Source organism: Fundulus heteroclitus, chromosome 11 (assembly GCF_011125445.2).
Source record: "Fundulus heteroclitus isolate FHET01 chromosome 11, MU-UCD_Fhet_4.1, whole genome shotgun sequence".
Lineage (NCBI taxonomy): Eukaryota > Metazoa > Chordata > Actinopteri > Cyprinodontiformes > Fundulidae > Fundulus > Fundulus heteroclitus.
Genome location: NC_046371.1, coordinates 26,713,132 through 26,853,710, shown reverse-complemented (window position 1 = coordinate 26,853,710; position 140,579 = coordinate 26,713,132). Strand labels below are relative to the sequence as shown.

At 40.5% G+C, this 140,579-nt stretch overlaps 8 protein-coding genes and 1 long non-coding RNA gene across 11 annotated transcripts in view; 5 read left to right on the top strand and 4 right to left on the bottom strand.

Moving 5' to 3' along the window:
• The window catches only part of brwd3 (bromodomain and WD repeat domain containing 3), a 23,270-nt gene extending 5,223 nt beyond the window's left edge, over positions 1–18,047 (top strand). The window contains exons 10-40 of the mRNA XM_012864716.3: positions 48–118; positions 2,501–2,601; positions 2,698–2,738; positions 2,824–2,928; positions 3,012–3,162; positions 3,270–3,404; positions 3,484–3,612; positions 4,348–4,573; positions 4,685–4,825; positions 4,981–5,158; positions 5,380–5,473; positions 5,574–5,741; positions 5,890–5,963; positions 6,042–6,240; positions 6,339–6,449; positions 6,535–6,642; positions 6,900–7,024; positions 8,040–8,122; positions 8,228–8,339; positions 8,430–8,491; positions 10,769–10,924; positions 11,018–11,138; positions 11,220–11,345; positions 13,185–13,260; positions 13,346–13,396; positions 13,494–13,637; positions 13,749–13,901; positions 14,010–14,179; positions 14,403–14,491; positions 16,645–16,779; positions 16,864–18,047. Coding sequence (XP_012720170.2) covers positions 48–118; positions 2,501–2,601; positions 2,698–2,738; positions 2,824–2,928; positions 3,012–3,162; positions 3,270–3,404; positions 3,484–3,612; positions 4,348–4,573; positions 4,685–4,825; positions 4,981–5,158; positions 5,380–5,473; positions 5,574–5,741; positions 5,890–5,963; positions 6,042–6,240; positions 6,339–6,449; positions 6,535–6,642; positions 6,900–7,024; positions 8,040–8,122; positions 8,228–8,339; positions 8,430–8,491; positions 10,769–10,924; positions 11,018–11,138; positions 11,220–11,345; positions 13,185–13,260; positions 13,346–13,396; positions 13,494–13,637; positions 13,749–13,901; positions 14,010–14,179; positions 14,403–14,491; positions 16,645–16,779; positions 16,864–17,654 — 4,426 coding nt within the window. The 3' untranslated portion in view covers positions 17,655–18,047. The remainder of the gene's footprint in view (positions 1–47; positions 119–2,500; positions 2,602–2,697; positions 2,739–2,823; positions 2,929–3,011; positions 3,163–3,269; positions 3,405–3,483; positions 3,613–4,347; positions 4,574–4,684; positions 4,826–4,980; positions 5,159–5,379; positions 5,474–5,573; positions 5,742–5,889; positions 5,964–6,041; positions 6,241–6,338; positions 6,450–6,534; positions 6,643–6,899; positions 7,025–8,039; positions 8,123–8,227; positions 8,340–8,429; positions 8,492–10,768; positions 10,925–11,017; positions 11,139–11,219; positions 11,346–13,184; positions 13,261–13,345; positions 13,397–13,493; positions 13,638–13,748; positions 13,902–14,009; positions 14,180–14,402; positions 14,492–16,644; positions 16,780–16,863) is intronic.
• A 5,515-nt stretch (positions 18,048–23,562) lies between these two features.
• Positions 23,563–31,671, bottom strand: LOC105927783. Its single transcript, XM_012864714.3, has 2 exons — positions 31,263–31,671; positions 23,563–26,823 (listed from the first exon to the last, which is right to left on the bottom strand). The coding sequence occupies exon 2, from the start codon at positions 26,812–26,814 to the stop codon at positions 24,568–24,570; it is 2,247 nt and encodes a 748-aa protein (XP_012720168.2). The 5' UTR covers positions 26,815–26,823; positions 31,263–31,671; the 3' UTR covers positions 23,563–24,567.
• A 297-nt stretch (positions 31,672–31,968) lies between these two features.
• On the top strand, positions 31,969–36,528 carry LOC118556490 (charged multivesicular body protein 1b). The gene is made up of 8 exons (XM_036143307.1): positions 31,969–32,144; positions 34,621–34,718; positions 34,798–34,944; positions 35,028–35,096; positions 35,191–35,298; positions 35,379–35,422; positions 35,612–35,684; positions 35,836–36,528. The coding sequence occupies exons 1-8, from the start codon at positions 32,129–32,131 to the stop codon at positions 35,878–35,880; spliced, it is 600 nt and encodes a 199-aa protein (XP_035999200.1). The 5' UTR covers positions 31,969–32,128; the 3' UTR covers positions 35,881–36,528.
• A 2,315-nt stretch (positions 36,529–38,843) lies between these two features.
• LOC118556489 (ras-related GTP-binding protein A) lies at positions 38,844–44,122 on the top strand. The gene is made up of 10 exons (XM_036143306.1): positions 38,844–38,987; positions 39,268–39,373; positions 39,474–39,573; positions 39,673–39,739; positions 39,847–40,069; positions 41,688–41,783; positions 41,900–42,022; positions 42,107–42,198; positions 42,296–42,411; positions 43,593–44,122. Exons 2-10 carry the CDS (start codon positions 39,347–39,349, stop codon positions 43,694–43,696), a joined length of 948 nt encoding a protein of 315 aa, XP_035999199.1. The 5' UTR covers positions 38,844–38,987; positions 39,268–39,346; the 3' UTR covers positions 43,697–44,122.
• A 5,842-nt stretch (positions 44,123–49,964) lies between these two features.
• On the bottom strand, positions 49,965–56,540 carry LOC118556488 (cyclic nucleotide-gated olfactory channel-like). Its single transcript, XM_036143290.1, has 7 exons — positions 56,521–56,540; positions 54,554–54,663; positions 54,337–54,438; positions 53,825–54,001; positions 53,458–53,565; positions 53,209–53,315; positions 49,965–52,366 (listed from the first exon to the last, which is right to left on the bottom strand). The coding sequence occupies exons 2-7, from the start codon at positions 54,652–54,654 to the stop codon at positions 50,889–50,891; spliced, it is 2,073 nt and encodes a 690-aa protein (XP_035999183.1). The 5' UTR covers positions 54,655–54,663; positions 56,521–56,540; the 3' UTR covers positions 49,965–50,888.
• Positions 56,541–59,146: 2,606 nt separating this feature from the next.
• On the bottom strand, positions 59,147–84,779 carry pls3 (plastin 3 (T isoform)). Of its 3 annotated transcripts, none has more exons than XM_036143292.1 (16): positions 84,652–84,779; positions 76,179–76,283; positions 75,140–75,291; positions 70,950–71,079; positions 70,530–70,662; positions 68,071–68,152; positions 67,810–67,975; positions 67,562–67,704; positions 65,660–65,755; positions 65,354–65,549; positions 65,050–65,128; positions 64,812–64,929; positions 64,584–64,714; positions 62,413–62,536; positions 62,076–62,200; positions 59,147–60,288 (listed from the first exon to the last, which is right to left on the bottom strand). In XM_036143292.1, the coding sequence occupies exons 2-16, from the start codon at positions 76,237–76,239 to the stop codon at positions 60,156–60,158; spliced, it is 1,869 nt and encodes a 622-aa protein (XP_035999185.1). In that variant the 5' UTR covers positions 76,240–76,283; positions 84,652–84,779; the 3' UTR covers positions 59,147–60,155. The 3 variants fall into 3 exon arrangements, with proteins under 3 accessions (XP_035999185.1, XP_035999187.1, XP_035999186.1); XM_036143294.1 differs by lacking the exon at positions 84,652–84,779 and adding an exon at positions 83,704–83,722; XM_036143293.1 differs by lacking the exon at positions 84,652–84,779 and adding an exon at positions 76,371–76,444.
• On the top strand, positions 76,602–78,174 carry LOC110368658. Its single transcript, XR_002428275.2, has 2 exons — positions 76,602–77,545; positions 77,781–78,174. It is a non-coding gene; the product is annotated as an uncharacterized LOC110368658 (long non-coding RNA).
• Positions 84,780–86,978: 2,199 nt separating the features above from the next.
• LOC105929351 (transcriptional regulator ATRX) lies at positions 86,979–117,265 on the top strand. Its single transcript, XM_036143289.1, has 35 exons — positions 86,979–87,144; positions 89,651–89,760; positions 89,845–89,900; positions 90,911–90,939; positions 91,135–91,256; positions 91,393–91,509; positions 91,796–91,905; positions 93,585–93,652; positions 93,741–95,506; positions 97,350–97,410; positions 103,600–103,754; positions 103,905–104,072; positions 104,155–104,251; positions 105,844–105,940; positions 106,098–106,283; positions 106,456–106,600; positions 107,996–108,105; positions 108,312–108,455; positions 108,538–108,715; positions 108,817–108,954; positions 111,521–111,696; positions 111,785–111,920; positions 112,068–112,201; positions 112,290–112,363; positions 112,482–112,573; positions 112,663–112,819; positions 113,216–113,310; positions 113,395–113,500; positions 113,606–113,783; positions 113,887–114,078; positions 114,160–114,303; positions 115,037–115,108; positions 115,202–115,297; positions 116,639–116,767; positions 116,849–117,265. The coding sequence occupies exons 1-35, from the start codon at positions 87,131–87,133 to the stop codon at positions 116,933–116,935; spliced, it is 5,739 nt and encodes a 1,912-aa protein (XP_035999182.1). The 5' UTR covers positions 86,979–87,130; the 3' UTR covers positions 116,936–117,265.
• A 689-nt stretch (positions 117,266–117,954) lies between these two features.
• Positions 117,955–119,961, bottom strand: LOC118564580 (coiled-coil domain-containing protein 61-like). The gene is made up of 5 exons (XM_036143304.1): positions 119,885–119,961; positions 119,583–119,780; positions 119,472–119,505; positions 118,671–118,734; positions 117,955–118,576 (listed from the first exon to the last, which is right to left on the bottom strand). The coding sequence occupies exons 2-5, from the start codon at positions 119,657–119,659 to the stop codon at positions 118,482–118,484; spliced, it is 270 nt and encodes an 89-aa protein (XP_035999197.1). The 5' UTR covers positions 119,660–119,780; positions 119,885–119,961; the 3' UTR covers positions 117,955–118,481.
• Positions 119,962–140,579: the final 20,618 nt, after the last annotated feature.

Below are 140,579 nucleotides of genomic sequence, written 5' to 3'. Positions count from 1 at the left end.
TTTCTTCATTCAAGCATAAAAATAATCATTTTGTTATTTTTACTCAGTGAGCAACCAGTTAAGTTTGTGGAGCGGTCGCGGCCAGGAGTCCAGGTCTCCACTTCCTCTTTCAGTAGCGGTGAGTTCATGTAAATGCCTCTTTGCATTTCATTGTCCAGGTGTGCTTTGTCTAATTCTGCAAACTGAAGTTGATACTTGCAGCATTTGAACCAATAAACTGTGTCCTGACTGTACTTTTTAAGTTCTGAGCAGGTATCCAAATGACAGACAGCATGGCTAAAACCTATTAGGCCCCCTTCACAATGCAATAAGACCCCACCAGAATACTAAAAAATCAGCCAGGATGTGGATAGTTCCTGCGGGGTCTTGGAGATGTTATGGAGTGTATTAAGAATTCGCTTGTCACTATGACATGTGACCTGCGTGAACCTGCAGAGATTTTTCATTAGATAACTTGAAGGAGTGGAGAAGATGACCATGTGTCAAACTATAACCTCATTTCACTTGCACTAGGTTCAGTGTTCAAGTAGCATGAGTTTTTGTTAAGTTTGTGGCTCCATGGCTACTAGGTACATGCGGTCCTGCAAAATGCATCACATCAACCAGCTGAAACAAACCAATTATGCTCTCCAAAACAAAAAAAGAAAAAGAAAACCTGGGCTATATTCACCTGTGTTGCACATAGATTAGTGAGTTAAATTCAGGCTCCCAGCTGGGGAGAAGCCCACAGCTCCAGATTGCACATATAGGCTGGTCTTGCAGGTTCTTCAGGCTGCGGTTTAAATATACCATAAATGTAATTTTCATGCATGGCACTGTTTTTAGCTATACGGAGATGGGAGGAAGAAAAGCACAAGCTTCTGCTCATAGGGTTTGGAATATACTTTTACAGTAGTTGCAGCTCAAATAATAAAACAACTCTTTGCTTTAGAGCAGGGGTGTCAAACTCATTTTGGTTTAGGGGCCGCATTCAGCTTAATCTGATCTCAAGAGGGCCACACGAGTTAACTCATTGCAAGATTAAATAGAACTAATAAATGTGGACTTGTTGTTGATTTTTATATTAAGTTAATTTCACTTTTACACAATATATTATGAATAACCTCAGCATTTTTAAGAAAAGTATGTGCAATTTCAATAATACTTTTACTCAGTTAAACATTTACTTGTGCATTATGCATAAGAACTGATCACAGTGAATATACAATGTTGAAAAACATTTATTCACATTTTTTGGAACTTAAAAACACTGTCCTGCATGACAAAATACATTCAAACAGATAAAAATTAAGAAATGATTTGAATTTTTCCACACCTGAAGCTTAATCTGCTAATTAAAACACAGCGCCCCTCGTGGACAATATAGGAACTGCATATTTTCAATTAAACAAAGTACATGTTTTTTTCAATAATTGTTTTATCATTCTCTTCCTTTTATCTTGTCCACTTGTGAAAGTCAAATCTGATGAGCTCTTTGTGGCATCTTATTGCCACATTGCCAGACAGGACACTGGAAAAAAAAAAAAAAAAAAAAAAAATTTTATAATGATAATGCATTTAGCCACAGGGCCAGACTAAATTGTTCGGCGGGCCGTATGTTTGACACCCCTGCTTTAGAGCTTCAGTATTATCAGCTTAAAAAAAAACAAGGATTTCAGATTTTGTAAGCATTTCTTCTGAATGCACTCACCCAGATATCCTTACAGAGCGCATCACCTGTTTAGCATCCTTACACGGTCAGTGTGCTGAATGAGGGCCGGACGATAATTCAGTAACAATATATATCGATCGATATACAAGCGTTGTCTATTGGGGAAAAATGTTCAATAGTGAACAGCTGTCCTTTCTTTTGCATTCTATCCAATCATGTAGGTTAATACTACAGTCATTACATCCTCCCAACCAATCACAAAAATGCTCCGTCACCAAGGGTAGAGTTTGTAGTGTGTTTGTGTTCTTTATTCAAAAATAGTTCATTAAGCAACAACAAATTTAGAATTTTTTTGATGATTATCGATGTCGATCAATATAATTTCTATTTTATCTATATGCTTTTTTTTTATATATCTATATCATCCACCACTATGTTTAGTTCTATACAGATAACCCATCTATAGGGTCCAGAGCGGTGCAGATAAGCTGGAGAAAATCCTGATTGTATTTTTATTTTTTTTATTTTTTCTGATCAGGTATCCAACTAGTCAAAAATATTGAATGTCAACAATCCTTTGTTTTATAAATGTCATTTTCTGTTGGCACAAACAGGCTTGTAAAGATTTTATCACCTCGCCAGGTGTTTGTTTTTAACAGTTGCGTTACTCTTTTGTTTGCCAGCTGCATATAGATGGAGATTGGATAATATTGCATTCTGTGCTCCATAAACTCTTTATAATGTAGGACAAATCATTCAGCTTCTTAGAATAAAAAGGTTAAGAGACAAAAACCCATTGAGCATATAAAGACATACTCAATCTTCTTTTTCTGTCTTTACTGTTATTAGGTGGTATGTTTATGGCTACTGGCGGCACAGATCACATGATCAGGGTCTACTACCTCGGCGCAGAAAGTCCGATGAAGGTGTCTGAGCTGAATGCTCACACGGTAAGAAAAAAAACATGATTCATCATCAATTTATTTTATTTTTTTTGTCTCACAAGTTTGAATGAGATTACATCTTGTCCACTTTTGTCTTTTTAGGATAAAGTAGTGGTTGTCCAGTTTTGCAATAATGGTGACAGGTAAGAACTAAAAAGGATTCAAAACAGTTTTCTTTGTATCTATGTAGTTTGTAAAGATCTGATGGTGGATCTTGTGCGTTTCCAGCCTCAGGTTTGTGAGTGGCAGTCGGGATGGCACAGCAAGGATCTGGCATTACCAGCAGCAAGAGTGGAAGAGCGTTACCTTAGACATGACCGCAAGGCTTCCTGGGTAAAAGCAGTTTAAAATCTATTAAATGTAACTGATGGTTTGAACAACCTTTTTTTATTTAATGTTTTATCTCTCTCTATTAGGACTCCTGTTGCCAGTGGGGACGATAAAACCAAGCTGGTGGTGACCATGGTTGCCTGGGATCGCACCGACAACGTCGTCATCACAGCAGTTTCAAACTATCTGCTCAAAGTGTGGCGCGCCGCCTCAGGCCAGCTCCTGCACGTTTTGTCTGTATGTAGCCGAAACACTTTAATGCCACAGGTCCTGTTTGTCTGCCAGAAAAAACATCCTGTGTGTTACAGTTTTCATGATGCGTGATGTGTCGCTGCCTGCCTTAGGGACACGATGACGAAGTGTATGTGCTGGAGGCCCATCCCTTCGACACCCGCATCATGCTGTCCGCAGGCCATGATGGCAACATTTACATCTGGGACCTGAGCAGAGGAGTCAAGATCCGAAACTTCTTCAACATGGTAACGGGTCGGCCGAGGGGTTTGCTGAACCCAGCTGTTGTTTGTTCGCGTCGGGCTGACGTTGACATTCTGCTTTCAGATCGAGGGCCAGGGCCACGGAGCCATCTTCGACTGCAAGTTCTCAGCTGACGGACAGCATTTCTCCTGCACAGACTCACACGGGCATTTACTCATTTTTGGCTTCGGCTGCAGCAGACCATATGAAAAGGTATCAGCCTGGCCCCCACTGACTCATAATCCAAGACTTCTTCGTCTTTCTTAAATAGGATAGAAAAGCCAGGATGGCGGCTTTTCCGTTTGTGCTTCTTTGAATGAAAATCCAGATCTCACCATATGCACACCTGTATGACTTTCGTCCACATTGTACAATTCTGAAACTTTTAATGCACGTTTTTGATAAATGAATGAAAACTGATAGTGATGGTCAAACAAATCTGATCGGCTTATGTAATCAAGTGTTCTAGCTGCTCTTTTTTCAGGCCTTAGGAAGCTTTAAATATGTCTGTATTTTAGTGACATTTTTTCATTTTTGCCTTCCTGCAGTTCTGTGCTGTAGTTCTGGCTAAGGTTTTAGGGTGGTAATAAACTGTGACAGTAGTATCAGGCTCTGGATTTAGGGCAACAAACAACCATGTCTGAAGGAATTTATTCTATTTATTAACTTTCAGTCTGACTGTGTACAGTACCAGTAAAGGCTATTCATCATTTGGGATCCGTGTTTGCGGAAAAGCCCAAAACAAACGTATTTATACTGTTAACTCATTTTTAATGCGACCCCATGAGGGATTAAGCGGGTCAGAAAATGGATGGATGGATGGATGGATTAATTTTTAATGGAAAATCATATAATTATCGAGAAATTCTCCATAATTATTGCATTTTGGATGTTTTCCTTATGTTGTGCTGCCCTATTGTCATCATTCTGTCTTCTCTTCCTGAAAAGATTCCTGATCAGATGTTCTTCCACACGGACTACCGGCCTCTCATTCGGGATTCCAATAACTACGTCCTGGACGAGCAGACGCAGCAGGCCCCCCACCTCATGCCCCCACCCTTTCTCGTCGACGTTGACGGAAACCCGCATCCCCCTCGCTACCAGCGGCTGGTCCCAGGAAGGGAAAACTGCAAAGAGGACCAGCTAATACCTCAGCTCGGATACATGGCTAACGGTATAAAAAAAACGTCTATCACCGTAACGTTTCCTAATGCATTAACAGCGGGTTAATTTAGGCGCTCTGATTGAGAGAGTTTAACCAGGGCTCTGCCTTGTTCTCTGTTAGGTGATGGGGAGTTGGTGGAGCAGGTGCTTGGACAGCAGACGACAGAAAACGGGGAGAGCATTTTGGACAATCTCATCAGACAGTTACAGAATGAGCAGGATGAGCAGCAGAATCCAGAGCAACAGGCCGACGGAGAAATGGGTCGGTTCACACGAAACTCTGGAAAATTGTCCAGATATCATGTTTCGTTGTCAGATTTTATTTCTGTTCTGGTTAATTTTCCCTTCTAAGATTGACTTTTTTTTTTTTTTTTTTTTTTTTTAAATAACTCTCCGAATGAATGACTGTTTTCGTAGCCGCTGAAGCCGAGGTGGTGGCCTCTTCTCCTGGGGTTGAGCCTCGCAGAAGCGGCCAGGTGGACGGAGTCTGGCAGATGCAGCACAACTCCCTCCGTAGTCAAGTCGCCACCGAGAGGGACCTGCTGGCCTGGAGCCACAGAGTGGTGGTTAACGAGGTTCCTCATGGTACATTCAGGTGAGCTGGATTCAAAGCAGAGACCATATGTAGCTGCTTGTGACTCTATTTACATCCTGGAGCTCTTTTCATCGTGTTGCTCTGCTGTATAATATCTGAATGGAAGTTTGTGGGTTTTGACGTGATAAAGGTTCCAGGGTTATGGATGTGTGTTTTTTCACTGTTCTGTACTCTCAGTAAAGTGTTCATGTGGACAATGTGCACGTTTTTTGTTTTCTTAGAGTCCTGGAGGAATGCAGACAAGCCAAAAGTGACATGGAATGCTCTCTGTACAACGCAGAGAGGAGAAAGAAACCGGTGACCTGCATCCTCAAGGTTCGCTGTGCTTCCAGTCCGTCTTGCTCGTCACTCAGAAACGGCTTTCTAGGCAAATCCTTCTAATAACAAAATGTTGTCCCCGTTTTAAATTATCTAGAGCGATACTCTGAGTTCTCGACTGCGCTCCCTACGGCCGACCAAGAAAAAGCAGCAGCGTCACTCCTATCAGACCCGATCGGCTCAGGTCCGCCGACCCGGGACCAGAAGTCAAAACCCTGGCAACAGACGTCACTCGGAGAGTCAGATAGACTCAGACAGCGGTGATGTACGTTCGGTCTTTCTATTTATGTCTGTGTGGAAGATTTATTTATTTATTTAGAAGCAGCGATACTGAAAATTGAAGCAGAACAAGATCTGTTAATTGTCATTTTTAAAAAAAATAATAATGCTAATGTTTATCTTTCCGTTTGCAGGAAGCAGAACAGCCCGAGCGTTCCGACGCCTCCTCTGAGGACGAAGCCCGGTGGCAAAGTGAGAGCAGCTCCAGGTAAATGTTGCTCCACGGTTTTTCCCCGCACGCCGTTTCTTATCGTCCAGCTAACATCTCCCAATATTTGAATCGCAGCAACTCGTCTAGCGAGTATTCGGATTGGACGGCGGACGCGGGGATCAACCTCCAGCCCCCGAAGAGGCCGAGCAGGAGGCCCGTTCGGCCCGCGGGTTACAGCAGCTCCGAGGAGGAAGACGGTGGTGGCGGCGAGGCCAAGGAGGCGAAGAAGAGGGAAAACGAGAAGAGGAAGAAAAAACCCAAAGAGACCAAACAGGTGAGAGCTAACCAGATCTGCTGCTGTGGCATTTACAGTAAAACCACATCTTTTTTTTTTTTTTTGGGACAAAACGGGTGTTTACGTCTTTTACTCAGAAACCCACATCTTCGCTGGCCGGACTTAACGCGGAGGAGTGGCTGCCGCCGTCATGGATAATGGAGACCATCCCACGTCGCTCTCCTTTTGTCCCGCAAATGGGAGATGAGGTGAGATCCTTTTGCCAGATTTTTGAACAAAGCAGCAGATAACGCTGTCTACATGTTTGATGGTGGTTCTCCTTTCCCGCTCCAGCTCATCTACTTCAAGCAGGGCCATCAGGCGTACGTGCGGGCCGTCCGCAGAGCCAAGGCCTACAGCATCAACATTCAGAAGCAGCCGTGGAACAGGCTCAACCTCAGGGTGAGGAAGGCCCGCCGTCGCCACACACATTTCAGTCTTTTATTAGAGGACGGGCCTTTTGGAGACGGCGGATTCTTTTTATTGACTATCCAAGACATCTGACCCTGATATTCCAGTTTCTTCTGAGGTTTAAGTTGATAAAAACAACAAACATATCTCTCTCTGTTTTTGTTTTTTTTTCTATATTTCATTCTCATTATTTAGCTGGACTTAATTTTAAGTTAGCCATTAAGTTTTTCTTTTATTTTCTTCTTTAGGACCAGGAATCTGTGAAAGTGGTTGGAATCAAGTACGAAGTCGGACCACCCACCCTCTGTTGCCTAAAGCTGGCGTTTTTGGACCCAGTCTCAGGAAAGATGACCAACGAGTCTTTCTCCTTAAAGTGAGCCGTGACGAGCAATATGTAGAGCGCCTTGCAAAAATATATCCTACCCCTTAAACTTTACCTATTATAACCACTGACTTCTGTGTATCAACACAGGGTAACGAGTTACTGGGACATAGTGGTAAAATGATTAATAGTTTTCAAAATGTTTGACAATAAACCAAAAATCTGACATAATATTTTATATTTTCAGAAGGTTTTTGCCCCTTATATTTGCCCCTAAATATTTCAAGCCTCTATGTCTTATAATTTTGATGAGGATGTCTCACAGATGATAAAAATCAGAAAATTAGAACATTGTGAAAAATAGAAATATGGGGAACTCCTGGTGTCAATCCCAAATCAACAAACTACCGTATATTTTATTTGGACCATAAGGCACACCAGATTATAAAACGCATTAAATATTCTATATTAAATAAAGTGTGTAATATCACTCCGCCCCTCCGCGTACACACATACTGCCTGAGAGGGAGAGCTATCCTCTCTGTTGGGAGGACAGAGTAGTTGGACTGACTGCACTGCCATGTTTCTAACATAAGGCCAAAATAAATGTAACGTTTATATTGCATTCATTTACTTGGTTTATTGTTGCTAGCGTGTACTCTGGGTGCGGGCTGCCTTACATGAACGCACTTCTAGTATCGACATTACAGTCAGGCAGTGTTGTAGACAGCTCAGAGGTGCGATCAGGTAGTGACACAGTGTACCATAATGCTCCGAATGCCCATCAAGCGGAGCCGCTTTGTTGCCAACCAAAGCTATACTTTACACATCTTAACAGATTTTAGATTTGTAAACCACACTTGTCAGATTTTCATCTGTAAAGAGTTTAGAACCATGTATCATTTTCTTCACTTAAAATCCCATTAAAACTCTTTAAGTTGTGTGATAAAACCTGAAGAAGTCTAAGGGGTATGAATACTTGGCACTGTGCAGCATTAACAACTGAATAATAATCCCAGTAAGCATAAAAATTTATATTTTTACCTCCTCTTCCCACATTTCCCAGGTATCACGATATGCCCGACGTCATAGATTTCCTGGTGCTTCAGCAATTCTACAACGAGGCTAAAGAGCGCAACTGGCAGCCAGGTTTGTTTGTCCCCAGCTGTCTTTTCAGTGGATGTTTCTAATATATTTCTGCAAACCATTTTTTATTTTTTTATTTTTTCGACGAACATTTGACGCGCTCTGCAGGGATGAGGTTTCGTAGCATTATTGATGACGCCTGGTGGTTCGGCTCTGTGGAGGATCAGGAGCCCCTGCAGCTGGAGTATCCAGACAGCCTGTTTCAGTGCTACGCAGTGAAGTAGGTCCATGCGCTCCGCTCCACCGCCATGTTTGCCTTCGCTTGGTCTCGAACGTTAACGCACAGCCGTGTTTTATTTCATTTAATCAGGTGGGATAACGGCGAGCGGGAGAAAATGAGTCCCTGGGACATGGAGCCTATTCCAGAAGAAGGTCAGCGATTTATTCATGCATTTACGTTCGATAACCTGATACTTACAGACATTTTCTCACTCTGACTGAATCAGGCTAGGATTACCAAGATGATTTCTGTTTGCTAAATGACAAAATAATGAAAGAATTTCTTTGCAACTTTCTTCAAATGCAGGTATTTAAAAAAAAAAAAGATTACCTAAAATGATTTTTATTTTACCCCGACTTAAATTCACGAGGGATAGAAAATTGTCTCACTGTCACAAGCGACTGATGCAGACAGAGACCTCTTTTGTTTTTAGGGTAGATTTCACAGAATTATTTTTTTTATTTTTTTATTCTGAACTAGGGCTGGACGATATAGGAAAAAAGCATATGGATAAAATAGAAATCATATTGATTGATAATTATCAACAAATTCAAAACCTATACTTTAAGTGCAGCCCTGGCCATTTTATGCTGTTGCTTATCGACCTATTTCTAAATACAGAGCACACAAACACTGAATTCAAACTCAACCCTTTTTTTAACCAAATTCTTACCAAAACTGCAAGTTTTTAAAAAGGAAAAACAGAACATGTTCTCTCTGAATGCTTTGAAGGGGCGGAGCTTGGTTCCTGGGTCTGCGTTGTGATTGGTTGGAAGGATGCAACTACTGTAATATTAACCTACATGGCTAGAATGCAAAAGGAAGGAAAACTGTTATTCTATTGAACTTTTTATTGACCCTTTTTTTTTTTTTTTTTTTTTTATATCGTAGCTCTACGTCTATCGATCGATATAAATTGTTATTAATTGAATTATTGTCCAGCCCTATTCTGAACAAAGTTGTATGGTTCAGCACAAAGTTTTTATCTTTTATTAGTCATTTTTAATTTTCATCAAAATTAGGTTTACAAACCTCCTAAGTGACAATTATCAATTTTTTTTTTCTTTCTTGATGAGAACGAACTATAAAATATTTTTCGAGACCCACAAAAAAAACCTGTTCCACGAAATATACATATTTTTGGATCTAAAATGATTTATGAATATTAAACTTTATTTTTAATACACAGAATTATCTTTGAGCTCTTAATAGTGAGGAAAAAGCGTTTTCATTTGGGCCCACACACATTTTCAAATGAGCAATTTTGGCCCGCTTTGCAAAAAGTTTGGACGTCGTCGTTTTGATGGGTTCAGAACATTTGAGTCAACTGGGGGCACAGCTGTGGATTTTTTATTTTTTTATCAACTCCTCAAAAATGCTGCTTCCTTCTGTAACATCGTCCTAAAATCAAATGAGGGAAGCATATTGCGGATCTCCACAAGTCAAGATCCTTTTCCAGGTGCTCGAAGGTGTCATGGTCGTCTGTTCTGACAACGTATAAAACACCATGAAAATGACCAGCCGTGGTGCTTCACAGAAAGGAGACGGGTTCTGTGAGCCAGAGATGAATGTGTGTATAAACCTCAGGACAAAAGCAAAATACTAAAGATGTTTGCTGAAGCTCTTGAGAGAGTAACAAGTCCCAGGGCCCGAAGGACGACTCAGACAGGAAGAAGCCATTACTCTAAAAAGCACTTGACAACATAGATGACGTCATATTGGGTTAATATTCCACATTATGTGGAAATATTGAAACATCTCAACACATTAGGCAGGATGTTGAAGCTCGCAAACATTGCTCGTCCAAATGAACTATGACCCCGATTACAAAGTGGCTTAGGGAGAACAGAGATGGTGTTTTGGGGCGGCAGTCGCACTGAGATTACGTCTCAGTCCTGTAGAAAACGTGCGGGCAGAGCTGAAAAAGGCCTGCGTGCGTGTGGGAGAGTAAGGCTTGCCAAGCGGACTCGGTTACAGCGGTTCTGTCTGGCGAGGCGGGGTCACACCTGCAGCACGCTGTAGTCAGAAAGCTGGCGAACATAACCAGTACGACCCAGTTCATAATGTTAAAAAGGCAAATCCAAGTTTTATCTGATCTAAAACAGTATTTTTCTGTCATTCTCAGACTTGACTTTTCCTGTTTGTTTTTTTTTTTTTATAAAGTTTATTTAAATGTCTGGTCCCAGCTCTCTGTCCATCTCTTTCTATTGTATATCAATATTTAATTGCATTTTATTGCTTTGTTGAGCGTTGATTTGGAAGCAGTTTACTCACATTTAATGTTTTATTTGGTACCAAATGATACAAAATTATTGCATATATCTTGCTTCACCTAGACATGGTAATAATGTGCATTATTATTATTATTCAGGTATTTTATTTCAGTTTTTTAACTTTTTTTTTTTTTTTTTTTTTACGGTCTCCATCAGCCGCTTTGCCCGACGAAGTCGGGGACGGCGTGGAGGTGCTGGAGGAGGAGCTCCAGGCCCTACTTTACACGCCTCAGGAAGGAGAGTGGGGGGCTCACACGCGAGACGAAGACTGTGAGAGGGTCTTAGACGGCATTGATCAGCTTCTTAGGCTTGGTGCGTCTTCAAGCCGTTCAGATTTTGGTCTAGAAAACGTGCTGCGCTTGTTTTTAGGTGGCTCTATCTGATCTCCCATTGGTTTGCCCGCAGATGTGGCGAAGGCGTTCGCCTCGCCCGTAAACCTCCAGGAATACCCGCTCTACTGCACCGCGGTGGCTTACCCCACTGACCTCAGCACCATCCGCAAACGGCTGGAGAACCGCTTTTACAGGTGAAGAAAAGGCGAGGTTCACGTTTCTTTTTTTTCCCTGCGCCCCCGAGTCGTCCTCTGACGTATTTTTTCCTGCTGCAGGCGGATCTCCGCGTTGATGTGGGAAGTGCGTTACATTGAACACAATGCTCGCACCTTTAATGAACCCCAAAGCCCGATTGTAGCAGCTGCCAAGGTGGTTACTGACGTTCTCCTCCACTACATCGGGTAAGATAAACATCGTGGCTCTCGTATCATTACACCCCTCCTCACTGACGCAGCGGACTATCTGCTACTCAGTGCCTTGCTAAAATCATCGCACCTTGACCGGTTTTACATTTTGTCACAGTCTAAGGGTTTCTGCAGAATCTTAAAAAGTCCTAAATTCATTTGTCTAAATTTAAGGCCTTCAGAAGTCATAAAAACGTCCACTAATCTTGTTGTTGCTCTTCCACAATGACACAAACGCAGCGTGATTTGTTCCATCACTGACTGCACGCAAGACACTGAGTGGATGTCTGAGCTCAGCAGCATAGACGTACATATAAATATAGATGATTACAGTCTTTATGCTTTAATTTCATGAGCTTAGCCATGAAAACAGCGATGTCACCCCAGGTGCTGCTGAAAGGTGTCATCAAAAGAAGCACATTGTTACATGACAAATTTAGTTTTTTTTTGTAATTGAATTAGGTCTTAAATTCAACTCTCAACTTGCAGAAACCCTGATTCCACCGACTTACAATATTATTACTTCAATTCACTCCGGCTACGTTCACACTGCAGGTCTTAATGCTCAATTCCGATTTTTTTTTTTGTGAAATCTGATTTTTTTGCGTGTCCGTTCACATTTCCAAATATATGCGACTTGTATGTGATCTCCAGTGTGAACTGAATGCGTTCAACCTAAGTGTCCCGCATGCGCACTCGAGGACGCGATGACGTCACACGTAGCAAGCGTCCTCAGTGTTTGCGGAAGTAAACATGGATTTATTCTACAATTTATTTTCTTTCCGTACATTGACTGCTCTTCTCATTGTAGTCCGCCATTGGTGTCGTCTTTCTTCCCGCTTCTGCATAGCAGGACGCAGAATAGTGACGTTTGTCGAGTATCGGTGACGTACAGGTCGGATAAATGCCACCTGGCCGTACAGACGCAGGTCTCATTTGAAAAGATCAGATACGTATCGGATTCAGGACCACATATCCAAGTGGCCTGGGTCACATTTGAAAAAAATCCTATCTGCGTTGTTCAGACTGTGATAAAAAGATCAGATACAGGTCGCATATGGGCAAAAAAATCGGGATTTGGTCATTTCAGGCTGCAGTGTGTACGTAGCCTCAGTTTGTATTTCATGGGCTAGCTCTCCAAAAAGCAGCGCACAGCTAAGAAGCCTTAAAAGTGTGGCATTCAGATGCATATATGATATAATGTGGCGAAACAAACCGGCTTGACAGAGTAACCGTTAGTCCCGCCCTCCACAAATCCAGCCGTTGTCGAACCTTTATGGACCAGCTGTAAACGGGAACGTGAGGCAGGAAACCAACGCCACACATCTCCTTGAAAACACCCCATGAGAGAGACGGGAGGGAAGACAGATGAAGTCAAACATTAGTTCTGACAGAGAGCCAGTCAGAGGCTGGAACAGACGTCAGCTTGGGATCATGGTTCACTTCCTCTAACTAGATTAGGAGGGGGTCCCACTCCAGGCCCAAAGAGCCAGTGTCCTCCATGTTGCCCTGGTTCAACACCGCTCATATAAAGCATGGTTTATTTGCAGGCCTCTGCAGAACTTGGTGGCATGCCTGGAAGCTAACTAAGCTGTTATTTTAGCTGTGTTGGATGGGGGGATTTGTCTTAAACATCCTGGAAAATCCTGGTTTAGATAAAAAGGCTGTTCATTTGTATAAAGGTGCTTCTACAAAATACTGACAAAAGTTGGTTGAATACAAACAAAAATTAAAAAATCCATTGAAATACAATGTGAAAATGGTACGAATGCATTTGTAGGGCGGCGTATAACAGTCTATTTCTTCTCTGGTTCCTTGTCGCGCTGTGATCATCAGAGACCAGAGCTGCACGGACATCTTGGACCTGTATCACAGATTGAGGTCTGAGGGCAGCAGTGGGGGAGAAGCTGAGGTGAGACTCTGAGATGTGCAGAGCGGCACTCGTTTGTTACGAGCACCGCTTTTTATTCACGAGGTATACTCCTCTTCCCTCACAGATTGACTTAGATGTGGACTCTGACACTCCAGGGACATCAACAGGACACCGGGTAAAGACGGCCTACAGTAGTTCTTCTAATTACAAGTTAGACATTTGAAGTGGGGAAAAAAAAAACAGTAGCTGCAATGAATTTTGTTTCTTTTCAGGGAGCCCAGCCGAATTCTAAGAAGCGGGGTGTGGATTTTGATGTGAAAGCGTGGCGAGGTCAGTGCCGAGAGCTGCTGCGCCGGATGCTGGCCTCCCCCGACTCGGGGCCGTTCAGGCGGCCTGTAGATCTCTTTGAATATCCGGTAAAACTATCTCCATCGGCATTTTGAGATTAAACTGCAAAAACCTAAACTGCAAAAGTGCATCAAATCTTGAACGCAGCTTCTTGATTTATTTCTTTTTTTTTTCTTCAGGACTATCGGGACATCATTGACACCCCTATGGATCTGGGCACGGTGTCGGAGACGCTGACAGCCGGAAACTACGAAAGTCCCATGGAGTTTGCCAAAGACGTCCGCCTGATTTTCAGCAACTCTAAAGCTTACACACCCAACAAGAAATCGCAGGTAAAGCGAGGCCAGCCTGAGGCGAAATCGCCGTCGGGTACTAATAAGCACCCGGGTGTCTAAAGTCTAACACGGCACTAACCAGGCGCGACGATCTACTCTGTCTAGATCTACACGATGACTCTCAACCTGTCGGCCTTCTTTGAGAAACACATCATCGCCATCATCTCCGACCACAAGTCTGCCATCCAGAACGAACGGCGCACTCGTCAGAGACTCACGTACAGGAGCAGGTTGCACAACGGAGGCAACTCCCCACAAAACAGCCCGTCCCTGAGGTACTGAGCAGCCATTACTACTAATTTACACTCTGAACAAGGTTTGCCTTTTGATTCAGTGCTGACTGGAATGAAGCTTCAACTTTTTTGCTCTATTAGCAAAAGACGGCAAGAAGTTCTCTCAGATGAAGTTGCTGAAACTTTTCGGGCGCCGTTGTGTTTTTGCACAGCTCTTAACGATGTCCGAGTCCTGCGTTTTTAACTCTGATTTTTATATTTCCAGCCCTAAAGGGAGGCAGAAATCAAGGAGGCTGTCAAAGTCCAAGAAATCCTCGGCCTTAACGAAGAGGAGTTCTCAGAGAACGCATCAAGGTACGATGGTTGCTGCTGCGCTTTTCTTCCTCTGTGGCTCCTTCGTCCTTTTATTCATAATTACCAGGTGAAACTAACGCTAGGATCCAGGGCGCCATTTTTCTTCTTCATCAGTCGGAAGGAGTTGTGAGACGAAGATGATGTTGGATTTTTCTTAACTACAATTAATGGTATTTTATGTGACTGACCAACACAAATTGGGGTGTATAAGTTGATTAGAAGGAAAATGACGCACCATTACGAATAGATTATTATTATTATTTTATTTTTTTTTAATGACTGAACATGTAAAATGACTTTCATGCGTTTGTATGCAGCCTTCCACAGTCTACATACTTGGTAGCACTGCCTTCTGCAGCAATTACAGCTGCAGGTTTTATTGGCTATGACTCTGCCAGGTTTGCATGTCTTGAGGCTAGAATCATTTCCCATTTGTTCTCTGAGCTCAAGTCACATTGGGTGGAAAACATCTGTTCATTTATTTATTTATTTATTTATTTATAAGACTCCGCTCCTGTTTATAGCCCTTTGCAGCCTCTTACAGGTTTATTTTATGATTACGCTTTATTTAACTCCATTCATCATGCCATAAGCTCAGCAGGATGCTGCATGTGAAACGTATGGTTTGGCATTTAAGGCAAAGTGTTAGATTTTTTTTATTTATTTTTTTGTTCTCATCGGACTGCACCTTGTTCCACCTGTGCTGCGTTCCCTACATGGCTTGTGATGAACTCCAAGCGAAACTGCTTCCGGTTTTCGGTCAACCAGCGTCTTCTTCCCGACACTTCCTCAAAAGGACCGGACTGAGCCAGACGGGGATTCTCCCACCTGAGCTTGCTTCCTTCTGTGCAGCTCCTCCACAGTTAGACGGGCCGTGGCCACTTTAAGGCTCCGTGTTGGCATGTTTGCAGCTGTGGAGCGCTTTTCCACACTTCCCCCTTTTTGGATGAAGAGTTGACCGGAGCTTTTGGAGACGCTCAAAGCTTGGGATGTTACGATTTTAACCCAACCCTGCGTTCAGCTGCACCGCGACTCCTCGGTCTTCACTAATGTTCTCGAACAAACCTCTGAGGTCTTTACAGACCAGCTGCATTTCATACTGAGATTAAGTTACAAACAGGGGTTATGACTTTATCTAGAGCAGGGGTGTCAAACTCATTTTGGTTTAGGGGCATACAGCCAATCTGATTTTAGGAGGGCCACACGAGTAAACTCATTGCAAGATTAAATAGAACTAATAAAAGTGGACTTGTTGTTTTTTATATTAAATTAATTTCACTTTTACACAATATATTATGAATAACCTCAGCGTTTTTAAGAAAAGTATGTGCAATTTCAACAATACTTTTTCTCAGTTAAACATTTACTTGTGCATTATGCATAAGAACTGATCACAGTGACTATACAATGTTGAAAAACATTTATTCACATTTTTTTTGGACTTAAAAACACTGTCCTGCGTGACAAAATACATCAAACAGATAAAAATTAAGAAATGATTTAAATTTTTCCACACCTGAAGCTTAATCTGCTAATTAAAACACAGCGCCCCTCGTGGACAATATAGGAACTGCAAATTTTCAAATTTTCAATAATTATTTTATCATTTTCTTCCTTTTATCTCCTCTTTCTTTCAACTTTTTTTTTTCTTGTTCTTCCTTTCCTCTACTACTTTGCCATTGTAGTGTCCATATCATTTGAGATATTCCCCGCATGAATCATAATAAAACTATTCACATTCATAAATCAAGCGGAGCACTATGGCAAAACCAGTACTGCTCCACTTGTGAAAGTCAAATCTGATGAGCTCTTTTTGGCATTAAGACAACAATTCTTATTGCCACATTGCCAGACAGGACACTAAATGCATTATCATTTTAATAATGATAATGCATTTAGCCACAGTGCCGGACTAAATTGTTCGGCCCTGGGTCGTATGTTTGACACCCCTGATCTAGGGATATCGAGTAAATGTTCTTACAAACCTTGTTAAGGGGGGTGGGAACTACTTTGTGGGTCCGTCTCATCAAATCTCAGAATACATACAGCTTGTGTTGGTAGTGTGAGACACTCTTATTTAGTTAAGTGCGTCCATGTGTGTTATAGCGTAACTAGTCCTGCTTGGTAATTATTTTTTTGCATCGTTTTTTTAGCTCAGCACAGCAGCGATGTAGCAGAGGAAGAGGAATCCCCGCCCTCTTCTCCAAGCTCAGAAGAAAGCCCGGAAAGGACAAACGAGGAGCCCCAGCGTTTGACCCGCAGCCAAGCGACCCCCGTGAAGAAATCAGGTACCGTGGCCTCCTTTTTAATCCCAGCGTTGTGTCGAATGGAAGGTGCAGAGCAGGATTTAACCCGTCGCCTTGTGGCCGCAGGGTACCGGCGGAAGCCGCAGCTCAGCAACGGCGCCAGGCTGCAGCTGCGACGCGGCCAGGAAGCGCCGCGGTCCGACAGCGACGAGGAGGGCTCCGGCTCCAACAGCTCCTCCTCCGAGTCCTCGTCGACGTCCTCGTCGTCCTCTTCCTCCTCCTCTTCGTCGGACAGCGAGAGCAGCTCCGACTCGGAGGCGGAGAAGTACGTGGAGGGGGGAGATCACGACTACAGCAAAGCCCCCCGCCTGTCCGTGTGCCTCTCGGCGAAGGGGAAGGCGGCGGCCCCCCCGGGGAAGAGGAAACTGGTGGGAGGGCAGGAGGCGGCACAGGGAACTAAACGAGCACGGGTGCAGCTTCCTGAGGAGGAGGAGGAGGAGGATGATGAAGATGATGATGATGAAGAGGAAGAAGAAGAGGAGGAAGAGGAAGAGCAGCCGGCGCAACAGGAGAATGTAAGGCATGTTGAGGAAGAGGAAGATGAAGAGGAGCCTGAGGAGGAAGAGCCTGAAGAAGAAGAAGAAGAGGAGGAAGAGGAGGAGGAGGAGGAGGAAGGTGAAGTCTCTGAGGTGCAGAGAGTAGCAGCAGCTAGGAGTTCGTCTGGCAGCCTGTGCAAAGCGGGCCGTGTCAGCACGCGTAACCAGGGCCGCAGGACGGTGGTGTACAGGGACGAGTCTGACGAAGACGGCCAGGGGTCCAAAGACGACCCGCTGAACCTGGGCATGTCGCGCTCAGGACGGGTACGGCGAATGACTGAGAAGGCCCGGGTCAGCCACCTCATGGGCTGGAGTCACTGACACATCACACCTCTTCAGACCTCAGCAAAGAAAAACTCATCAGGGATTTTATTTTCTTCTTCTTTTTTTGTACAGGCGTGTATATAATATATAAATATCTATGGTCGTGTTGATCTGAGACTGCTGGTGCTCGTTAACTGTTGCCACGGATTTTTGCTCCCTGGACGACAGAGCTACTGTTCGACACAGACCCCCCCCCCCCCCCCCCCCCCCCACACACACACACACACACACACAGCTGGACTTACTCACCTTCAGCCTTACTGCTCTCCTCATCCTCCTCTTCCTCGTCCCATTCAGAGCTAAAACACTAGATGAACCCTTCCTCATCCCCTCACACTACTTCACCAACTGTTCACCAAAGAACGACGTGAAGATGCCAAAAAAAAAAAAGATGGTGCTCATATTGTTGACTTCAGACGTTTGGGTAAAGAATAAATCAGCCGGACCGAGCGGCTCCAGGGTTCCGACAGTCTGGGAACGTCTGGGATCTGATTTTCCAGGTCTGGGGTAGAATGAAAAAGAAAAGGGAGGAAGAGGAAAAAGGTTTTTATTCTATTAATCAAAAGTTGTCCTTTTGCTTCCTCTCTTTCCTTCCCTTCTTTCCTAGTGTCCTCCTTTCCACCCTCTCCTGCGTCCTACCTTTCACTAATCCCGGTCCTTGTCGTCCATCCTTCCTTCCTTATCCTACTTTCAATCCTTCCTGTCTCCCTTGTTATGTTTCTTTTTTACCTTTTATCCTTCCTAGTGTTCTTTCTCGCTATTTGGTGTCCTTGCTTACATTGTATCCTTCTCCTTTCCTTGTGTCCTTCATCCTATGCTTCTTCCCATGTGTGCTTCCTTTTTTTTTATTTCTCTTATCCTTCTTTTCTTCTCTCCCTGTGTCCTTCCTTACCAGTCAGCGTTTTCTGCCATTGATTTCAGTCCTGCCCTCTGTAGAGATGTCAATACCGTAAATTCAAAGTATTCTTTGTTTAGGTTTTCAAACAGGAGTTGAAATCTGAATGTGGAAAAGCAAGGAACCCTAATAGGAACCCTACTCATGTCTCATTATTTATCTGAACTTCACTTTTTTTTCTTTTCTTTTTTTTTTTTTGGTACCTATTCTGCAGTTTTTGGAGCTCAGGCGACAGTTCTGAGCTGATATGTGTGATCTGGGCTCTAGCAATACCTGGATAGTAATCAGAAGGAAACTTCTCCTTTACATCCCTAATCTATGAATATTGAATGTTTCTTTTTTTTTCTTCTTTTTTTTCTCCTGCTCTCTTTTTCTGGGCATCATATTTATACAGTCTGTTATTTGCGTGAAATAAGGGAAGTTTCTTTAAAAAAATAACAAAAAAAAACCTTTTACTTTGTGTTTTGGTGGGAAAGACGCCACTCCATCCTTCTCCTTGGTATGCGCTGATGAATTAAACCTGCATCTAGTCATTGCTCCTTCTGCCAAACGCAGACGGGTCCTCTGACAACTCTTCCACATATATATATTTATTTTTCTTTCCATTTGACTATTCTTGCTGAACACTTTTTGTTGTTGTGTTTAATAGTGATAAGGAACAGAGATTTGCACATTTATCTTCTCCACGTGGCAGCTGAGTTATAAAGAGAGAAAAATTGACATGAAACCTCATAATATTTGTGTAAAACTTCTAACTGTGCCAGCAAACTTTTATTTTCTTATTTAAGTGAACGAATTAATACATGATTTTTGCAACCTGAGGATGATTGAGGTTCAATTCTGATCGAATTTGGATATTTTTTTTTAAGCCTTTTTTTATTTTTTTTTAATTCCTATCAATGGGGCTTAGATTTCTTTCAGAATCTAAAATCACCTTTCGTATTCCTCTAGATTTCTTTTTTTTTTTTATGTTTTTTTTTTTGCTTCAGTGTTTACATGAAATGGTGTGCTGTCATGCTAACAGCGTTTTATAGTCCGGTCAGGAGAGATCTGGAGAAGACGACTCGGCACCGGGTGCTTAAATCCAGAGACACTTCCTCGGCCCTCGCCGTGTGGCTGTGAGTGAGAGGGTCGCTTGTTCTCGTCAGGTTCTTTAGAAATAAAACACAAATGGACGTCGATCTAGCAGCAGCGTTAGCTCGTGTTTGGAAAGGGTTCTGGTGGGTTGTGAGATGATTGTCTTTTGAATCTCATTTTAATAGACGGCGCTTAGTGTCGCCTCAGATTAGATGATGACAAATACAACATTCTGCTGTAGATGGAGGGAGGGGGGCTTACATGATGATGTTTTATATGAATATTTGGATTGTTTTTTTTTTTTTTAATAAAACTGAATTTCTTTAAAAGGATCTCAGATATTGATTTACATCCCAGGATTTGATGGCATCGAGCCATAAAGTCTGTGTAAAGCCCAGCTGAAGCTTGAAGGAGCTGCTCAGCACCACTGAGACTGAGTCATCTGTTGCTTCTACAATTGAAAATCCACTGGAGGCTGGGAGAGAAGTCAAAAAAAAATAATTCTGGGTCTGTCAGTTTACTGCGACGGGCACTGATGAACTTGAATGTACTCTGCGGCGCTGCTCTGAAAGGGGTGGTGAGTCAGACGAGGAATAAACAAGGTTAAGCTGTGACGCACTTTGCTCTGCCACACCTACAAGTAACAGAGCTGGGGGGGATGGCGTGGATTTAAACGCGCAGAAAGGGAACTTTCTGGAGGCCAAAGTGGAAATCGGTTTGGACGCTGAGGCATTTGGAAGAACAAATTAATGAAAAACGCTGTAATTTCAAAGTGGTCGGATTTATCATGACTGATGATCTGTCCATTATGGGGAGAATTTCTTTTTTTACTGCTGCATCTGATTTCGATAATCTGGAAAATTATAGTTACGATTACCCTAGAATCATTATGTGGGTAAATTTTAAACATGGACGTTGACGGCAGATGTTGACGGCATTCTTAAGCAAAATGTCAAGCAGTCAAGTTTTCACAGATTTATTTATTAATTTTTATTATTAATTTAGTTGCGGACAATCCTGAGTATATCAGTCATAACATTATGACCAGTTGCAGAGCACTGCTGTGTTATGGTGTAATGTTCTGCCAGGGATGTCTGCTTCCTGGCCTTACTATGTTACCTTTCACCAGCCACATCAGAATAGACTTGTCATCCAAACCCTCTCAGATCTGGAGATCAGATCTTTGGGAAGAAAACAAGCAAACAAAATCAGGCTATAGTGACCAGTCATATCCAGCCAGTTTACATAGATTCATCACCAGGCATGAATGTCTAGAGGGTCTTCAACGATGCATTTGGACCCTTGATTGTCTGTAACGAAGTGACAACACAGCAAACACTACCAAGTTAGAAATTATTGTAGTTTTCCTCTAATCCACTTGGGGCTAAAATGGTACATACAGACTAATTTATATACTTCAAATATTTGTGTAATCCCCCCCCCCCCCCCCCCCCCCCCAACCTCACTTTTTGTAGCCATCAAGAATCCTCTGGCATTATTCTGCCTGATTTTTTTTATTGATTATCTTGACAGAAGTTTTTTAACGGTTTTGATGCCTGTTTAAGGATCATCCTGTTGCTAAGTTCCAAGTTTCAACCATCTTACCCGAACTGTTGGCCTAGCACTAAAGGTAATTTTCAAACCCCAAACAGCTCTGTGGCAGCTGTCAAGCGTGGAGGTGGGAGCATCATGGTGAGGGTCTTTGGCTGGTGGTGGTTGGTGAATGTAATATTGAAGATGGAGCCTCGCCTCAGATCAACAGTCGCATTGTTAAAACTTGCACACAGTTGCATTGTTTGTTGAACAAGACAATGATCCCAAACACATTGAAACTAGTTTCAGAAGGGATACAGCGGGCTGGGATCAGGCTTTCTAAACAAAACAAAAGAAAAAAAAGAGTCAACTATGTTTAAAAGCTATGTTCCTGGCAGGAAACCAACCAATTTAAATGAATTTGTCTGTTACTCCCAAGAAGAGTGTTTTTTTATTTCTCGCCAGGATTTTTCCTGAAGCTTGTTGACAACAAATTCAGCTTTTTTTATTTTAAAACCATTGCTGCAAAAGCCTTCGTCCCTGAAAAAAAAAGAGCATTTCAATGTGGTGACTGAAACTCTGTTGGACTGCGTGTCTATAACACTTCTTGCATTTCCTCTGAACGGTGCAACAAAGCGAGACCCGATGAGCTTCCTCCAAAGCAGGCCCGGTGCCTGCATGATGCCAATGAGGAGACGATTACCCAAACAGCCGTAGTCCCCTCGGTTTAAGGAAATAAAAGAGTTGGCCGGGCGCGGAGCACCGAGAGAAGACGCCAGACGCAAAGCAGCGGTGTTATATTTATTTACGCAATAACACAACAATGCGATCATCTAGATTTCACAACAGGAATAATGTAGAGTCTTCACTGCCAGAACGGTACCTTAACGACGCACAACAAACCCTACAGATAAATACGACCATTTTCAAGCTACAGAGGGAACACACAGTATTATTGTTACCATTAGTTTAGATGGAGGATCACAGCCATGTCAAACACTGCCATTACTCAACAATACCAATAGGTGCATGTACATTGTGCTTCGGTGCCAGTGTGGGTAGCCTTCCTGTTCTAACCTGTGCTTCTGTTCATCTTTTTTTTATTTTTTGCCCACAAATAATAAACACGAGTACTTTGCACACGCAGTGAACACACACATTGAGACAGTGCAGGAACCACTGGCTCCAAATGTTCAATTTTTTCTTTTTTTTGGCTTTTTGTTTTTTTTTTGCACAGGACAGCAGGCAGTAACCCAGAACGACGTACATTCACGACCCAAGTCGACTCGGTCTGTGGATTTCAGAGAAAAAGCATTGCACGTGCTCTCTGTCGCTTCGGCGAAGAATCAGAAGGATGTTTCCATCTAAAAAGCAATAATGAAAACAGGCCCTCATGCTTCCTTAAGGCGGCAAATCCCTGTGATGCTTCCCTAAAGTGGAAACGAGACGTGACAGTTTAGAAGTTGCCAACAAAGCTGAAAGGCAACGAAGCAAAAAGAAACAACAAAGAAAAACACAGAAAACCTGGTAAACGCTATCTTGTCTGATTAATTAGGTAAGACAATGGGAAAAGAGTGTGAATATGACAGTATCACCTCTTTTCATATGTTTATATAAGAATTTAACATTATTTTGATGGGTTTTAAGTAAAATACTCAAATTGGGTCATATGTAGGTTTGTGTTGGTGATGTATCTTAGCCAATTCACATGAAACACGGAGCATTTCTATATATACATACACTCTGAATATATTGGTAAAACTCCATTCTCATCTTTCATAATTTATGAGAAACATTTCAGAATAAACTAAAAGTATGTAAACTAATATTTTATCAGGGTAGCTTTATCTTACGTTCTAAGCCGTGCTTTAACATTGGCCTTTGCCAAAGGCTTCAGTTACATTAATATTATTGGGATTGTTAGTGATGGAGCAAATTCTGGCACTGCTGATTTTTGTCAAAAGAAATTTCTTACACTGAATAAATAAACTAAAAAAAAAAATGTCACAATCTTTCTATTTTTGTTTTAATAAATGATATTTCATACAGGGCGGCCTATGAACGTGGACCCCATCGTATGCGGGCTCTTTCTGATCGTTTTAATCACAGTCACAGACGAATGGAAGAAGTCAAACGTCAGATAAGTCCTAAAACAAAATTTAACATACGCAGCTTTTGATTGGATCATTTGGCCCAACTAAGATAAATGATTAGTTTATACCTTCAGTTTGTTTGTCTTACCTCAGAGACTGTGGTGAATGCAGATGTTTGAGAGTACACAACATTTACTCAATTAAGATGCCATGAGGTCTATTCCAAGTTACATCAGCCAGCTGTTGAGCTTTACCAGAAAAGGGGTCACTCCAGAAGAAGTTACTTATTAGTTTTGGGGGGGGGGGGGGAGAAAAACAGCCAAACATCTAGAGCTACTTGTACTAATTAGTAACTTTGTGCTTTGAATGTCAGTGAAGGTGACGCACACTAAAACTACCTTTGAGCTCCCATAATGGGATTCTCCACTGCAACACTGACTGATGCGGGCGCCACACTTCTTTAAAACGTCCTCTTTTGTTTTACAGTCAATCTGATCTCAGGCCATTTCCCGTTTAGAGAAGCTCGCTTATATTTTTTTGTATATCTGTTGAAAGGAATGTTACAAATGAATCCGAATTAACTATTGTTTTCAATTTTTGGGTTGTCTGAAGATACAAATCGGAGCGCTGTTACCCCTTTTGACAGGAGTATGTTCAATTCTTTTGAAGCCGATATATAGTTATTCTCTAACCTTACTAAATGAGGTGTTCGCAATTCACGTCCACTAACACGTCACTTACAACATCATGGAAGTACCGCTGTCTAGTCTAACCCAACAGTAAAAGGCATCCTATCTTTAAACAGGGAACACACGGGTATGGCATCACCTAATGTAGTCCGGACGGATGAGTCACAAAACGGTTATAGTGTTTTTACCCCACAGCATTAATCGTCACTCAAAGTTCATCCAAACCAAGATTTCAAGAGCCTTGTAGCCCAACGAGTGACAGATTATATTTAATATGTTAACGATGTTTGTCATTTAGGCAAAGAGACGTATTACACTGCCTCCGATGCAGGAGGGGGGACCAGTCCTCCGAAAGGGAACCGGAATCCGCTCAGCTTTGATGAAATCCTCTCAACAAGCGCCCGCGTTTCTTCTCTTGGGCTCATCTTCAAAAGGCTGCGCATTTACCTCCAGGTCCACTTCAGCTCTGACCACTCAACGTCTGTTATAAGCAAGGAAGGGTTTTGAAACTTTAAACAACGCTGCAACCGTCGTTGCCTTTTGTTGCTGAAACCTCCATGTGTGCCTCTGACCGCAGAGCGCCATGCTTAAAGCATGCCTTCATGCCGGCGTGCCGTTTTCGGCTACACAAGGCCAGACTGCATGTGGACGTGCAGAGGGTAGGGGTGGTAGACGAGCGGGGGCTGGGCCTGGGGGATGTAGTAGCTGTTGTAAATCGGCTCGGTGACGTACGGGGCCGGCTGGTAGAAGCAGGTGACGTTGGCCGTGTTGGGGATGGCGTTCTGCTCGCCCAGCACCCTCAGGGCGAGGACCGTGATCATGTTGAGGGTCTGCCTCCTCTCGTGTCCCATCAGACACACCGTGCTCTCGTCTATCACGCGCCGCAGGGTCATCAGGTAGTCGTACTTGCTGGCCTCCTCGCTGCCAACGAAATGGCACTGCAGGTAGGCCTCGATCTTGCGCTGTTGCTCGCCCACGTCCGGGAAGTCGATGAAGAAGCGGGAGCACATGTACCGCTCCAGCGACTTGATCTCGGTCTCGCTGGCCGGCCTGAAGTTCCTCACCAGCAGATCGCTGTACTTCAGCAGGCCCCCTCCTCGGATCTCCTCGGGGTTGTGGGTGGCGATGAGGCGGCGGCGGAGGTGGTCCATCGCCTGCTCAAAGTCTCCGTACATGCATTCGGCTTCGACTGCTATGACGGGCTCACCTTGTGCACTGATGGGTGGGCTCTCTGGAACAGGGCCAGGCGGCTCGGGTCCTTGGTCGTTAACCTGAGGCGTTAAAGTCGGGCTCGTTCGATTCTTTAAATCAGGAGGCTTCTTGGAGTGTTTGGGCTTCACCGTTTGTTCGGCGGGCTCGCAGGAACCTGCGCCTGTCGGAGGGGTGCGTTCCGGACTGTAAGGGAGAACAGTAGGGGCGTCTTTACCCTTAGAGTGTTCTGCCTCAGCGCATAAAACATTAGAGCCACATGTTTCTACGCTTTCCAGTACAGGGTGTTTCGGCTGAAGAGGTTTCACTATCTCGATTGGCGGAAAGAGCTGCGTCGTGATGTCTGACACGTCCGTCAGTAAGGACCACTTTTCAGGCTGGCTGATCAGCTTCCGTGACATTTTCCTTTGCAGCTTCGGGGAAGGGCAGTAGTCTGGCACGATGTCCTGCGATGTGCTGCAAGTTTTTTTAGCCGGGGGAGGAAAGGAGTATTCACAACGTGAGTCTTGTCGAGTCGGGCTGCTTTCAGTCTTGATGTTTTTGATGTTCGCTTCCAACGTTGTACTTGCTTCAAAACTGGCCATTTCTTGGGAAATTGGCTTTTCGGTGTTTGTCGGAGGCGCTTCTCCGGTCGCCTGTGGTTTTAAACACGAACGTGTCGTCAGTGGATCCCTTGCATCAGGGAATACAGTTTTGGGCGGCGCATCCGAGGGATAGTCGCCAGCAAACAGTTGTTTCTGTTCTGCTCTTTCCTCACAAAGCTCGAATGCCTCTGGATGGACGCTCCCTCCGCCACCTACACCTTCCTCTACCTGCTGCAAGCCGTTCCCCTCGGCTCCCTTCACCTCATGCTGGCCATCCGCACCCTCGCTTTCTTTATCTGGAAGCTCAAACGCAGACGCGGCTTCTTCCGGCCTCGGGGGGTCTGCGTTCGTTGCCATCGCTCCATCTTTTTCAGCGTCCTCTTCATCGACGTCTTGCGGACTGCCTGATTGCTCTTCTGTCTTGTTGTTTTCTTTGCCGTTGGCTCCCTTGGATGAATACCTGGCGTTCAGTGCCAGCTTTCCTTCTTCTCTCCTGTCGTTCTCCCAGTAAGACTCCAGCATGCGGTCTAGTATTATCTGAAAGGAGTCCACGCTGAATTCAAACTGTCTCCGGAGGGAGCTGACAAATCGGAGCCCCACCGTTTTGGACCTGTTGTTGGAGAGCAAGATCAGGCTCCACCTGTCGTGCTCGTTGAACACTTTCACCATCTTTTGCACGTATGCCTCCTTCATGGTGAGGCAGGTGATCTTCCGTCTGTTAACCCCACAGGGGAGGAGATCCCGCAGGCTGCCCAGCACCACCTCCTTGATCACCTGGAAGTCCTCCTGCCTGGGCAGCTCTACTCCGAATATGATGTCCAGGTCTCTGTAGCCCAGGCCGTTATCTCTCACCAGGACGTGGCTGGCGGTCGCCCCGTTGAGGCGTATGTCTTTAACCTGGATGTCCCTCTCCACCAGTCGGTCCTTCACCACACGAATGATGTCTTTAGCCCTCACCTGCAGAGTGGGGAAATTTCCTCGCCCGTGGATCGGGATCACCTCAGTCAGCACTTTGTCGAGAGCCTGGACTTGGTCGTGGGTCAGGTTGTGGAACCTCTTTTCAGTTTTATGCTCCATGGTCCTCACCTGTAGAAAAAGAGGCCTGTCATTTGTATCACACTTTGACTATCTGATTAGAATGGTTAGAATTTCTCTAAAGCTAAATTCATTTATCTAGTTGATATGGACATCACATATACACTGGGCAACCGGATGTACTGCTTCGGTATTGACAAGTGCAAGTTTTCACACCGGTGCATAGGGGGCTAATAGGATAAAAATCACAGTTGCACTAAAATCTAGAAGAAGAAAAAATAATAATAATACAATTTACATGAACAGTGCAATCAAAGAGATATTTCATCCATTAATATTGTGTGAGCAGATCTGTCCTGACTTCAGCTACTATTTTAATCCTCTGATAAAGATTTTGGTATCAGTCTGTCGTTTAAGGCCAGGAGGGAGAGAAATCCATGGTTTGGGTCCTTTATAGGAAAAAATGGACAGACCAAAAGTTGCTCTGAACATATGGACAACACAATCCCTACTGACTGAGGCTTGAGGAGATGGTCTCAGAGACACTGACATCTGACAATAAGAGAGGAAAACAGCTTAGAAAACTGCTCTATTTGCTTTTTGTGGAGCTATTTCTAGTTTACACAGATTTCTTTTTTTGTTCATGTCTATACCATTCGGTAAATTAATAATACTGACATTTTTATTTATTTATAGTAGTCAAAGATAATCTGAGTATATGCAGGATGCATAAATCAAATGATGATTTAATTTATTAAGGGGAAAAGACTATGTAAACCAACCTGACCCTATGTGAAAAAGAAATTGTCCCCGAGATGATTTGATGCCGATGTGCCAAAAAGATTTAGTATTTCCTTATTTGTGAAACAAATACCAAAGTATAACTTTACAAGATACTCAACATTCCTTACTATAATGCAGGGGGAAGGCCTCCATTTTTCATAAGAGTTCTTAAAATACTACTACTTAATTCTCACAATTTTACGACTTTATACTCAGAATATTATGACATTATTCTTGGAATTTTCCCCCTAAAAAAAAGATCCCACCCGTCAAAAGGGGGCTGCCAGTCTCTGGCACTGTTATTTTGGGGGTCGCAGATTAAAAAGTTTGGAAACCCCTGCACTAAACCATCGGTGTCATTAGAACGGGGCTTTTGAGGCTAAAGATGAGAAAAAATATTAAACAGCTAGTGGAAAAGGCCTGGCAATATAAAACAGCCAAAAATAATAATAATAATAATAATAATTTCCCCGTTTTTTTTTTTTTGTTTTTTTTTTTTGTTTTTTGTTTTTTTCAAACACATCATTACTTTTTTTTCTGTTCGATGAATCAGACTTTCATTGTGAGGGTCTTGCAGTTTTTTAGGATGACTTTTGCTGCTTTTTCAATCTATTTCTGTCCAGTCTTGGTAACATGTTTTTTGATCCAGTTCACATTTCTGGACATAACATCAGATACGTTTGTCTAGCAAAGCACTTAAAGTTGACTTTTGTTGTGAATTTCTGCTGTATAAATAAAAGGTGCTGAGCTGAATTGTTCCTGTCATGATCCTTAAGTATTAGGTGTTTTTTTTTATCATTTCCCTGTTTTATTATGTTCTAACAGGTTTTGCTTTATTATTTTAATCATTGTGTCTAGTGTCTTAGTTTGTTCTATTGTTCTGCTCTTTGTTCGTTGGGATTTATTTCTCTCAGTTCATTTTTAATGTTTCCTCTTGGTGAAAAGTCTTTCAGGATCTAATCATCCGACCAAGACATGAGAAATGAACTTAGAATTTAGTTACATTATAACTTTGTTATGTTTATAAATGAACAAAGGAGGATGGAGTCTGAGGAGTGGAAGACTTTGGGGAGATCATAAGATCTAAAAGATAAGGAGAGGATCACATTTGAACACTGATATACAGTCATATTCAATAAATTAGAATATGATTTAAAGGTTAATTTATTTCAGTAACTCAGTTCACTAAAGGGATACACATTATACATTTAACACTGACTGAGGTTTTAAAGCCTGTATTTCTGTGCTTTGTGATTTTTTTTCCACCCCCAGCTAATAAAAACGCAGCATGTAAGATGTATCAGACCAAAAAAAAAAGTAACAATTTCCATAAACGGCTTTGTAATTAATCCCAAACCTAGTTTTGTTTAGTCCTTTATCACAGCTGCTAACTAGAAGGGAAAAAATATAGTATATGGGTTTCCCTTTAAGGGGTTCTTTATTGTTTAAATAATTCCCATTCATTCAAAGACCCAGCTGGTAAAACATGGCCTACGTCATTTTTGTGTTAAACTACTGATGCTGCTTTTACGGCTGCTTGTTATCAGGAATACATTTGATTGTGACAATGCTGCTGAAATTTAGACGATATCAGTTATGGGATTAACCAACATTTTCCTGGACTTTCCCTTTCTCCGAAATGATTCAATGTCTCCATCGCTCTGTTAGCTTCCCTTCTCTCAGAAAATGTATGCGATATGAAGATTAAGGTCCACTTCCGACTGGCAAAACCTACGATCAACATTGCGGAGTGGAATGCCTGACACTTGAAATGTGTCACACCAAACACCGCATCTAAGCGGATATGCGACTGCAACATTGGGCACATTGATATTGCGATGATGATATATTCTCCAGCTATAATTAGCTATGGCCATAAGAACTATGATACAGGCATCAGATTATTTTATATATAATAATCTAGGTATATTATATCTGTCCCTACCAAATAAATAAACAGAACATGATAGTCAAATAAAAATAATCACTTTTAAAATTCTACTACTTCTGGACTGCATGGGCTAATCCTCCAGTGTTTATGACATCAATTATTTGTGATGACTGTGATGGGCCTCTCTAAAACTGTCATTTAGGATCAATTATCTTGTGTTAACCCCATAGTTTTCCTTAATATTTAGGTCTGGAGACTGAGATGTTAGTTGAATAAGGGTGATTTTGTAGGCTGGTGAACCAAGTCTGAGTATATTAACCATTTGATTTGTATGATTTTCCTGCTAAAAGACCAAAAGAGAACCCATTTTCAGTTTCCTGGTTTTATTTAAAATGAAATGCAGTCTGACAGATTTCTTAGGGTTCTTGGACAGGAGGCAAGCCCACAGCATGACAGATCCAGCACCATACCTAACAGTGGGCATAGGATGCTCTCTGCATGCTCATCACGTTTCACTCCAAATCCTCAAGTATTTATTCCTGAAAAACTCAGCTGTAGTCTCATCTGACCAAAACACATGGTTCAAGGAAAGACCCACTAGTTTAGCAAAATCATTTATACGATTGTGATGGTAGGGCAGGAAATGCTATTATCTGGAATCCCTTCCAAGCAACTTTGGCATGTAGAGAGTGTCTAAGGACTGTTTTGGAGACTCAGTGAAACCAAAATGGCCCTCTTTGCTGCAGTTCTCTAACAGTGAGCTCTGGATGTTTTTTTTTTTTTTTTGTTTAGTTTTTTTTTACCTCCTTTAACGTTCTGCTGAGTGTGCATGCTGGCAAGACAATATAAACATGGGTCCTCATCCAGAAAGCTGCAAAAATAAAAGCCTACCCTGGCATAATCAGGAGTGATGTTTCTAAAGAAAAAAAATCGCTTTAGTTACATTCATTTTGAAAGAGACGGTTAAAATACCCCACTGATGATTTTGTGTTGATGATTTTTCTGTGAGAAGAGAAAAAAAAGAAGACTGTATATATTCACCCCTTTTGCACCTTTACAAGAGGGTAGCTTTTATTTTAAAAGATAATGCAAAACATATTGTTGCATTGTAAATACAGAAATCGAGACTAATTGTTTTAAATGGTTTTAAGAAGCAGACAAAGGAGCAGCCCTTTTTCTGCCCAGTCAGCCTCTGTGAGGTCAGCTGTCAGTGTTTGGTTTTTCCAACCCGTGCAAACACAGCCAGTGTGGCAGGTCCCACCCGGGGCACAGGGACTGGTGGCCCACAGCAGCCTCTAGTGAATCTCAGGGGTTACATCAGCTCGGTCCTGCAGCAGGACTGCTCCTCTGCCACTTGGCTTCTTTATAGATAAGACTATATGAGTCATACAGCCACTGAACAAAGCATCACTCATTGGCTGTCCTGGATTATTTCCATGTGCGCAAAAACAACCCGAAATGCACCACTTGACGTGGCACCAGGGCCATAAAATCATCCGCCTGCGAACTTGAACATGTGCATTGTTGCATCTGATGGGATTTAGCTCACAGCACGCACTGATGGATGCCAATTTGAGCATTTTTATAGAGGGCACTTTTATTTGATCTTTTTTCATGTTGTAGGTTTTTCTTTAATCCCCAATTCTTCTTAATGCAAAAAAAAATGCATTTTTCAGTTCACATTTTTGCAGCGAAATCAATATTTTCATGATACATTTGCAGTTGCAACATCTCATAAAGGTCATTATTATTAATATTTTTCTAAAACTAGACAAGACACTTTGCCGCTATGATAGAAACAAATTCAAGAACTCACCTGGTCGGCTGTCAAATTACAGTTTTAAAAAAAAGTAATGCCAAGAAAAAAAGAATAAATTAGAAAAAATAAATAAACAAAAAAAGGTATCCAACAGGTTTGTCCGACCCTGTTGGAAAAGGCTGAAGTTAACACGGACAGTTTCCTCTCAGTGCAGCAGCGCTGTTTCCATGGCAATTAGCCGTCACGAAATTCACGGTGAATCACGACTCCGCGCGGGTCACTGTAACTACCGAGTGACGAAACGCTCAAGTTTTCAAACAGACGCCGTGCCCGTTAACGGCCGTGGAAAAGGGGGCAGCCGGACACTTTGCTAAAGTTTGCCTCGTATTGCTGGAGCCCAGCGGACATGTCAGGCTGAACCGCCGGCGTGCCACCGCACTGCCGAGCTGTTGCGGGGTGAACCTCACATCAGACGGAGTGAGTCATCCTCCCTCTCCGCCGTGATCCACACAGTAAATCTAATCATCAGACGAGCGCTCACACCGCCCACCGCAGCGGCGCGTCCACTTTCACCCCCGCTTCCACTTCATGTTTTCATTCTCTTTTACACGAATAGACTGCAACGCCCTTCCTTTAACGTGTTTTCTCGTATTTTTTTATATATATATATTTATATATATTTCATTCACATTTGGGCGAAAGAGGCGGAGGCATCTCGCTCGTGACGTTTCAATGGGATACCGACACCACGTGACGGTGACGTAGGAGGATATTTTGGTAAGACATCAGGAAGTGCGGAAGACGGCGAAGCGACCGAAACAGAGGGGCTCAACTTTCACCAACTTTTTGTTTTATTTGACGAGTTTCTTTGTGGATTTGCTGGCGAAAACTCTATCGTTGGGTCTCCGAAGAACCCGCTGAAGATGCCGAGCATGGAAAGTATCCTTTGAAAGCCGCGGAAAAGGCAGGAGGAGTGCGGCGTAATAACAAGGAAGGCAGGGGCTAAAAACGACCAACGCAACACGGTAGCTTCTTTAAACTATGACATTTATGTGCCACAGACATGTGAGAGGTCACCTCGTGTGTCTGATATTATTTAAAGGTTAATAAGGCGGTCTAGGTAATAAGCAGAACATTGCTAAATTTCTTCTGGCCTCTGTAATCTTTGACCGGGCTGCGTTAAAGGCCTCGTTGCTAATATCGGAAAACATAACACTTGTCTGCTGTATCTCCTTAAATTACAGCTGACTCACGCTGTAACCATCCAGGACACTTTACCTTACAACAGTTCAGGTGATATGCCTGTAATATCCTTATATATATATTTTTAAATGGGCCATCTTGTTTTCTCGGGAAGTTGGAAAATAATTGACGGTAGTTGTGAACTAGTTTTATAACCTGTGTTTCCCACAACGAAGCTGTCAGTGTTACAGTTTTTGAAAATGTTTATTCAGGTAATAATAATTATTATAGGTAAAATAATGACACACATCATAATAATGATGCACATAATTTGGATATGAACTATATTCTTAATTACCCAGTTGTTCAGATATTCCTAAACTGACATTAGTGACATATAAGAGTTCTGTTTAAAAGTCCGGATGTGTTGCTCTATGGTAATTAAATTCAGACATGATCTTTATTCTGTTCCCTTTTATTTAATCACTATTTCAGTCATGATTTTAAACTGGATTTTTTTTTTTTTTTCATGTTGGGAAATCACCTACTCAGTTTTCTTTTGTAGACAAACTACGTAATGCTGAAACAGTATGCAGAGACGGGTGACATCATAATGGATGCCAAGAAACAATATAAAGATGTACTGGTCGGAGATTTTTAACTTTAATTTTTAAATAAGTAAACATAATTGTACCGTCTTAGCAATTAGACAGTTGTAAACAAAATTTTTAACTTTAATTTTTAAATAAGTCGAAGATTGTAGGTATATACCTATGTTATATGGTTCTAAAAAAAAAAAAAGACCAAAATCCGTGTGATCATGATGAAATAAGGTTATATACACCAGGCAGTCCATCCTGATGGTGCTTTTTGAGCCTAAATATAGCCCCACGATGGGTGCAATGAGCAGATATAAACAGACGTGGCGCCATCTACCGGCAGTACTATCAGAACTATCATATGGTGAATAATAAATCAATAAATCAAAATTATACAATGCCAGACTGAGCCTGACCAACTGAAATGCATCGCTGTAAAGCGGCAGCTCGGCGCGATCGAACACCAAGCGTTATTGATTACAGCACCGGTGTACGGCACCTCTAAGGGCCTCATATCAGAACATCACAGAGAAATTAGTTTCCCGTTCATAAACAGGGACACGGCATCACAGTAAGAACCAATCAATCAGTCGATCTATTTCTAATGTTTCTAATTACTTCAGACTGTAGAGGCTAAGAAGAGCATTGCTATGACTATTATCACAGTATAAATCAGAACATTTACTCACGTCAATCAACTCTGCAGTCATATCTGAGCCTCGGCAGCTTCAGCTTCCGCTTCAGCGAACACCCAATATTCATACTGTATTCCCAGCGCTATTCCAGTGTTTTCCCTCTTGGAATCGTGTATTTTTTTTGCAGTTCTTTGCCTTTCCGTTTTTTCGGTACTCCTCGTCATCTTCCTGCAGCAAACTTGGAGAAGGCTCCGGTTCAAGTAGCGCTGCTTGACCACAAGAAAGGGTATTATTCTCATTAATATTATCTTCATTGGCTTATACAGCTAATGATTGTGTGACATTGTAGCTGAAGGACATCTGCAGTGACACTGAAAACACCTCTCATTAAAAAAAAAATTAGAATAGAGAAAAGTTTTTACTTTCTAACAATGTTTGACTTTTCAGTGTTTGATTTTTCACTCTTTTTTTTTCAATGCCAAAGCTCTTTTTCAATATTGTTGCAAGCTGTCTCTGGTTTAGCTCCATAGTTATAGTAGCTCTGCAGATTAAACAGGATCTCTATAGTATTTCAAAACAAATAGATTAACGGAATGACACTTAAAACTTAATCTTAAAGCATCTTATATGAAGTCTCCATCCCTGTAGTGGTCAGTATAAATAAACATATGACATGCCTCTGAATTAAAATACGTTTTTTTTTTTTTAGAAGCTTTTCATAACTTTAATGCAAACCTCTCGCTGATACTTTTTTCCTCTATATCAACTTCCCTTCCAGGTTGTGCTCTCAGTACAACCTGTTTTTACTTATTTATGGAGTTGTTGATAATTTGAGATTTACCAAATGAATACTGCACAAATGCTACAAAGATTGCACCATAATTAGGAATAATATGCCCCTTTTCTCAAATTCATAGATATTCAAAACAACAATAAAAGAGATTATTTTACTGCTGGTTCTCTTGCCTTGTATTGTTGTTCTTTAACTTCATGTCTTAGAAAATCTCTTCAATCTAAAGTTTGCTGCCAAAGAGCTCCAAAGAAATGCAAAGAAATGTGACAAGGAGGAAAAAGTCGAAAAGGCAAAAGTCAAGAAGGTAAGCGGTGTTTCCCTCATCACGCCAGCTGTCGGTGCCGGCTGTGGAGAAGTTCATGGAAGCTTTTTGTTGTCTCTAGGCCATCCAGAAGGGCAACATGGAAGTGGCGAGGATCCACGCAGAGAACGCCATCAGGCAGAAGAACCAGTCTGTGAACTTCTTGAGGATGAGCGCCCGAGTCGACGCAGTGGCAGCGAGAGTCCAGACGGCGGTCACAATGAACCAGGTGCGCCGAACGCGGCTTCGGTTAGAGGCGGAACAACCGTGTGGCCAAATGACCGCAGCTTTCTCAATGCTTTCATCTCACAGGTCACCAAATCTATGGCTGGTGTGGTGAAAGGCATGGATGCCACTCTGAAGAGTATGAATCTTGAAAAGGTACATCCCCTGAGATGCTGCACGTGTATGCATCGTAGTAAAAATAAAGGGTTCTAAACAAACATGCTGCTCTTTTTTTTTCTTTTTTTTTTAGATTTCAGCCCTCATGGACAAATTTGAACACCAGTTTGAAACTCTGGACGTTCAGACAGCCCAGATGGAAGACACCATGAGCAGCACGACAACTCTCACGACACCACAGGTGACGTTCTCTGCCAAGCTTGTTCTCGTGGTTCATTGAAGAACCTTTGGCGTCAAACTAATACGTAATGTGTGTTACAGAACCAAGTGGACTCATTGCTGCATGAGATGGCCGATGAAGCAGGGTAACTTTTCTCATTTCAGCTGTAATATTTTCTTTGTAGGGTAAATGAAATCACATAGACCAGTGTACATTTGGGTTATGGCGGTGTACAGATGGATTTTAAATGTCGTGTTTTGACTCTAACCGTGTTGTTTTGGCATGTTTAAGGCATTCTTATGAATGTAATGCTAAACTTTTGCTTTCTGTCCAGTTTGGACCTGAACATGGAGCTCCCTCAAGGTCAGACAGGATCAGTGGGCACCAGCGTAGCCTCTGCAGAACAGGTATTCTTGCATGATTGCTTGTTAAATCTAAATAACGTGTTCATTTCATTAAGAAAAATAAATGAAAATATGATGACCACTTGTATATGTAAAGCTAAATTAAACTAATTCTCTCCTCTATATCTTCTTTTAATCTCTTTTCTGTTCAAAGGATGAACTATCCAATAGGCTCGCCAAACTCAGAGATCAGATGTAAAGAGCCGCCGCTGTGGAGCAGCATCTACAACCCTGATACACTACCTGAATATAACTCCCTCTCGTTGACATCATGTCTGTTTTTTCCCCTCCTTTTTTTTACATATTCTGTCTGGTGAGAAGCAACTGTAAAGAATAATAGTTCCCTATGGTTAACGGCCCCTGTTGGTTTTTGATTTCCTGCTTCTTATTGATATTAACCAAATTAAAAAAAGTGTAATTGGAAAGTTTTTAATGAAATAAAAGATTTGAGGTTTGTGGAAAACATATTTAAATATACTTACGATATTCACAAGAAAATCAATAAGAACTATTACCTTATATTTATCGTTCATTTTCAGAAATACTCTCCAGGTTTTGTATAATAGCATGTTTTTTTTGTTTTGTTTTGTTTTCTTTCATTCAGGTGTGCATACTTGGGGCAAAATATATGCATATTTCATTTCTGGGACTGTTGAGAGGTCTTTCTTCCCAGTGGTGAACTGACTTTTTGTTCTGATTACTTCTACTTTCTTTGCGATGAATATTTTTAGAAGGTCATAGGAGGTTACGCTGTCTGCCTCTATGGTCACCTTCATTTTCTCTCATTGTTCGGGAAAGGTTAAAATTTAAGTGAATGAACAATAAAATTTTATAATACCCATATAAACTTTGTTTGCATTGTTTATTTTCTAAAACAAACTTTTGGTTGGTAATGCTCAGTTAGAAAATTGACTTAATGACAAAATTACCCATGATATTTGTTGTGAAGAAGATGCATTTTTATTTTTTAAACATCTTGTAAAAGACCAGAGGGACTTTAGTCACTAAAACTGCTCTCTGGGTTGTTTTTGGTTACCTACAGACAGGGGGCAGTAGAGTCAAGTGCCCCTGTAGAACTGGTCCTGGCCCCTGTACTGAAGCCACAATACTAAATATATTTTTTTATGAGGATATGCTCGTTTTTTTTTTTTGTTTGTTTGTTTTTTTTTTTTACCTTTATTAATAAGGATCACAGTTTTCAACTGCTAGATTTAGGGTCTGTAACCTGCAGTTCCAGAGCTGCGAGTGGCTCTTTGGCACTGTGGCTCAAATTAAACAATTAAATATTTCCCTGTTTTTCAGTTTCATTCTTTTGTGCTGTGCCCGCATGAAAAAAAAAACACTGGCCCCACCGTGGCTCCTTGGTGAATTTGGTCTAGAACCACCACCGACTGCACAGCATGCAAGCATAAACGGTGAAGTTCAATATCTGTGCAGGCTGCTCAAAGCTGGAGGAGGTAACGTCAGTCCCATTGACATCTCATGCCGTCTAGCTTTTGCTAAAACAATATTCTTTTACATAGCCTCCGAATTAGTCCTAGGACAATCATCAACTCCACCATCCAATGAAATATTAGGAGGAAGAATGCTTTAATTAATAGTAGGCTAGTATAGATTGGTAATCTGACCATTACATTTTTACAATATCTGATTCTTCCTTAGACTCAATGCAAAAAATAAGAGATTCTTTACAAAGAAGCAGAAATTAAGTCAATTTTTCCCCACAGAACAGCTATTTTTTATATGGAAAGTTAGTGCAGTTATCTAGTGAATGTTAGGTGACCCATTAGCTATCTTAGCTATCACTTCACCCACATTCAGTGGTGACTAGGGTTGGTGAGACTAAACTCTATCATTGAGTTGTTCACACAAAAAAAAATATTTGGAGTTTAGTATTTTTTAGATAACCACTATTTTCTGTATAAAACAGTGCTTGGCCAGTGGTCCGACAACTTTAAATTTGAATAAATGATGGGAAGACCATTGGGTTTGAAACGACCAAATATATAATTTGTTCTTAATATTTATTCATGTTGTTTTCTTGACTTTTTAAGATGACTTATTTCAGGTGGCAATAGATGAAAAACCAAGGCTTAATCCATCTCCGTGACATAGGATCTTACTGAGAGTGAGTCAGGGGCAGGGACAATGGAGAGGATTCTGTTGTGGCTGAGGCGAGTGATAATGAAGGGTGCCTGGAAGTTATGAATCTAAAATGTTTACTCAAAACAATATTTGAGTGAAATCTAGTCAGTTGTGTGAACTTCATGAAAGACATCCGGATTTAGAGGGATAATCTAGAGTAAGCTTACTTATGTAGGTAAAGTTAGACGTTTAAAACTTGCTAAAATACACCAAAATGCCTGAGATGGTATCTACTTCTTTAAACAAAAAAGTTTGATTTTTTTGTCATAATTTCAGAGGATACAAGCAAAAAATAGTATTTTCTCATTTTAAGAGTGCCAAATACGCACAGAAACCAGTCAGTTGCAAAAATTTAAACAGGAATGTAAACAAACAAAGTTCTCAGGGAACATCATTGTCACCGTTGTCTTCAGAGTCCGGGGCCTCAGGTTGCAGACCCCTGCTCTGCTCTACCCAGAGGTTTAACTGTTTCATCCTTTCAGTTCCCTCTAGTCAGCAACATATTGAAAAAGTGTTTTGTTTCTTTTTTTTTTTTTTTTTTTTTTTGAGTCAGCATTAGGATAAAATGTAAACCTGGTATTACTCCTTAAAATGAACAGCTAATCTGACAATGATCTTTTTGGTAAAAATAAATAAATAAATAAATAATGATAATAGAAGAATACATATTTGACTTTATTTCTAAATATTTTCACAATTTAAGCTATTCGTTTAAAATTTTAAACACTATCAGTGATTGATTAAACAAAACAAGATACGTGTTTTTTTTTTCTTCGCACTTGTCTTGTTAGGCGTCACTTTTGCTCGAAATTCCACCTCCAGCACTTGAATTATATTACACTCCTAACGCCGTAGCTTTCTGCTGGAACCAGTATTCACCTGAACGGATCTGTGAAATCCATCCGATCATTCGGTAAAACAAATCGCTGTCAGCGTTTAGGGTGAAGAAAAAAAAAAACTGCCTGGAAGACAAAACTCAGGGCAATTTCGCAACCCGACCGTCATGTGACTTTTGCGTAAACAGGAAGCAGCTGATTTTTTTTTTCTCCCCCCACTTCACTCTGCTCTCACTCAGTAATGTGTCCAGCCGTGCCCTCTAAGACAAACACAAGCCGTCCTCTGAGCTCACCTGGACACCAGTGACTGCTCAGCCCCGTGGGAGTGAGTATAAAATACGACAAAAAATAAAAAAAGCTTCGTACAGGACAGCTTAGCTGCTCAGTTTGTCAGGCTAACACTGTTAGCGCGGTTAGCATTAGCCGAAGTGCTTCTGCGGAGCGGGGCAGATAGATCGAGTCAACTTAAGAGCTGAAAACCGTGTCCGTTCCCGTGTATCGGGTGGGATGCCAGCTGCCCACGCAGACGTGGCTTTGTCCTGATTTGAGCGTTTAATGGTCACGGCCGTACCGATTAACAGCGTGGGTGTGGGTTTGTTCCGCAGGAGAAGTGCTGCAGACGCGGACCCGAGTCATCTGACCTGCAGCTCAGAGCAAACTTCCCAGCCTCGTCTCCTCAGGGGGATGTCAAGCTCCGCGATGAAGAAAAAGGTGAGGCCGGCCGCGTAGCTCCGGGATCTCTGCTGAGTTTTCGGCTCACCGTGCCTGACCAGCATGATTGTGCTTTCTTTGTTGTTGTTGTTGTTGTTAGGTGTTACTGATGGGGAAGAGTGGGTCTGGAAAGACCAGCATGAGATCAATCATCTTTGCCAACTACATAGCTCGGGACACACGTCGCCTCGGAGCTACAAGTAAGACCCAGTTACTCATTTAAAGGGACATTGGCATCGATGAGTGTTTTTTTGCACACTTTTAATTTGAAATAAATCTACATTCTCTGTTGACTCCAGTCGACGTGGAGCACTCCCACGTTCGGTTTTTGGGCAATCTGGTGCTAAACTTGTGGGACTGCGGAGGGTAAAGCTTCTCTTGATACTCTTTGCAGCATTTGCACCCCCCCCCCCCCCCCCCCCCCCCCCCCGTTACTTTGACAGCAGCACTTATGCCATCTCTTTGTCCCCTAGACAAGACACGTTTATGGAGAACTACTTCACCAGCCAGAGGGATAACATCTTCAGAAACGTCGAGGTCCTCATCTACGTGTTTGACGTTGAGAGCCGCGAGCTGGAGAAAGACATGCACTACTACCAGTCGTGTCTGGAGGCCATCCTGCAGAACTCCCCCGATGCCAAAGTGTTCTGTCTCGTGCACAAAATGGACTTGGTTCAGGAGGACCAGAGAGATCTGGTGAGTAATGGTGGTAATCACCGCCTGCAAGCTTCTGTTGCATCACCGGCACCGCGTGGTGGCGAACCAAGACGGGATTAAAAGCGACGACATCACAGGCGGGTCGCTTGAGATCAAAGTTACGATGCATTCTGTCGTGTCACAACCAGTATTTTAAATACACTTTGTTGAACATTTTAAACGTTATTTATCGAGCCCTTTCCATACGGTCCGGTGTGACACAAAGCGCTCCGCGGAGGTTAAAAGCAGAAAGACACACATTTCTCTTCTAGAGGCAGACACAATGAAGTGATCCAATCAAGTTAACAGATAATGAAACGACAAGAAATTAAAAGGGAGAGAAATCAATCAGTTTTAGGGGGGGTGAGGAACTGTGGGAACGCAATCGTGTGGATTACCCAGGAAACACTGGAGATGTATGCATATCGTACAAGAAGAAAGGTAAGAAGACAGGTTTGTTAAAAAAAAAAATCTAGTTAAGTCCATACCTTAGTAAACATAAGGATCAAATCCGTAACATTAAAAAAAAAACAATATTTTAAAAACATGACAGAATTTTCCATGAATATTAGCAACCTAAACTGCAATAAAGTGATAAAAAAATAACTAGAAATATGGTTGAAACAAAATAATAATTTGTTAGGGATAATAAATGGCTGTAAACTTAAGCCAAATTGAATACATGAGTCTAGATTTTACTTTTAAAAGACTCTCAGCTGCTCCCAGGTCTTCGGCACAGGCTGTACGACAGCAGTAAGTCTGATAATCTAAAGCTCGTTTAGGGAGACCAGAGGGCAGAGCGTTGTAATAATCTATTCTATAAATTATGTTAAGTCTCTGCATGGAACGGGGAGAGAAACTGTTGACCTCTGGCAATGTTCTTCAGATAATAAAATGCATTTTTGCTTATTTTTCATAACGTTTCATCGTGGTTAGGGAAACTGAAGATCCAATCAGATATGATGTCCGGGGACTTATGACACGATTGGAAGGATTCGTTGCCAGAGTTCAAAGTTGGGTTGTTAGTTTCTCTCCCTGGATGACTTCAGCCAATGACAACTTGGATTTTTTTTTTCCCAGATTTAGCTGAAGGAAATTCTCTTCCAGCCAAGACTTGGTGTCTAAAGCACCGTTAAAAGGTGCACCGATGGGTCTGGGGTCGTGGTCTGGCGTTTTTTCTGGAACCCTGTTAGAATTTAAATAAGAGTTTAGTTAACTGAGCGGAACAAAACTCCTTACGAGCCTCATGTTCTTCATCTTCAACCCACAAGGACTCTGAGGTGATATTTCTATGTTGGCATTAAGATCGATTAGACCTAATATTTTATTTATTTTTTTCTGACGTGGTCTGCAAATTCTCCACACTTTGTGTTCGTAGATGCTGTGGGAGCTGGTTCGGTTAGACTATTGAAAACTGAGAAGAGAGCTTTTAGGTTCTTTTATTATCACCATTAAGTTTGGGAAACATGAATGGCTGCCCGCTGTGTTCTCCGTTTTTTTTGGTGTAGCTGTTTGGTCGTGTTTTCTTGACCGTTATTAACAAGATGAAGTTGCACGCTGATTGACCTTCATTGATTAGGGGGCTTCTAAAGACCACGCTTCTTTCTGACTTTTCCAGATCTTTAAGGAGCGGGAAGAAGATCTAAGGAGGCTGTCTAGACCTTTAGCTTGCACGTGCTTCAGGACGTCGATCTGGGACGAAACCTTGTACAAGGTAAGGGGAGTTGATTGGTGGCTTTTTTTCTTCTTTTTTACAACTATATCTGATTAAACGGTCTTTTTAAGAAGTTTGTAAAAAAAAAAAAATGTTTTTTTTTGTTTTTTTTTCAGGCCTGGTCCAGTATAGTTTATCAGCTCATCCCAAACGTCCAGCAGCTAGAGACAAACCTGAGAAATTTTGCACAGATCATAGAAGCAGATGAAGTTCTTCTGTTTGAGAGAGCCACCTTCCTGGTGAGAGCTGCCGCTTCCTCTGTCTGTCTAGATATGGGGGATTTGGGAATTTCAAACATCTTCATATGTGTGTGTGTTCTGTAGGTGATCTCCCACTATCAGTGCAAAGAGCAGCGTGACGCTCACAGGTTCGAGAAGATCAGCAACATCATCAAACAGTTCAAGCTCAGTTGTAGGTAAGTTCACGTCGCAGACAATCTGCCCAAAACGTTTTCTGGTCCTGTCGCTCTGTCTTACATTCAGCTGTTTTTAATGCGTCCTCTGTCGTTTCAGTAAACTCGCAGCCTCTTTCCAAAGCATGGAAGTTAGAAACTCCAACTTTGCGGCCTTTATCGACGTCTTCACCTCCAACACTTACGTCATGGTGATCATGTCGGACCCCTCTATTCGTAAGTAGTGCAGATTATAGCCGTCTGCCTCAGATACATCTTCAGCCCCCTAAAACCTTTTTATTTTTTTTATTTTTTTTACCTCACTAACTACAATAGTCATATATTCAATAAATTGCAATATGGATTTCGGAGAGGCTTGATTGTCAGATTAAGAATACCTTTTGGGGGAAAAAAACAACCTTTAAGCTAGTATGGAGCATACTTCTCATTAATACCCCATTTCTGCATGAAAAATTTTGCTTTTTTTGTTGGTCTGATGCAATATTTAATCTTAAATGTTGTGTTTTTATTAGCTGGAGGTGGAAAGAAAATTATAATTACCCTAAATAAAGCCCTTAAAACATCATGAGTGTTAATCTATATAATGTGTTTCCCTTGGTGAGACAAGTTACTGAAATAGATCAACTTTTAAGGTTCTAATTTGTTGAAAATCACCGTATATTTTATCAGGATCTTTTGTGATGCATAAAATTGGGAAATGGAAGGAAAATTATACCTGGTTTAAAAATAGACTGAGGAAAGAGAGCATTGGAGAAGGAGCCGAGAAGTACATGGTAACATTGGAGGAGCGGCAGATGTTTGCAGCTCAGGTGGAACAATTTGTAACCTGGATAAATGTGCTGTATTCGGAGGAAACAAACGCTACAAATCATCCTGAAGACGCAGTGAATCATGATGGGGGGGGGGGGGGGCATGCTTTTTGATTAATAGAGGAAAATCCCAGAAAATAACAGTGAGAGGCAGCAAAAGCCTTGAACTTGGGACAGAGGTTCACCTTCCAACAGCACAATAATCCAAGCTGGGATCAAAGCTTATTCAAGTGTTAGAAAGGCCAAGTCAAAGTCAGTACCTGAATCAAATTAATAAGCTGTGGTAAAACTTGAAAATGTTCCCAGACCCTCTTCATCCAATCTGGCTGAGTTTGCACAAAACGTTGGTCTACACCTGTGCTAAACTGGTAGAAACATAACTTAAGACTATTGGTATCGACTCAATACACATGTATGCCACCATGTTCAGACGAAAATGTTGATCCCAAATCATAATGTACATTGAAGTTTGCGATCGCAGCATGATGAAATATGAAAACCTTTGCAGCATTCACTTGAATCCGCTATAAATTTCTGATAAGATGTTTAATATCTGTTTGTTTTTTTCCCCCACCTCTGTTTTTCTAGCATCTGCAGCCACTCTCATCAATATCCGTAACGCAAGGAAACACTTTGAGAAGTTGGAGCGCGTGGACGGACCCAAGCACAGCCTGCACATGCGGATGCGTTAGCCCATTCTTATTTCCCAGTGGATACTCTCAGCCAATCAATGCACAGAGCACAGATAGCATGTTGCAGCCTCCAAGCTCTGATAGATAGATATAAACAGCCCTGCATCACTTCTGTTCTATCTTTACATTCAATCAACAGTCATTCTGGGAAAAACATTTTTTTTATTTTATTTTTTTTTTGGTCTAGTTTCTACAGGGATCAGAAGTATGTTGAATAGTGACACGTTCTGATGGAATATTTAAGCTTAGTTGACACATTAAGCAGTTAAAAAAAAATGTGTTCACCACGAAGGCTGCCTTTCTTTTCACACTTTGTGGGTATCCATTGGATTTATATAGTCGAGGAAGTTTATCCCATTGACACAGTTTGATTTTCAACTGCGGTTTTTAAACTGTCATCAAAATATAGCTATATTTAGAAACCTATTTTTGTGTCTGCGTTTTTCTTATATTCTGTTTTTTGAAAACTGGAATGTGTGTGTTACTTTATATGCTGCGGTATCCAGTCAGAGTTAACTTAGCGTTCTGCACCAGTTGTTTTGTACATGTGATACATGGTGCACCTGTTAAGTGGGTTGACAGTAGTGTTTGGGCAGATGGAACAGCTCTTTAAAGGCACAGAACGCAAATTACGCACATTTAATTTCTTCAAAACTTATCAAATGTGTAGAGGTTTTGCCAACCAGAAAACATTAGATAAGCTGCTTCTTTGATTTGAGAGTCTTGATTGGTTAAATTTCTTTATTATTTTGTAACATAGAAGTGTAAAATGTAATTTGGAGAAACAGTTGTCCAGACTGCCTTAGCCTTATATGAGCATTTTAATTAGCCTGTGGCTTGACTTTGTTTGAAAGGACGCTATCTGAGCAGCTGCCCTGCTCTTTCAAAAGTAAACTGACACCCATGCATTCCCGAGCCAAGTGTTTTCAGGAAGCTCTTTTGTGTGCCCCTATCAAGAAATCAGTTCACCAGAACAGTCTGGATGATCAACAAGGCTTTCATGACGAACTGCTTGTAAGAGTTGAAATAATCTAATCTGATTGCCTGTCTGAGTTAAAGGACCTTCCTGGAAGTTCAAAAGACTGAAAGGGATAAACTGAATTGCCCCCCTCACCTCACCCCACTGATGGTAAATCATGTATATGAAATGATCAATTTCTTTTGTTAATCAGTGTGCATGGATATATGCTAAACACGTGGTTATTAAACCTTGGTACAAGTAGCGCTGCTGTGGCGGCACCTAGTGGTGGCAGAAAATACTGCAACATTCGAGCTTTGGAGCATCTCCGCGCGTCTAACAATCTCAGATGTGGCCGCTCACATAACCTGTCTCGTGACTTCATTTACCAAATTGAGCTCGAGCGCCCCGTTTCGAAACGCTTTGCTTAACTTTGACGGAGCAATGAAGCACCGAAGTCTCACTATCATTTGCCCCTCGTCATTAGTGTAAAGCGTTATGGTGAAGAGGGGAAAAAAATGAGCTCCGGTGGCCAAAAGCATGAAATATTAAACCACATTCGTCTTTAATGAATCGGACATTTCTCAAAATATGTGTGTGGTGTAGAAAATTTCAAGAACTTCCCCCAGTGTGATTTGAAGCTAATGACAGAGGAGGAAGTGCTGCCTAGTCGTTCCTTTGACCCCTGAAGCTGGACATGGATATTCAATTCAATTCAATTCAATTTTATTTATATAGCGCCAAATCATGAAACATGTCATCTCAAGGCACTTTACAAAGTCAAGTTCAATCATATTATACAGATTGGGTCAGATTATACAGATTGGTCAAAAATTTCCTATATAAGGAAACCAGTTGATTGCATCAAAGTCCCGACAAGCAGCATTCACTCCTGGGGAACCGTAGAGCCACAGGAAGAGTCATCTGCATTGTACATGGCTTTGCTGCAATCCCTCATACTGAGCAAGCATGAAGCGACAGTGGGAAGAAAAACCACCCATTAACGGGAAAAAAAAACCTCCGGCAGAACCGGGCTCAGTATGAACGGTCATCTGCCTCGACCGACTGGGGTTACAGAAGACAGAACAGAGACACAACAAGAGAAACAAAAAAGCACAGAAGCACACATTGATCTAGTAATCTGTTCTACATTAGATGGTAGTAGCAGGTGAGCCGTCTTCTCTGGATGATGTCACAGTTAACAGAACGCCAGACCAGGTGTACCTACTATGAAGAAAAAGAGAGAGAGCAAAAAGTTAAAGCAGAAATGACAACACATAATGCATAATTGAAGAACAGTAGAACTCAATATAGTGAGAAAATTAGATCCTGATATACTCCAGTAACCTAAGCCTATAGCAGTAAAACTATAAAGGTGGCTGAGAGTAACATGAGTCACTAGTTATAATTTTTGTCAAAAAGAAAAGTTTTAAGCCTAGTCTTAAAAGTAGACAGGGTGTCTGCCTCACGGACCAAAACTGGGAGTTGGTTCCACAGGAGAGGAGCCTGATAGCTAAAGGATCTGCCTCCCATTCTACTTTTAGAGACTCTAGGAACCACCAGCAGACCTGCAGTCTGAGAGCGAAGTGCTCTGTTAGGAACATACGGGGTAATCAGAGCTCTGATATATGATGGAGCTTGATTATTAAGGGCTTTATACGTTAGAAGAAGAATTTTAAATTCTATTCTTGATTTAACAGGAAGCCAATGAAGGGAAGCTAAAATTGGAGAAATATGATCCCTCTTGTTGATTTTCATCAGAACTCTTGCTGCAGCATTTTGGATCAGCTGAAGGCTTTGAACTGCATTTTGTGGACTTCCTGATAGTAAAGAATTACAATAGTCCAGCCTTGAAGTAACAAATGCATGGACCAGTTTTTCAGCATCACTCCTGGACAGAATGTTTCTAATTTTGGCGATATTCCGGAGGTGAAAAAAGGAAACTCTGGAAACCTGTTTAATATGGGATTTAAATGACATGTCTTGGTCAAAAATAACACCAAGATTTTTTACTTTATTACCAGAGGCCAGGTTAATGTCATCCAGATTAAGTGATTGGTTAAGAAGTTTATTTATGGGAATATGGGAATGAGAACAAACTGTGTCCCTGCTTGGTAGTTTCAGGGAAATTGTAGCAACTATTAGCACAAGCTAATAAGGTTTCTCTCTGGAGTTTAGACTTTAAAAACAGCAGCAATAAACTAATGTGCATGAGATGATTTGACTAGATAGAAGTGCCGACTTTTTGTCTTTCTATTCTCACTAAACCTCTATATGCAATATCACCAAAACTTTTCATTTTATGCACACAGATGTTGGCTTATTTGGTTGTAAATAATTCAGAATTTAAAGGGATCAATATTTTTGGTTATGAATTTTGCATTAGTCAATTTGCAGATGATACAGTTTTCTTTCTAAAGGACAAATCAGTAGTTTTCAAAGCATTGAACATTATCTCTGTCTTTTCCAAAGCATCTGGATTAAATATAAATTTACAAAAAAGTGAAATAATACCACTATATCCGTGTCTTATGTTTATTTCCTTTAGGAGATTGGTTTTCTAATTGTAAATTCATTGTAAATGCCTCTTTATTTATTTTTATAGGTTAACCTTTTTTTTTTTCCTTCTTCCTTTGCCTTGCAAAAGTTTAGTTGATCTCTTGTATATAACTGTTATTTTCTCTTTTTTGTAAAAACGCAAAGTGGAGATTCCTACTTGAGCGTGTAATTAAGGTTATGTGCAATAAGGTTTAAAAATAAAAAACAAAAAAAAAACTCTATATGCCAGGCCGCCATATAGGATTTTCAGTTTAGGGCTGGTAAAAATTGCAATGTGCAATTCAACTCCCATCTATAAATTTGTTGTGCTCTGCCATTTTAGTTGAATTGTACTTTTTTTATAAAACAAATTTAGTCTAATACCGTTTCAAAAATGTCTACAGGGGTCTGCAACCTGGAAGCCCAGTGCCATATGTGGCTCTTTGACCCCTAAACTGTGGCTCAAATTAAACCAAATAAGAAATTATTTTAATGATAAAGGCAATAAGAGAGGGTGGTTTTTAGCAGTTCTTCTGTATTTCTTCATGCAACATAGGCACAGACTATTTACAACAGAAGGGTATCGATGGTACAAGACTTTAAAAAGTAATGCTTTTTTAGCGTCAAACAACGTGCTTTATATTGTCAGTGGGCTAATGATCATTCTTCGTTTTTCATATGGTCTCCTACCAGTCGTACTTCGCCAGAACACCTCACCAGGAAAGGTGTCCAGGAGGCATCCTAACCAGATGCCTAAGCCACCTCAGCTGGTTCCTCTTGACGTGGAGAAGCAGAGGCTCTACTCTGAGTCCATCCCATATATATATCCCAGTTGACCAAGCTTCTCACTGTATCCACAATCTCTTCTTTCGGTCACAACCCAAAATCTCATGACCATAGATGAGGGTGGAAATGTAGATCTTGACTCAGCTCTCTCTAAACCACAACAGACCAGTACAGCACCTGCTTCACAGCAGACGCAGGACCAATCTGCCTATCAACATCCCGTTCTATCTTTCCCTCATTCGTGAGCAAGACCCCAAGATACTTAAACTCCTCCACTTGGGGCAGGACATCCTCCCCAACCCGAAGGAGGCACTCTACCCTTTTCTGGCTTAAGACCATGGCCTCAGATTTATATATATATGGGCTGGACGGTATAGAAAAAAACATATAGATAACATAGAAATCATATTGGATCGATATTGATAATTGATATCATAATCAACAAATTCAAAACATATTTTAAGTGTAGCCCTGGACATTTTATGCTGTTGCTTAGCGACCTATTTTTAGATAAAGAACACACAAACAATGAATTTAAACTCAACCCTTTATTCAACCAACTTTTAACCAAAACTGCAAGTTTTTAAAAAAGAAAAAAAGAACCTGTGCTCTGTGAACCCTTTAAATGGGGCGGAGCTTGGTGACGGAGCATTTCCTGGGTCTGCGTTTGTGATTGGTCGGCAGGATGTAATAACTGTAATATTAACCTACATGATAGGCTAGAATGGATAAGGAAGGAAAACTTTTATTCTATTGAACTTTTTATTGACACCCTTCTTTCTATCATCAATATATGTCTATCGATCGCTAAATATCGTTAATGAATTGTCATCCAGCCCTATATATATATATATATATATATATATATATATATATATATATATATATATATATATATATATATATATATATATATATATATATATATATAAGCTTTGTTGTTCAAAGGAAAATTGTCTGGAATACAATATTTCAATATTTGACAACCATTTGACATTCTTTAGCAAAGTGAGGATTGATTCAAGATGCTTGATTTCATCAGTGCCGTTTTGGCAGGATATGGATTCAATAGTTCCTGCCTCCTGATTGTTAGCTCTCTTTAGCTCTGCTGTGGAGGCATTGTTCCAGCTCCTCTTATCAACACTGCTCATGTGTGTCCTGGAATGCAAAGGCTGAAAAACGGGAAAATCCCCTGCCTTTTACTTCAAAGAGTAACTTTACTCCAAACCAATAGATGGATGTTAGTGCAGGACCTTACTGATTCTATAATCCCATTCCATAATTGCTTGGTTAAACTATTGCAAATAATCCATATGCTGGATTAACTCAAGAGGAAAAAATTTACAAAAATGTTCAAAGATGTACTGCTCTTTCAGCAAAAAAAAAACTATTGTCATGGCACAAACTTTGTAAATGCAACAGTCAAAACATTGAAACCTTTGTTACTCGCCGCTGATACAGAGACACAGTGCCTTGCAAAAGTATTCCTAAACCTTTTTTACATGTTACATTAAATCCACTAAATTCAATCCACTTTATTACCATTTTATGTACTCATGTGATTGCGTATGTGACAAACACAAAGTGGTGCATACTTGTAAAGCGGAAGAAAGAGAAATATAGTTTTCAATGTATATAACAACTATTTGAATTACGCGCCCCTTAGAACCAGCCTTTGGTAAAAGTACGGCTATATTCCAAATATTTCTTTAAACCATTCCATTAAACATCCGACTATACATTTAGGGCTGTTGTTCGATGGGAGGTGAACCTTCCCTAAGTCCAATGTCTTTTGGAAACCCCCCTCATTTTTTTTTTTTACTGCTATTCCTCTGTATTTGGCTTCAGACACAATGCAACTGACTCTGACCCACCTCACTGTCGCTGCTGAAGATAAGCATCCTCTCAGCATGATCCTTCCCCCACCTTGATTCACTGTGGCTAGGATGTTCTCTATTCAGTAGTGAGGTATTTTATTTAGGGATATCAGTGTAAAGGGGGCTAAAACTAATCCGTACTACACAGTTTCTTTACAAAAATGTGTCTCCTGCTTCACAATCATTCACTCCTTTGTGTTAGTCTGTTCCCTAACCCCTGACATACACAAAGTGTGATTTTACCTTGACAAAATGTGAAACAGCTGAAGGCAATGAATTCTTTTGCAAGGTACACTACCTTAGATAACAAGGGCACTGGAAACAAAATTGTTTGTGCGTGACGACTAATCACCATGCACAATACCTCCTTAGACCTTTAATTCCCTGAAGTAGCAGCAAGAGTGCATTTGAACAGTACCAGAGCATAATAGATGACATGTAGAGGGAACTGAATGTCTCTGCTGATGCAACCAAACACGACATCCACAGGTGTTCCGTAGACAGATATAAAGAAATCCCAGAGCACCTTCTAGTCTTAAGATGGGTCTCGTTTTAAAGGCAAGTCCAAACCTTATTTTTGCTTTTTTGTAGTGCATTGTTTTCACTGTGTTGACGATACATCATTGAGCGTTTATTGAGCTTGATCAGGGCTGAAATATGAAAGTCTACCTTTGCAGATACATCTAGCTTGTGGCTGTTGATTTGTTTGATGACTGTATGTTTTGCTTTCATATTTTTGAAATGCATGCATTTCTTTACAACATAAACCTAAAAAAGAAAAAAAACAGTGACAGTGTAATGACGAGCAAAGATTTTCTGGCTTCCTGTTGGAGTCCAAACACCTGCTCGTTAGCTTAATTAGCCATTTTAAATTACCCTTACATGTGCACATGAATGGCTCTCTACACCTTCCAGTGATGGACTGGTGACCTCCACACTCCCTTTCTGCCACTGACCTCTGGAGACAGGCCCCAAAGATTAAGCAGGTATCGTAAATGGATGGACGAATGGCTGAAGTCTATTGTTGAAACCGTCAACATTGTAACGTGTGGCTGTTTCTGTCCTGAGCCTGAACGTCGTTTTGATGTGGTGACCCATTTGTACCACCACAATCCCCAGGGTCACCTCTTCTGGCATCAGTGTCACTGTTTGTTTCTGCACCGCAGTCACTTTGGTTCAGCTGCCGCTCCAGCAGGGTGATCCGCTGCTTTAGCCGCTGCTGAGTGTCTGTGTATTCATTGAGCAGACGGGCGAAGCGAGTCTGTAGGGTGTCCAGAGAGGACTCCAGCCTCTCCACCTTCTCCTCTGTATCCTCCTTCTGTAGCCCACCCCTCTCTGCATTCTCATCAAGAAGCCCCTCCTTCTTAAGGATCTCCCTTCCCCTGTCCTCCAGCACTGTTTTGGCATCCGGGTACTCGGTCACTGCCTCCATCAAGTCATCCTTAGAGAGGCAGAAGAGGTCAGAGTATCCCAAGCTTCGAATGTTGGCTGTTCGGCGATTGCCCATTTTGCTGCCTTTTATGTTCAAAATGCTGATCTCACCGAAGCAGCTTCCGGCAGTGAGGAGAGCGTACTGTGTGACCCCATCGTCAGCTACCACCGCCAGCTTCCCCTCCTTGATGATATACATCTCCTTACCGATGTCTCCTTTCCTGCAGATGTAGTCACCCGGACTAAAAACCTGCGGCCGTAGTTTGAGCACGAGCTCCACAAGCAGTCCGGCCTCGCAGTCTTGGAAAATGCGCACTTTCTTTAGAGTCTCGAGGTGTACGTTGATCGCAATCTCAGCCCGCAGTTTGTTGGGCAGGTTCTTCAGTACCTCCTGCTCGTCTACGGCCTTTTTGTTGGTCCACAGGTAGTCAAACCATTTGATGACGCGCGACTCCAGTTGCCTGCTGACCTTGCGAAAGTGCATGTAGTGTTTGATGGCGTCAATTCGGGCCTGAAACTCGGCCCGGGTGGCGTTCATGTTGGCTATCATGGAGCCCACGTTTCCCACAATTGTGGCAAAGATCAGCACTCCAACAAGGAAGTCAAAGACCACAAACAAGTACTCCTCATCTCGCACGGGCGCCGGCATTTCTCCAATGGTGGTAAGAGTGAGGGTTGACCAGTACAAACAATAGACATAACTTCTTGTTAAGGACGAGTACTCGGGTTTGGAGATGTTCGGAAACACCCATGTGTCCGAGCCGAACCCCAACGACTTGGATATAGCGTAGTAGATGCAGGCGTTCCAGTGAATGATGACCAGGATGTAGAGCACCAGGTTGCAGATGCGGAAGATGTTGGGGTAGTTCGTTCGCGTTTCTGTCCGGTCGAAGAATTCAAACATGCGAGGGAAGCGCAGCAGGCGATTGAACCGGAGCTGTGGCGTGTGTATGCCTGTGTAGATGTACACCAGGTCTGTGGGCAGGATGGACACCACGTCCAGCTTGAACTGTAATGTTCGGATGTAGCTGTCTCTCAGCTTGGTGTGGTCCCTCACCAGGAGGCCTTCTTCCAGAAAACCTGAAACGACATCAGTGGAGAGGACATTTAGCTAGACTGTTGTCTCGACCGGCACGTTAGTCACTACTAAGGAATAAATAAGATTCGTGGAGGCATAGTTTAGTTGATAGGTCAAACAACAAACCCCCAGAGAGGCATAATTTGATTCAGCATTTTTTGTTTACTGCATAAAGAAGCTGGAATCTTGCAAAATTCAGTGTTATGTTGTAATGCTTAGGGATCAGGTCAAATGGACATTGAGTACTGGGTTTCACATTGGCCAATTGGGGACAATGTTAGCATTCATTTTGTGAGTGTTTGTGAGATTTGAACTTTCTGATGATCATTTGTTGCCGTAATTCATAAATATAACAAAGAGTCTAAACGAACCGATGCACAGTGCTTTAGTAGCTGGTCAGGAAGCGTTTTTTTTACAGATACAAAATGAAAGTAGGTTGGGACAAAAAGGAAGCAGATGGGTACAAAACCATGGGGAAAAATGGCAGATCGGATAATTGACCTGCAGCCAACAACTGGTTCAACCAATAATGTATTATTTGTAATAATTGAAGTGCTTTCCGTGCCTTTGTGCTATAGCTGTAAAGTCTTCTATACACTGTTTATTTAACCCAAAACTTTTTGTATTTGATGTAACATACATGCACATGAGGATGCGAGTTCAAAATGTCGGCATCTCCTGTTTAATAAAACATGTATCTATGGAATGGATCGGTGAATGTTAAACTTTGCCAGAGACCTTCGGAAGTTGTTTTGTGAGCGAAACCTCAAATCCGAATAAAAACTAAAACACCAGTAACAATTTTTTAATTGCGAGAAGCCATGTTTTTTTTTTAATAGGTTACCTGTCCGTAGACGCACAAAACTGTCCAGTATGTAGATGGTGTCAGAGAGGTAGTCCAGCACCAGCCAGCAGATGTAATTGCTCACCTGCAGTTTGTCAAAGCAAGCCCTGTGAAAATGAAAAGGGACGAATGATTTAGTCCTCTTGTGACTGGGGTGGACTGTAAAGATCGCTGCATCTCTCTTCCCTCTGCAGGGCAGGAGGTAACTGACAGTGGGAATAATAATAATAATAATAATAATAATAATACCTTGCAACAACGAGGAACCAATTGTAGAGCACCGCAACAGCAATAACAAACAGCCAGCGGTAGTACACGTCATCAGATGGAGACACAACGAACAATTGCCACCTCTTCCTGGATGTATGAGGGGATTGCAAAGAAACAAAATGATGTTTTAGACAAATTCTGGCAGGACCTTCTAAAGGAATCTCTCATAAAAGTTGGCATATTTAGGCCTTTGGTTTTATAATGTAGCACAGAGTTACGGAACGCTATTTTATGAAGACGTCGCCAACACAATACCTTAAGATGAAACTTTAAAACAATGACAGAGATGGAACAGGGTGTCTTCTGATCTAATTAGACATCTCAACCATAACCCAGTCAGGAGTACCTTAGGATCCCCTTGGCATTGTTGCCATTGGCGTCTGGTTGCGTCACGCTGTTGCGACTGGGGGCCGCTCTGATCTCAGGGCCGCAAAAGCGCTCCAGAAAGGAGTCCGGCCGCTGCTCCTCCTCCCGCAGACTCCTGTGTGCCCATTCCCTCAGCCTCACCACAATTTTCACCAGCCTAAGACGCGTGCAAAGCAAAAAAAAAAATCCCTGTTAAACTAAACTTAAATCAGATACAAATCACAGAAATATCACAGCAATTGCCATTTGTGTGTAGCCCCATCCCAGAGGAAGATGCACAGAAATATAAAGCTTTTGAGTGAAGTAACAGATGATCTTTATAGAGGAACGCTCAATATATTGTGTTTTTTTTTTTCAGGTTTCAGAGGCCAGATTACAATAATTCGGCTCATTTGTGTGAGGCATTGAAGTGAGTGACAATGGATTAGATTTTCTCATCTCAGTTTCTGTAAAGGCCGCGAACACGTCATCGCTGAAATGTTACAGTTTCACCTTGAAACGGCCCCATTCCTTTGAAAAGAATTCCCCGAATCAGGGTCGAGAGCGGCGACTCGCTGTAGCTCCGAGGATGTGTCATCCCAGATGGACGGCACCCTGGGAAGAAAGGCAGCAAAAAAGACAAAAACACTCTGTATAATTTGCTTTATGCTTAGCCTTTATAAAAAAGGATGCATCAGAAAAAGTGTTTTTTGAAGAAAATTCTCCCTACCTGCTAAGTTTACTCTCAGCCCTCTCGATCTCCTCCTCCAAGGTGGTCTTCACTGACAGGGTGCGGGGCGAGCGGTCCCTCTCTGGCACCTGGCCTGTCATTCTCGGGCTCTGTCAGCGAGCACAAACAGCGATATTGAAGTCTCACTTGTTGCCATTTAACCCACGCCGTCTTCTGGCGTGTGCCCGGTGTTTCTCTGCAGGGCTGCTGCAGGAGAGGAAAAGTGTTTATGTTGCATAACATCAGTTGATAGTCAGGGGATGGGGGCCGACTGAGACCGTCAACAGTCCCCAACCAGGATCCATCAGGCGAAGGCTTGGTTGCCTTGGTGAGGGAAGCATATACAAAAGAGACACGGAGCGGTTTACCGCCTGATTGTACGCTGCTTCAGGTTTTTAGATTTCTTTTCTCATTTTAAACTTCCTTATAACAGGACATGTTATAAGGATATGAAACTGTTAGCTTTAAATCAGAAGTACAAAGCTTTTTTCCCCCTTTGGAGCACGCTAAAATACACTCCCCTCGCTTAGTTTTATACTTATGTTGCACTGCAGAGTAATATACCGTTGCTTGATGTTTATTTAGTTTTATTCATTTAGTTATTCACTTGCTGACTTTGACATAGTTTGGCTTTTGCAAGATCTGCCTTTTTGTTGCTCAAAATCTGTGGGACTATTATGGAATGATATCTTATTAGTAAAGATAAAGATCAAGTATTGACTAAGAAGCCAGAAAACCTTAAAAATAATGGTTTTAATACTACTACTACGAATCATCAATATTATATTTTAATTGACTTGGGTTGGATTTTATGCAGCAAAAAAACATTAAAACTAATAATGATGATAAAACAATTATTTGTTTCCTCTTTTACCTCTAGATAAAAACTAAATGTAACTATATTTACTTTCATTTACTTTTAAACATGCTACCATTTACTTTCTTTTCACTGTTTCATATTTTCTTTGGAAATGTTTTTATCTATGCATATCTAAAACAAATTATTATCTATTAATTCAACATTCACACCATCTTTCTTTCTTATTTAATCAAATGTTTTAAATAAAAAGAACAATTCAGAATCTTCAAAAACAACTATTAACATAGGTATTTATGTGGATTTCTGTGATTTATCCCCACGGATCATAACTATTTGAATTTTACTTAAACCCATTTTTTTTTTTTCATCTTTACATTTGGCATTTTTACGCTCTTATGCATCAGCTTGCACTTCCTCCTTTTTGTTTTTGATTTGTTACTTGTATCACATTTGCCATGTGAAGCAATGCAGGCAAAATGTACCACTGGTTTACCTGCAGGTCCAAAGAACTAGTTGACACAAGCAAAGCTAGAAGAACAAAACCTTTGAGAACCGAACCTTTTGAGCGGTTTAGACGAAGTTTTCCAGACCTGTGCCAAACCCTGTGAAAGCACCATGAAGTGTAAACCTCTACACCCCCCCCCCCCCACCCAGGTTCATGCGACGGTTCCACCCCCGCGGCACAGACAGATGAGGAGCTGTTTAGACAACTGTTACCACTGTGTGCCTAATTGGTGGATCATTAACGAAAACACACACTTGGTCAGCCTGAAGCTCTGCAGCTCAGCGAGCCAATCAGCAGCTCTCCCTCAGGGCCTTCATCACTCAGGAAACCAACATGCTGACTGGAAGCAAACTGTGGCACATATGTGTCATTACATCACAGGGGCAGCTGGGTTTGAACAACCAACAAGTGCTCACGCAGCCTTAATGGGCTTTAAAGAACTCGTTTTAGTCGTTCACGAATAAAACCTTTTGAAATAGCTAAATTATTGTTTTGCGCCGCAGGAAATATATACCTGTATTTTTTATTTTATTTTTTTTAACTGGTGACAGAGCTTCAGTAAAACGTCCCCATCAGGAGCCAGAGCTAAGATCAACATAAACTACAAAGTATGGAGAGAAAATCCAGATTATTGAGTCTTACCTCAGGTATCCTTGAGTCACAGCAGGAGAATCCTGATGATCTCCATCACCCAGAGCACCTCTGACAGATCCGTCTGCAACGGAAGTGAAAACACTCCTAAAAGCGGTCAGAAGTGTTGTTTGGAAGCATTTTCTGTGAGGCTTGAAAGGTTTTCCCCTCAGAGGTGAGAGCACGTGGCAGCACTCGCGCTCTGATGAGAGTACGCGGGAGGCAGGTAGGTTAGGAGGTAAATGAGGGGTGGGGCTTTCTTTGATTCAAGATGGTAACGGAGCCCAGGCGTCAGCTCTGGATCTGAGGGGGTCTTTGGGGAAATATTCCTGGCAGTGCCTTACCTCTGCGCGTCTTAGCGGCGCATTCAGGCCACTCAGCAGGAGATGCTGCCTTCTTCGCCAACAGCTCTTTGGTACATCTGTGTTGGTATGTCTCAGGTTTGTGGAAAAAGGTTGAAAAATGCAAGAAATGTAAATATTTTTGCGGCGCAAGGTGATTCTACAAAACATCGACGTTGTGCTGCTGAATACAAACACACAAAAATATGCAATTTTCACTTCAGGCTTGTTTCACCAGTTTAGGCCAGTCTATCACAAGAAAATCCTAATAAAATACACAGACGTTTGTGGCTCAGTTGGTAGAAATACTTTCGCAAAGTACCTTAACAACATATTTCTTTGGAGTCCTGCATGTAAGCGTCATCTTCGAAGAAATAAGCTCGCTTCATGATAACAATAGGAACCTTTATATGGGCATTGTGATGGTAAGGACAAGCTTTAAGGCAGGTTGATTTAATTCACATGATTCAAAGAATTGTGGATTGGATAAGGGACACTTATATTTATTGGGAACTATAACTACATCTTTACGAACTGGGTCAAGAGATTTTGTGATGTACAAAAAAAAAAAAAAACAGAGATTGATTTTACAAGTTTCTTAAACAAGGTTAAAGCGGCTTTGAACCAGTCCTCTGGGTGGCTCCTAAAACGCTGTTCGTGACGACGAGAATGATAACGATACAGGTTTGACGCAGTTCTCCCACATATACAGGGTGCTTGCTCTTTTTCCAAATTAAAATTCCAGACTTTTTCCAGACTTTTTTAAAACTGATATTTTTTTCCCCAAGACCTTAACTTTATGTACTTGTATACTTGTGTGCCTACTGCCTACTTCATTCGATGAGATTGTACAAACTGTGTTTATTAGAAATGTTAATTTTTATAGGCTAGTATTCAATAAACAAATGCATTATTCACAGTAAATTATGCTTTTACTGATGAAAACGTTTCAAAACACAAGTACATGAATTTCACATCAAACAAGTGTTTGATTCCATTAGGCTAATACAGTACGTGACCAGTTAGTAAAATTATAATTTTATAGCCTACCTTCCTATTTCTCATTTCACAATGCCTTTGAGCATACTGTAAAATTCTACCATACATTTTTTTCCCATACTTTAAGACTTTCACACAAAATTCAAGACTTTTCAAGGTCTGGAAAACAGTGTTTCAAAATTCCATACTTATTAAGACTTTCAAGACTTGCGCAAGCACCCTGATATAATTCAATGCCTCATTTTGTTTTTTTTTTCTTCCCCGAATGTTCTTATCTGAAGAAAATGAAACAGAAAAGCACAGAGGATGAAGGCCACATGGGACGGCCTCCTCATCAAGTAGCACCAAGTCAGATGGAGGATTTGACGTGCATCCGAGATCCAAGTCAGTGAACAGCGACCTACACGCTGCCTCGTCTTTCCCCCGTTGTACTGGGAACGTGGAACGAAAGTGGCATCCATTAGAAGACGAGACAACAGACGACGCACAATTACTCTTCCCCGCAGTTTGTTTTGCCGTACACTTGACAGGTTTTACAATGAAAAAAGAGGAAAGAAGAGCAACATAAATTCGAGATAAGAGGAAGGAGAAGTAATAAAAGGAAAATGAGGTAAACAGTCGGGCCGTAAAAGTTACACTGATATTGTTCCTGCTGCATTCCGCCAGTACGTCTGATCGGTTTAGGCATCCGAGGTCATTCAGTTTCTGTCCAGTCGCCGGCCGAGACGGCAAAATCTTCCAGAGGTCGAATGATGCCCCGAGCAGCGTTTAGTACCAGAGCGTCGACAGAAGTTGAGTCAAGGTAGACCCAAAACCTTCAGGTGTCTGTTAGAAAACAGACGATTAAGAGGGCTTTTAATCGTCAGCGTCACAGAGTCCAAACATATGCCAAGACCCAAATAAAAAAACAAAAAACAAAAAAAACACTAACTTTATGAGTGAAAAATTAAAGTTTAAGTAAATCAGGTCTGAATACGGAAGCTGATTAAAACAGATAGTTCAACGTTATGTTTAAGCGTGTGCATACTTGTGTAATTAATGAAATTTTAAATAATTTGAGCTTTAACTGCATACAAAAAAATGACAGGGGCATTGTTGATTTTGTTTCCTAGAACTACATTCATGAAAATGCATTAAAGTCTTTAAGTTATGACATTTGTGACATGTCTGAGCTCCGTGAACGTTTACTACATGCCATTTAGAAAACCTAAGAGTAAATTATTTACAATTATTAGAAACCATTTCTTTAAAAAGATTCTTCACCCCCCATTCAAACAGCAAAAACCAAACATGTCAGCTGCTTTCAAATTCATATTTATTGTTACATGTAAAGCACTTAGGAGACTAGACATGAAAAACAAGACCAAATTCAATTTGGCCACTGTCATAGCCTCTCATCGAGCTACCCGGAACGAAGTAACCGTATTTGGTAATGTTGAATATGAGCAGAAAACAAAAACAAAAAGACAAATTCTCTGATAGTTGAAGGCACAGCACAAGGCCAGGAGAGTCCAGTTGGCCTTCTCGTCGTCTAACTGGAAGACCGCAATGAAAACAAATCCCAATACAACACAAACCAGACACCCTTAAAAGACAGCATTTACAGCATGTTGTATGATAATCCCAGGAAACAAACAAATTACGAGTACAGAAATACAAATAGTACATCCCACGGGTCACCGCCATAGACTGACCTTACGGCTTCGGTTTTCCGATATGCAGATGTCCGCGGAAACACCTACTAAGACATGCTCGCACTTAAGAGGATGTTTGGGTATCTCTTTATTTTTTTTATTTTTTTTTTAAAGTGTGCTTTACCCAAACTTTAGATCTCTCTTACCTCAGTTATTATTTTTGGCCTTTTGGTACATATATTCAAAAAAGGTATGGTACTCAGGAATGTCTGTTGCTTGGTTGAGGAGATAATTTACTTATCAGTCAGGGTAGAAATATGTAAACAACCTTGCAGCTGGTATAATATGCATAGTTGGACTGAAAAAAAAAAAAAAGCCCCAAAAAAAGAGATAAAACAGCATTCTTATAAATGAGCGTAACATGTTGATAAGCGCCGCCTCAGGAGATTTTGTTACTGGAGCTTCACCTTCAAGAAACGATCCTTCTGGAAACACCTTCGTTTATAAAGAGGCAGAGGGAACATGCAATTGTATGAATTTGACTCTTTTTTTTTTAAAAGGCAAAAACAAAACAAATCTTCATTTCTTCGGTTGAGGGAGCTCTTTTGAAAATGCTAATTGTTCTTTGGGGGGGGGGGGGGGGGGAAGTGTCACTGTGATCCAAGCGGGTTGCTTAGGCGCGCTTCATCCCTCGTCCCATCAAGCAGGCAAAGACTGTCATCACCATTTTGGGCTTGACCTCCACCAGGTCCTCGGGCAGAGCGTAGACGCGAGCGCCGATCTTCCTCGCCATCGAGACGGCATATCTGCGGAGGGCACGGATTTAACTTTGTTAAACTGTTCACGTGCTGTTAGCAAGATAACTAGGGCAGTACGAGATTTTCATGACTAGATAAGCTTGGGGAAAAATACCAGAATTTCATGGTTTAAGCTGTTAAAAATGGAAAAAGAAGGTGATCTAATAGCTTTAGTCAGGTTAAGAGTCCATGGAGATTCCCTTCTAACCTCATCTGTCAACATGTCCAACGCCACAGCAAACGAGAAGGGGCTCAGAGCCGATCCCTTCAGCACACCTCACCGCTGTCTCACGGCTCTCGTACATGTCCTGTACCACCCTAACATGCTTCTCTGCTACTCCAGACTTCCTCGTACAACGCCACAGCTCCTCCCTCAGCACCCTGCCACATGCTTCCTGGAGAGCTACAAAAACACAACGCAGCTGCCTCTGATCCACTCTGTGCTTCATCAGCATCCTCTGTGGTACTTTTTCAGAAAACATTTTAAATCCAACAACCAGGAAGCACAAATTGCAGTTTTCATAATGGTTTCATTTATTACGGGGAAAAAAAAGAGCAATCCAAATCAATCTGGCTCCAAACCAAAAAAGTAAGTCTCCTAAACTTAACTGTTTGTAATTGCCCATCAGTCTTTTACATCACTGTGGAAGACATTTGACCTGCTTCTCTTTCCTTTTTGTGTCTTTCTTATTGTAATATCATGAACACTATACTTAACGGAGGCCTGCAAAACTTCAGATGTTGTTCTGGATTATTTGGTGACCTCCTGAGCCAGCTATCGATTCGCTCTTGGAGTAAGTTTGTTAGGCTCCTGGGAAGGTTCGCCACTGCTCCATGTTCTGTCCCCTACTTTGGTTTTCTGGAGTCACAAATCCTGAGAAATGCCTTTCAAACCCTTTCTAGACTGATTGATGTGATTTAGATGTTCTTGAATTTCTTTACACGGGAGCATTACGTCTGGATCTTTTAGCCTACTTCATGCAGTCGGACAGGTTTTGCTAAAGAGACATCTTGAGTCTACAGGTCAGAGTAATCATGCCATGGTTTTTCTTTAATTCAGCAAGTAATAACTGGTCAATTACAGTTCTTTCATTACTTAACAAGGGGGTTTATTACTTTCTCACACAGGGTGATTGTCATAATTGAAACCTGAATTATTATTATCATTATTAACAACTCAGGTTCTTTGTCTGATATTTGTCATCTTTAGGAGTCCAATAGTTTTTCACAGTAGTCTAATAACCAGTAAAAATGCTAAAGTTTTATGGTTTCACAGTTTTAACAAAGACATTTTAAAACTAAAATGTATAACAACATCCAAACTCTCTAAAGAATTATTCTTCCTGTTGTGGCAGTCTATAATGGTATTCATATACAATGTTCAATTTGTGTTACACAGACTTAATTTTTCCTGTATTTTTACGTAAATGACACTTGTTAATTTTTGTTTTAGTTTTCAAATAAATATCCCAATTGCACATAATATCCCTTTTTGCAGGTCTACCAAGTAAAGCATGACAGGAAAATACTTTCTGGGCTAAATCTTCCTTGACGCAGCCGGCCGACAGGTCACAGCAACAGGTGGGGGAGGGGTAACCTCTGCTGTACTCAATGCACCTTATTGTTGAAGAAAATTTATCACTCTAGCATATTCTCTGTCATTTCATTAAATGAAAAATCAGAAATGTGGGAGAGAAAATTTTAAATGTTTGTAACCTAAATTTGTTAAAACCTCCTGACGCGGGTAATCGGCCCACAACCAAACATAACTTTCCGTTCTTTCACTCAATTCTTACTTGGCGTTCTCCAGTTTGTCGCTCTCAGAGAGGCTGCCGGTTTTAACCAGCTCGAAGTTGACGCTCCCAGGCTGAATGGCGTTAATCAGCTCCAACACTGCCAGACTGCTGCTTATCTCCTTGTCCTGAACAACACATCAGCGGCACACAAAGATTGGAACAAATTGACCAATGTTTTCTTTCTCATTGCTTCCTGGAGTAGAAAATTCCCAAAAACCAAACAGAACCTCGGACCTTTCATTGTTTAAGGAAAAAAGGTGCAATTGTTTTAGTCAAAAGGTGAGAGTTACTTTACACAACTGTTTCCACCAAATAAAAGAAAACCAGCAGAATTTACCTTAAAACTTGAGATCTTTGTAGATTTCCCAGCCTCTGCCAATGTTTTGTTCACCCAGTTAACAATGATGTCATCATTTACTTTCTCGCCATCACCCAGCTCCTCCAGCACGTTCAATGTGTATCTAAAACCAACAGCACACTGGTTATGCCCTAGACCAAAAGCTGAGATACCACAAAACATCAAAGAGCAAACTAAAAGTAAGTAACATGGTCTTGAAACGAGTGCATTTGTCCTTGATTTGAGCAGACGGGTTTAAATGATCTGCCAATGGAAGGAGATTTTTGCCGTATATATAATCATCTTATTTTATGGGTCAAAATACTCATTCCATTGGTAGATAATCTTATTAACCTGCTCAGATCAAGGACAAATACTAGTTTCAAGAAAATTTTACTTTTAGTTCCCCATTTGCAGTGACAATATAGGGTCTGCTCAAAAATAATCCTGAACATTTGTGCTTTATTTTTTGTCTGATGAATCCTCCACTTTTTTCCCCCTCTTTACACAGATTTGTACAATTAGGAGAGACTAGTTTGTTTATTTATTTATTTATTTATATATTTATTTATATATATATATATATATATATATATATATATATATATATATATATATATATATATATATATATATATATATATATATATATATATATATATAAAAACATGGACACAATTTTAATTGGCATCAATTTGAGCTTTGTTGTGGATCAGGAGCCAACCTTCTTCATGGTATCAGTTGTTGTGTTGCTGTGCCTGAGTGAATGCAGGGCGTTTCTTAATGATGAAACATTTTGTTTAAGACAAACTGCACAGTGTGAAGCCACCTTTATTTAAGGGTGGAGCTGAACAATTACTGAATCACAATCGTTGCAATATCGATGTGTGCAACACTGAAATGGCAAAGGACTATTCGGATTCGGTATTTGATTTGGAGTCTATGTTTCACATGTCAATCATTCAGGTTCAGCGTATAGATGTTTTTGGTCACATGAGTGAACTCTAAATGCCCAAGTCTGATGTATATATTTATTGGCTAAAGTTTTAAAACCCTTAGAGATTGGTGGGAAAATTGTGTAGCAGTAAAAAAGAGAAAAATGTGATATCATAATTCATTTTGCCATTGCAGATTTCAGCAACTGTCATTTTTGTTTACTTAATCTGAACGAGGCTTTCATGGTGAAATAAAGATTGAGTCTCCTGACCAGGTAAAGTGGCCTGAACACAAATGGACGCCACAGTTTCTACTTTTAAAATGCCCACGCCTGCTACTTCTACCACGTGCCGTTTTGGGCAAGTCTATTGCAAAATCTCTGTTTTCAAGTCCTTGCATCAATAAAAATATTCACTTATTTATTAGAAATAAAAGATCAAAATTATTCTATTTTTGGGCTAGTCCTTTTCTCGATGTATATTTTGTAGTAAGAAGTTGATAACTAGCTCCGCCAAGGAGGCAGAGCCTGGGTACGGCCCACAAAAAAGAAGAAGTTCAAGCTGCTGGAGGCAATGAAAACATTTTTCTCCCCATCTATCTGAAATGTGTAGTGTGATATACATGTATCCCATCAGCCACAGACCAGAGATGCACAGCCCTTATTATAAAGGTCTGAAAGTATAAATATAATCTGAAGAATACTGTTGTGACAAACAAAACCCCCCACCAGCATACAATCAAGCTCCCAAGGCTATCAGTGATGTGCTACCCCCCTCCCCCCTCCAATCCATCAAGCTGATCGATTCCTTCAGTAAATCCAATAATTGTAACATCTGTAAGACTGGGAAACAACTGTGCACTGAAAAAAGATACTAAAAATAAGTACGATTTTCTTGAAGTTAGTGTATTTTTCCTTGATTTCAGTGGTAAATGAGATTTTTCAATGGAATAAAAGTTCTTGCACTTAAAATAGGAATAATTCATCTCCATCTTCTTATTTCGACTGCATTATATCTAATTATCTTATTTTAGGAGTAAAAATACAGATCCCATTGGCAGATAATCTTATTTACCTGCTCAAATCAAGGGCAAATACACTCACTTCAAGAAGATTTGACTTATTTTAACTCCCTTTTTGCAGTGAGGAAAACGTCTGAATTTCTTCCTGCTTATGTTCTAAGATTAAAAGGGTTGTTTAGGCTTCATTGAGGTCTGAAGGGGTTGAGCTGCTTCACCTCCTCATGAGCTGCCACACCAGTGCCAGAGTCAGGGTAGCATTGCCATCGTTCAGGTCCTGCCCACCGATGCCAACCAGAGAAAACTTGGCTGTTTTGCCCAGCTCCACTGCATAGTTGCAATTCTCCAACTGAGGAGGGGAGGAGGGGAGGGGGGGGAGAACACAAGCGTCAACACAAGACGGCAACAAATCTAAAAAAGGAACTGAAAGGCCTCCACAGAACTACCTTTTTCATGTTGGTTCCCAGTTTGGGGTAAGGCGGCTTGTTGACCTTGTTGTTCCAGTCGACCTCCACTTTGATTCTCTCGTAGAGCTGGAGGATGACCATGGCATCCTGCAGATCTCTACAACACGCAGCAGGACAATGTGGCCGGTGATCATCAACATTACGAGAGGCAGAGCCTCAAACCACCGTTTCAGAGTCCTCAGAAGCTGCTTTTTTTATTTAATTTGGTGATACTTACACATACAGATGGTTCACAGTCGGGTTCACTCCCAGGGAGTTCATCCAGTTTCTAAATGTTCGCTCTTCTCTTGTCTCATCTGATCAGAAAAGGATTGTGGGATTGAGAGGACTTCATAGAGAATGCTGGTCATGTGGTGGTATTAGTTATAAGTTACGTACAATAAAAAAAAAGTACAAAGCCATTGAGCAAATGTTATTCTCCATCATCCTATAGCTTAGTTTGTGGTTCTTCTGTGGCAGAAGCCTAAAAACTGTTTCCTAATAAATTCATTCTGACTTTTTTTTTGTATTTTCACACCCACCCTCCAAGAGCCCCCAGTCGATGTCCTCGTTCTCCGGTTTGGTCAGCGCCGGGTATTTGTTGAAGAGGTTGGCCACGAAGGCGAGGTTGAGTTTGGGGTTCCCACTGACGACGTCAGCTGGGGTGACAAACTGTCGACAGCCGAGCCTGTCGGCCTGCTGCAGCATAGCTTCTGCCCTCTTCAAGTCGTCCTTCTCCTGAGCGACACACACACACACACACACACACACACACACACACGTTCAGGTCAGAATCCCGGCACAGCTGCTACTGTGTGGGGGCTGTGAGAGTTCAACAAGGCGCTTACGCTGAAGCCTCCCATGTTGATGTCGATGCGCGGCTTATCCTCCTCTGTGCCTTTAGGGGCGATCTGATTCAAAAGGTGGAAATAGGCCCTTGAGTCCTAGAAACAAAAAAATAAATAAATAAATAAATTATGTGGCCCTTTACGTAACACAAAATAAAAGAAAAAAATACGGGCATTATCAGCACTGATTAAATCAGAAAACAATTGCAAAGAAAAAATTCCATCTTCTGATTTCTTTCAAGTCATATCAGGATAATAGTAGAGTACTTAGCCAAAGTATTCATATCCATTGAATATTTAGTTAAATTACAACCACCAACTTCTGCGTACTTTAGTAGGATTTTGTGTTATGGAAGAAAAAAAAAAAACTTAAAAAAAAATAGGCTTTAAAACAATTTGTATTTACCTCCCTTTATTCTGAAACCTATATATAGATTCCAGTCCAACCAATTACCTTCAGAAGTTACCTAATTATTAAATAAAGTCCACCTGGGTGTTATCTAATCTCGGTATAAATCCAGCTGCTACGTGGAGGCCTCAGGGGTTTGCTGGAGAGCAGCAGTGAACAATCACACTGCAAAAACGGAACTAAAAATAAGTCACATTTTCTTGAAATGAGTGTATTTGTCCTTGATTTGAGCAGGTAAATAAGATGATTTGCCAATGGAATGCATATGTTGACCCCTAAAATAAGATAATTAGATATTCTGCCCTCTAAATAAGATGATGGAGATGAGTTATTCCTATTTTAAGTGCAAAAATCTCATCCCATTGGCAAATCATCTTATTTACGTGCTCAAATCAAGGACATATACACTACTTTCAAGAAAATTTGACTTATTTTTACTTTAGCTTTTGCAGTGCAGCATCACGAAAACCAAAGAACACCGCAGACCGGTCAAGAAGGAAGTCTAAATCATGGTTGGGTTATTAAACAATATTCCAAGATGTGAACATCTCATGTTTGATCTGTTGGCAACCATTAGCCTTTATGTAAGAACATTAAGAAGGAAGCCATGGATGAATTAAAGGACTATTCCTTAAAAGACAATGGCAACTTTATGGCGAGGAGATGCTGTTCTTCAACAGAGACAAGAAAGCGGGTTAGAGTTGACAAGAAGATGGATGGAGGGATTTAAATTTAAGCCCAAACTTAAATCCTTTTTTTTAGAGTCTTGGGGAAAGTTATGAAAATTGATGTTCATTGAATTAGTGTTCCAATAAGACTGAATTATCGCTAATTAACGAAGAAGAATTGACAATAAGTATTGGGGAACAGGTCTTTTTATTTGTAAAAAAGACAAAAAATATTAATCGTGTATCCCTTTTCTTACATTTGATTGTGTGCTACGGTCCGTTACTCTGTCACATTAAATCCCAATGAAACAATGAACATTGTTGCTGCAACATATAAGTGTGTAAGGTGGTTCAGGGGGTCTTAATACTTTTGCAAGCTACTGTATACCAGGACAAAGATTATTGCATCAGTCACGGCATGCCTGATTTTTAAATCTGCAAGTAACCAATGCCACACGCCAGAAATGCTCAGTAACTAAACGTGTTTAGTAAAAACAAGTCGGCAAAGAAACAGATTCTTAATTTAATTCCTACACAAACGTCGGTCTGTGCACGACTTCAATTACGCCTTCGTTCCTATTTTAGGAGCAGGTAAGGTGGAGATGAGGGCGAGGTTGGGTCAACATAAATAGCGGCTACCTTTGCTGGCGTCTGCCGTGTTGGTGGACATAGTTGCTGGTTATGCGCCATTTAATGACTGGTTTAGAGCTCCCACATCCTCTCCCAAAGAAAGGATTTATATTTTTTTACTGTTAAAATTGTGCTTATTTGAACTATTTTTGTTTTGAAATTGAAACATATAACCAGATTGTAGCCCAGTGTCACCTTGATGTCTGAGCTGAAGTTGTTGATCTTCTGCCAGCCAGCGTTCTCCAGGTGAAAGTTTGCCCAGCGCAGCAGCAGCTCCTCCGGCGACAGCTTCATCAGGTCCTCCAGGGTCTCACCGTCTCTCAGCAAGGCCGCCAGCGCTGTCGAGGCGTGACGATCATCCGTTAATCGACTCGACAACACATAAGCGAGCCCCGGCGATGGGGCCTAAGCACGTGTTATGTAACTGTAACCTCTCCCGGTACCTTCATTCCTGCTGAGCTCGATGTCGGCAAAGAGGCCAATCTTGATGATCTGCCACAGGAGGCCTAGCACCAGATGGGGCTTCCCTTCTTTCAGGTCCAGAGCACCGATGTTCACCACGTGGCAGCCGATGGCAGACGCAGAGTTAAGAGCCAGGTTTAGGTTCTCCTGGAAGGAAACGAGCCATCGGATGTTTTAGCGTCGGCACTCTGAGACTTTAAAGGATGAAAACGCAATGCCTCCACAGACCAGTGAAACGGTACCTGCGTCGTAAATGGTGTCAGCTTCTTCTTATTGATGGTCCTCTCATCGATGGTGTCTGGCACTGACAAGTTGATCATTTTGCTGTTTGAAAATGAAAAATCAACTTTAGTTTGCTGGAATAACCACATGATAAATATATTCATTGCTTAAAAGAAGACATGGATGTGCAGAAATACAAGGTTTTCAGGGCTTAACCAAACCCTTCTTACTGCTATAGCTGTGAAATGTAAAGATGATATTTTGTTGTATCCGTTTCAACATACTTATAACAGTTAGGATTCAGCTTTTTCCCGTATACCAAATCATTTTGATTATAGCGTCACTGCAGGTAAGAAGCTGAAAATGTGGCCTTTTTTGGAGTTCTATATAAGCAGCCTAGCATTAACACACACCTATATCTGCATTTTCAATTTGATTAAAATGTTTTGTTTAAACCATTCTGTTGGATGGAAAAAAAAATATCTAAACGGTATATGTATTAAATAATAGGTGTATTTTGGATTTTCTTTAAAATTCATGCAGCATTACTGTAGTTATACAATGAACTTTTTATAGTGCCTTGCAAAAGTATTCACCACCTTTGGCTTTTTACCCATGTTGCTACATTCCAACCTGTAATTGAAATTTTTCCCCATCTTATATATATATATATATATATATATATATATATATAGATATATATATATATATATATATATATATATATATATATATATATATATATATATATATATATATATATATATATATATATATATATATATATATATATATCATTCAGAATACCCTTATACAGCAAGGACTCTTTAGCCAAAGCGGATGTGTGTCAGCGGTCGCCATGATAAGTGCTGTCTGAATAGTGCACTCAGTCAGGAAGGAGGTAGGAAAAGTAGCCTCTATGCTCCCTCCTATGGGTAGTTTTGCCTAGGAACCCCGCAACGTCTCTTACGGGCACTAAGAATTGTATCCCACAATCCGATGCGTAACATGACGTATCAGCTCAGCCCACCTCATGGAAATCAACGAAAATGTGCGAAGACAAGAGATAGGGCACTTTGTAGTTTATATTCGGAAGGCTGTAGGGCCGGATTTGACTCGCATCATCCATCTGCGTTTCCGTCACGTAATGACGTCAGAGCTAATGGCAGTCCAAATTAGGCATAGCAGTCCGAAGCTCATTTCCTTCCCATGAACAAGTTCTTACTGTTGGCCCCATGAAAGGTCAAAGAACAGGAGCTAGAAGCTATTATTATGGGTATTCAGATGGAGCCTTTGTCTGGTGCAAACCCAGCACATCCCATCATCCCAAAAACACCATCCCCACAGTAAAACACGGGCTACGTTTACGTGCAAAAAATTTCAGGATCAGATTAAAAAGTATTCGGATTCAAAAAAATTAAATAAAAATTCGGATTGTACCGTTTATATGGGCACACAATCAATTAATCTGATCACAATGTGTGTTTATATGTACCTGACTTCATTCAGAATAGAACCACTCTGACATGTGCGGTTATCAAATTTCCCCAAACAAACCACAGAAGAAGAACTTCCGTCTTTGCTGAGCAACAAAATATATCAAACAGAACAGCAGAGTGCCAGTTTGTTTGTCTTCTGAGCGATCAGGCTGGACTTTCACAAGCTTCCATTTACGGTTGCGTCGTTACTGAATAAATATTTTTAATTTTGAACTTGTTTAATGTTTCTAATCTGGAGCCCCGACAGTTTTGCTTCCACACGTCTTTCCGAATGTGACGTTTAAGTCGGGTGCACATGCGCACTTTGGTCAGTTTGCCAAATCCAGAATAACTTTATCTTAACCAGCGTTTACATGCATGCTGATGGGATTATCAACCCATATAAACCACGCCTCTCATCGGATTACAATTTCATTCCCATTGATCTTAACATGATCACAATATTCCGACTGGTGTGTTTACATGAAGCATTTTTATTTCGATACGCCCTTCATTTCGATTACTTTTGTCCATGTAAACGTAGCTAGGGTGGTGGCAGCATCCTGGTGGATGTTTTTCAGCAGCAGAGACTGGGAAACTAAAAATCCCAGAGGCAAAATGTGCCGAGCTCATAGAGACTGACCCAAAGCAATTTACAGCTGGAATTGCCAGAAAATGTTCCGGCCCTGTAAAGTCAGTACTTTGTAGAGCCACAGTTACGTACATCAACGTATTCTAATATTTTGTCCTATTTATTGTTTGCTTCACAATAAAATAAATAAATAAAAACACATTCAAAGTTAAGGCAAGTTCTGTAAATTAAATGGTGCAAACTCAATCTTTTTTTAATTCCAGTTCGAGAGTCAACAAAACATGAAAAATCTTGATTACTTTTGAAAGGCACTGTACATAATCATGTATTCAGAATGCAACCATAAAGTTAGGTTGCAGAGGGTTGGTGGTGACCTTGTGTTGTTATGAGAGGGGGAGAGGGGACTCACCAGAGCACAATGCCGTCTCCTACAGTCGTGAACAGAGCGTCTGTGTTGGGATCCATTGGCAGGACGTGTTGACAGTCAGGATCCTTTTCTAGAGCTGTGTTTATCCAGTTAACAAACGCATATCTCTCCTCCTCTGTAATCGTGAATAAAAGGTAAGATATTCGTTTTAAAAAAAAACAAAAACAGATATTTTTCACTCATTCTACTCTATTACATCTCCATTTATGCATCAGGTGCAAGTACCGCTTCCATTAATTTAGTTTTCGTTATGTTTAAACTGAATTACATTCAATTGCATGTTATCATACACAACGTCCCCATTGCTGAGGGTCACTTTAGCCATTTTTGGCCTCTTCCTCTGGAACTGACAAGCAGAGAGTTCAAAGTCAACAGTTCACAGCAAACAGCAGAGTCACATACCAGAGTACGAGTGTTGTGTGCCTTCGCTTGACAGCTCCGACGTCCCTCCAATAGCCAGGATGCCCTCTTTTCTGTTGATGGCTTTGCGGAAAGTTTTTGCAACTTGACTGCCCTTCAGCTCCTTAACAATCTGAAAGAATCAAAGAGGGACATTCAGAAAGAAAGCCTGGAAAAACCGCACATTAAACAGAGATTTTCCCTTTAATTTTGGATGGGGAAAAAAAAAAAAAAAAAGATAATTCCATTCAATTTAAGTTTGAATTGGAAAATGACCGATTATGTAGTTAATTTAACAGAATGATAAGTGATTGATCAGACAAAATAATAAAATCTTATATATTAAACCTCAAGTATAGAGTCAATTTCGATATTAACTACAAAATGTAAAATTACTATTAAACTTCAACTTTTCCTTCTAATGATATTTGCTGCAACCTTATGAGTGAGTTTAGTGCTGAAGAGGAAAAACACTGAATAAAACATGACAAACCAGTTTTTTATTTACTGTACAATAAAGAGGCCATCAATCACACACCCTAATGACCAGACTCAATGCATAAATGTTCACTAAAAACTAGGTTTACACAGTATCACTTTGTATAAATACTCAGAAATAAATCTATTTTGTACTTTGGTCACAGAATTACCGTCATGTTTGCAGCTCGTTTGCTTTCTGGAACATAACTGAGCCTCTACACACCTGCTTGTTCGCCATTTGTACAGAACTGTGTGCCAGGTTTTAATTATTGTAGTATATCTTTCAAAAACTCCTATAAAAAAAGGTTACTGAGTTAACTATAATTTATAGCGCTTAGATTTTGCACATCATAGATTGCACTGCCTGACAGACTAAAATAAATCCGCTGCTGTACAAAGTTGTAAAACTGCCTGAATACCGTCATACCAAAACACTGATTCCACCGTCACTTGTAATCCAATAAAAGTGTGGCAAAAATGTCAAAGCTGAAAATCTAAATCCATTTTTGCTACCGTTGTTTTAGGAGAGAAAGTTTGATCTTAAAAGGACGCTCTGGACTAATTCATCAGCAAGAGTGGCCAACTCTATAAATGCAGGAGTTTTTGGCCCCTTTTAACAAAAACGGTCTTGCTTCATTGTAAAAAGAGGTAGAAATAAATAAATTGTGGTGTATGTCAGAGGTTTTTGAGAAACAAAATAAAATCAATGGGTGAATAAATCATAATATTTTAGCGACGGGAATTTAAATTTCAGCTCCAGGCTTTCCTTATCAAACCCCTGGCAGCCAGCGCTGCAGCAGTAGCAGCAGGGGCTAATCAGACACACCGGTGCTGCAGGAATTTCTCCTCCCTGGTTTAAACATATAAAGCCCATCTGGTTCATAAAAGGCTGAGATATTATGGAGGATTCACTGAGTTTAAAGTTGATGGTCTCAGAATAACACACCTCAATCCTAAATGGCTTTCACCAACACTTAATGAAACTACAGAGTATCTCATGTAATGACTGTGTGGGCTTTTTCATAAGTAATAAGAAGGACATATGCAAAATCCAAATTTTTTTTTGTTTATTCTCTCCAGGTTATTCTCTCCAAGACGTTCAGTTTTCTCTATTCTCCATTATGTTATTTTGAACGATCTTTGCTGCAATGACTTGCCCTTAATGCAGGGGCAGAAGAGCTGCTGTGGGTCACCAATAACGAGGAATTCAGACCAAAGCATTGCAGCTCCACTTTATTATAGAGCACAACTTGATGATTTCAATGTGAAAAGGAAGAACCGAGCATGAAACATCTCCTTTAAATAGAAACATGCTTGATACTTCCTGCAGACAAGCGTATCAGTGCCTGGCCGGTGAGCTCAGCCCCACAGGCGTTAGTGTGACCACAATGAGCTATTCAGCATCCATTTGTTATGATCTCCTAGTGCCAGATCACCACAATCAGACAACCTTGACCACGTGCTAATGATAAACTTCCACTCAGTTCTGCTCAATTTGCACGTTTTCTACCTTAAATATACGATTTAGCGACAACCAGGGCATTCACAATCATCTAACGTGTATTTAACTTGGACTGTGAAGGGCAAAAACATGTTTGGTGAAGTAGTGTTTTTGCAAGCCCTGTGTGTGTGTGTGTATGATTCTGCGTGAGGGAAGTGAATCATAAGTATTTATAACAGTTTAACTTTTTCACATTTCTTCCATAAAGAGTATGTCTATCAGCATTACACGTGGAGAATGAAATTCTTGCCTGTTCTTCTTTGCAAAAACAGCACAAGTTCAGTCAGATTGGATGCCATTTATTCTCAATAAGACTTTGGTCTGGACTCCAGCTGAGCCATTCTAACACATGAATATGGTTTGATCTAAACAATTTTGTTGTAGCTCCGGCTGCATGTTTGGAGACACTGTCCTGCTGAAAGGTTAACCTTTAGCCAGGTTTTAGATTCATCCATCTTCCAGACTCAAATCAGCGTCCCTGTCCCTGGTGCTGGATTTTATTTAGTTGGAGTAAAAGGGGGATAGATACAGGTTATTTTATTTGTTTAAAAAAATCAATAAAAAAAAAAAAAAAAAAAAAAAAAATCATACAGGAAAACCTTGTATAATTTCCCTTCCACTTCTCAGTTATGGTATGAACAAGGCTTGAATAACACATACATTTAAATTACATCCCATTCTTGATATTCTTGGGTTCAATATGACATTGTTACCCCCATTTATAGCTATGACAGCTTCAACTCTTGCACGAGGTTCTGGAGTGTTTATGAACATTCTTCCAAAAGCACATTTGTGAGGTCAGACACTGATGTTGGCCGAGAAGGATTGAGGTCAGGACTCGGTGTGGATGACCTTGGCTGGCCCACACCATGTCTGTATGGACCTTAGTTTGTCCAAACCCAGACTCGTCCATCAGATTGCAAGACGGAGAAGCGCATTACTCCAGGGAACGCGCCTCCACTGCTCTAGAGTCCAGTGGCGGCCCGCTTTACACCACTGCATCCAAAGGTATGTATTTCACTTATGTATGGCTTGGATATGCAGCTGCTCGGCCATGGAAACCCACTCCATGAAGCTCTCTATTTGGCTAAGGTCTAGTCGGTACTCCAACCTGAGACAACCGTGTCAAGTACTGAAGCCTCTGTATGTGGGTTGTGTTTTTCTGCCCCCTGCTCCACCGCCAGCCTCTCAAATACGTGTAGCAACAGCAGTGTGTAGATTGTGGCACACCACCACACCAAAATGAAACGTGAAAGCAGCAATCTGTATATCGTTACTGTCTCATGACAGCAGCTAGAGCTGCGTGAGGTCTCCCTATTCCCTCAGCGCTGTCTCACAGGCGTCGTCCTGAAAGCCCTGCATGCAGTCAGAGCAAAGAGGGCAGCGAGGAGACCTGCACCGTTTTCACATTGCAAATGTTTAACGGAAAGCTGCTGCTGATGATGATTCCGCCCTGGACCACAAAGCTGGATATTAATATAATAAATAGTTTTTAATCTAGTCTATTTCCTCAGAGACTGTTGCACTAATTACCCGATTACCACGCCATGAGTCACTTATTCACTTCGTTCAAACGCGTGTGCCTCCGATTACAATGTTTTTGGTAAAGTTAGATTTGTATAGTGTGGATTCAAGAAATGTATACAAATTCCTACATTATTTCATAAAGTAATGTTAGCGTATGTTGCATTTCAATTAAATTTTAACGACCGCCGTTCGACCACTACGGTTGAAAACAAATCCAAGAGAAAACCTCGCTGTTCTTCAGCTGTTCTGAAGGCCACATGAAGTTTGGAGCTCTTTGAGCGACTGACTTGGCAGAAAGTTGCTGTCCTTTGTGCACTACGCCCCTCAGCATCTCCTGGCACAGCTCCATCAGTTTGCGTGGCCTACCGCACACTTATGCATGTGTGGGTATATAAAAGCTGTGTCCACCTTAGACTGGTCCACCTAATCTGGAGTTTGTGGCTCATAAATCAAGTGTGTACCAGAAATCACTGCCGACACTGACTGGTCCATCATCAGCTTGACAAACAAACAAGTTCCTTTACTTCCACATTCCTGTGTGTTTTTGTGGCATGTAGAGGCATTTTTACCCCAGCCTGTGTTTTGCACACAGATCTTTTAACGCAGAGAAGCCAAGGACCAACTCATAGTTAAAAACAGAAAAGAAAATTTAGCATGAAAATATTGCTGACTTTGTTCAACTTACCGCCACAAACTCATCAAAGCTGATTTTGTTGTCCTTATTACGGTCGAGTTTCTGCAGGATCTCTCGGACCATGTATCCTGGTTGGGCGTGGCCGGCCTCCTTAAGAAGCTCGCCAAGCTCATAATCAGAAATATATCCATTGTGATCCAGATCTGGAGAAAAACAGCGGCAGAGAATGCTGATGATACAACTGCTGGAGTTTTAATGCAGGCTGTCATATTAATGAGTAGACCAGGACCGGTTACCAACGTCAAGGTATCGGGAAATTTTCAATATCTTTGGAGTCAGAACTGCTAAAATCTTATGGTCATAGCATTATTCATTATTACATTACAATGTCGTTCAAATTCATTTTATCAAATAACCAGAAAATGTGCATGGGTGACTGGAGTGCATTAATAACAAAGGGAAAAGTTGCTACACTTCCCTTTGTTATTAATGCACCACTACAAGTACATTTGTATTAATAAAAAACTAAAACATCTGAGAATCATGGCAAACAAGCTAAATAAGCACCAAGAATAACTATTATGATAATAGTATTTAAATCTGCAGTTATTGTGCTACCAGTCTGTTAGTTAGCAGAATTTAAGCTGTATTCCCAAGCAGAAAGCCCAGCAACGATGAAAAAATAAAATAAAAAGGAAAGTTACTAAATAATTATCAGGGTTCTCACCAGAGCGTCCAGCCTCCGTCAACACACAAAAACACAAACGCGCTCGCATGCGCAACCCTACCGCTGCTAGCCATCCTGGTGAGGACCCTGACTATAATGAAATATAATTAGATAGTAAATGATACCTTTTTGTCTTTTATAGAATTTTGAAATACCACAATGTCAAAAAGACAATATTATAAGATAACATAATTAGAACTGCATTCATCAATATATTATACAATAGCAGAAAGAAAGATTATTTTCAGTGTTAAAAAAAAAACAAAAAACATGTAGTTAGATTAAACTAAACATGCTTTGTTTTTATGTTGCTTTTTGACCCCATGCTGCACACTTCTACAGCCCAGGATGACGTTCACTCACCAACTTTTGCAAAGGCCTCCCTCATCTCCTCCTCCTCCTCTTTTGTTATTTTTCCAGACATTTTTCTGCGATTGACCAGTCGTGGTCAGTCAGAGGACGGTGTAACTGCGGAGAGAACAGAGTCATCAGCGGGGTCTGAAAATACCAGGAGGACATATATTGGGGGCCACGCCCGTTAGCCTCTCAAAACACCTTTTAACCTCGGCAGCGGTCGGCGCGTTCACCCGAACGATTCAATATTCTGCCCTCTTCCCAGGCAAAAACCACGGCTTTTCTCCCCGGATTCCAGCCTACCACCCCCCCACCTCTGCCAATTACATCAACTTCTCCTTTCAGCCCGTTTCCTTTTCCAAGCATGTTTGTTTTAGCCAATCAGAGTAATTTCCTGTTAGTCCTATTGTGCAGCAACAAGCCGACACCGCGATAAGGCGGCCATGAGACCCAACCCAGAGAAGCGTCGAGTTATTTTTCTAATAAATCTTCCCCACCATAACTAATTTTACAAATCTAACCCTTTTACTTGCATTTCTATCTTTAAAAAAAAAAAAAAAAAAAAAAAAAAACTCAGCTTTGTGCCCTGCAGCTGTAATTAAAAGCCATCAATGCCGCTCTCAGTTTCATGGGACAACCCAACGTTTAGAATAAAAACGAGCCCTTTAACCCGGGAAAGTTACACGCAAGGACTCAGGCCACAAAACTAGTTATTTAGCAGAACAAAAACCCTCTGTGTTCACAACCTCCTCTGAGGCAAAGTAACCGTCTGAAAATCCCAGAGAGAGAGAGAGAAAAAAAAAGGGAGTTTTTTTGGGTCGGCCCCTTCTTCCCGTCCTGTAGCGGTGGAGGAATGCTCCAGGCCTGGGCAGATCGGGCTTCACTCCGCTGAGAGGTGTGAGCGCGAGGGAGTATGCCTCCATCTCTGTGGCCAAACCGGAATGGTGGCATTCCTCCTAAACACAAGTGCTGCATGAACAGGGCGAAGTTTATGCCCAGCTAAACAAGGAATCAAAGAGTTTTTCCAGAATGAATCGGCGCCACTAAGCGTCACTCAAAAACAGAAAAACAATTAGCCATTACAGCAAATTAGCAAGCGATTCTCCACACAGCTACGCCTGTTTTTTTTTTAAAAAACAGGCACGACATTTTTAAAACCATATTAGGGTATACTGCGATTTTATGCTAGCCAATCAGATTTTGAGGACATTTTTTGAACGCATGAAGCAAATTCCTTTGGCTCCAGATGACAAACCAGGACCTGGCTGACAATGAACAAAGCCCTGCATCCTCCCCTGAATGAAACTAATAATAGTAGTTTAAAAAAAGAAAAAGATGATTCAACAACCACGTGGTGGTCTCCAAGATGTGACTCGGTAAGTAAAAATTTCCTACAGACAAAACACAAGGGATGAATTAAACCCAAAGTGCAGACTGATTCAGAGTAACATGAGATTAGCAGCTGTAATCAGCCACAACAACTGTGTTTTTTTTCCCCCTCTGTTCTCTAAAAAGCTGTACTAAAAATGAGGCCAAACCAAACTCCTGACTAAACTATTAGGAAAACTGACGATGCCAGCGTTGCTATATTTAACTTTTTTTCCCCCAAAGGATGTGAAAAGTGCGCTCTGAGGACGGGGCCCGGCCGCGAGCAGAAGCCGACAAAAACATTACCTCACTGGCCGTCCCTCGTCCTGCTGCGACCCTCGGCAGAGACAGGCCGGGGGCTTAAGTGCACGGAGCAAAGGGCGCAGATGGCGGCGGACAAATGTGAGCCGTCGCGCTGGCCGCGCAGAAGAATGGGGGATCTGTTACCGGCGGGTACCAAACGGTGGTGATAAATCCTGCGCCGTGCCACAAAAAGGGGTTTGGAGCGTCAGGCTCCAAAAGACAGTTGGCCTTTCTGTGACAGCTGGACGGTGAGCGGGAGGAGGACAAAAACCCCTCAACTAAACGCTCTCCTCACCTGCCCAAGTGGAGAGAAACCAGAAAGACTGCCAATACTCAAAAAAAATGGGCTAATTAAAAGGTTTAACCCCAAGTTATAGCTTTTGTTTTACCCATCGAGATACGGATGGGCAACACTGACCAAAAATCTTTTTAAAATAAGTATTTGTTTGGTATTTAAGGCTCCTTCAAAATGGTTCATTTCAAAACTTTATGTCCTCCCCCATCAGTTTAGGTGTCAAAGTACAAAATATTCACCTAGCGGGGTGTCATCTTGTCCCACCGGAATAATAAAATAACCCTGTGCTAAATCTGGTTTCTTATTCTGCAGTGTAAAGGGCTAGTTTGCTTTGTTTCCCCCATCTGAACAAACTAGGCCTGGTTAAAATCTATAAGATTTAAATACAGATCCTTTCAATCACAGTTTGTAATCAAAAACTACCTTAAGTTCACAAAAGAAATGTAACATCGAAAGGTAATAATGTTTTTAGGCATACTAAATCCACCTTAGAGCTCAACTTGAAACTGAGAAGGATCTAGAAGCCAAAGCAGAAGTCAAGTGGTCCTTTTTTTGGCTTCTGAATGCGTGCGCTTTGTAACAGTAACCAAAATGATTACGAAGTTGGATAAAAAGTGGAATTTTTGACGTAGAAAACCAATTCTGAAGGTCAACATCTAAAAAGCCATGGAAAAACTAATTATGTTTTAAACAATGGAATTTCTCATTCTTTCTTATTTAGACTTTGTAAATGATAAAATGAAATGCCATACTTTAAGACTGTAGGATCCCTGTGTATTTATGGCTATAATGATTTTTTTTTCTTTTTTAAAAGTAGTTTAAATTGTTTTTGTCAATACTTGTTTCATTGTACAGTCAGAGCATAAAAATAAAACTCCAACTACCCCCCTAAAAATCAGAATTATTGTCAAACTGGCTACTCCAATGCGCAAATTACATTTAGTTGTAAAATTCACTAAACTGCATTCAATCATATTTTCTACAATAAATTAGTGTCTAGTGATCATGCCCCCATGCAGCCAACTGGGGAAAAAATGGTTCACATCACAACTTTACTGACTTGTTTTGGTGTTTACGTCATCAGGTGGAGTGTATGGTCATGATAGGTCACAATTCTTACCAAGCTAATTTGTCAACCTAAACCTATTTATATACATTTTTTAAATGTTTGTAATAGAGTGACTATCAGGGCCATAATCATAAAAAAAACACACAAAAAAAAAAACAAAAAAAAAAAAAAAAAACAACAACTTTAGTGTGGGTACCAGCGGTACAATTAGAAACTAAAAAAATCTGATCCTTTTCTGACCAGCACCATAGATGGGCGCTACAGGATCAGGCTGACAACTAGTTGGTGGGACCCGGTTATGGACGGATGAAGCTAGCCATGCTCAGTATCAGTGATGCATTGAAAATTAAGTCAGAAAGACCATGAAACAAGACGGTATTTACAAGGAGTTTAGCTCAAGCTGTGAAAGATCGAGAGAGAGCAAGACTTTCAGCAGTTAACGAGAAAGCTGAATAACGTACTGCAATGGTTTGCTGTTGTTCCTTTGAGCTTCCAACCTGTGCTATGGAGCCCGCTGGATTTGAAAAGGTGGCAGCCTTTTGGAAATGTAGGAGTTACGGTACCAGTATGCATCTAGAACAGAACTCAGCATCCTTTACAACAACCAGGGCCAATTTTTACTATCCTTCCAGCTGAACAAAATTTGTTTAGAGCCACAAAAGCAACATGGCTGCAGGAAAATAGCTTCAGTACATTTATAATACCTACTATTGTAGTTTGAGATCCTTGGTCTAGAATCTACATGCCACTGTCCTAGTAATGCTTACTGCACTAACCGCTAATGTAAATACTGACTGCCCAAACCAGGAAGAAGTAAAAAAATAAACCAAAAAAAATGCATGTTTTTCCAGTTTGAATTTTTTTCATTTCTCTTCTTCAGAAATTCAAAATAAATGTTTCTCTAGCTCCTGGAGCAGCTGCGACTGTCAGGAAGCCAATAACTAATTGTTTGTTGCTGCTTGTCAAGAATACCGCTATTTTGGCAAGCCATTGCTGCTAAACTGACCTCGTCAGAAGGCAGATTTTAACTGGAAAAAACAAACAAAGCTTTTAGGCCTTTTTCATTAGGCAGTCATAAATAAATAATACATATTATATATGTATTATTTAATAACCAACTACTTCCAGCTAGAAAGACCCATCACAGGAAAATGGCACTCCAAACATACAAGATTTAGATTCAGTTGCTGACTAATTTTCTAATCCAAAAAATATATACTAAATAAATAAACTGAATTCTTTGAGAATATAACAAGGGTGAATTAGACCAGAATCTGGGGAAGGTGCAAATTTACTGGACTATAAGGCTCACTAAAAATCCTTAAACTTTGTCACCAGTTGATGGTGCGTCTTATATATGATTACCATTGTGCTTACTGACTGATTTTATATGGTTTGCATTGCAAAAGGGGAACTAAAAGCAAAATTGTCTTGAAATTAGAATTTTTGTCCTTGATTTGAGCAACTAAATAAGACTATTTGTCAATAAGATTAGTATTTTACCCATAAAATGAGAATTGGATATCCTGCACTTAAAATAAGAACAATTCATCTCCATCTTATTTCAAGTGCAAAAATCGTATTCACTTGGGAAGAAGATTCAATGCACCTTAGTCCGGAGTGCCTTATGGTCCGAGCAATACGGTAATTATGACTTCTTTTACATGTCAAGTGCATAATAAATCTCAGTGGTCTTAGTGGATTGTATTCGTTTTATATAGAATATCTAAACTATATCACACTTTCATTTTATTCATCTCCTGGGTAAATACTGGAGATACAGGAATGAAAACTAAACTACAAAAAAAAAAAAAAAAAAAAAAACACGCACAACTGAAAAATATCTCTTTACATGGCTAGAAAACTTATATAAACGAGAATGATGGTGTGTTTTTTAAAAAGTCAAATAACACAAACACCAACTGAATCACAAGGCATGAGTTGAATAAAAAAGCCATTTTAAAAGCCAAAATTAAGAAAAATATTACAAATCCTCCTGTTTGCAGTCCTTCGGGTCATGCGATTCAAAGCAGCTGTTAAACAGATTTCCTCTTTAGTTCTGCCATATTTCGCTCCAAACGGCAGTGTTTAATCGGAGAGACAAAAAAAAAAAGAAAAAAAAGAAAAAAGAAAACCCAGCACACTGACGTGTTTTACAGTCGGCTTTGATTCATTTGCTGGAGCCAATTAAAAGCGAAAAGGCTGCTACCAGATGGCCGCGTTAGATGGGAAGGGCCGACACACCCCGCCCCAGCCTGCGCTACACACGCATTTACGTGGGGAAATGAATGGGGAGGCACACAAATAAGAGCGGGCACCCTTCCCGAGTGTGGTTCCAGTCATACGTACACACCCTGCGCCGTCTGTGAGGACGCCTTCTGGAAACAAGAGTCCCAACAGGCTGCAGATGTGAAGCAAACGCACTCAGACGCTCTGCCACGCCAGTCTCTTATTTCCTTTTTAAGGCCGTGTGCTGAGGGTGAGATAAGCACGGGCCCCACTGTGTGACAGGTGAGGAGGCGACGAACCCTGCGCCGAAAAAAAAAAAAAAGGGGGGGGGGGCAGTTTAACCAGGTGCAGCTGCAGGAATAACGCCAGTAGGTGTTTTAGGGTAATGCCATAAAGCCAAGATAAATGATAAAAGCATCAAGGAAATATTCAAATGAAGCCATCCTCCACACGCTTTGCCCAACTGTTGCCATCACTTTCTCTCTTTAAAAAAAAAAAGGCACGCCAACCACCGGAAGAATGCGCGTGAAGCGACGCGACGTCTAAAAGCACGTTCTGCCTAAAAGGTGCCAAAAACAAGCATCCGCGCGCAGACGGCAACACGAGAATGTCATTCAGCTGGTTACCAAAGGTGTTGCTGCATCAGGCGAGTCGGCCACAGGTGAGCCAGCCACACCTTACAAATGTTTGCCATTACTCAACAAAAGCGTTGTAAAATACGATCCTTTTAAAAAACACCAGACAGCGCGACACCCGGCATTGTTGTGAAGACGCCAGGGAAGTTTCTGCAAGGGTCTTTAAATAAAGCAAAGATAAAGTGTGACAAATAAACAAATATACGCTGCATCGATGCGGGTGCTGAGTGATATGCAGGTTTAGTTGTTGAGTAGCTTTCTTTTAAATAAAAAAAATCTGCAATCTGCTACATGATGTTTTGCACCTCTTCTACTGGCTTTAAACAACTTAAAAGTACTTTTTTTGTGTAAGGAAACTTTATCGTACGAGTACACCAAGTGATGCCAACCAGCCGGAGATCAATTCAGTCACGCTGGTTTGATCAGGAGTCAAAATCATCTTTAGTACGCCTGAACTGGGCCAAGTGGGCATCAGAGCCGACCACATAAGAGTGAAATCCAGTATCAAGTTATATGCGGGACCTATAGCCCCCGTGATGGACTGGTGACCTGTCCAGGGCGAACTCCGCTTCCCCTCCCATCAGATGCTGTACGCCGCCTGCGTGACGGAGCGCTGCCCCGCCCACGCCTTTTGAAGCACGCCACCAGTCCGTTGGCCAAACGAAAGACAATACCTTTGCATGGCTGACAACAAACAGTCTGTCACGACATGAAAAAAAAAAAAAAAACGGAAAGAGCCCCACCCGACACTCTCAAATTAAGGTGACACTGTTCTCAGAACTGCATTTGCCAGGCTCCAGACTGCGTTTTCAGTTTTGATCAGGTCTGCCATGCTTTGATATGTTGTACATATTGTTTTAGCAGTGTAGGAAAGACAGTTTGTCTGAGTAAACAAATCGGATTGGATTGGGGTTTTGTATTTTCTGAAAAATCTAAGTAGACCTTATGTACTTACAGCCTTAAGAATGCGTAGTTTGGATATGGTTTCAGGTTAAAATAATGAAAAAAAACAAAACAAAAACAATACAGCTTCCTTTGGCTTAGCTTTTTAATTCAGATATTTGCCTTTCGAACCGTACGCTGATCAATTTCGCCCGGGTTTGACAACAACAACAAGGTGAGGAGATGGAGACCTGACACGGCGCAAGAAAGCGGAGCAACCTGTTTGTGAGCGCAGGTGTGAGCAACGGTGGAAACAAACCTTTAACTACACCCCGCTGGCCCTTCCTGACAGTCTGGTTTTTTTTCCCCTCGCCGCGATAACATCACACTCTTAATGTCTGCCTTTAGCAAAAACACAGGCAGCGAGGGCGCAGACACGGGAAAGCTGCGTTGCATTTCAGCCTGTGTGTGGAGCATAGCACACATACCGACAACAAGCAATCATTCACTGGCAATCTTGACGAGCACAGCTAAAGTGACTTCCAGCTTTTATTAGAGTAGTTTTTTAATATACATATATATATTGTCTGCAGTGCCGACGCCATCAAACGCAAACACCTACTTAAGAGTCCAGTGACTGCCCTGCTGAGGCACTGTTTTCACAACACACTCCTTGTAAAAGTCATAATATTTCTCAAGAGATGTGTTATGTGGGTTTTGTGGACGGGGCTCAAAACAGACTTGTTGTTCAACCTTGTTCCAGCCAAGCGCTCCACAAGCGGGATCCCAGATGCAAGTGAGCCGTAAGCCCCAGATGGAGAATCTGGTGAATCACTCAGTGCAAGTAAACACGTTTACACAGACCACTGTCCTGAAAAAAGAACAAACATTTAAACAAAAAAAAAAAAAAGAGAGAAGAAAAATATGCTTCTAGATTGTTCAACCTAATGCTAAATATAATGTTTTACCCAACTTGTTCGATGTCCAGTAAAACGTCTCTTTGCTTATAAATGCATCAGAGGGGAGTTGACTCAACTAATTAAAAAAGGGGGGGGGGAGTAATTAGTAAGAATTCTTTTTTTTTTTTCTGATATCGCGAGAAGACAGAACGCGACAAGCTCAGCAAACATGATACATCTGGCCGAGAAGTGGGAAGGTTAACGACAGCGCAGACAGGCTGAGCAGCAGCGGCGCAGGCTCCACCTCCGGCAGCTTCCCCTCATTTTTCTCCCCAGCTGGGGCAGTTTTTACTACTACGAACGCATATTTCAAACGCTACGAGTTAACAGTCTTTGGTAAAATTGTTAAGACGCCAAAATGCACAAACACGTCCCCCCCACACCCCCAAAAAAAACAACCAAACAAACATGTCCACTCACTTTTGCTGTATATTTAAATTACATCCTATAAAAAAAAGTTACGAGCTCCCAAATAAAGTATAGGGAGTTTACGCTCCTTCAAACGCAAGGATAATGAATAAGTTGTGGAGCTAAAAGCTAGTCAGCAAGCGGCGGACATGCAAGTTTTACAGGCAGGAAACTATGCCTTTACTCCTGGAAACCCATCCCTGTGAAACAGAGGATGGCGGCTGTCTACAGGAACACAAGCTATGATTTAAAACAAACAGCCACCAAAACGACAAAATAAAGCAGCAAGATGTTACTGGTCAGCCACAATTTACCAAAAAAAAGTGGTACTCACGATGTCGGTGCTCCTGAAATTCCAGACTGAGGTCCAGTTTGGAGTCCCGTCTCCTCCTCCACGTACAGACACAGACAAAAGTAGACGGCAGGAATTTTGCCCCCGCCCTGATGGTGACCTCACCTCGCACGGTGTATGGAAGGCCGACGAGGCCAAAAAAACTCAGGGACGACAAACTGGATCTGATGAAAAATAAAATGCCAGTCAGAACTGTTTTAGCTGCATTTACACGTGGAACAACAACGAAAAAAAAAAGTTATGCCGTTTCAATCGTTCAATTAAAAAAAATAAAATGAATGCTAAACACAAAGGGACATAGTTCTAAAACCAAAATGTCAACGACTTATATGGTAACTTTTGGCTAATTGTCATCACAGTCTGAATTTGACTCTTTCATACTGCAATTAAGTTTAGAATGGACTGTCTATTGTTGAAATCTATTTTTACACTTAAGATAGATTTGATTTATTGTTGATATCTGTATTGTGTATTTTTCTTTAAACAATTTGACCTGTTTTCCTTTTTGTAAATTGCCTTGAGAGGACATTTGTCGTGAAAGGGAGGTATCTTCCTTGCAAAAGAGATTTTTAATCTCAATGGGTATTACCTGGTTAAATAAAGGATACATAATAAAAAATAAATAAAAAAATGGGGGGCACCACATGACACATGCTTTAAAAATATATTTTTCATAAATTGTTATATTATTTACTTGAAATTGTTGAAAGACCATGCATTATTCGTTTTGTGAACACTGATGTCACAATAATAATAAATGATAAATAAATCAAGATTAGGCTATATGATCTATCACGCCCCCTCCCCAATCTGTCATAGTTGAACTGGTCCACAAGTACGTGCAAATGTATCGTCTTTTTTAACGATACAGAAAATTAATCCATTACAGAAATCCCCTTGATTATGTCTGATGTTTTTGACCGGAGGACAGCACGGGTGGGGGGGGGGGGGGGGGTGCTGTGAGGTATAGTGCCCAGGGGCACCACATTGTGTTAATACGGGTGTGGTCAGAGCCAGGAGGAATGCCTGCCTCTGACTGGTTGTTATCAGTGTCAATCGCTTATAAAGTGTACATATAAACAAAACTCAACAACAGCAAAAAACACAGACAGCAATGTCACCAGTAGCAAGAATATGGATAAAAAATGTATGTGATCATGAAAAATACGTGTTGAAGGTCTTACATTAACTGTGCTCAGTGATGGGTACAGAGGACCCCCCAAAAGGATCAGAAGCAAGCAGAAAGGACTCTGACACCCACAAACCCGGCAGCCCCGCGGAGCACTGAAGACAGTGACAGAGTCCCCATGGTCATGAAGCAGAGGCCCAGGAACCAGGGATAACAGCCTACCAACCCCAGCAGGTCATTTAAGCATGTTTCAAGTGCGCATTCAGGAGTCCCAATTGCAACAACATACGGGTCACCGCACCGTGGCCCCCAGTGCTGGGGTGCAAACGCTGCTCCCCAAACCAGCCACAGGTGGGTGCAGCAGTGAGCAAGTACCCAGCCAGGAGCAGCATGGGCAAACATAAGCAATCCTTTGCCCCATCCACGGTCAACTTTCCCAAGTGACCTCACCTTGAAGCCTCACTCACAACAAAAAAGAGGCAGGACCCACTACCCACCCCCGCCAGCCAGCCTACATACAAGTAAACGTGCACTCCCTTCACGGATGTGACTAAGCGATAAAAAACAAACAAAATGTAACAAAACAGTCTACTGTGCAATGTATAAGAAATGTCAGAAACTTAAAAGAAATTGTATGACAGCTTACTAAAGATAACTAGATAAAAACAAATAAAAAAGGGCTTTAAAATCTCCAATTCTGTTTTTTTTAGCATCCATAATCACATAATCACTAAATTTTTCCAGTCTCTTTATCCAAGAAAGTATTGAAAATGCTATTTTATATATATATATATATATATATATATATATATATATATATATATATATATATATATATATATATATATAATTTTTTTTTTCACAAACCTTTTTTTAAATCTTACTGTATCACATTTTGGAATTTGCCATTCACAATACATTACCATGATCTTAAGAAATGAAATAATCTAGGATGGCAAAATCCAATATTAAGTTTTGCTATATTAAATTCAACACATATTAAACAAAGTAGCTTGTAGGACTAACCTTTTATAATACTGAATATGGGCAAAGGACAAAGCTGGAGACGTGAGATCATTTTCGTGAAGGCGTGTCAAAAGGGTTGGGTCTGCAGGTTGGGCACCGGGTTATGCTTCCTCCAGACGGAGGGTGGCGACAGAGATCAACTTTGTGAAAACACACGAAGAAGACGCGTCATGTTTTTTTTCCCCCTCATGATGTGCTGATTAGCGCCACAGTTTTGCCATAGAAATTTGGTGGAAACCTCCCCCCTACCAAAACAAAACAATGTGACGTTTTTGAACGACTTAATCTGTTTTGCTGCTTTGCGACATGTCTGCTCTAAGGTAATAACTGAAGTTTGAAATGAGGGCGCCTCTTGGTGCTTAGCAAGCGTTACGCTAACGTAGCTTAGCCCACTGTTAGCTAACATCTAAGCTAACGGGTAGAAAAATGATTATGTAAAAAAATAAACGATTTAAGCTGTTACACAGTAGCACAGCCTAAATATAGAAAAATGTAGCCACAGACATCTATTGGTACGTTTTGGAGACGTTTGTGGTTGCATATTTTCTCCCTTTTTACTTGGGACTGAGCTAAGCTCCATGGATATTTTGATTAAACATTGCCTTGTTGTCGTGGGTGTTCAGTATCAAAATTCTTAACACGGTGCAATGTAGTTTCCAAAAATATTTCGTCAAACGAGTGATAAATTGATAGCTTTTGGTCAAATAAAATCATTCTGGAACATTTGGAGCTAGAGAATATATATTATTTGCTTTTATTTCAGACTGTATTCTTTTATGAGTAACTTAGATTTCACAGCAGAAATTGGACTTGCTGATATGTTGTTGACCCGAAACAGACTCATCCTTTGGCTCACTGAAATTAAATATTTATTAGCTCTTCAGAAATATGGAGTGCTATCATGGTTGCCCATAGTGGATAGAATTCAACTGGATGTGGATATATTTGGGATTTTTATTTGAGATGTAATAATCAATTGATCAGAGATGGGTATCCTTGACTGGTTATCCGCATAGGGATGCACAATATGCAGCATATCTATTCTTGCACTATAAGCGTGTGCAATTGTTAATGCCACATAGAACTGTGTGGAATGAAGTATTTAGTACTGGTGTAGGTATGAAGCTCCATGAACATTGTTGTGATTCATGTGTCTAGGCCAATGGGGTTACAGGATGTAGAGTCACACTTAAAGTAGGACTGGGAGATATGGCTTTAAAATAAAATCTCAAATTTTGCAATATCAAATTTGATAGTTTTTTTTCTCCCTTTCGTTTTAAAAAAAACCCAACAACACAGAAGTAATTTTTAAGAACCTGCTTTTATTGCCGTCATCTTATCTGAGAGTTTACCTAAATTCAAAGCGCAACTAAATACAAGCTGTGAAACATGGCTGTAGAACAAGATGGCCGGCCCTCCCATCGTAAACAATGAAGAAATAATAGAAAATGTTTGATGCTAGTGGTTTTACACAATGAGCTAGTTTTGAGTATGCATCTAGGAACTGGCAACTCTTCACCTGAGTAACATCAAACTAACTTACAAAACACCAACAAATGAATAAATTAAAGTGCCTCGTCTTAGGGTAAAATAACTTGTCTCTTTAAAGGATCTTGAAAATACACTTTTTTAAACATATATTCCATATTGCATGCTGTTACCAAAACAACTTCCCTTATCAGTACTGATGTAGTGCATGGTTTCAACGTTCATGGAAGCCCAAGGAGTGTGTTGGCAAACAATCAATATAAACTTTAAAAAAATAAAATCTTCATGAATTGCAGATTCTAATTAATCAATAAAATGTATTTACCGTCCCAATTTAAAGAAATACCAAGCCCTCAATGTAGTCCTACTATAACACCTTGCCTCACTGTCATTATACCTAAGCTCTGTAACATCAGTACTGTCTGGCCCATACCTGAGAATTTATGATTATTACTTTTGCAAGTGTTAGGAAATTGCATTTTGCTTACTAATACTATATAATGCCTTTTGTACGGATTCTTATTGTGGAAGAGGCTCACATCACATCTGACACACAAGGTAATACTTGAGATGCTGAAGGTCAAAGAAAGTGGTTGAAGCATTGTAATAACCGATGAAAAAGAAAGGGGCAAGGAAAATTTGGTTTTAATCCTACTTTAGTTGCTGCATCACACCACTTTCTGTTGGATTAAAAACTTTTACCTGTATTTAAACAAAATATTTTTTTCTCTTCAGTATATCTTGGTCTTTGGGAAATAAAAAATCGCAATTGGTCAAATTCAGAATTGGCAGCCCAGACCTCCCAAGAAAAGCACAAATCATGATTGACCTGGAAAAGTCCTGTGGCGATCCGTGCTCCTCTTATTTTGATTGGAACATGTGATAATCAGTAATTAATGCAGCGAGTTAGGGATGCACATTATTGTAAACATCTTTAAGTAGAATTTGGATGGATGTCTCCTGAAGTGTGGTAGCCTGCCATATATAGCATCCAATTAATCCTTTCCGGTCGCGAAATTTACCACATTTCAATTGCAAAAAAATAAAATAAAAGGTTGTTCCTCAGTTTTCTTAGAAAATCCCAGATTTATCAGGTTTCACTCATCATTTGCTCTGTGATGCTGAAAGACGATACTTAGAAACGTTATCATCAATATTCTAAACTAAACCCATCAACAAACCCATCTAGAATTTGTCAGAGAATATTAGGTTACAATGTAAAGCCTTGTAGGAAGTAAATCTTTTACCAATTCCAATTTTTAACTATATCTCTCACAATTTAAACTTTAAGCCTGATGATATGCTTGTTTAATATGACGCCTATTTTCCGTTTCACAGAGGTACGTCCAGCAACAAGCTGAATCTATTGGTCGACAAGCTTCATGAATATTTGGCTCATTCCTGCATCGAGGACAGCAATGGCTCCCCAACATCAGAGGACTCGAATGGTACATCCTTTTTACATAAACTGAATCAAAAGTAAACTTTGTGGACATATCCTTCAACAAAACTTACTGATCATCTGTTTACAGGTCAAACAAACAAACCGTTTTCTGTGGGGAACACAAGAATGGATAATGTTACAGAGGTAAATCGTCTTGGGTTAGTTGTGGTTAGAGGATATTTTGTTTTATGCCGTGGCAAAACAAATGATCCAGATAACAGTCATGATCATTTGTCCTGACTGGCCCAGCAGTAATTACTATACACTCCAATTGATGACATGTGTAGATCCCAAAAACTGGGACAATTTTTCCACTTACATCAATTTTGCTATGACGTATTAATTATAACTGTTTCAAGACCAACCTACTTGTTAGCCAATATTAGATTAGAAAAACTGGAATTTTAGGGTAAAAATATCTGTTTTATATCTTTCTATCATAGTATTTAGCACTTTAAAGGGGACATATCTTGGCAATTCCACTATTTAGCACTTAAATAAATTGTGTTGTGTACTTGGAGTGCAGGAAATTCGAATGTTGACTGTCTCGGTGCTGCATAGATATCTCTTTATATTATTTTTGGGTCATATTTTTCAAGTCGTTCAGTTTTCTATTATGTTTTTTGAACAATTACTAGCTTTAAGCAAAAATTACAGTATTTTGCCGCAGAGCTGCTAAACAAGGTCATGGAGGTCCAGCTGCCATTTTTGTTTCTTGGAGTAATTTATAGTCCAAGCTGAAAGATGCATAAACTACAAGTGGATAAGTGTGCGGTTGCTCATTACACCGCCCCCCCAGCATACTACAAAAATGGCCGATCAGGGGGGGGGGGAGTGAAAGGCTGTGTGACGTGGAGGGGGCGGGGTGTGATGTGCCTCCTTTAGATTTAAAGAGACAGCATCAAAACGAGTTGGCTGGGACGGGGTAAAATGGGAAATGTGGGGGAGTTCAGACCAAAACGTTGCATCTCCACTTTATAAAGACCACTACTGAATGATTTCAGTGGGAAAAAGAACCAATGAAAAACATGATGGGTCCCCTTTAATTTTTAATAATTTTTAAAAACTTAAAAAAAAAAACACATCACTTGTTTAAAGGCTTAAAGAAGAAACAAATCTTTTAAAGTAAACTGAGACTCTGTCTTGTTTTGCAGACTGGCCTGGACACTAGATACTCAAGGAGGTGAGTTTAATGTTCATTTATACCAGTTAAGTTCCTTTAAAACCCAATTTGAAAATTCTGCTAAGAAAGAAATATATTTTAATTTCAACCCGGGGGATTGGTATGCATTTGCTTTTTTATTACAGTCTGTTGCATTTCTGCTGTTGTAAAGGTTTGTAATTTGTATTTTATTTTTTTATTTTCCTGATATTTTAGAAAACCTTCAGTAGTTGTGAAGCATTCTGGACTGGATGAATCTGGAGACTCAAACGCAAGCGAAGACTTTGATATTCCTGTCACCTCAAATGGTCACCCTGATGTCAATAGATTGCCTAAAGGTAGGTGTTGCTGTTTTACACCGCTTTGCTCGGTTAATGAAAACATTAACTTTCAACAACGCACAACTGAACTGATATTGATACATATCCGTTTAGATAGAAACTGTATTGGACTGAATAGTTTTGGTTGTAACAGGTACCGTGCTGGTCAGACCTGAGCCAGTGGACAATGGAAGAGATGAATTCAGAGGTCCAGAGTTTCGTAGTCGCAAGCCAGGAGTCCTTCGGAGGGAGTTTTCAAAGAAACGTTCAGGTCAGCCGCTGCTCGGGTGAAATGTTTCTCATCTTTTTGAACACCAGAGGCAACGATCTCAATAACCAGTTTGTTACTCCTATCAGTTGATGACATTAAAATAACCATCTGTTGTTTTTCTTAAACAATTTTTTGATTCAATAGTGGGATTTTCATTTTACTTATTTTGTTCAAGATAACTTTATGTTGCTCTAAATATTCGCTCATGTCTTCAAGTTAATCCCTAATCCAACAAATGGCATATATGGCAGCATTGTTGCTAATGATAGCGTTGTTGTTTCCCCAGGAGGGCAACACGTGGGAATTGTGTCATGCACTGCGTGTGGCCGGCAAGTTAACCATTTCCGGAGAGATTCCCTTTATCAACACCCGGTTCTGAAAGTACTAATTTGCAAGGTGAGTTTCAGTCCTGGCACCTAAGAACAAGGGAAACTCAAAACAAGAAAGGTTGTTGTGATCAAATTGTCATATTTGATTCCTTTTATTCCGTTTATTAGCATCCTTGGTAAAAACAACACGTAAATAACTTGAAAACAAATATATTTTTGACTTTAATGACAATGATGGAATGATTATCAAAATCTTTTATTATTGGATTAATAAATCCAATAATTTCCCCTGCTTTTTTTCTGTGTCTTTCTTGATAGCAAGTCTTGGTATGATCTTAAGACTAAAGTCCAGACTGACTGGCTTCCCTGTGAATTGCTTCCTTTTAATAATTTTACTGAGGTTAATTTGATTTTCTGTGTAGATTTTCATGCTCTAATTACCCTGCTGTTATATTAGTATATGCGATTAAAACCCATGAAATGAAGCCAGCTATTAGGCATTACTGCAAAATTCTTGACGTTCCTCCAAATATGCAGGACCAAACATTACAACAGTACATAGAGAATTGACCGAACCATTATGAACAGACTTCACAAGGGAGGCCAGAGGGCCCGGTGTCCTCTATTGGCCCCTGTGCTCACTGCCCAGAACCATGGAGCTCGATTGGCATCGGTAGAGAACGCCAGAACGGGTCGGTTCTGCACAGGCGTCCTGTTCTTTTCCCACATAGAGAGCAGGTCCAATCTGACGTGTAAGGGTCTGGAGACGTTATGAACGGCTATCACATTAGCCGTTCCATATCGCTGTGGATGTCCAGCAATATGATTGCATCTTGTAGCAAATGAAAACCTAAAAGTTAGGTCCCAGCAAAATAGAATATCGACAGTACGAAGCTTACACGGAGTTCGATCGGATCAACAGACTGTTGGCATGTCTATGACGGATTATATTATCGAATTTGAACAGCGATACTAGTTACATAAATTCAAAATGGAGCTACCAGATGTAGTGTTAGCATTCAAGCTACCTAAAATGTAGTTTCTGAACAAAATAGAATATGGCATAAAAGCAATAAAATATGAATTATTTCTACTGAATCATTAACCTACTGAGAAATATGCTCATGTACGGTATAGTGTGCACAACTCAATAAGTCAATGCTTCTTTTGTCTGAATTACTCATAGTGGCCGAATATGAAGTTGACCAGCTTGCTCTTTAATTTTTTTTCTTCTTCTCGTGTTTATATTAGTAAGCTTAAATCCTTGTAAAGCATTCTGTGTTACCCATCGTGCATTACCCAATACATGGTTGGTGCTACTCACACAAAAAATGTTTTTTTTTCCCAGTGATTTGAGCATTTGCACTTACTCCCATGGTGCAAAGACCTCCCAATCTGTGTTGCACTTTTATCCTCTGATGTCTTCAGTCTCGTAGTCGGTACATGTGCTCTGTTTGGCATGTTGAGGTTGGGCAGAAATGATATTTTATTTAGCTGTAGATCAAGAGGCTTGAGGTGTTTTGATGCCATTTTATGTCAGCGCTGCCTATAAAGTTTGGTAATCTGAACAACAATGGTGGACCACTAAATTCTTTTTCTCTTGTGGTGCAGTCCTCAAATTCCATTTATATAGCCCGTAGGACATTCAAATGGGCAGCCATAAATCTCTGTGAAAGATTTTTTTGTTGTTTTTGGGTGTACTTGGTTATAACTTGCTGAAAGCATCGATTTGTTTTGTTTCGTCAGGCGTGCTACAAATACTACTCAAGTGACGATATCAGCAAGGATGGAGATGGGATGGACGAGCAGTGCAGGTGAGATTTCTGGACTATTTCAGGTGAAATATTAAGCCTGCGGCGCAACAAGCTGCCGTTTACCTCGGCCCCTGTGTTTCCTGTGCAGGTGGTGTGCTGAAGGAGGCAACCTGATCTGCTGCGATTACTGCAGCAACGCCTTCTGCAAGAAGTGCATTCTCAGAAACCTGGGACGGAAGGAGCTCTCCAGCATCTTGGAGAGCAAATGGTACTGCTACGTGTGCAGCCCAGAGCCGCTGTTCGACCTGGTGATGGCGTGCGACACCGTCCTGGAGAACGTGGAGCCCCTGTGGTCCCAGCAGCGGAGGAGGAACCGAGCGGAGCCGGAGAAGTCGGAGCTGTACCACGCGCTGTCGCCGCGCCTGCCGCAGAACATCCCGTTGGACAAATGGGATCACAGTGGCATGGACGGCAGCGTGGTCTTCAACTACAACAGCCTGCAGGTTTCTAAAGACGTGACCAAAAAGGCCAAACATCTGGTAGACTCGACTAACGCCGTGAACCAAACCTTCATCGGTTTCATAGAGACGGTCACGGCGAACCCACAAGCGCCTCGTGTCCGCGCCGCGTATCTCAACTCCTTCTTAGCCGTAGTTAAAGGCCTGCGGAAGTCTCTGGCGGCGCTGGAGGACAGCCTTAAAGAGGAGTTTAGTGACCTGGATGTGGCGAGCAACTGGGAGAAGATCCTCAGCAAAGATTGCAATCACCTCCTGACAAACGCAGGCACGGAGCTGGACCGGTCCGACGAAAGGCGCCTGAGTGGCTTGCAGAAACTGGCCGCCGAGCACTTTGACGACAACGACTCTGACTCCAAAGGGTACATTGACCTAACCGTCTCAGACGACTGCTCCGGGAAGGAACTGGACCCGTGTCCTCAGAACATCGGCCTGAAGCCGTGCTCCAGCGAGGTGGACATGTCGAAGAAGCTCATCGTCCAACTCACACCTGTACCCGTGGAGCAGAAACAATCGCCCGGCGTCCCCAACATGGAGGACGGCTTCCCAGAGGAGGGGAAAAAGTCCAAGGAGAAGGATGTGTCCGAAGATGAAGAAAGAGCCAAAGCAAATGTGAAAGATGAGAGACCCATCGACAACACTAACACGCCCCTCTTCCTGAAGGAGAAGCAGGGCAACAGGCGGTCCCCTCGTTTGAAGACCACTCCGTTGCGGCGGCAGAGTGACATCATAACCAAGCCGTCGCTCTCGGGAGGAGACAGCGAGAGCGACTCTGACCCCGAGGAGACGGCCAACGCTGTCCCCGCCACGGACAACGACGAGCAAAACCTGAGCAGGTCGAGAGACGACTCCGACTCGGACGAGGTCCCCGCCGCGCTGCTGGAGCGGGCGGCGATGACGCAAAGCTCGGACGAGCCTCAGAGCGACCAGGACGGGAGCGAAGCGCCGCCCGAGAAGGTGGCCAAGAAATGTCTGTTTTGGCTCACCAAGAACAGCCCCATGTCGCCCGAGAGCCTGCGGCGGAAACGCAAGATGCTGGACCGCTCCTCCGAGTCCGAGCTGAGCAGCAGAGCGGTGAAAGCTCGACAGGAGAGCGGCACGGACTCCTCCAGCGACGATCAGGACCCTCAGAAGGAAATACAGCACCTGAGTACGGTGAGGACAATCGGGAAGCCTCACCTCAGGAGGAGAGAAGAGGAAGGCGGGGTGAGGAAGCAGAAGAGGATGCAAACCAGGAAGTCTAAGGGGAAACCTCCTCAGGACATGACTGACTCGTCGTCTTCGCTGAGCGACGACGAGCAAGACGACGACTCTGAGAGTGACATGAGCGACCAGAAGATGAAGCCAATCACAGAAGACGTGGCGTCGCTCGGAGTAGCAGCTTTCCAACAATCATCAGGTGAGCCTTTCTAACAGGGCCGGCTTATAAAAAAATCCATTTCCCAATTCTGAATCCATTCTCTTATAATTCCTAAAGCTCATATATTCACATAACCAAAGATAGATTTAAAAATAAAAATGCATTTTCCACTGTGAACTTAAATGTTTGAGTCGGCACTTCCAGCATTACTTTATTGATTTGCCGTTGAATGCTAATATGATATTAGTATCAACGTGTTGCATAACTACGCAGTCATTTTAATTCATGTAACAGCTAAGAAAATGTTTTTACACTGCAAAAACGGAACTTAAAATAACTAAAATTCTCTTGAAATTAGTGTATTTATCCTTGATTTGAGCAGGTAAATAAGATGCTTTGCCAATGGAATAAGATTTTTGCACTTAAAACAGGAGCAACTCATCTCCATCGTCTTATTTCAAGTGCATTATATCTAATTATCTTATTTTAGGGGGGAAAATACTCATTCTATTGGCAGGTAATTTGATTTACCTGCTCAAATCAAGGATAAACGCACTAATTTCAAGAAATCTTTACTTATTTTTAGTTCTGTTTTTGCAGTGATACTAGCAATCTTATTTGAGATCGGAGCAATAATCGAAAATAATCGATTCCAAATCTTGAGAAAAAGTTTGATTCTTGAAATATGAATCGATACTCAGCCCTGCTTATTACGAATGGTATTCCTATTTAATTTCATATGATTTAAGCTGTGCTAAAAATAAATATAAACAGAAATGACAGCTTGCAAGTGGGCTTTATCTAACTTGGCGCAGTGCTTCCCAAATTGGAAAGAAAAGTTAGGAGACGTTTGGGATGAGGGCTTGAATGGTCACAACGTTGGTCCAGCAGGAAAATTATGAGATCTTGAGTCACAGGTTCTGAAAGAGGAAAATAAAAATGAGGATGCTTAAAACTGAGTTAGTAACTTCCCTTACAGTAGTATTCATAGCCCTTTTTAAATCGTCAACTCTGGAGGAGCTGCAGATGACCTCAGCTCATGTGGAGGAATCGGATGGAAAGACAGCTTACTAGTCGCATTTGGGGAAATGTGGCCAAGAAGAAAGCCGCTGTTGAAAGAATAGCACAAGAGCCGTGTAGGAGACGCAGCAAACACGTCTTCTGTCTTTTTGACTTAAACATTCAATAATCTTGAACATTTAAATCTTTGCTAATGGCTATTTGTATACTTTTCAGCCTCTCAGGGAGGGTTTTGTCTGGTCCATTATAGCAGCTACATGGTAATTTACATCGTTCAGTAAAGTGGCTATCTGCCTTTTTTGACTCGAACATTTAAATCTAATCGGACGCTAAGGAGGACCACATTCACGCTTTTAGCGTCTCAGGAAGTGGCGTCGGTGCGTTCAGCTGTTTGAACGTTACGCCCCGTATCTGGCCGTGTTTCGTGTGTGAACTCTGGGCGTAGCCAACGGGAAGGTGGGTGGAGGCCCGTCCTGTAGGTAAACCTGGAGGCAACAAAAGAATAGCCTCGTAAAAATCCATAAAAACGTAAATCCAACATGGATAATGTGGTAAGACTTGGAAATCGATGTTCAGAGACTCTTCCTATCCAATTATACTGAGCTTTACAAAGAACAACACACAGAACCTTCAGGCTCTGGCTGGCCAAGCCTGGTAGAAACATCCCCCACGAGACCTGCGGCTTTAATTGCTTTGAAATATAGTTTGACAAAAATATTGATTTAGTGGGTCATATATTAAGGTGGTTTTGTGTTTCACACTTCAAATTAACAAAACACAGTGTGCCGTATCGGGAATGGATGCTTTCTGTAAAGGAACATGGACCAGATCTTTAAAAGGTGTTTCCTTTTTCTGTTTCAAGGCGATGAAGAGCAGTCTGGGCCCTCATGGGCAGCAGAAGACGACGAAGATCCTGAAAATAGGTACGGTTCTAAAAGCCCGGAAGTCAAGTTTGTAAAAGAGTCTAGCTGTAAGAGAAAGGATGGAGCTTCCAATCCTGGTTTGCGGGCAAAACCTGGCAACGCCCAAGTGATTAGGACTGAGCTGCGGTCTTTTCAGACACGGCCTAAACGTAGCTGCAGAGCCCCGATAATCAAATACACATTTTAGCTGAAGAAGTTCACGGTTGTGTCAGATTTGACTCAACTCATAGCCGCTTTGTGACTTATTATCTAGATTGTCTCTGTCTTATTTTCTCTATATAATAATCTAACTACTAAAGGTAAACACATTTTTATGATATATTATTGGATTATTTAATGTAAACATGGCTATTTCCAACAGTTAACCAAAAGAGAGATTTGACTTGAGGAGCAAAAACTCGAAAACGACTGAAGTTTTTTGTTTTTTAACCGCCTTTACTGACTTGTCTGTTTATGCAGCTCAGGTTTGTTTTCACCCACTGTAATCTGAATGAAATAAACTGTGTGGTTCTGTTTGTTCAAAATGCACATAGTCATTATCCACCATATACAGTACCTAAACTTTAATTTGCAGTTGAAGTATAAAGTTCGAAACCTGCGTGCAAAAATTTGATTATTTTATTTTTATATAAGTTAAATTAAATTTGAATTCAATATGTTTTACTTTTTGAAAATAATTACGAAACGCATTTTTTGGACTAAATTTGAGAAAGTCGTGCACAGTTGCAGGTCTGATGAAATGAAAACCTTTATACTTCACCTGGGTCCTAATTGGGTCTTGGTTCTGGTTTGGCAACTGAATTATATCCAGGTTATATGAAGGTTATACATTATTCATTTCTTAATAAGTATCAGGCTCATTTCATTTAATTTTTAATATATTTTATGTTCCAAAGTTCTATTATTTTCACAAGTTATATTGTTTGTTTTTCCATAATCATTAGAAGAGGTTATGGCGTTTTTACATAAATGCTTTGAGAAGCCCCATATTAACAGGAAATGTTAGGACTAATTATGACCTTTTCTAAGACAGGAGGTTTGAAGACATTAGTTAAAAATCAGCCTTTAGTCTTAACCAAAACACACATCCACAACTGAGGATTACTGGTGTTGAGTTCTGTCATCTTAGGTGGTTTTACTTCCTGATTAAAATTCCCGATTTAACTTTGAAATTTTCATCATTCAGCTCAAAGGGCTATTTTCTCTTTGCCACCAGGAATGATTATTTAATTTAATTTTGACTTGACAACACTGATACTAAAACAGGAGATTTTTTCCATTAAGTATCACAATTACCGTAGTCATCGCAAAAATACATTTTTGATCAGTGTAGAATTTGCTAGCCCCAGTTTATCGCACTCGTTTTATTTTGGGGTTGTCCTTTGTTTTTGTTTCGCAAATGAAATGTTTCAGAATGTTCGACGTATTGATAACATAAATTTGGTATAGAATAGGATTGTCACAATACAGAAGTTTTAAACTGGATCACGATGCTAAGAAAAATACTTAATCCCTGATGCCATTTTTGATACCAAAGGATTTTTTTGAAGGCCCTGGCTAAGAGCAGAAAAAATAATTATTTACAATGCGACAAACTTTAAATTTCGTCATTTCATAGAACCAATAAGTAGAAGACAATTTAGCCCTTAATTAGAGAAATAAATAATCAAAGTGTCTCTTCCCTGTTTGGCCCAAGCAGTAGACAAGACAATAGTTCGTATAAGTGTTAATATTTATGGAAGCGTGTAGCTTTGACTCAGTTGTGCAGTTATTTTAGCTCATAATTGCATATCTGTGCCACTGTGTGCTTCCATTTGTCTGTTCGTTTGCTGATGATGCAAATAAATTTTACGTCTGAGGGAAGAACAAAGAATCATTCTGAGCTAAGATGTTTTTTGTTTTTTTTAAAACAAACAAGGATCTGGTCCATGCAAATGTATTCAGCAGCGGCTCTGTGCAATTTCTTCCTTGCTGGTAATATTGCAGAATATTTGCTTTATTGATCGATAGATAGCAGCAGCAGCAGGGTTTTTACTTTTTTTTTGCTCCAACTCTTGCTCCACCATGATCTCTGTTACTTTTAGCCACATTCACCTTCAGTGCCTTAAAAACCAAACGGTGGCGTGACGGAGGCGACCCACAGACCCCGTCATTGGTGGCTAGTATTTAAACGGACAGTGTTAGCTTATGTAGCCCGGCAGGTTGCTTGTTGAAGGAGCTTTGTTTTTATTTATTTTTCGTTGCTTTCAAACATCAGTGTTGTAGGGTTACCTCGTAGTGTTAGTTTAGCATGTAGCACCATTCAGCTTTTATTGTTTGTCGTTGTCCGTCTGCCCGGCGGGCAGCACAACGCTTCTGTGTTCGTCCTGTGGATGAAGAGGGTCAATTTGGGCGACTGGCTCAGTTTATATGGATTTTTGACGTAAATGAATACCTTTGAATTATTCATTCGTATCGACTATATCGACGACCCGAGTGTAGACTTATCCCGTGGAAGTTTGATCAGTTTTGGATTTTTAACCAGAAGTGGTCCAAGGCAGGCTAGACTCATTTAGTGACTGAAACGCCCTTTTTTCCTCTCAAAGAGGAAGGTCCAAGGCAGTACTGGTGGTGTTGGTGGCCAGTCGTTAGCAAATCACGTTTTTCTCAGTGTTAACAAAACATTTTAGTCTCATCTGTCACTTTATCACCATGTTTTAACCTACCAGGTACCCAGAATGCTGCCAGATAAACAACGGAAGAGGCGGTTTCTGTGCTTTTGTAACTTGTCATATTAGCTCTCTCAGCACAGCGGGCCAACTCAAGGACTACTTCCTTGCTTAGGAAGCATTAACAAGCTTCAGTCATTACCACTTACAGTGGGAGCTCAACGTTACGTCCGGTAGACTCATAATCACAGGCTTCCTTTTGACCAAAGGTACCGTGTCTGTTCCTGGTGGCCACGCCTTATCCCAGCGCAGTACTCCTGACCGCCATGTTTTGGAGATAACGAGAAAAATCTGCAACAGCGACAAACAATGACGCCATTTGTTTTGTCGTGAAAACAGGCTATTTTTCACGGTCCCGGCTCCCGTAGCAGGCGGGTCTCTTTGCTTATGTTGTCTTGAGTCAGAGCTTGTGGGATTTCCCTTTTTATTTTGATTCGAAACTACTTTTGGGGGCGCTAAGGCGTGACGACATTTCTCTCCATCTTATGCATTTATAGATTCGTTTTTTGGGGGGTTTTGTAGCACTAGTGGCTTGTGTTTTTTCAAAGTCGGCTGACAAGAAAGGAGGTTTGATAGAGGGGGTGAAACATGCGGCCTCAGGCTGGAATCGCACCCAGGTCAGCCGTGTCGAGGACTAAGGCTCACTCTGGGTCAGCATGGGTCCTCCTCACTACCCTTGGCGCCATCGGAGCACGCCCCCATCTCATGCATCTAAAAACAGAAACAGCACGTGTCACAGTATCACGTCCTCCGCCGGTTTAACAAGATAGAAACACTGACAGGAAATTCCAGCAACTTTCACTACGTTCAATTAACACGAGTCAATTAGAGAACCTTTGGCTCAGACTTGTTGCATTTCTGAATGGGAGCTCAGAAAGCAAACATTCGAGAATGATGTTTGAGCAACACCGACGGTGCCGTTCACTTTAACAAACATGCAGCACCGCTCTAAGGTTTCCTTTCCTTTTTTTTTTTTTTTTTTATAGCGTTGCGTTTGAAACACAGACGCTCAAAGTGCAGCAGGCGCTTTGGAGCATTTCAGCAGATCATATATAAACTTTAATCAGCTACATCCATCTGGTTGGGGTTTTGCTCCCCTGTCCAGGAAGGCTCTGACCAATCAGGAGGCAGAGGAGGTCGTTCTGAGGATCCCGTAGCAGGATCTTAGCGATGGGTAGTTTAGTCAGTGTGCGTCCCTCAGATTTTATTAGTTGCTTATTTGGGACTTTCGACACCAGTTGAACATCTTAGACTATGTGTTTATTCTTTGGAGCACTTTGACAATTGAGATCCTGTGAAATATGTTTTTTTTTTTTTAAATATAATTTTAAAGAAACCTATTCTAAATGAATATAATATAAGTTTTAAATGAAATATCTATGCAATATAAAGTCGTGAAGCAAGAAGACTGAAAACAGCGGCAGCCTCGATTCTCTTGCCATATCAGCAGCGACCTCCACGCTTGCTGACTCTCGGTAAGAGCTCATGTTGTTACCGGGCAGATTTTGGAACATGCTTAATGTGCTTGGGTCCGCCAAACTTTCACTATGTAGTGGCCGGTCGGCTAAAAAAATACTAAACGGTGAGCTAGAATGCGATGAGACGTTGTGTTTGTTGTTTCTTTGTGTGCTTGCAATTAAACGTCTTGAAGTTCTTCCTATGGTGAGAATAGGGTTCCAGTTGTCACAACCCATCTTTTCTTTTATGGTGCTTCCTTTGGTTTTCATAATAATCTATTCATATTTCATTATTGTTATTTAATTGTTTGGTCAACTCTTGTCCAAAGGAGGATTTTCTGTCTCTTTGACAGGTTTGGTGTTGTTTTTTTCCATGTTTTGCAACCACTTTCTATACACAGAGTATACATTTCTGCTGACCATTAAAATCAACCATTTATAGAATTATCATTGTTATTGCTAAATGTGCGTACCTAAATTCTGCCTATCTGGAAAACCAACTTTTACTACTGATACGCAGATGAGTTTTCCGTCCAGGTCAGTGCTTTGAGAAATTACCGGCAACTTTGTATATATCTGGGAATTGAGAGTGGGCTGTGAAACACGACTTATAAAATGTAAACAACCAAATTTCCACAATGCCTTTAACGACATCCATGTTTGTTTCTCGTGTTTTTCCAGGTTGGAATATCTGACAGCACAGCAGTGAAAGCAATGCTGTTAGGAAACAGTCGCTTAATCTGGGATATTAGTCTCCTAAAAGACCCCGTTTGTCCACCCCCCCCCCCCCCCCCCCCTCCAGTAGTCTGTTTTAGTCGTAGTAGTAGTTCTAGTACATGTAGATGAACATGGTCAGCAGAAATGTAAACTTAATGTCGTTTGTGGTTATTTGCTTCAACTAAACGGATATTGTAGAATCGCAGCATGTGATCGTCACTGGCAGTCCATGAGCGTTAGCGGCGATCATAAGTGTTTGCTATTTAGATTGTCTTTTTTCTAAGTTAAATCAAGAATGAAGGTGCTTTTCTTTTACCTCTGCTGTAACTACTGTACTTTTTTTGTGTGTTAGTAATAATCAAATCTAATAATTGTTAAACACTTGTGGGGGGAGTGAACGGCATTAAAAACCCCACCTTCAGGTCAGGATGTGACCCGTCTGAGAATGAATTCACAATAAAATCAAACAGTCCATCAAATGAAGTGCAGGAGTTCGTCTGCATATTTTTATGTAGCTGTATATATTTTTGACCATTCCCAACACCATACAGTGTTGAAACCAAATGCTTTTTACAACTGTTAAATCGGCCATGTTGTAATTTGTAACCTTCCTGGGATAAATTCCTTTTTTTATTTTATTTTATCTAAACCTTCAGAATGAACTTCTGTGTGTTGGACGTTTGTGCCTTTTTTAAGAAAAAAAAAATAAAATTATTTAGGCTTCTTTCTTTGTTTTAAATTTGCGAGTCTCACGAAGTTGGCGCCCCCTCTGGTCAGTGCTGAACATCGCTGATCAGGTGATTCGAAAAAGTCAAGAAAAGTCAGTTTGTCAAATTAAAATTGTTACTTTTCACTCGGAAACAAGCATGAAAAGAAAATGTAATCCTCTGTTTTGCTTAAAAGCACAAAAATATAGATTTTTTTTTTTTTATTTTGTCTGGTAACATTAATTGTTGTAATAAATATTTACTTTTAAAATGTCTCTGCCTCCTGTTTTATCTTTTATGCTTCTATTTTGGTTGCCTTACTTATTGGGCTGTGCCAAGTGTCATGACTTAATAAAGTTTTAATTAGAAAAATCAGTTCAAATCTGTTTAAAGCAGATTTAATTGATTTAGTCTTTTCAGACCATTTTCTATTACTCAGGACAAGTGGCACCGGGCCATTATAGATATTTTATTAACCCCGTCCTTTTTTTATTTTGATGTTTTTTTTCCCATTTTTATTATATTAAATCTGTAAAAAATTATTTACATAATTCAAAAATAAACTACAGGTGCCTTTTCCTTGTGTTTTACTTTTAAAAGAATCGCTAAGATATTGCTATTGGCCCAAATTAAAGCCAACCTCTCTTCGGATGGGGACATTTCTTCTGAAGGGGAAACTCAGGAGGATCAGTCTGACTCGGATGGCGACGGGGAACCTAGTCAAGGCAATGAGGATAATGCGACAAATGAACACGGTATGTCACCCAGCTTTTTGTAAGAAGAAATAAATCTAGTTTTAGTGTTTAGTCGGCTCTAAGCACATTTCCTTTTGGCACCAGTCCTTTTTTTGGTCAGTTTGGGCTCCAAACAGGTAGATATGATGGTAGATTATATCTCTGCTGCAGGAGAGGACCAGGCTTCATCAGACAACATGCTTGATGAGCCAAAGTCCACACACCCTCTTCTCCGCCACAAGCTCTCACTAGATGAGGGAGCTTCAAGTGACAAGGCAGAGCCTGAGGGTGAAGTAGGGATGCAGATGAAAAGAAGAACCAAGAGGAAACGGCCTCTTTGTAAGCGCACACGTGACAAAAAACAGGTGAAGGAGGAATAAAACAATTTGCTCCTAATGGTTAGTTTTTATCTTCTGTCAAGCTGGCAGTGAAGGTTTTAGTGAAGGTAGTGAAGCGATGGAGATGAGCGAGGTGCTGAGCGAGTCCGAGGATGAGGCTGGTGATGACGGACTTCACAGGTACGTATTCCTTTATACCACTGATGTCATGAAGCAAAGGATTTTATTGTCTTTGATAGTAAAAATGAGAAATTTGCAGATGCAGTGAGGTAAGAACTTCACAAGCGCACATCATGGTCCTTAATGTATGATTTAAAGGCTTTTAAAGACACATTTGACTCATTGCTTTTCAAGGTGGAAGGATCATATCGCAATATAAAAAATAAAAAAAAGCTATTAGGTACATAAATATGAGTTTGACGGGGAATTTCTCTAATCTGCTCAGTCAAATTTCTACAAACTGGCTCAAATGTTTACATACCCTAGCTCCCACTAATGCTGTTTTTAGGTAAATGTCCCTTAGCAAGTTACAGAGAGAGCACAGAATTTGTAGCCATGAGCTACAAAGAGCTTCTGGCATAATTCTTGACACCCGTTCTTATCAGAAATACTTGCACAATGAATCGTTTGGCTTCTTCTCACTGACTCTAATTGTAAACATAGTCCATTCATTTTCAGTGGGGTTGAAGTCAGGGCCGTTTCCTGAAGCCTAATCATAGCCTGGTTTGGGGTCATTGTCCTGTTGGACCAACTCATTGTATCCATTGTATCAGTTTCAAACATCTAGCTGTTGATTTGAGGAGAACGTGAGAAATTCAAATGTTTTTCATCTTCAATATAATTTTATTGATTTTCGTCCAATACGCAGATACCACTAACAGGGAAACGTGCTACCACCACTATGTATGACAGTCATTTTCTTACATTTGAAAGTAATTTCTAAAACATACTTTAAAGACATTTTAGTCTCATCTGAAGGTGTTTAGTCCAGCTAAGCAGGCAGCTGGAAATTTTTGTTGACTTTGGTGGGCTTCACATTTATGGAACTGACTTCTCTGTGAACGGTGACACTGGTGCTCCAGGGTCGTCCCCCGGGTTTATGTCAGGTGCTTGAAACTTTCACAACTTGGGTGTTTAAACAGGACATTAATCCTGGACACTAATCACAGCTTGGTTTTGAACTGAGTAGAGCCGGGTTACTGTATGTGGAGCGACCGAGGCACTTAAAGGCAGGTCTGTGCCACAAAAATATGATTTAAATTCACTTTAAAACATCAGCTGCGATAATGTCCGTAAGCTAGTGATGGTTAGGAAGAAACGCGCGGTTTCTAACCAACTTGCTAAGTTTCATACAAACGCATATATCCAAAAAAAAAACAATTGGTGGGTATGTATATTTTTGAGCCTGTTGTAGTCTTTGCAGGTCAGAGGAATCCTCCCAAAAAACAATAACTTATTTGCCTGGTTCTTATTTTTAAAATAAACATCAGTGACTATTTATCATTAACATGATGTCCATGAATATCATACTAGTGTTTCTAGCTTAAATCTAAAGAAACATGCTTTTTTCACATTTAAAAAATGCTGTGAATGCTTCATTAAACATTTCACATTTCAAATCAGTGCATACTTATTAAAACTAAAATAAATAAGGACAGTATTAACACAAAATTGGACAGTAGTATTATAGCTTTTATTTACTTTTATTTGCAGACAACTCGGTATACAGACAGAAAATACACTTTTGTGTCTAATTCTTTTGTCTTTTTTAGCTCCAGTTCTGACCGAAAAGAAAAGAAAACAGCTTATAGTTTTAAACCGAAGTCGGAAGTGCCTTGCATTTGGTTGTCTGACTCCAGTACTGAAAAGGTAGCAGCACATTTCACGTTTATTTATTTTTCTTTTTTTTTTACTTCATATATCTGATACCTTTACTTCCCACTTTTATCTTTGGGTGGAGTAATGTAAGGAAGATTTTGTGGCAACTCTTGTGTTTTACTTTCTGCGGTTTTATGATTCCGAGCAGAGCGACGAAGAGGGAGCAAATGAGGAGAACAGCGAAAGTATACTTACCCCAAAAGGACGCAGAAAGATTCGCAAGATTATCGACTATGAGGGCCTCCGTGCTGAGACTCAAGAAGCCCTGAGAGAGGAGGAGGAGAGACGTCTGCGTTTGGCTGAGAGAGTGCAACAGATGGAGGATTGGAGAGAGGTACAACAGATGCTAATAGAAGTTAAAATCACTATTTGCAGCAGCACATCAGCCACTGTCCTCTCATATGATGCATCTGTTGATAAATGACTAGGCTGTATATCAGTTTGGCTTTTCTTTTCGTTCACATTTTCCATAAGAAATCTGCTGATAGTTTTTCCTTGTTTACCAGATAACTGTAATCCCAGATGAGCTGTCCCAAGTAGACTGTCCCGTCACAACCAAGCTGGTCCTGGACCAGGATGAAGAGACCAAGAAGCCACTTGTTCAGGTGCACAGGAACCTGGTTACCAACCTGAAGCCTCACCAAGTGGACGGTTAGTTTCCGCTCGTACATCTTGATTTTATTTAGTCACATTCCTGATCTTTTAGCTACATATGTGTCTTGATAATCCACAGTTTCATTTGAAAGTTTTATTTTGGTTTTTCCATTAAAAAGAAACTTGCATGGGCAGTATATCGAGATTTTAAAAATGTCTAGATTTTTTTTAAATAGAGATATGAGACTATATCGTTTATATCGAGATAGTTTATGTTGTGTTATAACTATACTTTTATGTATTCCAGTAGGTAATTTTTCAGCCATTTCTCATACTTACCTACAGCTATTTAAGAAATGTGCCTGTGAGACATTTCGGATAAAGCTTTGATTCAGAGGTGCCTTTTTGTAATTACTGTATGAAAAGAAAAACATATCAAGATAAATATTGTATATCGGCATTCACCCTAAAAATATTAAGACATTATTTTTTGTCCATTACGCCCAGCCCTACAATCATTACACCCATTCAGCATCTCACAACGTGTGACACCAACAAAATGATTTTAAAAGCAAATATTGTGCCTTGTGACAATGTTATTAATGGCCTAAAACACAGGTGTCAAACTCAAGGCCCGCGGGCCAAATCTGGCCTTCAAGGTAAATTATCCGGCCCTCGAGAGCCAAAAAAAAAAGGCATATATCCTTTTATAGTGTAGAAAGTGGCTAAAACTGTGCCTCCTGTAAGTGTAACTCACCCAATATCAACTTTTTTTTGCAGATAAACTGTATAAACTGGGCCTAAGAGTGCTACTTTTATGTTACTGTGCATTTTTTATACTACTGTGTGAACTGGAATGAAATTATGAAATGAAAAGTATCGTCTCTACTCATGCAAGCGGTCCTTTTAATGACTTCATGATGCCAAAGAGGCCCCATATAGAAATTAGTTTGACACCTCTGGCCTAAAACATTGTGTTGTTGCCACAAAAGGCAATTTTTTACAAAAACAAAACAAAACAGGGGTTTCCTTTCATTACACTTTCCATTGTTTCCTTCCATTTAATGGAAGGAAACAATGTGGTAGAAGAAGTTGTACAAGCAACAGGGTCTGAAGCCCATTCAACAGCTTGGGGGAGTTTCACAGGGTGAGGCTCGAGTCGGTGCTCCAAGAACCAGCAGATTTATTTGTTTCTATATAAATGAGTTTAACTTTTTTTAATTGAATTACTGAAATAAATTAACTTTTTGGAGACATTCTTATTTCGATGTCTCAAACTCCAGTCGCTGATGTGTTATAGACACATCAGGGCAGGACAGGGGCTCTGGAGGACTGGCGTTTGAGACCCATGTTCTAACTTATTAGGGTTGAGTCTCTGTGTTTCTGTAGGAACGTCACAAAGCATCAGTGAAAAAAAAAGATGCCTAATATAGTCTTGTTTTCTCCTCCCAGGTGTCAAGTTCATTTGGGACAGTTGTTGCGAGTCTGTGAAGAAGGCCAACTCGTCTCCCGGATCAGGATGTGTCCTGGCACACTGCATGGGTTTGGGCAAGACTCTGCAGGTGAGAGACGTGTCCGCCTTCAGGACCCAACAGTTACATCCTTAGATTCTTCCGTGGTGAAGAGAACCAAACGTCTTAAACTCTGGATGTTGCTGTTTGCAAAAGGAAAAAGAAGGAAAAAAAAGACTGCAGCACAACTCCTGAATTTAACACGATTTTCTGCTCAACTTTTATACTTTTGTGCTCGCCGTCTTTCCGTTTTCCAGGTGGTGGCGTTCCTTCACACAGTTCTGCTCTCATCAAGCCTGAAGTTCAGAACAGCCTTGGTGGTTTGTCCGCTTAACACTGTCCTCAACTGGGTCAGTGAGTTCAAGAAATGGCAGCACAACCTTGGAGAAGATACAGTCAGGGTATAAAAAAAACCCCGACTTGTGTTAAAACATTTCAGATTTCCATATGTTGGGATGATCCAAACACATAAATATGTTCCAGGTTTCAGAGCTGGCCACTGTAAAGGATCACGTGGAACGTCTTAGAGCTCTGCAGAGGTGGCAGAGACAAGGAGGACTTATGATAATGGGGTATGAGCTGTACCGCATCCTGTCGCAGAACACCCAGTTCACCAATGAGGAGTGGAAGAAGGAGCTGAAGAGCGCATTAGTAGACCCAGGTGCAGAAACTATACAGGCATAGCCGCTATACACTCCCTCTTCTTTTTTTTTTTCTTTACATCTCCTCTATTTATTCTTCGATTGTTGTCTTCCTTTTCAGGTCCAGACTTTGTGATTTGTGACGAGGGCCACATTCTTCGTAACGAAGCGTCGAGGATCTCCAAAGCCATGAACGCCATCAGGACCCAAAGGAGAGTGGTGCTAACGGGTACCCCGCTTCAAAACAACCTCGTGGAGTGTAGGTCTTTAACAGACACTCTGAAGCTAGGTTTATACTCGACACATTGAACAGGGAACGAGAGTACCCATGGAAAATGTGACGCAGTCGTGCTCTCCTGGCCCTGTGCACCTCCCGAGTTTTTGTAACTTGCCGATGACCGCGCTCACAGGTTTAATTTAAAAAATGTCGGCATTCAGTGGAGCGCTCGCCGAGCAAGTTTGCCTGTTCTGACATCAAGTGGCCCAGAAGTTTCAAGCAGAGACAAAGTTGTTAAACGCTGGGTTGTTACTGCTGGAAGGTTATTGGCATACTTTCATGGATGAGTTTATTGGCTAACTTTGTGGGTACAAAATTTTTATTTCTGTTTTCATCACCTGCAGCGTACATCAGGTCTAAAACAACAACCCACCGTATGTAAAACAATCAGCTTTTATTTAGTAAAGCAAAGTGTTTATTTTTTTTTTTTTTACACACTTAGCCTTACTGCCGGTTATATTCCCAATCTTCACGTCGTTCTGTATGCCACGGGTAAACATCCTGTCTTCTACGTCTCTAACTATCCTCTTATTTTGCTTCATTAGCTGCCTCAAACACACCAACTATTCTTCGTGATTGTTTAACAATACTGTGCGCGGCCATTTTGGTGTGTGCGGTCAACTTTCTTCTCTTGCTTACTGCATTTCCACTTTTTATGTTGAGTACTGCCCCCCTGTGTTTTGGGGAAATACTGCAGCTACGTCCGCGTGCCGTCCGCTCAGACCTGCGCGAGGATAACTCCGCCTTAACTGGGATTTTATCCAGACGAGACCAACAGAGGATTAGTCTTTGAAAAGGTTTGCTGGTTCAGTGCTGTTAGATCTTGTTAATGTTCCTATCATATCACCCACTATGAGTCATTTTGAAAGACTTGCTGAGGCATACATCAAGTTTATGCAAAGTGTTAATATTTACAGGGTTTCTGTTTCTTGTAAAAGACCTTTGAACTCACCTTGGTACACTGGATATCAGTTTATGCTCCAAATCAGGTGCAAAAGCAAACTATCCTTTTTTGATGATCGCGACAGATTTGTGGTCAAATTAAGATCTTGAACACGTACTTCAATGATTTAATTCCTGAATCCCTTGTTTATTAGTGTTGTTTAACCCGTCGGGGTTAAATGACCATGGCTCCTGGAGTTTGGAGCAAAGTTGCTTTTATTGGATGTTTTCATACCATTCCTTGTTCAGTCCAAGAACTGGTAATGAGCCCGCTGTCTTATAAGAGAGGCGACCCCGCAGATTGATGTGTTCAGGATGCTTCATTGTTGACATGACACAAGACACCTCTTGTCTGCAAAATCTCATTTCCAAATGTCCTTAGCAGTCTGAAAGGGGCTTTGTCTTAGAAAATGTCTTTACCCAGTGCTCTGCAGTCCAATCCTGGTGCAAAATGTTGAGCTGTTATTGTGTGTTTTTCTAGGAGAGAAGAGTCCTTAATGGTTGAGTTGTGTGTTGGCTCCACTGAGCTATATAATACACTGGAGTGCTAATCACCGTCTGTTTGAACGAGTCGCTTTGAAGCCACCAGCTACCATATTGGTACTCCCTATTTCCCCCCAGTAACTAGGGAATATGTGCGCTACAGCATCGAATAACGAGGATTTTCTCATGTTCAGGGGGGGCTTAAGACTTTTAAAATGTCAAATGCCATATAGTTTTATGTTATGTTCTAAAAATATCAAGTACTGAGAAAGTCATGTGCTGAAATATTTTGCATTTTATTCATTTAAATATATATGTTTAACATTTATAAATATATAAATAACAATGTACAAAAACATATATTTGCATATGTGTATACATATATATACATATACACATACTTATATATACATATATATATATTTAATATGAATAACATGTAAAGTATTTCAGCACCTAATTTCCTAGTAGTTGATAGTATTAGTACATCCACTGACTGTAGAATTACCTGTGAAACGTTTTCACTCAGCCAGAAAACTGATTGTTGTTGCAACCAAATCCTATGGGATTCTGTGAGAGTAGGGAGTAGCAAGATGGCGGCCAGTGACTTCAGTTTTTCGGCAAAATCAGCACTCCAGTGTATTATATAGCTCAGTGGTTGGCTCACTAGTAGCTGTCGGCTCGCTTGTGAAATCCTTTGGATGCAAAGCAATGACGACGGCACGGTGCTGCTGTCGTCATTGCTTTGCATCCAAGGAGAGGTAACCATGGTTGACAAATGAAACACCCCTTCCATATAAAGCAATCTTTCTGTTCTTCTAATGCAACTGGAATAACGAAGTGACAGCAGGGGTCCCGTCTCGTTAACACTTAAGCTAACAATGAGATAGTTTGATCAATAGTAGCAGGGCTAAACACTGCATTTAAGGTTTTGTGGCTATTTTTATAGCTTTCATCCACTCTTGTCCAATCGTTTTCACTCGCTCTGCAAAGTGCCGCCATATAAATTAAATTAGTGAAGTTTGAGGAAAATAACATTTCTGAGAATCATAACTCGGCGAGCAGCAGTAAGTGTGCTGGATGTGCGACGCCCCTATGAGCTGGTTGTGTTGTGTTCCCGCAGACCACTGCATGGTCAATTTCATCAAGAAGAACCTCCTGGGCTGCCTGAGCGAGTTCAGAAACCGCTTCATCAACCCCATTCAGAATGGCCAGTGTGCCGACTCCACGCCCAAAGACGTGCGGATCATGAAGAAGCGCGCCCACGTTCTTCACGCGGTGTTGGCTGGATGTGTGCAGGTAAAAAAAAAGAACGACTGCTGGAGGGACGTTGTGGCCACAAACGTCAGCGTCTGACCTCTCAGTTGTATCTTTTTTCCTCCCCTAGAGAAGAGATTACTCGGAGCTAGCTCAGTTTCTGCCCCCCAAACACGAGTATGTGCTGTTGGTGAGGATCTCCCCACTTCAGCACAAGCTGTACCGCTGCTACCTGGACCATGTTGCAAACAAGGAGAGGTTTACAGGTGAATTAACACCAACACGGGCACAAAGAGGTTCTCCACCCTGCCTGAAAGATTGTTTTAAACAGCGTAAATCTATGTGTTTGTTGGATTTTTACAGATGGTTTACCAGAATCACATTAATGGATATTTTTCTATTTTCGCTTTCAGGTGAAGCCTCCACGACCAGCAAAACAAAACCGAGAACCGGCGTCAACCTCTTCAAGGATTTCCAGGTCCTCGGTCGGATCTGGAGTCATCCGTGGTGCCTTCACCTCACCGACCTCTCCAAAGTAAACAGCAAGGTTAGGATAATCAGACTGAGCGCACATAAACTCCTCACTGGTTTGACATGTTGTCTTGATTAGCTCGACTTATTTGATTTCATCACAGACGAATTCTCTCAAGAAGAATCTGTTTCAGATGGCAGCTCAGTTGTTAAACGCAGAGGCAATTCTGGCTAAAAGGTAAATGAATATGCCATTTGTTTTTTTTCCATTTATTTAGCAGTTCTAGCTTACAATATTCAGATAGATTCACCCTCTGATCTGTTTGTCTTGGTATCTTTATTTTTCGCTGGAGCAGTGGACTGAAAGAGAATAAAGAGAAGGAAGTGAATGAGATCGGGAACGGCACCATGTCTGCTGAGGTGCCCCAAATACCCAGAGTGGTGGAAGGTATTACAGCAGCCAGTGCCACTGTACCCTCATCCTGAAGCTTAGAAAAGTGTGCCGCTAGAGTTTCTTATGTCTTATTTTCCTTCTAGGAGAAGAAGCAGCCATCAGCTCAGAGTCTCAGAGTCCCAAGCAGCCATGGTACAAGCATCTGCTGTCCGAAAGTGACGCCAAAATCATGGAGCATTCGGGGAAAATGGTGCTTTTGTTTGAAATCCTCCAGATGGCCGAAGACCTGGAGGAAAAAGTGTATGCTTCCTTTATCGTGCCTTTAAAAATACCCTTTGAACGTTTACACACATTTTTTCAGTTGACAGCCTCAGTTTTGTCAGTGCTTGAGATTTTATTGGTTAGATGAAAACAAAATAGTTAGTTATGGTGAAGTGGAAGGAAAATAATGCATTGTCAGTTTTTAGTTCACCTGTAGAAATCTGAAGTGTGGCCTGTTTGTACTCGTTGTAGTAAAACTTTTTGATTACATTTTTTGGGGGTAAGTCCTTTACCTGTTCTTGGTTTTGGACTCTAAAATGTGCCGCTTTGTGCTGGTTTGTCCTCAGGGGCATGAATAGTTAATAAAAGCGCTGAATGAGGGATATTTAAACCGTGCTACTTTTCTGATGCGCCGACCCGTTTTTGCGTTCCTAGGCTGGTGTTCAGTCAGTCCTTGGTCTCACTAAACCTGATTGAAGAGTTCCTCACAGCTTCTCACAAGGCCAGAGACCCTTCATCATCCCTCAAAAGTAAGAAAGGAGAACTAATGTTTGTCCGGACATCTTTCTTCGCGGTTGTGGAGTTTTAATTTTTGTGCTTCCTTACTTGACCAGAGGGCAGATGGATTAAAGACGTGGATTACTATCGGCTTGACGGCTCTACCAGCGCTTCATTAAGGAAGAAATGGGCTGATAAGTTTAATAACACAGACAACTTCCGGTACTCTTCTTTCTATGTTGTGCATTAATTCTGGGATCAGACTGGACAGATGAGGTTGGAGACGTTCTCCTGCTGTCATTTTAATGTTTTCTTTAATGATTTTAGAGGCAGATTGTTTCTGATTTCAACGAGAGCCGGCTCACTCGGGATCAACCTCGTGGCTGCTAACAGGGTCGTCATCTTCGACGCTTCGTGGAACCCGTCGTACGACGTACAGAGCATATACAGGGTGTATCGCTTCGGCCAGCTAAAACAAGTGTTTGTCTACCGCTTGTTGGCTCAGGTAAGGACAATGATTTGATTCAAGTTGGTCAAAAAAAAATAAAGGGTTTGACAAGTGTTTGGTCAAATAATTGAAATAAATTACGGTCTGTCGCTTTCAACAGGGAACCATGGAGGAGAAGATCTACGATCGGCAAGTGACCAAGCAGTCTCTCTCCAACCGAGTCATAGATCATCAACAGATCGAGAGACACTTCACTCTTTTTGAACTGACTGAGCTCTACACATTTGAGCCAGACCTCCTCGACGACCCAAACTCTAAGAAAAGCAAGAGACCCACGCCTATTCTACCAAAGGTGACCTCGCCTCGTCTAAATGATCCCAAGTAGGGCGACATTTTTACACCACCTGTTAACTGTGCGTGTTTTAATTCTCAGGACAGCATCCTCGCACAGCTATTGCAGATCTGCAAAGACTGGATCGTGTCTTACCATGAGCACGAATCCCTACTGGACCACAAGCAGGACGAAGAGCTGAGCGAGGCAGAGCGCAAAGCTGCGTGGGCCGAGTACGAAGCCGAGGTAACGCGTTAGCATCCTGAAAGCTCATTCATAAAGACAGAGTTCACATTGGCTGCGTTCACACTGCAGGCTAACGCCACACAAATACGATCTTTTTGCCCATGTGCCACACTCATCCGTGTTTTCCATGGCAGCGTGAGCGGCCCAATTCAGATCTTTTCAGCCCCTCAAAAAATCTGATTCGTGCCACTTCTGCGCGTGGTACTAATTCGGATACGTATCGGATATTTATCCAAAGCGTCCGCTTGTCTGAACGATGATGTCGCATTTTATCCGTCTTTTACGTCACTGTACTGGCTCTCACTGCACATCCACACACAGTAGCAGTTAGCGCTCCATAAAGACCATTAATAGCTGTGCTGCTTTCTTCTTACCTTATTTCGTCTCACTATGGTGTGGTCTTAATATCATCGGCTCCCATTGCTCAGCAGCTTTCTAATAATAGCAAGGACAGATGCCGGCCGGTATCTGCGTTAATTAAATTTTTTTCAAGTTGTTCTTTTTTACGAAACTTTATTGAGCACTGCTAGAAACAATTAAATTCACCATTTTTTGCTGTGTTGAGCCGTTCAGACAGCAGAACGATGGCGGTCACGTATAATAGTTGTATGAACAGCAACGTCAAAGAAATCCAGTTTCAGCCAAAATTCGGAATGGAGATCAAGACCTGCAGTATTAATGTAACTATTGTTTATACTTTCTGTATTTGAATGTTTGCCTTGTTTTTCACCAGTCAAACAGTGCCAAACTCCAAGCCAGCTCAAACCTGGACACGTTGCACAGGAAGACCAATGAGCAGCTACTGGTATTAAAAAAAAAAGAAATCTCCAAACTATCTTAGAGTCGATGCTGTTTGTATTTGGATTCTGTCAGACTTTTTATATGTTGTTCGTTGCAGGAACTACTCAACTCAAGCAGAACAAGTTTATCAGTGGCTCTCCAGAACCTGCAGAAGATAAGGACTCACGCTATTGAAGACTACATCGCACAACTGGTGAGTGAACTCAAACAGGGCATCTTTTTTCTCCACTAGCTCACGTGCTCTGCTGAAGTCCTCAGCTGTTTCCTGCACAAACAGCTCCCAGGGCGAGCCGCTCCTTTTGCTTCCCCACGCTCTATTTTCTGCCTTTCCCGACCACTACTATGATACAAACGCCCACTGAAGCGCTCCGATTTAAATTCTTGAGATTTCCCCCTTGAAAGTAGTTAAACGTAGCACCCAGCCACTGCAGCTAAAGAAAAGAATAACTTGTGCCTTATTTTTATTATTATTATTGACAGGAAACACACCCTGACAGCAAGCAGGCAGCGCCGACTTCCCTCACACGCATAAAAACAATAAAAATTATATGCAGAGCGCAACTGACTGATAAACGGTTTCTAGTTTAATATGGTACTTGTGTGCCGCCTTTTTATTGCTGCCCTGGGCAATCAGACGTACGGCAACAGTCCGGCTTTTGTAATCGCTACTCATTTGGCACATACTAAATAAGTACGTTTCCAGACTAACCTTTTTCAGTCGTTTTAAAAACCTGATTTAAAAGAGCAAAATACCAAAGTTCACTATGATTTTATCGCAGACTTTTCTTCAGAGGTCTGGCTTTTAATGTGCAGCCTTAAAAAAATCAGGAAGATCTAGTGAGCTAATGAATGGATAGATACTGAACAAAAAAGATGGATGGATTTATTATATAAATAGATGTTTTAATTGATAGATTAATTGATAAATGGATGGATAGATGGAAAACAAGACGTATGAACAGAGGGGAGGATACACGGCAGAATAGAACATTGCTAGAGATACAATAAAACAATAAACTTTCTTTTTTTCTTCATATTTCCCCAGATCTGGAGAATTTTCAGTATTTTCAGTTTTAGATGTTTAAGTTAATATCAGGAACTGCTCCTTATGCGGGTAAAATACACAGCAAACATTGTTCTGGGGAAAAACCAGATTGATAAGTAACTTCTTAAATATTTGTGTAATAATTTAGACTAATTTGGGGCTGGCAGAGTAATATTAGCCTTTTTCCCCCAAGTCAGCGACAACTACAATATATATCTGCTTAAAGCAAATTGCTGTCCAATAAAAAAATTACTCTAAATGGCGTATATACATATGAATATAGGCAGGCTTAGAGAGGTTTACAATGATTTTGAGTTGATTTCAGGCAAATGAATTTCTCTCTTAAGTGGTTAAGTCCTATTATTTCATTTTGTTTATGAAAGCATTGCTAATCTAGAAAGAGAATCTATATTCCAGCTCTCACCCACTCTGTCATAGCACTGTAAAGCAGGTAGAATAAAAGGAGGCATCTTTCCCCCCCCCCCACAGCGCCTACAGTACCCCCTGCTGGCTGAGGCGGAGCTGCTGATCAAAGCTGAGCTCTGGAAACAGGCCGACGATAACAGACGGGAAGTCTCCCAGGCCGTTTATCGAGACTCTCTCACGCAGTACCAGTCGGTACGTCAGTCGTACGTGAATGAATATTGTCGTCTGCACAAACAGCCACTCTCATGTTCAGTCCTCTCTCTCTCTTCGTAGCTCACGCTCAAAATTCAGGCCATCCTCAAAAGCCGGCGAACTCCTGCGGCGCCCGCCTCTCTCAACACTTCTCACCAGCCTGGGTAGACGCGAGTGAGGAATCCATGCCTTCAACTGGAAGGAGACACACGAATGTTTTTGGTCTTTGCTACTTTATTCCCTTTGCTTTGCCTCTCGTTCATTGCAGAGCTGAATGTAAAATTGTATTTTATGCAAACAGAGGAATCCTCTGGTTCTTAATATGCTGCAGTGTGGATCATTGCTGCAGTTTGGGAGGGCACTTTAACTGAAGCTAGTTCGCAAATGTATTTTTATCTGTGGGGGAATGAGGTTTTATGTGCCTTAAAAGGTAACCAGAAGTTTTACTGTTGGGGTAATTTTACCTTTCTACTAAATTAAACTTGTTTTTGCACTGATGCCTCTGATTGCAGTATATGTTTTCAGGGTGCTGCTCTCCTTTTATTTTAAACCCCAAGATGCTAAAAGGTTGCCCTCTAATGTTCCCACTAACGACGCGGCCTGTGTCCTGGTAAAACGTGTTTTCATTTATTCATTACTGAAACAAAGCTGTGCTTGAAAAAAACAAACAAACAAAAAAACCACACTAATCCACCAGGGTCAGCTGACACCAATACAAAATAATACAAATGTTAAATTTCTTATGATCATTAAGAGGTACAAATAAGAGCAACAGTCAGTTGGCATACAATTGCATAAGAAAATGGGGTTATTTATAGTTTGTAGAAGTAAACAGATTTAAACAAACACATAAGTTATTTTCCCCACACAGGGGTTTGTGCTTCTCTTAAAGGGACTCATGCAAGTAAAACTTGAATAATAATGCACATGTGGATCAGTTATAATGGCAAAATGCACCGGGAAGCTTCGGATTCAAACAGGACTAAATAAAACGCTGCTGGAAAATAAAGTTTTGGCAGGAATCACATTTTTAACAAGTATGCTTTTTGGCAACGTGCATATCCGCTTGGCTAGTGCCTCTGGAAGCTATCCCAGCATGCATTAGGGGAAAGAAAAAGCTACATGTCCAATGTGTGGATTTTCTATTGTAAGGATAAAAAAAAAAAAAACACATGGGGGAGTCACAGCAGATTTTGTTGGGTTTATCTCCCGAGAAAATCTGCAGAAATGAATGTAACTGCACAGTGTGATGCAATACAAAGGATCTATTAACACTCCTTAGGCTGTACCAAGGAGTGATGAAGAATTGTAAATGTTAAAGGACACCTAACTCTGCACTTCCAATATGATATCATAATAGTAAAAACCAGAAAACGGCAAACAAAATAAATATCAAAGTACTGACAACGTCTGTAAACATGGACAAGTTTAAAATGACCTAGAATTTCCACAGCCAGTCATATTTAAATTATTCTAAGAATTCAGGGCATAAAAAAATAAAGTCCACACACACATACATATACATAGACCAGTGAGTTTCACAGTGATGGTTGTAGATTCCTGAAGTCATGGAGCGGCGTCTCCAGAGGGAGCTTCAGTCTCATTTGAACGCATAATAAACAAGCCGCTCCTGTTTGATCCAGGATGTGCTCCCCGGTCGCCCCGGGCTTCAAGCTGGGCTGCCTGGCCCACATGTGGCTCCAGCAGCAGCAGCTTAGTGTCCCGTGTCCAGGTCCCTCATGTAGTCCTGAAGCGCCTGCAGCCTGGCATCGATCTCTGACAGCTCAGCCCCCGTATCTATGGAGCTGTCTGTGGTCAGGACATCAAATGCTGATTAGCTATATAAACGGCACCAACTAGGGCTTTATTTAAAGAACAAAAAAATAATAATAAATGGAGTTACCTTTGTCTTTTATTCTGTGGGTTGGAGTACTGCATAATGGCTTTCTGGTTAAAAGGCCTCGAGACTGAAATGGAGAAAATCCTCATTTAGACAAAAGTCATAAGCATTTATTTTACATGCAGAGCGGGGAAAGCATCCATGGATTATAATTAGAATTTTTATAGCTGCAGTTACCACATAAGAGGTTTCCAGGGTGCTTGCTCTTTTTCTAAATTAAAATTCCAGACTTTTTTAAAACTGATATTTTTTTTCCCCAAGACCTTAACTTTATATACTTGTATACTTGTGTGCCTACTGCCTACTTCATTGGTTGAGATTGTACAAACTGTTTATTAGAAATGTTAATTTTTATAGGCTAGTATTCAATGAACAAATGCATTATTCACAGTAAATTATGCTTTTACTGATGAAAACGTTTCAAAACATGAAAATCACAAGTACATGAATTTCATATCAAACAAGTGTTTGATTCCATTAGGCTAATACAGTATGTGACCAGTTAGTAAAATTATAGTTTTATAGCCTACCTTCCTATTTCTCATTTCACAATGCCTTTGAGCATACTGTAAAATTCTACCATACATTTTTTCCCCATACTTTATTAAGACTTTCACACAAAATTAAAACTTTCAAGACTTGCGCAAGCACCCTGGGTTTCTGTAACTTCAAAGATCATATTACATCATTTAATTCAGATTTTCTTCTCAGTTTTGGGTATAAACAAAAGTAAACATACAGAAAACTATTTTTTTTCCAAATACAGTAAATTTACCCACTCACTATAAAATAGAGGCTACTCACCATATTGGGTCCATTGTACGTCTGTTTTCTTCCCCTGTATAAAGAAGAAGAAGAAGAAGGGATTAAAATTATTTAGGCTCTTTAGAGAGAAATCGTTTCCCGACAGGCTACCTGAAAAGAGTTTTGGTCATTTCATCCATATCTGCTAATGAGCTCTCGGAGGAGTTCCTGCTGCCTCTACGCTCCATCGACAGACTCCTGCCTCTGCTGCCGGTCCGCACCAGCTGAGGATTGGCCTCTCTGGATCGGGAGCGGCCCCGCTCAGGGAGGACAGGCGAAGAAAGTATGTCCCTTCGCACTTTCCGCTGTCTGACGTAAAATAAATTTAAATTCAATAAAAGAAGATATTAATGAATGCATCTGCTGCGTGAAAGGCAAAAGAGCAATTAAAAGGTAAACGTTTGGGAACCAACCTTTTGAGTTCTGCCTCTTTCTGCCTGCGCTGCCTGTCCTGGATGTAGGCAGTGGGGTCAAAGCGAGGAACCTGAGAACCTGCACGGTGTCAGCACAATCAATCTGATTAAAATAAATACATATTCAAAAGTATGCATATATTTTTAGATAGTTCATCAAAAACATTTAAAATATATTTGTTTATGGAGAAAGGATTTGATTTTGAGTTCCCAAGATGAACACAATGCAAAAAATAAGCTGGTTCCTGTTATAAATTCTGTTTAATTGTTGAGTGTTGCTGTGTTTCTGGCTACTTAATCCTCCTTTAGGTCTTTCAGAGCACGTTTAGTGGCTACACGTACAGATGGGCAAAAATGCTTCATTTAAATAAAAGTTGTAAGCGACATAACCTTCACTAAACGCTTTCAAAGCGAGATCTCTTATTTTGAATCAGAGAACTTTATTGTGATTTTTCTCAACTGAAGAACAAAATGATCAAACAGGAACAGTGCCAAAGTCACCAAAGAGATGCAAAATAAAAAAAACTAGAAAAAATTGCATTTCCTGCGAAAATGCACTGTGAATGCAGATAGCTGAATGATTAAGCAAAAGATGCAGAAGATCTTTGAAGAAGAGAAAAAATTGCTGAAAAGCATTGAAGAAGTTGAAAAAGTTGAAGTTGAAAAAGTTGAAGAATTTGAAAGAGTTGAAGAATTTGAACATGAAAGAACAATAGCTGAATGATTAGAAGAAGAAAAAACTGAGGGAAAGGCACCAAACATTTCCTAACTCATTCTAAACACTGAATCGTTTAACAAAGCATAAGTAGAATTTCAAACTTGAATATACTGTAGCCATATGTGGGCCTGCATTTCTAGCGAGTATAAGGGGTTTCGCCCCCATTGAAAAGCATTGGATGTTTGACACCTCCTAACTTGGAGATGCTTTATGTGACGAGGCCCAAACTTATTGTGGAGCATTCTGTATAAAGGAGGTACAGACTCTGTAAAGCAGAAGTTTGTCCGAGCTTTCTTGAGCTACTTCCAATTAGCAACATGCTAACCATTAGCCGCTAACTTGGTTGTGCTCAGGATCACCGGGTGATTGTACTCTGTCAGTTTGGTCCAAATCCTGTACTGGGAAGTGCCTCAAATAGGGGTGCCAATACTTAATGTCACCAAACATGACCAAAGTTCATGGGTCAGATTGGCCTCCTTTAGCAACTCAGCCTCACCACATCTGGGCCCAGAACTCAACATTTGACCAAAATGGTCAGTAGCGCCATTTCCCACAGGTGGGTGGTGCTGTATTGGCCAATTGGGTCGTGTCTGGGCATCATGCCAGGTCCTGTTGGAAGCAAAGGCCCAATAGGAAAGCATGTGAATTCCAAAATGGGACAGAAAAATGACACATAGCTGAAAGTCACTTGAAAATTTTAAAATGTCAAGAGGAAGTGACTGTGCGAATTTCAGATTCCTACATTAATCACAGCAACTGCGGTGAGCGTCGAAAGTTGCCATTCTATCTCAATTGATCCTCTCCCTCTGGCCCTCAGAGTTCCATCGTCATGGAAACTCACTGACACACCTGCAGCGGCCAGTCTGCCAAAGTGCAGAGACTTTGCTCACAATAAGTCCCATTGGATTATAATGGAGAACTTTGCCCCGAACAACGCTTCATATCTCCTGATCCCTAAATGGTAGAGACGTAATTTTTTCTGCGTTTAGTTCGTAACGGATAGGGGAAGAAGAAAAGCTATCGTTTTTTGCTGGAAAAAGTTTAATAAAGGCGTAAAAAATTATGATATAAAGGAGATTTTTAAGGATTTTTCAAAAATCCTCTAAAAACGGTCCCGAACAAATCGCTCTAGCTGAAAAAGTATAAGAGATATCAAATAATTTCTTTCACTGTGAGTATCAGCAGGCGTTTGAGGACTATGTTGCTCATTTTTATGTTTGTACAAAAATCGGTGTAGGCACAGCGATGATGTAAAAAAGTGGATCATGTGGAAAAATGCAGCTCTAAAGCATTTTCAGGATTTTGCACATTCGCTACTCCCGAACAAATTGTTCCTGTGGAAAAACCGTAACAGTTATCCACAAAATTCCTTTTTTGTGAGTGCCAGAAGGGTTGGGACATTCATATGTGAAAGTCTCATGCCTGTACATCAAACGGTTTAGGAGTAGCGACGATGCGAAAACGTGTGATGTTTTGGATTTTCAGACGCCATTTTTCAAAACCGCTCCATAGGAAATGAATGGGGGAGGTTTCGGGTTTGTGTCGCTCTGAGGTGATTTGCGAAAAATCTATAAATGCTACACCAATGAGGGTTACATTTCCTGATTCCAGACAAAAATTCCTACGTTTTGATGTATAATTCATGTGGATAGGTTGAAAATTGAGCGAGTGAGAAGAAGTTGTTCGGAGAAGAAGAATTTGTTGAATTTCTAGAGTGCGCACTCTATAACTGCCTCCTTGACAACCATAGCAACGCATGTTATTTGCTGAATTTCTTGAAAAGCCAAAATTATTTTAAGGAGGTACTATATGAAAATGGTAAAAGATATGAAAAAGCTGAAATAGACCATAATAGCTGAAAGATATCACTACATTTTAAAAGTTGAATGGCGTTTCTAGCTGAAAGTAGGCTGAAGCAGTAAGCTGTCAAAAAGCAGCTGAAATGAGCGGAATTTTAGTGAATTACATTCATTTCCTATGGGAGAAAAAAAGCTGAAAATTTGCAGAAAAAGCTGAATATTTTAAAAAGTTGAAGAGTTAAAAGTACAAAAAGACATAGCCATCCATTCCAGAAGAAGCTGAATAGTTTAAAAGTTGAATGGTTGAAATCTGAGAAAATTTGTAGGAGGAGAAGCGAAGCAAAGTTTAAACAGTAAAAACGCATTTGGAAGAATAAACAGGAACTAGAAAAATTTGCATTTCCTGCGAAAATGCACTGTGAATGCAGATAGCTGAATGATTGAGCAAAAGATGCAGAAGATCTTTGAAGAAGAGAAAAAATAGCTGAAAAGCATTGAAGAAGTTGAAAAAGTTGAAAAAGTTGAAGAATTTGAAAGAGTTGAAGAATTTGAACATGAAAGAACAATAGCTGGATGATTAGAAGAAGAAAAAACCGAGGGAAAGGCACCAAACATTTCCTAACTCATTCTAAACACTGAATCGTTTAACAAAGCATAAGTAGAATTTCAAACTTGAATATACTGTAGCCATATGTGGGCCTGCATTTCTAGTGAGTATAAGGGGTTTCGCCCCCATTGAAAAGCATTGGATGTTTAACACCTCCTAACTTGGAGATGCTTTACGTGACAAGGCCCAAACTTATTGTGGAGCATTCTGTATAAAGGAGGTACAGACTCTGTAAAGCAGAAGTTTGTCCGAGCTTCCTAGAGCTACTTCCAATTAGCAACATGCTAACCATTAGCCGCTAACATGGTTGTGCTCAGGATCACCGGGTGATTGTACTCTGTCAGTTTGGTCCAAATCCTGTACTGGGAAGTGCCTCAAATAGGGGTGCCAATACTTAATGTCGCCAAACGTCACCAAAGTTCATGGGTCAGATTGGCCTCCTTTAGCAACTCAGCCTCACCACATCTGGGCCCAGAACTCAATATTTGACCAAAATGGTCAGTAGCGCCATTTCCCACAGGTGGGTGGTGCTGTATTGGCCAATTGGGTCGTGTCTGGGCATCATGCCAGGTCCTGTTGGAAGCAAAGGCCCAATAGGAAAGCATGTGAAATCCCAAATGGGACAGAAAAGTGACACATGGCTGAAAGTCACATGAAAATTTTAAAATGTTAAGAGGAAGTGACTGTGCGAATTTCAGATTCCTACATTAATCACAGCAACTGCGGTGAGCGTGGAAAGTTGCCATTCTATCTCAATTGATCCTCTCCCTCTGGCCCTCAGAGTTCCGTTGTCATGGAAACTCACTGACACACCTGCAGCGGCCAGTCAACCGAAGTGCAGAGACTTTGCTCACAATAAGTCCCATTGGATTATAATGGAGAAGTTTGCCCCGAACAACGCTTCATATCTCCTGATCCCTAAATGGTAGAGACGTAATTTTTTCTGCGTTTAGTTCGTAACGGATAGGGGAAGAAGAAAAGCTATCGTTTTTTGCTGGAAAAAGTTTAATAAAGGCGTAAAAAATTATGATCTAAAGGGGTTTTTTAAGGAATTTGCAAAATCCTCTAAAAACAGTCCCGAACAAATCGCTCTAGCTGAAAAAGTATAAGAGATATCAAAACAATTATTTCACTGTGAGTATCAGCAGGCTTTTGAGGACAATGTTGCTCATTTTTATGTTTGTACAAAAATCGGTGTAGGCACAGCGACGATGTAAAAAAGTGGATCATGTGGAACAATGCAGCTCTAAAGCATTTTCAGGATTTTGCACATTCACTACTCTCGAACAAATTGTTCCTGCGGAAAAACCGTAACAGTTATCCACAAAATTCCTTTTTTGTGAGTGCCAGAAGGGTTGGGACATTCATATGTGAAAGTCTCATGCCTGTACATCAAACGGTTTAGGAGTAGCGACGATGCGAAAACGTGTGATGTTTTGGATTTTCAGACGTCATTTTTCAAAACCGCTCCATAGGAAATGAATGGGGGAGGTTTCGGGTTTGTGTCGCCCTGAGGTGATTTGCGAAAAATCTATAAATGCTACACCAATGAGGGTTACATTTCCTGATTCCAGACAAAAATTCCTACGTTTTGATGTATAATTCATGTGGATAGGTTGAAAATTGAGCGAGTGAGAAGAAGTTGTTCGGAGATGAAGAATTTGTTGAATTTCTAGAGTGCGCACTCTATAACTGCCTCCTTGACGACCATAGCAACGCATGTTATTTGCTGAATTTCTTGAAAAGCCAAAATTATTTTAAGGAGGTACTATATGAAAATGGTAAAAGATATGAAAAAGCGGAAATAGACCATAATAGCTGAAAGATATCACTACATTTTAAAAGTTGAATGGCGTTTCTAGCTGAAAGTAGGCTGAAGCAGTAAGCTGTCAAAAAGCAGCTGAAATGAGCGGAATTTTAGTGAATTACATTCATTTCCTATGGGAGAAAAAAAGCTGAAAATTTGCAGAAAAAGCTGAATATTTTAAAAAGTTGAAGAGTTAAAAGTACAAAAAGACATAGCCATCCATTCCAGAAGAAGCTGAATAGTTTAAAAGTTGAATGGTTGAAATCGGAGAAAAATTGTAGGAGGAGAAGCGAATCAAACTTTAAACAGTAAAAACGCATTAGGAAGAATAAACACTAAGAAGAAGAAGAAGAAGAATAAAGAATAAAGAGAAACAGGATCTCAAGAACTGTGAATGCCTACTGCATTCACAGTAACTAGAAAAATTTGCATTTCCTGCGAAAATGCACTGTGAATGCAGATAGCTGAATGATTAAGCAAAAGATGCAGAAGATCTTTGAAGAAGAGAAAAAATAGCTGAAAAGCATTGAAGAAGTTGAAAAAGTTGAAGAAGTTGAAAAAGTTGAAGAATTTGAAAGAGTTGAAGAATTTGAACATGAAAGAACAATAGCTGAATGATTAGAAGAAGAAAAAACTGAGGGAAAGGCACCAAACATTTCCTAACTCATTCTAAACACTGAATCGTTTAACAAAGCAGAAGTAGAATTTCAAACTTTAATATACTGTAGCCATATGTGGGCCTGCATTTCTAGGGAGTATAAGGGGTTTCGCCCCCATTGAAAAGCATTGGATGTTTGACACCTCCTAACTTGGAGATGCTTTACGTGACGAGGCCCAAACTTATTGTGGAGCATTCTGTATAAAGGAAGTACAGACTCTGTAAAGCAGAAGTTTGTCCGAGCTTCCTAGAGCTACTTCCAATTAGCAACATGCTAACCATTAGCCGCTAAAATGGTTGTGCTCAGGATCACCTGGTGATTGTACTCTGTCAGTTTGGTCCAAATCCTGTACTGGGAAGTGCCTCAAATAGGGGTGCCAATACTTAATGTCGCCAAACGTCACCAAAGTTCATGGGTCAGATTGGCCTCCTTTAGCAACTCAGCCTCACCACATCTGGGCCCAGAACTCAATATTTGACCAAAATGGTCAGTAGCGCAATTTCCCACAGGTGGGTGGTGCTGTATTGGCCAATTGGGTCGTGTCTGGGCATCATGCCAGGTCCTGTTGGAAGCAAAGGCCCAATTGGAAAGCATGTGAAATCCAAAATTGGACAGAAAAATGACACATAGCTGAAAGTCACTTGAAAATTTTAAAATGTCAAGAGGAAGTGACTGTGCGAATTTCAGATTCCTACATTAATCACAGCAACTGCGGTGAGCGTCGAAAGTTGCCATTCTATCTCAATTGATCCTCTCCCTCTGGCCCTCAGAGTTCCGTCGTCATGGAAACTCACTGACACAGCTGCAGCGGCCAGTCTACCCAAGTGCAGAGACTTTGCTCACAATAAGTCCCATTGGATTATAATGGAGAACTTTGCCCCGAACAACGCTTCATATCTCCTGATCCCTAAATGGTAGAGACGTAATTTTTTCTGCGTTTAGTTCGTAACGGATAGGGGAAGAAGAAAAGCTATCGGTTTTTGCTGGAAAAAGTTTAATAAAGGCGTAAAAAATTATGATCTAAAGGTGGTTTTTAAGGAATTTGCAAAATCCTCTAAAAACAGTCCCGAACAAATCGCTCTAGCTGAAAAAGTATAAGAGATATCAAAACAATTATTTCACTATGAGTATCAGCAGGCTTTTGAGGACTATGTTGCTCATTTTTATGTTTGTACAAAAATCGGTGTAGGCACAGCGACGATGTAAAAAAGTGGATCATGTAGAACAATGCAGCTCTAAAGCATTTTCAGGATTTTGCACATTCGCTACTCCCGAACAAATTGTTCCTGCGGAAAAACCGTAACAGTTATCCACAAAATTCCTTTTTTGTGAGTGCCAAAAGGGTTGGGACATTCATATGTGAAAGTCTCATGCCTGTACATCAAACGGTTTAGGAGTAGCGACGATGCAAAAACGTGTGATGTTTTGGATTTTCAGACGTCATTTTTCAAAATCGCTCCATAGGAAATGAATGGGGGAGGTTTTGGGTTTGTGTCGCTCTGAGGTGATTTGCGAAAAATCTATAAATGCTACACCAATCACGGTTACATTTCCTGAATCCAGACAAAAATTCCTACGTTTTGATGTATAATTTATGTGGATAGGTTGAAAATTGAGCGAGTGAGAAGAAGTTGTTCGGAGAAGAAGAATTTGTTGAATTTCTAGAGTGCGCACTCTATAACTGCCTCCTTGACGACCATAGCAACGCATGTTATTTGCTGAATTTCTTGAAAAGCCAAAATTATTTTAAGGAGGTACTATATGAAAATGGTAAAAGATATGAAAAAGCTGAAATAGACCATAATAGCTGAAAGATATCACTACATTTTAAAAGTTGAATGGCGTTTCTAGCTGAAAGTAGGCTGAAGCAGTAAGCTGTCAAAAAGCAGCTGAAATGAGCGGAATTTTAGTGAATTACATTCATTTCCTATGGGAGAAAAAAAGCTGAAAATTTGCAGAAAAAGCTGAATATTTTAAAAAGTTGAAGAGTTAAAAGTACAAAAAGACATAGCCATCCATTCTAGAAGAAGCTGAATAGTTTAAAAGTTGAATGGTTGAAATCGGAGAAAAATTGTAGGAGGAGAAGCGAAGCAAAGTTTAAACAGTAAAAACGCATTTGGAAGAATAAACAGGAATAATAATAATAACTAGAAAAAGCTGTTCCTACGCAACAGCGAGTGAGAATGCTAATATGCAGAATGATTTGAGAAGATGCAGAAGTCTCATGCAGAAGAGAAAAAAAGCTGAAAAACATTGAAGAATTTGAAAAATTTGAAGAAATTGAACAATTTGAAGTAATTTGTAGTAGTAGTAGTAGTAGTAGTATCAGTTGTAGTAGTAATAGTAGTAGTAGTAGTATCAGTAGTAGTAGTAGTAGTAGTAGTAGTAGTATCAGTAGTAGTAGAAGTAGTAGTAGTTGTGTCAGTAGTAGTGGTATCAGTAGTAGTAGTAGTTGTATCAGTTTTTAAAGAATTTGAAGGAATTTGAAGTAATTTGTAGTAGTAGTAGTAGTAGTATCAGTAGTAGTATTAGTAGTAGTAGTAGTATCAGTAGTATTAGAAGTAGTAGTAGTAGTAGTATCAGTAGTAGTAGTATCAGTAGTAGTAGTAGTTGTATCAGTTTTTAAAGAATTTGAAGAAATTTGAAGAATTTGAAGGAATTTGTAGTAGTAGTAGTAGTAGTAGTATCAGTAGTACTAGTAGTAGCAGTTGTTGTATTAGTAGTAGTATCAGTAGTACTAGTAGTAGCAGTTGTTGTATTAGTAGTAGTAATAGTAGTAGTACCAGTAGTCGTAGGAGTAGTATCAGTAGTAGTAGTAGTAGTAGTATCAGTTTTTAAAGAATTTGAAGGAATTTGGAGAATTTGAAGGAATTTGTAATAGTAGTAGTAGTTGTAGTACTAGTAGTAGTAGTATCAGTAGTACTAGTAAAAGTATTTGTTGTATTAGTAGTAGTAATAGTAGTAGTATCAGTAGTAGTGGTAGTATCAGTTTTTAAAGAATTTGAAGGAATTTTGTAGTAGTAGTACTAGTAGTAGTAGTAGTAGTAGTAGTATCAGTAGTACTACTACTAGTAGTAGTTGTATTAGTAGTAGTAATAGTAGTAGTATTAGTATTAGTAGTAGTATTAGTAGTAGTAGTATCAGTTTTTAAAGAATTTGAAGGAATTTTATAGTAGTAGTACTAGTAGTAGTAGTATCAGTAGTACTAGTAGTAGTAGTTGTATTAGTAGTAGTAATAGTAGTAGTAGCAGTAGTAGTTGTAGTAGTAGTAGTAGCAGTAGCAGCAGTAGTATCATTAGTAGTAGTAGTTGTATCAGTAGTAGTAGTAGTAGTTAGTAGTATCAGTAGTAGTAGTAGTAGTAGTAGTAGTAGTAGTATCAGTAGTACTAGTAGTAGTAGTTGTATTAGTAGTAGTAATAGTAGTAGTAGCAGTAGTAGTTGTTGTAGTAGTAGTAGTAGCAGTAGCAGCAGTAGTATCATTAGTAGTAGTAGTTGTATCAGTAGTAGTAGTAGTAGTTAGTAGTATCAGTAGTAGTAGTAGTAGTAATAGTAGTAGTATCAGTAGTAGTGGTAGTATCAGTTTTTAAAGAATTTTAAGGAATATGTAGTAGTAGTAGTAGTAGTAGCAGCAGTAGTAGTATTAGTAGTAGTATCAGTAGTACTAGTAGTGGTAGTAGTTATATTAGTAGTAGTTATAGTAGTAGTAGCAGTAGTAGTTGTAGTATCAGCAGTAGCATCAGTAGTAGTAGCAGTAGCAGCAGTAGTATCATTAGTAGTAGTAGTAGTAGTAGTAGTAGTAGTAGTATCAGTAGTACTAGTAGTAGTAGTAGTTGTATTAGTAGTAGTAATAGTAGTAGTAGTAGTTTCAGTAGTAGTAGTAGCAGTAGTAGTATCAGTAGTAGTAGTATTAGTAGTAGTACTAGAAGTATCAATAGTAGTAGGAGTAGTATCAGTAGTAGTAGTAGTAGTAGTAGTAGTATCAGTTTTTAAAGAATTTGAAGGAATTTGAAGAATTTGAAGGAATTTGTAGTAGTAGTAGTAGTATCAGTAGTACTAGTAGTAGTAGTAGTAGTTGTATTAGTAGTAGTAATAGTTGTAGTAGCAGTATTAGTTGTTGTAGTAGCAGTAGCAGCAGTAGTATCATTGGTAGTATCAGTAGTAGTAGTATCAATAGTAGTAGTAGTAGTAGTAGTAGTATCAGTAGTACTAGTAGTAGTAGTAGTTGTATTAGTAGTAGCAATAGTAGTAGTATCAGTAGTAGTTGTAGTATCAGCAGTAGCATCAGTAGTAGTAGCAGTAGCAGCAGTAGTATCATTAGTACTAAAAGTAGTAGTAGTAGTAGTAGTAGTAGTAGTAGTATCAGTAGTAGTAGTAGTAGTAGTAGTAGTAGTAGTAGTAGTAGTTGCAGTATCTGTTGTAGTAATAGTATTGATATAAGTTGTATCAGAAGAACTAGAAGGAATTTGAAGAATTTGAAAAATTTGAAGGAATTTGCATTCATTTCAATGGGAGCAAAAAACGCACAAAAAGTACAAATACTTCAAAAAGTATAAAAGTTACCATAACCATGAGACATAGCAGTAATGTCGAGAACGAGCCGAACGTTTTGGTACGAAAATCGTTGAAATCGGTTGAAGTATGCAGGAGTAGTTAGACGCACAAAAACGTACGGAATAATAATAATAATAATAATAATAATAATAAAGAAAAACAGGAAAACAATAAGTGAGAATGCTGTATAGCATTCTCACTGACTAGAAAAATTTGCATTTCCTGCGAAAATGCACTGTGAATGCAGATAGCTGAATGATTAAGCAAAAGATGCAGAAGATCTTTGAAGAAGAGAAAAAATAGCTGAAAAGCATTGAAGAAGTTGAAAAAGTTGAAGAAGTTGAAAAAGTTGAAGAATTTGAAAGAGTTGAAGAATTTGAACATGAAAGAACAATAGCTGAATGATTAGAAGAAGAAAAAACTGAGGGAAAGGCACCAAACATTTCCTAACTCATTCTAAACACTGAATCGTTTAACAAAGCAGAAGTAGAATTTCAAACTTGAATGTACTGTAGCCATATGTGGGCCTGCATTTCTAGGGCGTATAAGGGGTTTCGCCCCCATTGAAAAGCATTGGATGTTTGACACCTCCTAACTTGGAGATGCTTTACGTGATGAGGCCCAAACTTATTGTGGAGCATTCTGTATAAAGGAGGTACAGACTGTGTAAAGCAGAAGTTTGTCCGAGCTTCCTAGAGTTACTTCCGGTTAGCAACATGCTAACCGTTAGCCGCTAACATGGTTGTGCTCAGGATCACCGGGTGATTGTACTCTGTCAGTTTGGTCCAAATCCTGTACTGGGAAGTGCCTCAAATAGGGGTGCCAATACTTAATGTCACCAAACATGACCAAAGTTCATGGGTCAGATTGGCCTCCTTTAGCAACTCAGCCTCACCACATCTGGGCCCAGAACTCAACATTTGACCAAAATGGTTAGTAGCGCCATTTCCCACAGGTGGGTGGTGCTGTATTGGCCAATTGGGTCGTGTCTGGGCATCATGCCAGGTCCTGTTGGAAGCAAAGGCCCAATAGGAAAGCATGTGAAATCCAAAATTGGACAGAAAAGTGACACATGGCTGAAAGTCACTTGAAAATTTAAAAATGTTAAGAGGAAGTGACTGTGCGAATTTCAGATTCCTACATTAATCACAGCCGCTGCAGCGGGCGTCAAAAGTTGCCTATCCTAATGGAGCTTCTCCCTCTGGCCCTCAGAGTTCCGTCGTCATGGAAACTCACTGACACAGCTGCAGCGGCCAGTCTACCGAAGTGCAGAGACTTTGCTCACAATATGTCCCATTGGGTTATAATAGAGAACTTTGCCTCGCACAATGCTCCATATCTCCTGATCCGTAAATGGTAGAGACGAAATTTTTTCTGCGTTTATTTCTTAACGGATAGGGGAAGAAGACTTGCTATCGGTTTTTGAAGGAAATATTTTAATAAAGGCGTAAAAAATTATGATTTAAAGGGAATTTTTAAGGAATTTCAAAAATCCTCTAAATGCGGTCCCGAACAAATTGCTCTAGCTGAAAAAGTATAAGAGATATCAAAATAATTCTTTCACTGTGAGTATGAGCAGGCTTTTGAGGACTATGTTGCTCATTTTTATGTTTGTACAAAAATCGGTGTAGGCACAGCGACGATGTAAAAAAGTGGATCATGTGGAAAAATGCAGCTCTAAAGCATTTTCAGGATTTTGCACATTCGCTACTCCCGAACAAATTGTTCCTGTGGAAAAACCGTAACAGTTATCCACAAAAATCCTTTTTTGTGAGTGCCAGAAGGGTCGGGACATTCATGTGTGAAAGTCTCATGCCTGTACATCAAACGGTTTAGGAGTAGCGACGATACGAAAACGTGTGATGTTTTGGATTTTCAGACGTCATTTTTCAAAACCGCTCCATAGGAAATGAATGGGGGAGGTTTCGGGTTTGTGTCGCTCTGAGGTGATTTGCGAAAAATCTATAAATGCTACACCAATGAGGGTTACATTTCCTGAATCCAGACAAAAATTCCTACGTTTTGATGTATAATTTATGTGGATAGGTTGAAAATTGAGCGAGTGAGAAGAAGTTGTTCGGAGAAGAAGAATTAGTTGAATTTCTAGAGTGCGCACTCTATAACTGCCTCCTTGACGACCATAGCAACGCGTGTTATTTGCTGAATTTCTTGAAAAGCCAAAATTATTTTAAGGAGGTTCTATATGAAAATGGTAAAAGATATGAAAAAGCTGAAATAGACCATAATAGCTGAAAGATATCACTACATTTTAAAAGTTGAATGGCGTTTCTAGCTGAAAGTAGGCTGAAGCAGTAAGCTGTCAAAAAGCAGCTGAAATGAGCGGAATTTTAGTGAATTACATTCATTTCCTATGGGAGAAAAAAAAAGGTGAAAATGTGCAGCAAAAGCTGAATATTTTAAAAAGTTGAAAAGATATAAGTACAAAAAGATATAGCCATCGATTCCAGAAGAAGCTGAATAGTTTAAAAGTTGAATGGTTGAAATCGGAGAAAAACTGTAGGAGGAGAAGCGAATCAAACTTTAAACAGTAAAAAGGCGGAAGAGGATCTCAATAACTGTGAATGCCTACTGCATTCACAGTAATAATAATAATAATAAAGAATAAAGAGAAACAGGATCTCAAGAACTGTGAATGCCTACTGCATTCACAGTAACTAGAAAAATTTGCATTTCCTGCGAAAATGCACTGTGAATGCAGATAGCTGAATGATTAAGCAAAAGATGCAGAAGATCTTTGAAGAAGAGAAAAAATAGCTGAAAAGCAATGAAGTTGAAAAAGTTGAAGAAGTTGAAAAAGTTGAAGAATTTGAAAGAGTTGAAGAATTTGAACATGAAAGAACAATAGCTGAATGATTAGAAGAAGAAAAAACTGAGGGAAAGGCACCAAACATTTCCTAACTCATTCTAAACACTGAATCGTTTAACAAAGCAGAAGTAGAATTTCAAACTTGAATGTACTGTAGCCATATGTGGGGCTGCATTTCTAGGGCGTATAAGGGGTTTCGCCCCCATTGAAAAGCATTGGATGTTTGACACCTCCTAACTTGGAGATGCTTTACGTGATGAGGCCCAAACTTATTGTGGAGCATTCTGTATAAAGGAGGTACAGACTCTGTAAAGCAGAAGTTTGTCCGAGCTTCCTAGAGCTACTTCCAATTAGCAACATGCTAACTGTTAGCCGCTAACATGGTTGTGCTCAGGATCACCGGTTGATTGTACTCTGTCAGTTTGGTCAAAATCCTGTACTGGGAAATGCCTCAAATAGGGGTGCCAATACTTAATGTCACCAAACGTCACCAAAGTTCATGGGTCAGATTGGCCTCCTTTAGCAACTCAGTCTCACCACATCTGGGCCCAGAACTCAACATTTGACCAAAATGGCGTGTAGCGCCATTTCCCACAGGTGGGTGGTGCTGTATTGGCCAATTGGGTCATGTCTGGGCATCATGCCAGGTCCTGTTGGAAGCAAAGGCCCAATAGGAAAGCATGTAAAATCCAAAATGGGACAGAAAAGTGACACATAGCTGAAAGTCACTTGAAAATTTTTAAATGTCAAGAGGAAGTGACTGTGCGAATTTCAGATTCCTACATTAATCACAGCAACTGCGGTGAGCGTCGAAAGTTGCCATTCTATCTCAATTGATCCTCTCCCTCTGGCCCTCAGAGTTCCATCGTCATGGAAACTCACTGACACACCTGCAGCGGCCAGTCTGCCAAAGTGCAGAGACTTTGCTCACAATAAGTCCCATTGGATTATAATGGAGAACTTTGCCCCGAACAACGCTTCATATCTCCTGATCCCTAAATGGTAGAGACGTAATTTTTTCTGCGTTTAGTTCGTAACGGATAGGGGAAGAAGAAAAGCTATTGGTTTTTGCTGGAAAAAGTTTAATAAAGGCGTAAAAAATTATGATCTAAAGGGTTTTTTTAAGGAATTTGCAAAATCCTCTAAAACAGTCCCGAACAAATCGCTCTAGCTGAAAAAGTATAAGAGATATCAAAACAATTATTTCACTGTGAGTATCAGCAGGCTTTTGAGGACTATGTTGCTCATTTTATGTTTGTACAAAAATCGGTGTAGGCACAGCGACGATGTAAAAAAGTGGATCATGTGGAACAATGCAGCTCTAAAGCATTTTCAGGATTTTGCACATTCGCTACTCCCGAACAAATTGTTCCTGCAGAAAAACCGTAACAGTTATCCACAAAATTCCTTTTTGTGAGTGCCAGAAGGGTTGGGACATTCATATGTGAAAGTCTCATGCCTGTACATCAAACGGTTTAGGAGTAGCGACGATGTGAAAACGTGTGATGTTTTGGATTTTCAGACGTCATTTTTCAAAACCGCTCCATAGGAAATGAATGGGGGAGGTTTCGGGTTTGTGTCGCTCTGAGGTGATTTGCGAAAAATCTATAAATGCTACACTAATGAGGGTTACATTTCCTGATTCCAGACAAAAATTCCTACGTTTTGATGTATAATTTATGTGGATAGGTTGAAAATTGAGCGAGTGAGGAGAAGTTGTTCGGAGAAGAAGAATTTGTTGAATTTCTAGAGTGCGCACTCTATAACTGCCTCCTTGACGACCATAGCAACGCATGTTATTTGCTGAATTTCTTGAAAAGACAAAATTATTTTAAGGAGGTACTAAATGAAAATGGTAAAAGATATGAAAAAGCTGAAATATACCATAATAGCTGAAAGATATCACTACATTTTAAAAGTTGAATGACGTTTCTAGCTGGAAGTAGGCTGAAGCAGTAAGCTGTCAAAAAGCAGCTGAAATGAGCGGAATTTTAGTGAATTACATTCATTTCCTATGGGAGAAAAAAAGCTGAAAAATTTGCAGAAAAAGCTGATATTTTAAAAAGTTGAAGAGTTAAAAGTACAAAAAAGACATAGCCATCCATTCCAGAAGAAGCTGAATAGTTTAAAAGTTGAATGGTTGAAATCGGAGAAAAATTGTAGGAGGAGAAGCGATCAAACTTTAAACAGTAAAAAAAAACCATTAGGAAGAATAAACACTAAGAAGAAGAATAAAGAATAAAGAGAAACAGGATCTCAAGAACTGTGAATGCCTACTGCATTCACAGTAATAATAATAAAGAACTAGAAAAATTTGCATTTCCTGCGAAAATGCACTGTGAATGCAGATAGCTGAATGATTAAGCAAAAGATGCAGAAGATCTTTGAAGAAGAGAAAAAATAGCTGAAAAGCATTGAAGAAGTTGAAAAAGTTGAAGAATTTGAAAGAGTTGAAGAATTTGAACATGAAAGAACAATAGCTGAATGATTAGAAGAAAGAAAAAAACTGAGGGAAAGGCACCAAACATTCCTAACTCATTCTAAACACTGAATCGTTTAACAAAGCAGAAGTAGAATTTCAAAACTTGAATATACTGTAGCCATATTGTGGGCCTGCATTTCTAGGGAGTATAAGGGGTTTCGCCCCCCATTGAAAAAGCATTGGATGTTTGACACCTCTAACTTGGAGATGCTTTACATGACGAGGCCCAAAATTTATTGTGGAGCATTCTGTATAAAGGAGGTACAGACTCTGTAAAGCAGAAGTTTGTCCGAGCTTCCTAGAGCTACTTCCAATTAGCAACATGCTAACCATTAGCCGCTAACATGGTTGTGCTCAGGATCACCGGGTGATTGTACTCTGTCAGTTTGGTCCAAATCCTGTACTGGGAAGTGCCTCAAAATAGGGGTGCCAATACTTAATGTCGCCAAACGTCACCAAAGTTCATGGGTCAGATTGGCCTCCTTTAGCAACTCAGCCTCACCACATCTGAGCCCAGAACTCAATATTTGACCAAATGGTCAGTAGCGCCATTTCCCCACAGGTGGGTGGTGCTGTATTGGCCAATTGGGTCGTGTCTGGGCATCATGCCAGGTCCTGTTGGAAGCAAAGGCCCAATAGGAAAGCATGTCAAATCCAAAATGGGATAGAAAATGACACATAGCTGAAAGTCACTTGAAAATTTTATAATGTCAAGAGGAAGTTACTGTGCGAATTTCAGATTCCTACATTAATCACAGCAACTGCGGTGAGCGTCGAAAGTTGCCATTATATCTCAATTGATCCTCTCCCTCTGGCCCTCAGAGTTTCCGTCGTCATGGTAACTCACTGACACACCTGCAGCGGCCAGTCTACCAAAGTGCAAGAGACTTTGCTCACAATAAGTCCCCATTGGATTATAATGGAGAACTTTGCCCCGAACAACGCTTCATATCTCCTGATCCCTAAATGGTAGAGACGTAATTTTTTCTGCGTTTAGTTCGTAACGGATAGGGGAAGAAGAAAAGATATCGGTTTTTGCTGGAAAAAGTTTAATAAAGGCATAAAAAATTATGATCTAAAGGGGTTTTTTAAGGAATTTGCAAAATCCTCTATAAACAGTCCCGAACAAATCGCTCTAGCTGAAAAAGTATAAGAGATATCAAAACAATTATTTCACTGTGAGTATCAGCAGGCTTTTGAGGACTATGTTGCTCATTTTTATGTTTTTACAAAAATCGGTGTAGGCACAGCGACGATGTAAAAAAGGTGGATCATGTGGAACAATGCAGCTCTAAAGCATTTTCAGGATTTTGCACATTCGCTACTCCCGAACAAATTGTTCCTGCGGAAAAACCGTAACAGTTATCCACAAAATTCCTTTTTTGTGAGTGCCAGAAGGGTTGGGACATTCATATGTGAAAGTCTCATGCCTGTACATCAAACCGTTTAGGAGTAGCGACGATGTGAAAACGTGTGATGTTTTGGATTTTCAGACGTCATTTTTCAAAACCGCTCCATAGGAAATGAATGGGGGAGGTTTCGGGTTTGTGTCGCTCTGAGGTGATTTGCGAAAAATCTATAAATGCTACACCAATGAGGGTAACATTTCCTGAATCCAGACAAAAATTCCTACGTTTTGATGTATAATTCATGTGGATAGGTTGAAAATTGAGCGAGTGAGAAGAAGTTGTTCGGAGAAGAATAATTTGTTGAATTTCTAGAGTGCGCACTCTATAACTGCCCTCCTTGACGACCATAGCAACGCATGTTATTTGCTAAATTTCTTGAAAGCAAAAATTATTTTAAGGAGGTACTATATGAAAAATGGTAAAAGATATGAAAAAGCTGAAATAGACCATAAGAGCTGAAAGATATCACTACATTTTAAAAGTTGAATGGCGTTTCTAGCTGAAAGTAGGCTGAAGCAAGTAAGCTGTCAAAAAAGCAGCTGAAATGAGGCGGAATTTTAGTGAATTACATTAAGTTCCTATGGGAGAAAAAAAGCTGAAAATTGCAGAAAATGCTGAATATTTTAAAAAGTTGAAGAGTTAAAAGTACAAAAAGACATAAGCCAATCCATTCCAGAGAAGCTGATAGTTTAAAAGTTGAATGGGTTGAAATCGGAGAAAAAATTGTAGGAGGGGAAGCGAATCAAACTTTAAACAGTAAAAACGCATTAGGAAGAATAAACACTAAGAAGAAGAAGAAGAAGAAGAAGAATAAAGAATAAAGAGAAACAGGATCTCAAGAACTGTGAATGCCTACTGCATTCACAGTAATAATAAAGAATAAAGAGAAACAGGATCTCAAGAACTGTGAATGCCTACTGCATTCACAGTAATAAAGAGAAACAGGATCTCAAGAACTGTGAATGCCTACTGCATTCACAGTAACTAGAAAATTTGCATTTCCTGCGAAAAATGCACTGTGAATGCAGATAGCTGAATGATTAAGCAAAAGATGCAGAAGATCTTTGAAGAAGAGAAAAAAATTGCTGAAAAGCATTGAAGAAGTTGAAAAAGTTGAAGAAGTTGAAAAAGTTGAAGAATTTGAAAGAGTTGAAGAATTTGAACATGAAAGAACAATAGCTGAATGATTAGAAGAAGAAAAAACTGAGGGAAAGGCACCAACATTTCCTAACTCATTCTAAACACTGAATCGTTTAACAAAGCAGAAGTAGAATTTCAAACTTGAATATACTGTAGCCATATCGTGGGCCTGCATTTCTAGGGAGTATAAGGGGTTTCGCCCCCCCATTGAAAAAGCATTGGATGTTTGACAACCTCCTAACTTGGAGATGCTTACGTGACGAGGCCCAAACTTATTGTGGAGCATTCTGTATAAAGGAGGTACAGACTCTGTAAAGCAGAAGTTTGTCCGAGCTTTCTTGAGCTACTTTCCAATTAGCAACATGCTAACCATTAGCCAGCTAACTTGGTTGTGCTCAGGATCACCGGGTGATTGTACTTCTGTCAGTTTGGTCCAAATCCTGTACTGGGAAGTGCCTCAAATAGGGGTGCCAATACTTAATGTCACCAAACATGACCAAAGTTCATGGGTCAGATTGGCCTCCTTTAGCAACTCAGCCCTCACCACATCTGGGCCCAGAACTCAACATTTGACCAAAATGGTCAGTAGCGCCATTTCCCACAGGTGGGTGTGCTGTATTGGCCAATTGGGGTCGTGTCTGGGCATCATGCCAGGTCCTGTTGGAAGCAAAGGCCCAATAGGAAAGCATGTGAATTCCAAATGGGATAGAAAAATGACACATAGCTGAAAGTCACTTGAAATTTAAAATGTCAGAGGAAGTGACTGTGCGAATTTCAGATTCCTACATTAATCACAGCAACTGCGGTGAGCGTCGAAGTTGCCATTCTATATCGCAATTGTATCCTCTCCCTCTGGCCTCAGAGTTCCATCGTCATGGAAACTCACTGACACACCTGCATCGGCCAGTCCTGGCCAAAGTGCAGAGACTTTGCCATTCACCAATAAGTCCCATTGGATTATAATGGAGAACTTGCCCCGAACAACGCTTCATATCTCCTGATCCCTAAAATGGTAGAGACGTAAGATGTTTTTCTGCGTTTAAGTTCGTAACGGATAGGGGAAGAAGAAAAAGCTATCGGTTTTTGCTGGAAAAAGTTTAATAAAGGTCGTAAAAAAATTATGATCTAAATGGGTTTTTTTAAGGATTTGCAAAAATCCTCTAAAAACAGTCCCGAACAAATCGCTCGTAGCTGAAAAAGTATAAGAGATATCAAAACAATTATTTCACTGTGAGTATCAGCAGGCTTTTGAGGACTATGTTGCTCATTTTTATGTTTGTACAAAAATCGGTGTAGGCACAGCGACGATGTAAAAAAGTGGATCATTTGGGGTGATGGAGGTCCAAGCTTCTTCAGGATTTTGCAAATTCGCTACTCCCGAACAAATTGTTCCTGCGGAAAAACCGTAACAGTTATCCACAAATTCCTTTTTTGTGAGTTCCAGAAGGGTTGGGACATTTATATGTGAAAGTCTCATGCCTGTACATCAAACGGTTTAGGAGTAGCGACAATGCGAAAACGTGTGATGTTTTGGATTTTCAGACGTCATTTTTTCAAAACCGCTCCATAGGAAATGATGGGGGAGGTTTCGGGTTTGTGTCGCTCTGAGTGATTTGCGAAAAATCTATAAATGCTACACCAATGACGGTTACATTCCTGAATCCAGACAAAAATTCCTACGTTTTGATGTATAATTTATGTGGATAGGTTGAAAATTGAGCGAGTGAGAAGAAGTTGTTCGGAGAGAAGAGAATTTGTTGAATTTCTAGAGTGCGCACTCTATAACTGCCTCCTTGACAACCATAGCAACGCATGTTATTTGCTGAATTCTTGAAAAGCCAAAATTATTTTAAGGAGGGTATCTATATGAAAAAATGGTAACGATATGAAAAAGCTGAAATAGACATAATAGCTGAAAGATATCACTACATTTAAAGTTGAATGGGGGTTCTAGCTGAAAGTAGGCTGAAAGCAGTAAGCTGTTCAAAAAGCAGCTGAAATGAGCGATTTTAGTGAATTACATTCATTTGCCTATGGGAGAAAAAAAAAGCTGAAAATGTGCAGAAAAAGCTGAGAATATTTTAAAAGTTGAAGAGTTAAAAGTACAAAAAGACATGCCATCCATTCCAGAGAAGATGGATTGTTAAAAGTTGAATTGTTGAAGTCGGAGAAAAACTGTAGGAGGAGAAGCGAAGGCAAAGTTTTTAAAAGTAATAAAAAAGGCGGAGAGGATCTAAATAACTGTGAATCCCTACTGCATTCCAGTAAATAATAATAATAATAAAGAATAAAGAGAAACAGGATCTCCCGAAACTGTGAATGCCTACTGCACTTCACAGTAAACTAGAAAAATTGCATTTCCTGCGAAAATGCACTGTGAATGAGATAGCTGAATGCATTAAGCAAAAGATGCAGAAGAGCTTTGAAGAAGAGACAAAATAAGCTGAAAAGCATTTGAAGAGAAGTTGACAAAGTTGAAGAAGTTGGACAAGTGAAGAATTTGAAGAGTTGAAGCATTGAACATGAAAGAACAAGAACAATAGTGAATGATTAAGAAAAAAAAACTGAGGGAAAGGCCACCCAAACATTTCCTAACTTCATTCTACACGAATCGTTTAACAAAGCAGAAGTAGAATTTCAAACTTTAATATACTGTAGCCATATGTGGGCTGCATTTCTAGGGAGTAAAGGGGTTT

Coding starts and splice junctions, on each gene's coding strand:
- LOC105927783 (XM_012864714.3), bottom strand. CDS start 26,814: ATGGAGCATAAAACTGAAAAGAGGTTCCACAACCTGACCCACGACCAA.
- LOC118556490 (XM_036143307.1), top strand. Junction 34,945..35,027: donor CGGCGGTCACAATGAACCAG/GTGCGCCGAACG, acceptor TTCATCTCACAG/GTCACCAAATCTATGGCTGG. Junction 35,299..35,378: donor CAACTCTCACGACACCACAG/GTGACGTTCTCT, acceptor TGTGTGTTACAG/AACCAAGTGGACTCATTGCT.
- LOC118556489 (XM_036143306.1), top strand. CDS start 39,347: ATGTCAAGCTCCGCGATGAAGAAAAAG. Junction 39,740..39,846: donor AACTTGTGGGACTGCGGAGG/GTAAAGCTTCTC, acceptor TTTGTCCCCTAG/ACAAGACACGTTTATGGAGA. Junction 42,023..42,106: donor TTGAGAGAGCCACCTTCCTG/GTGAGAGCTGCC, acceptor TGTGTTCTGTAG/GTGATCTCCCACTATCAGTG.
- LOC118556488 (XM_036143290.1), bottom strand. CDS start 54,654: ATGACAGGCCAGGTGCCAGAGAGGGACCGCTCGCCCCGCACCCTGTCA. Junction 53,566..53,824: donor AATGCCAAGGGGATCCTAAG/GTACTCCTGACT, acceptor TCATACATCCAG/GAAGAGGTGGCAATTGTTCG. Junction 53,316..53,457: donor TGGTTCCTCGTTGTTGCAAG/GTATTATTATTA, acceptor TCATTTTCACAG/GGCTTGCTTTGACAAACTGC.
- pls3 (XM_036143292.1), bottom strand. CDS start 76,239: ATGTCTGGAAAAATAACAAAAGAGGAGGAGGAGGAGATGAGGGAGGCC. Junction 65,129..65,353: donor CGACTGGGGGCTCTTGGAGG/GTGGGTGTGAAA, acceptor TTTTCTGATCAG/ATGAGACAAGAGAAGAGCGA. Junction 64,715..64,811: donor TGGGAACCAACATGAAAAAG/GTAGTTCTGTGG, acceptor TCCCCTCCTCAG/TTGGAGAATTGCAACTATGC.
- LOC105929351 (XM_036143289.1), top strand. Junction 108,456..108,537: donor TTGGAGAAGATACAGTCAGG/GTATAAAAAAAA, acceptor AATATGTTCCAG/GTTTCAGAGCTGGCCACTGT. Junction 108,716..108,816: donor GAGCGCATTAGTAGACCCAG/GTGCAGAAACTA, acceptor CTTCCTTTTCAG/GTCCAGACTTTGTGATTTGT.
- LOC118564580 (XM_036143304.1), bottom strand. CDS start 119,659: ATGGAGCGTAGAGGCAGCAGGAACTCCTCCGAGAGCTCATTAGCAGAT. Junction 118,735..119,471: donor CGTACAATGGACCCAATATG/GTGAGTAGCCTC, acceptor TCTCCATTTCAG/TCTCGAGGCCTTTTAACCAG. Junction 118,577..118,670: donor CCACAGAATAAAAGACAAAG/GTAACTCCATTT, acceptor TCCTGACCACAG/ACAGCTCCATAGATACGGGG.